Consider the following 130,902-nt stretch of genomic DNA (forward strand, 5'->3'; position numbering starts at 1 on the left):
GACCACATAACATACACCCACAATTTATATATGAAGATGCACAGAAGGGGAGTAGGGCCCAGCTAAGGTCACGGGGCAGGGTGCCATGGAGGCTGAGGTACTTTTGCTGGAAAAGTACAGAGAGGGAGGAAGGAAGGATAGCCCCGCTGCCCTGGCTCTGGGCTAGGCCTCCCCAAGGCACCTTGAGCCTTGGCACCCATCAGACTTACATGGCCTTCCTTTCCCCAGAAGTCAAATGATTGTTAAAATCCAGCCAGCCAGAAGGCACTTGTGGCCAAACCCTTCGTCTTGTTTCTCTACACTTGATCCCCAGAGGCCCTGAGAGTAAGCCTGGATCCTCTGGCGAAAGCCTGCTGATACTGGCCTTGTTGCTGCTACAAATTATCCTTTGGTCTTAGGCTGGGGAGATAGCTCAGTGGAATAAGCACTTGCCTGGCATACGTAAGGTCCTGAGTTCAGTCCCCGGTACTGAAAAAAAAAAAAAAAAAAAAAAAGAAAAAATAATATTTGGTCCTGCCAGCCACCCCTGTCTTGAGGGACAGAGCCTGTGCACCCCCTTTCAGCACAAGGGGAAGGACAGGCTGGCTAGCCTTAGCCTGGCCACAGACCATAGAGCCCCTTGTGGGATTGGGGTATGGGAAAGCCAGGGCTGAGTCCAGTGCTGTCCTGGAAGAGGAAGAGAGCCAGGCAGGAAGTGGGTGCCAGGGCTGCCTTTCGACAAAGGACTCACTCTTTCTGATGAACTGTGGCCACCTGGCCATCTGAACAAGCCATTTTTCTGCCTGAAGCCTCCAGAAGCCTTTTCTCTTGCCAATGGCTTCCTGCAGGGCTGTCCATGCCTGGAGCCTCATTCTTGCCCAGCCCTTGCCCTGGCAGATCCTCAGTTCTGGGCCTGCTGCTGGCTGGGCCCCACAATACCTCTCTGCACGCCCCTCCCCATTCCCAGCCCTATCCCTTGAGCCCTGCTGGGGTTGGGCACAGAGCCCGGCAAAGGAGTATTCCACCCCAGAAAAGGAGCCCAAAGACCTGCTACCCGTCCATGTCCCTGTGGCACTGAGGCCAACTCTATAGGGTACTTTGTTACAACCCTTGGTGTCACCCCCTTGGTGAGGTCACTGTCTAGCCTGGCATCCTGGATTTTGGGGGCCCATGTACAATACAATGTCCCAGGCAGCCTAGGTCAGAGCTGGGACCATGGGCAACAAAGCCCTGCCAAATGAGGGGACAAGGATAGCAGCTGCAGTTGTGTCTTCAGAGATCCTTTCCATAACCCAAGGAGGGAAGGGGCATGGTGAGGCCTGGGATAAGAGCTGAGGGGAGGGAGGCAGGGCTGTCTGTCTGTCTGTGGACCTTGCAGTACACACAAAGGTGGAAGATCTTCCCTGGGCTGGAGTCTCTGCAGTGGCAGTGGTAGTAGCGGTGTGGAGAGGGTGCTCTGGGTGATGCGTGCCCAGGGGAAATGCCCTCTGTGGCCTGCTGGAAATAAATTGCAGATTGGATAAATAATTCAGAAGCTTAACATTTATTTCTGTAGGCAGCTATAAGAAGACCCTACACTGGCTCTGCAGCTGAAGGGGCCTCTATGTGAGAGGCAGAGCAAGGGAAGGCAGGACTGGTCCCAACTGCTGCCTCCCTACAGGGGCAGCCTGTGATTGGAGAAAGCATGGTGGCCCAAATTCATTCAAAGACATGCATGCTCCCTGGGACCAGGGTGACCTAGGCTTCTCGGCCAGGATCCTGGGTAGGGAATGGTGATGGGACAGGAGACCAGTCTACCCAAGGCCATCAGGAGGGACTACTCTTCAGGGAGTGAGCAGTGGGACACTGGCTTGGGAGGCACCATGAAAAGCCAAGTTGGAGGTCCCTCTGGGCTCCTGCACTGGCTCTGCGCACTAAATGTGGGCCTAATTCATCTCACCTTTCCCCCCTCATCCCCTGGATTGCATAAAACCCCACTATTCTGAGCTGCACAGAGACTGTGTCAGGTATCTGGTGTCACCAGCTCAGGGGAGGGCAGGATCAGGCTTTGAATTAGGTCCACATGCCTTCAAGCCAGAGTTCTCTTGGTGACACCCACTACCCTGTTTGTCAATGTCCATCCTTTCCATTGATATCCAGAGTCTCAGAGCTGGAGAGCCCCTCAGGGTTCATCTGGTGCCACTTGTCCAAGTCCAGATGAGGAAACCAGAGAGGAGTCTCCAAATGAGGGAGAGTTGGAGCTGGGAAGGGGGCGAAAGGGAGTTGGCCCCCAAGACCCTCAAGTGTACTATGTGTGCAGAAGTCCAGGCTTCAAGTTGCCTTTAGAATTGATTTTCTGTTCCAGATACAACACTTCCGATCTGGGCCAGGGGACCCTTAAGGACTTTGCTGAAGACTCACTTGATCCAGTGGACAATTTCTGCAGCCTACAGAAGCAGTGTGATTCCAGGTAAAGAAAGCTTAGCCTGTAATCTAAGCACTCTGGGAGACTGAGGCAGGAGGATCACAAATTCAAGACCCAGCCCAGGCAATGTAATGATGTAGGGACACTCTGTCTCCAAATAAAACATAAATGTTAAATCCCCAGATCTGTAGAACAAACAAAATAAAACCCTTCAGTTCTCTGGTGCCAACTGTGAATATTAAAAGAAAATGCTAGGCAGGGAAGATAGCAAGCATTGTCGCTGTCCCCACAGCTGCCCCGATCTCCATCCACTGTGAGAGCTGTGTGTTTTGACACGGTTGGCTTGGCCAACAGGGGTAGAAGAGCTGTGTTCACTTCCAGGGCAGGTGACTTCTGGGGAGCCTGCAGTGTTCCAAACTGTAGAGTTTCAGGCCAAGGGCTCAAGAGACATGCAACTTGACCTGGTACAGAAAGACTCACATCGTTCAGAATGGGGAGCAAATGGAAGTTTCTGGAATAGGACACACAGAAAGCATGCAGAAGTGTTTGTGCTGGATGTGAGGCAATGGCAGGGGAGGGATCCTTGGCAGGGTGATGGCTTTAGACCTATCTCTTGATACCACTGAGCTATTCTAGTGGGAGGTTAGCCCCAGCTCTGCCACTTGCCAGCTGTTATGGGCTACTCAGTGCTTTTGTCTCCCCCAAATTCATTTATAGAAGCCCCTATTGGAGATGGGAACTTTGGGAAGTGATGATCCATGAAGGGCTTTCCAGGTCTGATGGTCTAAACATCAAATTTGTGAGGCATTAGCATCAACATAGGAAGAGACAGCAGTTTGCTTCTTCTCCGGCATGGGAGGACTCATCAAGGAGGCACCATTTGCGAGTTACGAGGAGCCCTACCCAGAATCCAAACATGCTTCTATTCTCATCTTGGACCTCTGGAACTATGATAAATAAATATCTACTCAGTCTGGTATCTTGTTATCACAGCCTGAATTGACTAATACACCAGATGTCTGGCCTTTGCTGAGTTCTGAATCTTAAATTATATGTTTAAATAGGAATATGCAGTGCATTTCTTCATTTGCTTTTTCTCCTGAGACTCTCATACTCCTTTCTTCTGGGGAATGATTTTTACAGTTACATGACCTTGGAAGTGGAACAGTTGAACAAAAATTCAATTTTTATGAGAATCAATAGAATCTGAAAATCCTTGGCACAATGCTGGCTATAGAGAAGCCCCTTAGAAACAGAGAAAATCACAGTATAGTTGCTTTTCTGTCTTTACTGGCCCTTCCCCATCCACTGCCATTAATGGTCTGTGGCCACGTAACAGAAAATCCCCCCCATCTCCAGCTAGTAAACTTGTTTGTTGGTTGCCCAGGTAATACGTTCTTTCCCAGATCCAGTTGTTACTGTCTCTTAGAAACAGCTGGTCACTGTGATGCACATCTTGTAAACCAATCCCCAACTGAGAAGCCATCCTGCCTCTGCACTTGCTGCTGGCTTAGCTCAGATAAGCCCTAGACCACCAGAGATCAGGGCCTGATACTTGGGAATGATCCCAATCAGTGCCTGTTGTCATAATGTATCTGCCTCCAAATCTTGGATGTTGTTTTGGTATTTCTGCTTGCTATTGCATGTGGTGCATTGGCTGGAAAGACCAACCATGTTGACCCCTTGGGTCCCTGATCATGTCCCTCACAGATGGAGCAAGGACCACTCCAGGTCCAGGTGGGAAGGCGCACCCCCAAGATTCCTCAAGTCCCCTAAGAGATCTGGAGAAAGATTCCTGGCTCCTTGCTTGAGCGGATCACATGGGGCCCTAAAGGGAAAAGAACACTGTCTGTCTGTCTCTGTCTGTCTGTCTGTCTGTCTGTCTGTCTGTCTGTCTGTCTGTCTAATTGCCTGATTCTGGTAAGACCCCCAGGGGAACCCCAGTGAGTCAGTCTGTTAGTCCTGCTCGGTTAGAGCAGAAGAGCTTGATCAACACTTGTTAGTTAAGGCCACCTTTAAAGGAAGGGGGATTCGAATGTTTAATGTCTGAGTGCCTGCTGACCATGTGAGTAGAATGGACAGCACAAGCAATAGGCTGTTCCATCTGTGCACAGGTCACGGTGGTTGACTGGGCCCTCACCTGTGGTTCTGTGCTGATTGACATATAGTGTAATGGAGACCTTGGACCCTTCTTAGCTAAGTTGCATGTAAATCCCATGAGGGGTGCAGTCAGGCAGACATCTCAGTGGTCTCTCTGTGAGGGGCATCCACCCTTTGTTTGTTGTGCCACATTCAAGGGTACACAACACACACTGCAGGAAGATAGAAAGAGAACTAATTAGTTAAAGTCCATAGTCCCTGACTGCAGGAAAAGGGGCTGTACAAAGTTAAAAAGGAAACCAAGCCACTCCCTGAATCAAAAAAAAAAAAAGGGAAAAGGAAATAATAGAGGCCTATTCTTCTTGAGAATTCTACCTTGGCACCCTTCTAGCCAGCCAAAGCAGCTGCCAACACCTATAACTTCACTCCCCATGCCTGACTCATCTACTTTCAGCCAATTGAGCTTGTTTCAGCTAGCCAGGGCCTGCATTTGGCCACAGAAGCCCACCTAAAGACAAGCTAATCCTGGTAAGATGGATCATCTAATGCCCATGCACAACAGTGATCAGCAAGTCCTTCTGAGTTCCACATTTTGAATGAGGAAAAACTGGACTGTCAGCCCTGCCAATGGAGTTGCCATGGCCTTTCCAGAAGTTACCTTACCTAGAAACAACCCTATTCAAGCACTTCTCAAAGACACCGAAAAGGAGACAGAAAGCCCATCAACTACTTTTACCTAGAAGTCTAATAGAAAAGCATCTGATATCTGTAAGAAAATCCAATCTGATAGACAATTGGATGAATTCCTCTAGCTATACATTATAAGGATTGTGGACACTAAACAATAAATAGATAAGGGTTGGCCATATGGCTCAGTGGATTAAAGCACCTGCTTAGGCAGATGCAAGGACTAGGGGTTTAATCCCCAGTTTGCCATGCCGGCCCCACCCCTGGGGTGCACTGAGACAGAGAATGAGACTGGGCGTGGTGGCATACTCCTATAATCTCAGTGCTTGGGAGGCTGAAAAGCAGGAGGATCACTTCAAGTCCGATCTGTATAGTGAGACCCTGTACACCATGTACTAAATACATTAAAAAAATAGATAAAAAGATAAGAACTCTCCAATGTTCCCTCTGTAGAAAGGTTCAACTGGGAAAAGTTGTGAGACAAAAGGCCAGGTCACTTGGACTCATCTGCCATAAGGGGTTGAAAATTAACTCTCTCACTTTGGCTCTGCATCTGTGTCCTGCATGACAAGAAATCCATGCTAGTCATCTGAACAAATCCACAAGTCTATTTGAGAGATTCTTTTTTCTTTTTGTATTTTTTTAATTTTTAAACACAAAATAGTTTAAAAAACATTAAAAGCTATACAAGATTTCCTTGAACAAAGTAATAATAATTCAACAAAGGTTGTTGCATTGCCTGATGTTACATTCAAATTAGTTGTTTAGATTACCAGAAATCACATAAAAAAGCTATATTTATGTGTATGAGTAGGATAGTTTCAACAATTGTACTAGTGATTTCTACTGGTTGTTTTTTTAAAATATTTTTTCCATAATTTTACTGAGAAACAAATAGCAATGAGACAGTTTCAAATCAAATTGGTAGGACAGTTTCAATAATTAACACATTGCATACATGCCTCCCAGTGTTTAATTGCTGTACAAGATGTGGACATGATATCCTATCTACAAACACCATTAGAACAAATCACTCTACTCATTAAGAGAATGTAACTATATATCTATCCTAACCACTTTGAAAACACAGATACAAAATGGACATTCATCTGTATACCCTTTTTTGTTAAGTTCCGTTATTTGAATATGATAGGTGTGTTAATCCAGCAAAATAATCTAAAAGAGTTCAGTAGTCAATAATAATATTGGGTCTTCTGCTTGACTGGCAATGTCAGAAATTGTTGACCTGAGTCCCCTACAGCTCAACATAACACCATGGCTTTACTTCTTATACTTCGTTTTTATACTTTTCTGCTGGATGGTTAAGAACAAGGTAAAGCAGGACCTATGCAACAAGAGTTGTAGCTTTTGGGTCTGATGAGGTCAGTAAAATCCCCTCAGGATTTATCCTGAGATCCTGTACCTCAGATTGTTTGTCAGCTATGTGGATGAGTCATGGCCATAGCTTGGCCAATGTGCTCTCTGTGAAAGCCTGAGAGAATGTTTTATCTCCATGTGACTCTCCTTAGGCACACTCTACATCATCGATCACTTTCTTCTTTGGCCCCATAATCTCCTTGATCAGAAAATTTGGGACACTACGGAGTTACGTGATGTTACAGTACAAGTTCTCATATGTCCTGAGTCTTAATTGACCTTGGAAGGCTAGGGCCAAAATGTTGGCTTTCCTTGCAGCCCTCCTTTTCATCTAATTTTGGTCTGCAAACTTAAGTTGTTAACCATCCAGAAGACAAGCTTATTGTTATTACCATACAACCTAGGCTGTTAAGCTTAACCTCACTATCTGTCTGCATATCACACATCTTAGGCATAATATGGAGCAGGTATTTTTCATCAAGTATTGATATGTTGAAATTTAAGTCCCTACAGAACATGATAAAAAACATTTAAAAATTAGAATATACTTTAAAAATAGGCATAAAGAATTATATACTTCTTATGTTTACACATAAGTCCAAAAATATCACCATAGACAACCTTGAAGCAGGACAGTCCCACAATATTCCTTTTCCTGTCTTTTGCTTTCATTCGCTACCCCCTTCTTTTTGAACAACCACCTACCCGAGAGACATCATAGCAGCAACTGGCATGTCATGACAAGCAGCCCAGAGGACCAGAATGACAGGCACTCCAAGCATGAAACTACTATTACAAATTACCATCTGCAGTGCAGTTGCTTAGTCTACAGGTATCAGTATATATAGTTAGTCAGGGTGAGAATCTTTCCAATTAACTGCTAGATTAAAAAAATCTTCTGGAGATTCTCAGGATCATTGTCTTGCCCATCTTCTACATATAACTGTATGGCTTGACATTGTTGTTTCCTAACTCTTCTCCTTTCCCTCTCTTGAATAGTTAGTCCTCGAGATTCTGCTTCCTTTTTACTTGTATTATACCTTTCTATTTGTATTTCTTCTTTTTAGTTCTTATACTAGGGAAACTGTATGATATTTACACATGTGTGTCTGGTTTATTTCACTTATATGTTCAAGTGGCATCCACTTCAATATAAAGGCTTTGAGTTTATCATTCTTAATAGCTGAATAATACTCCATTGTGTAAAAATACCACATCTTTTTCAACCATTCCTCAGGTGATGGACATCTTGATTGTTTCCAAGATTTGGCTATCACAAATTGTGCTGCTATAAAAATAGGCACACATATATCATTATGATATGATGTTTTCAGTTCCTCTGGGAAAATTCCCAGTAGAGGAATAGCTGGTTTAAATGGGATTTCCAGTCCCACTTTTCTAAGGAGTTTCCACACTGATTTCCATAATGGTTGTACCAGTCTACATTCCCACCAGCAGTAGAGAAGGGGTCCTTTTTCCCCACAGCCTCTCCAACATTTGTTGTTGGGTGATTTCTTTATGATAGCCATTCTTTCTGGGTTGAGATGATATCTCAATGTTTTAATTTGCATTTCACGGATGGCCAGTGATATGGAGCATTTTTTCATATATTCATTCACTTCTTTAATTTCTTCCTCTGAGAAGCGTGTGTTCATCTCGGATGCCCATTTCTGGATTGAGTCTTCAAATTTTGGGGCCCTAGTGTTTTTTTTTAGTTCTTTATAGATTCTAGAGAGCAGACCTTTGTCTGAGTACTTATTTGTCATGATTTTTTCCAAATTTGTGGGTTGCCTTCTCACTTTGTTGGAAATTTCTTTTGATGTGAAAAAACTTCTCAGTAAGAGCAGGTCCCAGTTGTTAATTCTTTCAACTGTTTCCTGTGCAATTTGATTGCTGTTCATGAAGTCTTTGCCTACCCCTATGTCTTCAAGACTTCCTCCCACTTTCTCTTCCAGGAGATTTAGTGTCTCTGCTTTAATGTTTAGATCTTTAATCCATTTTGACTTTAGTTTAGTGCATGGTGATAGACCTGGGTCAAGTTTGAGTTTTTGGCATGTAGAGAGCCAGTTTTTCCAGCACCATTTGTTAAAGAGGCTATCTTTCTTCCAGTGAGTATGTTTGGCCCCTTTGTCAAAGATAGGGTGGCTGAGTGTGTTTGTAGGGACTTCAGCATCTTCTAATCTATTCCATTGATCCTCAGGTCTATTTTGTTGCCAGTACCATGCTGATTTTATCATAGTAGCCTTGTAGTATAATTTCAAGTCAGGAATTGTGATGCCTCCTGCCTTGTCTTTATTACTCAGGATTGCCTTTGCTATTCTAGGTCTTTTCTGGTTCCAGATAAATTTTAGGAATGATTTCTCTAGGTCTGTGAGGTATGTTGGTGGTAGTCTGATAGGGATTGCATTAAATCTGTACAGCAATTTTGGGAGTATGGCCATCTTCACAAAGTTGGTTCTTCCTATCCAGGAGCATGGAATATCTTTCCATTTTCTGAAATCTTCTACGATCTCTGTTTTCAGAGTAGTATAATTTTCCTTGAAAAGATCTTTGACTTCTTTAGTTAGATGAATTCCAAGGTATTTCATTTTCTTTGGTGCTATTGTAAAAGGTACTGTTTCTATAATTTCCCTCTCAGTGTGTTTGTTGTCTGTGTAGAGGAATGCTATTGACTTTTGGGTATTGACTTTATAACCTGCTATGCTACTTAATTTCTGTAAGAATTCTAGTAGCTTCTTGGTGGAGTTTTTTTGGGTCTTCCAAGTAAAGTATCATGTCATCTGCAAATAAAGATAATTTAACTTCTTCTTTACCTATTCTTATTCCTTTTATTTCTTTCTCTTGTCTAATGGCTGTAACTAATGATTCCAGAACTGTATTGAATAGTAGTGGTGAGAGAGGTCATCCTTGTCTTGTATATTTGAGAGGTTCTTGCATCAGCCCAAGCCAACAAAGCTTTGTCCTTTTCCTCCCACAGAGCCCAGTCTGGCCTGCCTCCTACTTACATCTGTCAATCCCTGCCACTCAGCCAGCCCTAACGCCAGCACCACCAGTTCTTTTCCTGCACTCCAGCCTCCTGCTTTCCCAGGTTAATTCATTTGGCCTCAATGGCCATGAGGGGTTAAGAACTCTTCCTCTTGGCTCCCTACTTGTGTACCTGCATGCCAACATGGGATGACTGTCAGCAACTCCTTCTGACTCTGTTTAAAACTGAAGAACACCACTACCATTTGGATGAGACCCAAACTTTGTTAAGGTCGAAAGTCCCCACTTCTGTGGCTGAGTCTGACTCTCAGGTGAACGTATTTGTTCTCTGGGCATGCACAAACGAGGACTGTAAATGCTACAGGGGGCTGTGAAGCCTTAGATCAGTACCGCACTGCTCTCCTGGCAGGCCTCAAAGAGGGAGACCAGAAGCCACTGAACATGTCTAAAGTTACTGAAGTTACCCCTGGTGACCCACTATGAGGAAATTCCGCCAAAGCAGATCCTGTGAGACTTGCGGACACTTTGTCTGTCATGAATTCCTGCAAAGCCTGTCATGAATTCCTGCAATAGTCTCCATACTATTTTTGGGAAGTGACCTCCTCTTTAAGTTAGAAGCAGCCATCTCCTTCCTACTTGTCAGCCTCCCTCTTGTTTGCCCTTGCACTTTCAACTCTGACCCAAGAGGAAGACAGTACCTGCATTAGCCTGAGGCAGAAAACTGCAATCCTGAAGTTCTGAAAATGCTCCTCCTCCTGGTGGTGTGAAGACTTGTCCCTGGGCCTGACCATCAACCATGCCACCGCACTGTGAGCCCCACTGCCACCAGCCATCAACAATGCAGCCATCACCTTATATTCTATGGTTCCCAACCCGTGCACCCTTTTGGGACTGTTACTCAATTGCCACATGAGTAGGGAAACTCAACACTATTTTCAGGAAGGCTCTAATAAAAGATTTGGCCAAACCACCGTCACCTTTTCTCTGAGATTTCTCTGTCCTTTCCAGCTTCATCATGGTCCCCTGAGCAAATGGTACATATTGTCAAACTGCTAAAATATGCCTCTCCTGCCTGTAAAGCCAGTTCAAGATCTCCAAGCTGTCAGTGCTGCTGTGACTGCCCTCCATAGACATTGCCTCAATGTCCTGCCACCCATAACCTGCTGGTAGACAATAAAATGGACCTGAATAAAATGCTTTCTTCTGCCTCCAATTGGCTCCTGTCAGCCCATGCTCTTTGACCTGGACTCAACCTCCCAGAAGCTCAAAAACTTGTCTTTGAAGAAAAAACACTCTAGACACAAAAACTGTGCTGCAATATCTGGCAGAAACTGGTTACAAGAAGAGAACTCCACACACATCTTGGAACTGCTGGCTTCTGTGTGCTTACTTGGGCTGTCAACCCTGGGAGTGCTCAGTGGCCTCTAAGGGCTGCCTCCTCCCTTTGCTTCCACATCCTAACTGCCACTGTTCTTCTTGATCCAGAGAGCTGACAAGCTCACCTTAGACCAAGACCTAATTCTTTAGGTGCCTCATGCTGTCCTGGAATAGACTGTTCTTAAAGTGGACCCCCTGATGGATGCTGAGTACACCCTGTTTGTGAATGAAAGTAGCTCTGTTAGAAATGAAGTTCACAGGCGTTGGTCAATTTGGACAAAATTATTTTGGCCAAAACTCTTTTGCAGGGATGATTGCCACAGCAAACTGCTTTCCGTTGCTGTTTGGAAATCTGCCATCAATGACAAAAACTAATCAGTCCAGAGGCCTGAGCCCCTTCCAGGATCTGATCAGCTAATAACCTGCTATTCCTGGAAGATCAGAGTCAAACCTTCCCCCCACTATGTGCTCTGTAAGCTCAAAGCTCTGTGGTGATACCCACCCATACTTCTGCAGCTAGCTCAGGCTTCAGCATCTGTGTCATTGCTCCAGGCCTCCCATTCTGTACCTGTACTAAGAAGACAATAAAAGCTTAAAGAGTCCTGCTATTAAAAAAGTCATTCCTCAATATGGCTTCCTCTTCATCATTAGCAGGAACAAGAGGCTTGAATTTGTAGCAGAGGTAACTCAAAAACTAGATTAAATAAAAACTATATATAGCATACAGGCCACAAAGCTCTAGAAAAGTTAAAAGAATGGGGTGTAACTCACAAACATGTAACCCAGGTACCTATTAACCACCTCTACAAGTTTCAGAAATCCAGCCTTCCATCTGCTGGAGAGTGTCCCTGGATCAGACAGCTCACTCTGAGGCGACAGCGCACTCAAAGGCTTGCTCCTTCCATTCTCGATCCTGACAGATCAACACATGGCTGAAGCCAGAGGACATCGTTCACAGGTTCACGGTATGGCTCCAAAACTATTCCCCTTGATTTTTGTGTCACTTCCAGCTGCTTACTCCAGTCCTTGCCTCCCTGCCCCTCTGCTAGCTGTGATATTTTTTTTTAATTAACCTGGGTTCTGCTTATCCCAATCCTTGTTTCCCCACTTTCTGCTAGCTTTTTTGCCTTAAATTTTATGGATGGCTTCCCTCAGAGAACGGAACAATTAACCAAGCCTGACTTGTCCAAGATTTGATAAGTGTCCAAGACACATTGGACTTTCTCCTAGATCAGATTAATTCCCTCACTACCTTGCCAGAGTAGGGTTACCGAACAGACAGGCCTAAATTCTAGTTGGGTCTTGTCTCAGAAGATCATAAGTAAATCTTTGCTGGGAAAACTAAAACGGTGGAGAGGAATGTAGTAGAAAATGCCCCCACCAAGCTGGTATGTTGCCCAGGTAATAGGTCCTGCTCCACTTTCAGTTGCTCTTATCTCTTGGGAAGGGCTGGCCACTGTGATGCACACATCATATAAACCAGTCTCCAGTCGACAAGCCATTCTGCCTCTGTACTTCCTGCCATTTATCTCATATAAGCTCTAGGCCACCAGAAATCAGGGCCTGATATACTGGGAATGATCCCAATCTGTGCCCATCAATGTAAATACGTCTGCCTCTATGTCATCATAGCAAATGCTGGTGGGGCTGTGGGGGAAAAGGAACCCTTCTCCAGTGTTGGTGGTGGGAGTGTAGACTGGAGCAGCCAGCGGAAATCAGCATAGAGCTTCCTCACAAAAACTGAGACTACAGATTCCATTTGACCCTGCTATTCCTCTTCTTAGTTTCCTCCCAGAAGAGTTATGCCACAGTGATGTATGTACACCCGTTTTATACTGCCACAGCTTATAATTGCTAAATCTTAGAAACAGCTCAAATGCCCATCAACCAATAGATTAAAAAAATAATTGTGCCTCTAAATCCTGGGTGTTGTTACAGTATTTCTGCTTGTCATTGCAGCCAGGTGGCAGGGAACTAGACCATGAGCCCAGAGACTTAGGCCACCATTTTTCTGCACCCAGGGAGGTGCTATGTGACTATTAGATTGATGTGAAGGCGGAGGGCAGAGTTTAAGTCCAGCCTCAGTTCCACATCCAGCACACCCTCTAAGCCTGTCTGAACCACAGTTTCACATCCTTCACAAGAAGGCTCAAGCAAGGCAATCTCTTTAGTTCCTTCCATAAGCTCTAGAACCCACTGCCATTGGTATCTACTGCCAGCACAGAGCTTCCGAAGTGGGTGTCCATATGGGTGTGTGTGTGTGTGTGTGTGTGTGTGTGTACTTCATGGTGCTCAGCTGTAGATATCATGGAGTTTCAGCCCAGAGGGTCCAATTGGCTCACTGTATGGGGGATGCTGATCTTGGGCCACGATACAACATCCTTCCCTAAGCTCTGTGTTCGTGATGTGCTCAGTTCAGGGGCTAAAAGAAAAGAAGGGCTCTGCAGCTTGGAGGTCATACAGCTTAACTCAAAATGAGAATATATCTGGTGTCTGGCAAGTGTACTATATTATGGAATATTTTTCTCCCATTATAAACCCAATAGGAAATTTAAAATCTCACCCATGACTTTAAAATATGGAATGGAATTTTTTTCAGTGTCCCCTTAGTAAGCTTTTTTCCCCCAGTGGCAAATGCAGAAATCTAGTGAATCTAAAGCTTCTCATTGGAGATTATTTCCCCAGTGGTGACTTCTGTGCCTGAACTATTCACTGACTTGCAGCTAGACTTATTTTCAAGACAGTCGTCATAAATCCTGATGGTGATTGCCCCAGGATGAAACTGAGAGTTGTGGCTTATAGGTGTTAAGAGTACCTACTGTGTGCTGGGGTGTGCTGGATGCTGCGCCATGGTATGGAAGAGAGGAAGGGGAGGCAAGACAGGCCAACTTGAAGGTGACTGGGAGACATTCCAGCCTCAGTAGTTTAGAGCTGAGTGTGTAAGACACAGGCCCAAGAGGAACAGGATAGAGATAATTTGACAAATGTGCATGCCAGCCAATTATGGTTCCAATAAGACTCATTAAAGCATAGCCAGAGTTAGTTTGTAAATCGGATTGGTCTACCAGGGAAGCTAGTGTGTGACCAGGTGGGGACAGGGCTGTTTTGATCCTCAAAGTCAATATTTTTGCACAATTTGGTTGCATTTAGGCCCCATGAACAAAAACATTGTCTTCCTGCAAACGTCCCAACAGTATCATTGTCATTAGAGGTTTAACAATGTTACCAGGTGATAATAGATGTTGATCCTGAATAGAGAGCTCTGGCTTGTCATTGATTAGACTGGCTCCACTTGTGCCTCTGAAGAGTTATGTGACTTGGTACAATGACCGCCAAGAGTCTCATATGTGTTTTGTAAAATCTGTAAAATGATATGCCAAATGATCATGTAACCAGAGTTTATATCAAAATCACTAAGTATGCTTTTTCAAAATGTACACATTTAGACCATATGCCAGATCTATGGAGTTAGGACATCCAGGAGAGCTCAGGAGACCTGGGGTCCAGTCGACTCTATCTGACATTTTAACTGAGAGCCAAAGTTGGAAAGCAGTTACATTGAACAACTCTCCTTCTAATAAACAATGCACTGATTTTCTTAGGCTCAGCATGATTAAACTTGTTTTCATTCTTGTAACAATCCACTTAATGATTTGAAAGCCAACCTCCAAGGAATGGTTGAGTCACCCTGGCTGCTCCAGTCTTGTGTCTTTGTCATCTTTAGCACTGTCTTCAACCACCTCTGGCCTCGATAGTGCTATCTCTGTTCCCAAACTGTATGGAAAACACTTGTTGATGGTTTTGACAGGCAGGCAGGAAGTAGGTTCCCCTTCTTTTTTCTGATAAGGACAGTCACCTGGCCTTCCTTTTTTTTTTTTTTTTTTTTTTTTTTTTTTTTTTTTTTTTTTTTTTTTTTTCTCTTTTTTAAAGGGGTTTGGTACAAAGTCTCACGATGCAGCTCAGACTCATAGTGGTCCTCCTGTTTTCAGCTCCCCAGCACTGGAATTACAAGCATGTGCCACTCAGTGCGCCTGGGGGCGGGGCTGGTGTGGCATGTGGTGCTGGGGATCGAACCCGGTTCCTGCACTTGCTTAAGCAGGCACTTAGTCCGCTGAGCTATCTTGCTGCCCCCTGGCCTTCCTTCTTGCAATGCCTCCTATAAAAGGCAACCCATAGTCAGGTAGAGAGAAGAGCTTAGGTGACAGCTGGCAGTCTGCTGTGGCAGTGATGTCTTTATTAAGGCTCTTTACAGCAGCAAAGTTCCTGAATGTTCATCTGTTTTGGTGTCACAGCCCTCAGTTAGAACCTCTAGGCAGAGCTAGCTTCTTCCACCTCCGATCTGAGCACTTCTCCCCCTTACCCAGCCCAGATGGTGTCTCCATAGCCAGAGGCTCTCTGCCACTCACCCTCCCTCTCCCTGTTCTCCCAAGCACCCTGCACACGCTTTTGCAGATTATGGACCCAAATGTTAACTCAATGAAGGCCTTAAGAACGTGATTTCTACCGAACTCCTCCACTCAGGGAAGAAGGGTAGGAACTTGCTGCCAGCTGTGGGTTCCATCCTGGCTCTGTCTCATACTGCGAGGCTCTCTCCAAGCCTTAGTTTTAATAAAATTGGGCAACAACAAAACCGACTTCATTAGGCTGCTGAAAGGATTAATGAGATAATGATGATGACATGCTGAGAGCAACATCTGGGTGAGCAATTGTGTCTCCCCTTGTCTTTCCATTGGCTCATGTTGTCTTGACAAAGCCCCAGCAGAGGTTGTATTTATAACCAGCAGGACCAGGACAGATCAGGCTGTTTTGTGTCTGCAAATGACTTGGAAGTCTCACACCACGGAAAATAACATCTAGAATGTTCAGTACTTTATCCAAGAGTCTAACTGAGTCTGGTGAAGTCCCAGGAGGAAGAGGGGAATCTTAACTGTCACTGTAACTCCTTTCATTTCTGTGGTACTTTGTGGCACTTCTGGGTCTTTCACATCTGTTGTCCCCAATTCAGGGTCAGCAAACTTAGTAAGTACGCTTGGCTTTGCATAGCACAGTGTCTGTCATAACCGCACAACTCTGCTGAGTTAGTGTGGAAGAACCATAAATAACATGTAAATGAGCCAGCATGGCTGTGTTCTGGTCAATTATTCACGAAGACAGGAAGCAGGTGGGATTTGGCCTCCTCACAGTTCCACCCAAGGGTCCAGCTTCCGCCTTTGGTGTTGTGTGACTCTTCTGGTTGCAGCTGATTGGGCCAGGGGTGACCTGCCCCAGGACCAGCAGTCTTTTGACTTGTAACCAAACATACTCTTCCCTCAAGAGCTGGAAATATCAAGTAAGCCCATGAGGATTAAACTGCTTTACTCTGCCCAGCTCCCCTTGGTTTCTCAGTATCCAGCTCAGTGTGGTATCTTGTAGATGCTCATTAAATGGAGGACTGGACCTCTAGGCAGCCTAGAGATCAGGCAGCACATGGGAGACATCACACTATGGGGTCAGATACAGCAGATCAAAGAGGGAAGCAGAGAGAGTGAGATGTATGGTCCAGAGAAACAGACGCATAGAGGCCAAGATGGGGAGAGACAGGGCTAGGAGATACGGGAGCAGACAGAGAGAGATACACCAAGATATACAGAGAAATAGAAACACACACACACACACACACACACACACACACACACACGGGGGGGGGGAGAAGGAGACAGAGATAGAGACAGAGACAGACACAGGGACACAGGAAGATAAAGATAGAGAGACACACAGAGAAACTAGAGGTAGATAGAGACAGAGAGATGGAATCTTAGTGACATCCCAGCTCCCCTGGAGTTCACTGACCCTTAAATGAACTCCCTTCCTGAGGTCTCCTGTTCAAGATTGTGGAGTGCCAAGGGTTAGGTTCTGGGGCTCCAAACTCAGTCCCAGGCTGGGTTTGCCCATGAACAGTTCTTATCCTTTAGTGACCATACCCAAAAGCCTCTCTACCCTCCACGTAGAGAGAGAGCACCCACAAGCTGGCCTTCCATGGTGGTCCTAGCACTAACGTCTCTGTAGGTGGCATCTTCCCATGCTTGGGCTGCTTCTTCTACCAAAGAAGAGCTCCTTCCACAACCTCTCTACACACCACAACACACACACATATATACAACATACATACATTACACACACATGCCATATATCTCCCATACACATGATACATGCACACACCATTCACACATACCACATATATTATACCAACCTGCATGTTGAACATAGACACACATACAAATCATACATATACCATACACCTACACATCCACTACACACACAGTACCATATAACACACACGAAACCACACACAGATAGCCATGACACAGCACACAACATACACACATGTAGCATCTACCACTATATGTACACATCCTACATACTATAAACCTACACACGCAACACATCATACAATATACAATATAAGACACCACATCATACCACATAGCACTATACCAAAAGTGCATGTACAGCCATGCAAACAACTGCCATTTAGCACATACAGACATGCATACCCCACATACACACCACACACACACACACACACACACACACCCTGAGCCATTTCCTGTTGTCTTGCACTGCAAGCCACCCCCCTCCCTTCTCCAGTCCCCTCCTTTTCACGCCCCCAGCATCCTAAAGGCAGGCTTCTGAACAATTCAGCAATATTCAGGCTGTGTTCCCAGTTCCTCCTCATTTCCTCCTATTGTTCAGGAGAAAGCATTTGAAGCCTGTGTGTGTAAGAGGAAGTGGCTGCAGGATGGTTTGTGTTTGTCAGGTTCATGAAGCAGCCAGCCGCGGGTTACTTTACATTCTAATTCTTGAGGAGGAAATAAGGGGGTGCAATCGTGTATCTTCTTTCCTAGCTCTTTTCTTTTCTATGGCTTTGGTACAAATTTGCAGAACACCCACTGCACCCATGGGAGGAAACAAAGAGAAATTAGACTGGCCAACGTGAGAAGACTGACCATCGGAAGGTGGGGGAGGAGGCCGGAACCGCTCGCACTTGCTGGCCCCTGGCTGTGTGCCTGGGTAGTGTGGCCAGTCCGTCCCTCCTTGCAGGCCTGGGGTAGGCTCTATTTTATCCCTATATGAAAGGGAAAGAAGCCCAGGTTCTGCTAGGAGGCGGCGCCACTATCAAGTATAGCCCTGGAAGCCAGGTTGGCTTGTGTTTGTCAGGTTCATGAAGCTGGCCGCCACCAGGGCTGCTATGGCTGGCCAGGCCAAGTTTGGGAATGTGCAAACCTAGGAAAGGAAACTGTCACACATCAGACATATGTGGGTGCACAATAGGCCTCGGGGAGCAGCCAGGAACAGCTGCAGGCTCCTGGGGGCTGACCTGACCGCAGGAGGGAGGAGGGGCTGCTCTTGGTCCTGGGAGGGTCCCCAAGGGCCCAGGTGAGGGCATCGGAGCCAAACAGAAAGCTCCGAGCCAGCAGTCTGCCAGGATGAGCAAGCTGAGCAGAAGCATGAGACCAGCTGTGGCTGGGGACTGTCCTTCCCGCATGGAGTGACCCTGACCCTTGGCCCTGACCCTGTTTCCCTGGATCCCCCTTCCTTTCTTTTCCTTGCTCACTTCTCCTCACTTTTCCACCTTCTTCCCTCTTTCAGTTCGGTGGTGGGTGCGAGTGATGCCTGGTCTCTCAGTATCTGGAATGAGCTTAGGTGTGAGATTGTTTCCTTAGGAAACTGCTTATTTTATAATATGGCAGGGGAGAGATTTCTTTTGCAAATTTATGGAGGCCAGTCCTAACAGCACAGTCCAGTGGAAGCAACTATTGACCTGCTGCTGCTGAAGATCAGGAAAACGCAGGCAGATGGGGGCCAAGCTGCGGCCATTGCATGGTTACAGAGCTGGGTGGGGAAGTGGTCCCTGAAGAGTCCTGACACAGCTCACCATTTGCTTCCATCAGCTCCGCATAAAAGCCTACCTTGTGCAAGTACTTTGGGGAGCGGTGTCCCAGCTGAGGCTCTGAATAAGCTCACGGTGGGACCTGTCTTCTTTTGGCCTCAGTTTCCCCTCCAGTTTAGGGAGGTGGCAGGATGAGATAGCGGTTGTACATCAGAATTGTTGGCAGCTTCAGAACTCAAACCTGAGTTTGAGTTCTGAAGTATTCTGTATGCAAAAGTGGCCGAGGACCACTGACCTGGGCAGGACAGTGTTCTTTTAGATAAGATTATTGTCCAACTTTTATTTTTAGATGGGCAAACTGAGGCTGGCATCCTCTACTTTGGGGAAATTGGGGAAAGAGTTTGGATTTTCAAGACCAAGTTCCTTCCCATCTGCCTCTCCAGCTGTAATGTAAACTAATTGTCTGGTCAACACTACACACATGGCAGGTTTAGCATGTGTTGACTGGAAAGAGGAGCAGAAGTGGGTGGGTTCTTGCAGGGAGCGAGCCTGCTGGAATGGAGAAGGAGCTGCAGTGGATCTTCAAGAAGCAGGGAGAGATGCAGGATAAGAGGGAATGGTTGGAACTATGGGAGGCAGAGAAGGTGAGTAACCACTGGTGACAAGGCTGCCAACAGGCCAGGACAGGGACCCACTGTGCACAGGGGTTTTGGGACAGATGATAGTGTTGGGCTGAAAGCTGATGGGGCAGAGGCTCTGGCACCATGTATGCTCTTTCCCTAGGTCAGTGTGTGGCTGGATGCCCATGCTTCTGGGAGTTTCCATGCCAGGCACATACCAAAGGACTCCCATACCCATGCTTTGGGTGTCCACTTCCCCTTGGCTTCTGTCCCTGTGGAACCAGAGTTGTTAGTGGGAGGGAGCCTCAGCCTCTGGTTGACCAGCTCTGGGCTGATGTCCTGGGTGCTCTTTCTGAAGGTGCCTGGGTGGGATGTGGAGGGAAATGGATCTTCTTTCAGGGTCCCTTGGCTCCCATAGAGATACTCAAGTATCTTTACAAAAGGGCTGATTTTAATCAAGTGTAGATCGGAGCCAAGTCTGCTATCTGAAGAGAGGCCTGGCTGGACAGCTCAAAAGCTCCATGTCACCTGAAACATCCTCCCTTTACAGCCTTCTCCTGCTACAGCCCTAGCCCAGTCCACCCTGGGGAGTGGGGGCTGTAGCCTGTCTCAGGCAGAAAAGGAATCTCCAGTGGGCAAATATTTTTGAGTAACATCAAGTGATTTTTATGAAAGTATGATTTCATAGTCTTCTTTCAAGTTCTTAGTGGAACATATGACTTTTAGCATTTTGAATTTTTATTTTATTTTTAGTATTCAGGGGGCTGAGGCAGGGGCAATTAGAGCAGTCAGTTAAAAATTCCACCTCAGTTCTCTGAACGTCATGTGCTAATGGCAGTGGAATTATAAATTGAAGCAAGGTGCCTTCCAGAAGGAGAAGCAGCTCTTCTGAGGTGGGCGCTGGTCTGCAAGTTGGGTCCAGGGGATCCTGGTGGCAGAAATGTTTGTTGGGTGATCCAAATGGGCGCTCTGTAGAGTTGGCTCACTGCCTGCCGCAGATGGGCTCCTGGGAGGAAGGAGCATTGGGTAGTGGTTAAGAATCTCCCACTGGGCTCAAAGCTGGCTCAGATCTGGTTCAGGTGCCTTTTGTGGCTGGGAACAAATGCCTTAGGGCCACATCCACATTATCGTAGAATCTGTAGAATGGGAATAATGATTTTTCTCTCTGCTTCTTCAACTCAAGATAATCCCTGCCCAAGAACCTCCTGGGAGTCAAGTGGATTTGAAAAGCACACTGATGGATGTGAGGGTGATCTGGCTGTGACATCTGTCACCCCACTGATCTCCAGGGTTGATTTGGCTGATCTGGCTGGCTAGGCGGGTGTCCCCTTCCTCCCTCAATGATCCATGTGCATCCCTCCCAAAGCTGCGCGCCCCGATGAAGAGGACGACCACCCCCGATGGAGGAGGACCGTTCCTCCGTCAAGGGTATACAAGTAGCTGCGCTCCCCTGCTAGAACCTCCAAACAAGCTCTCAAGGTCCGTTTGAAAAGCACGCTGATGCCTCACCTCCGTAGGGACCTCAGGTGCCTGGAGAATGGGATCCACCCACCATGTTTCTGAGTTCCTGAGGAATTCTGGCCTCACAGGAAATCTCATGCAGATTTTACTCAACCAAAGATGCAGCTAGAGTCTGTATGGCTTCCAGCCTTGGTTTCTTGCATTCAACAATCTGTTGACTCTACCAAAAGTTCTGTTCCTTGGTCTGCCACCTTCTGACTGACTGCCGTCTGAACCTCTCCACTGGGAGAGGTTCCTCTCCCAGTGTGAAACCTCTGGGCTGACGCATCTCCATGTCCCATCCCTCTCCATCTCTTGTGCTTTCTTGGCAAACCACAATGCCCTTGAATCTTACTTTCTGTTGCCTCCTCTCATATAATCTGGAAGACAAACATGGCTATAGGAAGACAGCCACATTACGTGCTCTACCTTGGAACTCTGGGTCATGACCCTTTACAGATGGGCATACTACTACTCTCTTGTCTCTGAAGACTTCCAGCACTTCCACCTCATGCGCCCTCTCCATGATGGCCTTGTACTTGCCTCAGTGAGGACAGCAAAGTCACATAAGGTTGTTCACCAGCTCCCCGCTTCCATCCCTCCCTATGTGCTCTCAATCTGTCTACTTTTCACTTACTATGGCTACGCCATCTCTCATCCAAATGAGTCACCAACCCTTAGAACCCAGGGCCCATCTTCGCCTAGCTGCTCCGAGACACTGTTCCAACAATTTGTACCTTCTCCTGCATCAAGATTTTCTTTCTCTGTGGTTTAACACCCTCAATATCCAAATACACTGTACTATCTCTTCCTAATTTAAAACTCTCATGAGTCCATGTCCCAGTTGGCTCCTTCCCGTTGTAGCTAAACTCTGTGAAAACGCTGTCTATACCTACAGCCATCCATCTCTGTCCTCCCTTTTATTTTACCTTTCCCTGATTTAATTTTCCCCTTATGTTTGTTACTAGAAGGCTACCTGTTTTCAGTCATCTATATCTGTAGGGTCTTTGTTCCAGAACTCCCTCCAGCTAACAAAATTCATGGATACTCAAGTCCTTTATATAAATGGCATAGTGTTTGCATATAAGGCACATGCTTCCTCCCTTATACTTTAAATCATCTGTAGATTATAGTAATTAATACAGTGTAAATGCTATGTAAATAGTCATCAGACTATACTCTTTAGGGAATAATGGCAAGAAAAAGTCTGTACATGTTCAGTATAGGTATGGTAATAGTTTCAATTTGAGGTTGGTTGGGTTCCCGGATGCAGACCCAGTGGATGCAGAGGGTGGAGCACACTTACTTATCTTCCTCTTCCCTTTCCCCTGCTGGAGGATAATCACTCTGAAGCCAGGTTCTCAGCTGGTTTGCTCATGCAGCCACCTCAGAACCTAGAACAGTGCTGGTATAGATAAAGGGTGGTAATTTTTTAAACAAATGAGAAAATGCATTCAGAGGTCCTTAAATGCCTTCACATCCATTCATTAACTCTTCCTTTGTATTTTACAGTGGCAGTGGGTCTCAGTCAGTCTTATTCTGTAGGCAAGGGCCAAGTCATATGAGGCTGATTAACTTCCCCCAGGTCACTGGAGCAGAGAGGTGGTTGATCTGGCCTCTGATGACTAAGCCCATGCTCCATCCTTTTCTCCACTCAGCAAAAGGACTCCAGTTTCTGTTTTTCTAGGTCCCTGAGGAGAGGGGTTCCATGTCTACCACCTTTGTTAGTAGTTCAAGAATGAATAAGAATAGCTTGAGACTCAAATAGGAGAGGGCTTGCATTAACCCCACCTCCCAGGACAGTGCTTTTGGCCTCCCCTCTACCACCCAGGGCTCCTCCATCACCTTCCCAACCACCATCATTCAGCAAAACATCGATTGCATGAAATGTTGGTTAAGATATTACATTTGGGGGTGTAATTATTTCAAAGGCAATTAAGTATTCAATATTTCTTATTGTGCCTGCCAGTAAGAATTAATAGAAAACCTTTCAATCAGCAACAACTGCAAAACAATTTCTGGCCCCAAAGATAATCAATATTACCCAGCAGAGCAGTCTTCTAGCTTCAGCAGGCAATTCATTTCTAATACTTTCTCAACCAAAGAGGAACATTCCATTTCCGTCTTCATCAGAAGCCCCTGCCCACATCCTTTACAATCTTTAAGAAGGTGTAGGAATCTATACGGCTTTTTGCTGACTGTGCATCTGTATCTCATGTCCAGGTGCTAGCAGTGCTGATAGAGGCCTCTGTCCTGTGGGAAGAGAGAAGTGAAGGTTATATTATTCTGGACATTAGTTGTTGCCTTTCTAGAGCCTCCCTACCAGAGTTGTAGAGGCTTCGAAGGGACCCCGAGAACATGAGGCCCTGCCTCTTGCCATGAGGTAGATGTCCTGAAGTCTACCAGAGTGAGTAGATCAACATTCACCCAGGAGTACCTCTGGGCTGTGAATGGCACCTTCCCTCTTCTCTCCCATGCAATCCCAGTCCTAGGACTGGCCTTTGACTCAGTTTCCATGCCACTGGAGTCCTGTCTGCTAGGCAAGAGCTCTGATATTCTTGCCAGCCCTTGCCCAAGTGGGAGTTATGAGGGGAGGGTCTGTACAATAGTGGATTTTTGTTGGATCCTACTCTATACCTTATCTTCACCCTCTACCCCATTTTTATATGTTCATAGAATGTTATGATCCTAACCCTAGAGAAAGTGTGAAGAGGATTCTTGAATAGCCATTGATGGACTATGAAGATTTTTATATGTTAAGAAGGGAGCTCATATCAGGCCTCCATTTACCTGCAGTAGGGTAAAAGGGCATAGAAGTCAATCAGGTCATGAGGAAGATACAGAGAATGTTCTAGAACCAATGTAACTTTTGCGCTAGTTTCTTGGGTGTGAGAACCACTGGAATCAGTGTCATTCCTCTATGTTCAGGCATTACCACCCGCCCACAGACACGCCAGTGTAAATATTTATCCAATACCTCCTGTTCGTCATAATGCTGGCCTCACAGGCTGAATGCTGATGGGAAAGCTGCTGCACGGTGTTCTCTCCGAAAGAGCACCTTAGTGAGGTAACACCTCTCTGAAGGAGGACCTCCAACTTCCCCTGACCCTCATATAAACAAGAAGAATGCATAAGCCTCTGAAGTTGGGTGTGAAGAGTGAGGATGTCTCTTTGGTTAGCTGACCAGGAGGGAGCAGGTGACATTAGATGAAGCCTGTGAATCCATCAGAGTATCATCATTTTGGAGTGGGAGAAAGCAGATTCCAGAGGGTGCTACTCTCACCTGGGACAACACTGGACTGTCTCGCTGGAGGCAGGGCTCAGCCAGTCTCATTTGCAAGTGATGGAAGCTGCTTATATAAGCAAACTCAACAATGTTCTGTTTAACTCATGAAGGAGAATAAATGTTAGGAGACAAAAAATCACCGTAAGAAAACACTCATTTGTAATGACAGCCCAGCATGCTGGCTTCTCCCACTCCCTCTTCCCTGCGTGCAATACACCCTGCCCTTCTCTCCATTTTAATTCTCCACTTTGACTCTTCCATAGAGCCACATTCCTCCCTCTGTCTGACAGGGGCCCAATCTTTACAAAAATGAGTTCCCCTCATGTTACAGTGGGGGAAGTAGAGGTGCAGAGGTGTAACTAAAGCTTATCCAGCCAGGAAACAAGAGTACAAGTCGGTGTGATTCCAAGTACCTTCTCCGAATGGGGCTCCCAAGAGATTTTGGATTAACTCCACACCACGTCTCTTAAGTGCCCGGAGCATTCGGGTCTTCCATTTACTAAACATTTAATGAGCATTTAGGATACATTAGGAGGCTGCCCCAGGCAGTGTGTCTTATCTGAGCAGCATAAAGAGACTAATTTGGTGATCTGTTTTATTTCCTAAAGTCCTGGAACTGAGGGTTACAGGGCTTCAGGCCGGGGATTTCCTGCTTTGTTTATTGGTGATGGGGACAAGGAGGCAAAGCCTGTGATTCTGAGGTCTCCTTTCTGCCTTTCCAATTAACCACACTTCCTAATAACTGTGTTGACACAGGCAGACTTGAGCAGGTCACTGTGGGTGGAGAGACACTATATGGTATGCCTCCAGGGAGTTATCATTTGTGTCTACATGATGAGCTACACTGGCTGTCTGATGTTTTTGTGGCAGTCTTAGTGGCTGAGCAGGTCACTTCATGGGCCAAGGTCCTTTGCAGGATAGGGGTGGTATAGGCTAAGGGTGATGAGGGTGGGCCACAGGTTCCTGTTGGTTTCTAAGCTTTAGTGCTCCTGGACCCCAAACCTCTTTCTGATGAGCTTATCTCCTTTACGGCAGCCAGAAGCTTCTGGCCAGGCAGTGGCTATTATCTCACCCACCCATCTACCCACCCACCCATCCACCCATCTGTCCACCCATCCGTCCACCCATCTGTCCATCCGTCCATCCACTCATCCATCTGTCTGTCTATCTATCTACCCATTCACCCACCAGCATATACCCTCTGTCCTCTACTGCCAGCAGGATAAGGCCCAGACTTCTGGTGTATATCAATTTAGGGTTATCTTCTCTGAAGGGTAAAGGCCTCCATATAAACTCGTTTAAGACGAAAGGCCATTAGTTGCCTCACAGTTCAGAAGTCCAGAGCAGGGCATCTCCAGGCGGGATATCTACTCTGACTTCATTTCTCTCTGATCTCATCAGCTCTGCCCAGTCTTATTTGTTGCTTTCCTCCTTAGGCTGGAGGTGTCATGGCAAGGGACAGACATGACACTTGCCCACCTGTGTCTCCTTCCTTCAGGTGGTGGGCCCAGTGTACATTTTCTAGTTAATGATTTAGTTTTTGGTTTTGGTGCTGAGGACTGAACCCAGGGCTTCCAGCTTTGCTGAGCAAGTGCTCTACTGCTGAGCTAAAGCCCCAGCTCCTGATTGTACATTTTCTAATTCCAAGAGAAGCCCGGAGCTGGTGATGAAGAATGAACGCAAACCCAACTGGCTGGCTGAGCAGATCTTACATCAGGCCAGGCCCAGAGGAGAAAGATAAACAAACAACCACCTTCAGTGGGCTCCTGGAGCCAAGCGACTGGTCAGCTGGGCATAGTCATCTCAACAAGCTCCTGCCCCAGACAGCACTGAGCGTCCCTTCTTCTCAGAGCTTGGCATCATTAGCCAGTCAGTGAAGGACAAAAGGCAACAGTCTGTTCACCTCCCAGCCCTCCTCCCACCTCCATACCCCTTCCCGGAGCTGACCTCCCCTGAACCTTCCAACAGTCTTCCTACTTGCTACTTTGGGTTCACTTCTTTTTCCCCAGGCATGAAGACATCTGCCCTAGCACCCATGGACTGCTCAGTCCTCAGCCTCCATTACATCAAAGGAAGGTAAGAAAGTGAGACCTCACTTAAGTATTCATTCAACAAACTTCCCTGAGAACCTACGGAGTGATAGAACCTGTGCTAGGTGCTGGGGATGTGGAAGGGGTAAGGAAGGGCCTAGTAACAGAGAGGCACGTTGGCCATGGGCCAAAGGCCCTTCCTAGCTGAGTGACTAATCAAGGCACATGGCCTCTCTGAGCCGCAGTCTTCTAGTCTGGAAGATGAAAATAACAAATAGTACCTGCCTCAGATGAGGATCATGAGACCCGTGTGAGGCATACTGTGTGTGAGGTATCAGATGGTAGTCAGGAAGTGATAAGAGGATGAGGGGTAGCGTGAGTGTGGTGAAGACAGTGTCCCCTTGTGGAAATCACAGGATGCTATGGAAGCCCAGGCAGAGCTGGGCACAGGCCTGCCAGTCTACATGGGTTTGGCTTCTGTCAGAAGCCAGTAGCCCTCACATGACAATGCTTTGTACATACAGTCTGTGGCCTGTCCATGCTCAGGCTGTGTGTACTGATACTTGACTTCTAGGTGTTCCCACACAGGTTCAGCGACTGAGCCTGCTGTGGATCTCATCCTCAGGGGAGGCCAGACGATACTGCCGGGCAGTAGTCCCACCTGTTATCCATGTTCCTGCTAGAAATGACACTCATCATCCTGCTCCCAAACCCTTGGCCCGAACTCACGGCCCAATCCCATCTCACCGTGAGGGTGGCCTGGAGATGCAGGACAGCGTGTGGACACCTAGTGCATCGTGACTGCATGTGGCACAGGGAAGGGTGGGCTGCCTTCCCAGCTTCCCAGACAGGAGCAGGGACAAGGAAGGGACAGGGGCATGTGAAGCTCTGAGCAGCTCAGGGTGTCTCCAGGGTGACAGCAAGGAGGGAGGGGAGGAGTGGAGATAGATGGTGGTGAGGACAAGACACTGGCTAGCTGGCCTAGTGTGCTCTAACCACAATGAAGGTGAAGGATTGGGGGCCAGCGCTTATGCAAGGAGCCTTCAGGGGGGCTGTCTAGAGATTTCGGCAAGAGGGGGAGAGAACTGAATTGGTGCTGTGGCAGTGGGATGGGGAGGAGGGGACAGGTCCTTGAGCTGTCAACACTGCAATGAAGTTGGGAACCAGGGTAGCTCTCAAACTCTGCACCAGAGTGGGCTGCCATATCTGAACAGGGAATCAGGGAGGCTGCATAGCTTCGGGAAAGATGAAGGACTTGGTGGATCTACCCTCTAGCAGAGCTACCCCTGTAGCTCCTCTGAAGCTCAGGAGGGAGAGACCTAGACCACAAGGTCATGCCTTAGCTCCTGCATAGCCCCCAGTGCACCTTGCTAGCACCCAGAGTAGAGCTCTCCACCCTTCCCCACAGACCTCTGCTAGGCTGCTCAGAGGATCTGGGAAAGTGACAGTTTCTGATTCCAGCAATGCGAGGGAGGCAAGTTAAAGGCCCATTTATTATCCCTGCGACTGAGGTCTCGAGCCTGAGATTGATTCCCAGAGTGAACATATCCAACTCTGGGGTGGTGGCTGGGCTGGGGGTACAGACCCCCAAGTGCCTATGTTGGCAAGCAGGGCTGTGCTTATAACGCAGGGGACTAGGTATACACACACACACACACACACACACACACACACACACACACCCTACATGAATCTCATGCTTGGCAGTAGCGGCGGTAACAGAAGCACGATTAGCGCCCTAGTCCAGGCTTCTGCAAATTGAAATGCAGCATGTCATCTCTAGATTTTCAGAAACCAGCTCCCTCAGTCCTTCTTCCTGCTCTGAGGACAGAAACAGGGCTCCCAAGCCACTCAGAAATGAGAAGCGGCTCGTGGGTTACTGGGCAGGCCAGGTGATCTGTGTGCTGTGAAGACCTCCCGTCCCTGCCACTCTTGGGCATTTCAAAGGCTCCTTTCAAGTCTCCTCACACCCACATGTTCTCCAAGCAGAAGGTCCCACAGCCCTATGCAAGAGCCCTCAAAAAGAGATGGGTTATCTGGAGATGAATCAGAGGAACCTCCTTCACAAATCAGTGACATCTACATTTCATTCTAGCCATTTCCAAGGCAGGTAAGCAGAGCTGCCGAGGGGCTAAGTGATGCCCTGTCTGTCTCACCACGCAAGGCCATGTGAGGACAAAAAGAGGAGCCAGAAGTCCTGCTCTGGCAGACACAGATCCTTATTGTCCTCTGCAGAGGAGGCCCAGAGCCCTGCCAGCTAGACCTACTGAAGAGGAAGCCAGCCCTGGACAATCCCGCTGGGCATAGCAGCCTGGAAATGGACCACATCTGTCTAGCGTTTGCCCAGGCAAGAGGTCTGAGCACTTTTGATTAAACAGGAGATGATCCAACAATGAGTATTTCTCACAAAGGGCCAGAGAAGGTACCATGGCTGGTTCCTTCTCCGCCTGGCTGAATCAGCAGGGAATCAGCCAAGGTGTGGAAAACCTCATGTGCTTGGTTTCCCTGTGTTGATACTTTTTAAAATACGGGACCAGAAAGTCTGAGTACTGACAAGCACCCATAGACAAGGCACCCTCCTGGTCTCTGGTCCCTGAGTGCTGGGAGCTCAACATTGTCGGGCGGCAGGTGGGTGAACATTCCAGGGGATGAGAGGTAGGAAGGGGTCCAAGTGAAGCTATCTCATCTTGCTTTTCACTTGTGAGATGAGTCAAATGGAGTGCGCTCCTTGGGGCTGAGATGAGGTTGGGATTTTCCAAGTACAGGGTGTGTAGCAAAGAGTGTGTTCCATTTGGATTGATTTGTTTATTTATTTGCCAAGGCGAGTGCTCTACCACTGAGCCACAGCCAAAGCCCTAGACTTGGATTTAAATCTGCTGTATGACAGTTACAGCTCATTGGATGTGATTCCCTGAGAAAGAGGCTTCCCCTTCTGACCCTACTACTTCATTTATCAGACAGAGTATTGATACCTCCTGTATGAATCTTTAGAGATAAGCACAAGGCCAAGGACTAGATGAAGGAGCAAGTGTTTGTAAGCTGTGAAGCCCGAGGGAAACTCGGAGCATTACTATTTTTGGTGAGGTTGTTACCACTGCGCAGGATCTTGTCTGTGTTCCACTGCTAGGCGTGACTGAGAGCAGCTCTTTCACTGGAAGGTAAGAGAAAATGGCTGGCTTTGTGGGTCCCTTCTTATAATAAATACTCCCAAACAGAATCATGCAACCATATCTGAATATTTGATTCTTTGACTCTAGCTACTTGTGCAGTTCCTTGAACAAGCTGAAAGAAGAGATTGTGTTTGCAATCACTTCTACAAGAAGATAGCCACAGGCCCTGAGCTCAGCCTAGGAAATCAGGACTTCGGTTATTGTGAGGACATTAAAGCACATATCACCTCCTGTGACCTGAAGGGACAAAGGAGCATCACTCCTAAAGAGGCCAATTTGGAAGCATTGCCTTGTACATTTTAAGTACCTGGAAGGGGAGGGAAGTCCCTATTGGAGGCTGGTTTCAGGCTTGATCTCTAATAGGAAAGGATGGGCGCTTGACACTCAGGACAACCAGAGGCCCAGGCTAGAGGAGTGGATTGCAGATGAATGGAGAGGGCTGCTCTGGGCTTCTTCTCTAGCACTTGCCATAGTGGTGAGGGTACTTGGAGGAGGCAGGCAAGAGCCTGACCTCAAGAGGGGATAAGGCACCATCGGTGTCTTGGTACAAAAACAGGTTCTCCTGGCTGTGGAAAGAGAGGATCCAGCCTTGTACATGTCGTGGAGCACAGTAGCCTCTGAGCCCAGGAAATTCCGCCTCAACTTCTCAGGTGCTGAGTCCCTCCCTAAAGCCTCCTGAAGACCAGGCATGTGTTGAAGAATGGGGGAGGGAAGTGTGAGGGGTCTTGCCTTGGATGGAGATCTCCAAGTGGAGCGAATTCTCAGCGTATAATGTTGCTTTACGTGTAATTGGAATTTGGGTTAAGCTTCTCATACCTAAAGCAGGGCTCAGTCTTGCTAGACAGTGCCCAGCTCCCCAAGATGGCTGATCTATAAATCTACAAATCTACAGACTCACAGCCCTGTGGGGCAGCCTGCTGTACCCCCTGCACCACTCCACCCGTGTGTGGATGGGTGTTAACACAAGAGAGCCACATATGGAGAGATTTAGACTTTTATCAGTTCTATTAGCATCAGGAGGTCTTAAAGAAAGCTAAGTCTTTTTAAAAACTCATCTCTCTGGGAAAATCCCCTGGGCCTTGATCGTAAACTCTGCCCCTCACTCATCTCCTCTTAGTACGGAAGAAGCATTCATCTGTACCTGGCTGGAATTTAATCACATGGTTTTTAAATTCTATTTACTATGTGATTTGTTTTTTTTTTCTTTAATTAAAAAAATTAAACTAGTAAGTGATAGTGGTTTTTCTATTTGCGATGAAAACTTAAAAGATTCTTTAAATATATTTTTGGGCATTTGTGTGTGCATGTCTATAGTGCTAAGGACCGAACGCAGGGCCTTATGCATACAAGGCAAGAGCTCTACTGCTGAGCCACATCCCCAGCCCAGTTTTGGACATTTTTAACGGATATTTTCAAACATGCACGAAAAGTAGGAGGGTGTGAAAAACCTTGCTCTCTAGCTTCCCTCAGTGGTTGGTACGTGACCAGACTTGTTTCTCTGCATCCCAATACTGAAGCGACTTCCAGCTGTCACACAGCTCCAACCAACTATATTCCTGGATGCCAAGAGCTTCTCTGTTATGGTTCAGGAAAAAGCACGAAGAATAAATCATGGTTCCAGGGAGGCCCTGACTAAAGCCGATTCCTGAACATAGCCTGGAGCAGTGGGCTGTGGATGCTGGCCCAGGAAGTGCACTGGAGACCCACATTCGTGGGTAGGGTGGCACCTGCCCCAGCCCTGGCACCAGCATCAGCATTGACATCAGGTCTGTACCCTTTCCGATTAGGGGCTTCACAAGGGCCCCAGTGAAAGTCTCTAGGGCTCCCTTGTGGTATCCTGGAGGCTGCTTAGAACATATTAGATGAAGAAGTGGGTGAGCTAGCTGGTTGTCTTTCTAATGAAGTTGGGGGAAGCAGGCTATTTTCAATAACACCTGTGATATGTCCACATAGGTGGGCCATGGGATGCTGTAGACACTTGGTTTGGTCAAAGATAATTCTGTATCTGTCTATGAGGTGTTTCAGGACAACATAAACATTTGGCTTGGTAGAATATGTAAAGCAGATTGCCCACCACTGTGTGGTTGGCCTTATCTAATCCACTGGGATAAAAGACTTAGTAAAGAAGAAAGAAGTCTCTCTCTCTTTCTCTGCTTGACTATCTTCAATGTGGGACATCAGTTTTTCTATCTTCTGAGCTAGGCTTTATCTGAGACTTATATTAGCTTTCCTGGTTCTGGACTTCTGAGAGTCCATATCACATGAGCCCGCTTCTTATAAGATATACACACATGCACACACACATGTGCATACACACCTAGGTACCTCCTATTAGTTCTGTTTCTCTGGAGCATTATGACCTTTCCCCCTATTATTTGCATCACCTGACCTTCCTGTATCATGCCTGTGAGCACATAGGATTACATGGAAGAAAAAAGGCCTGCAAACATCACTTTACTGATGAGTAGAAAGAGATATGACCCGGCCTGGGTTATGCTCAGCGGGCTAATGTAATCATTTGAGCCCATGCAGCAGGCAGTAAAGGGAGGCAGAAAGATTTGAAGAGCAAGGGCTTAAAATGCTGCTGCTGCTTTGAAGGCCAAATGGCCAGAAGAGGAGAAATGGGGTGGCCACAGTGAACCCAACTGATACCCAGCTAAGAAAGAGGGCCTTAGTAACTAGAAAGTAATTAATTGAGCCGACAACTTAAACTTGGATTCTTCCCCAGCACCTGCAGACTACAGCCTAGCCTGGTTCACTTCATTTGTGTGAGACACAGATCAGAGGACCCACCAGACTTCTTTTAGGCTGTGAGCAAATGAGGGCAAGTTGTCTGAGGTCACAAAGTTTGAAGTTGTTTGTCAGTCAGCAACTGTGTCAGAGGACTGATGCAGATAGTGAGCAACTCCACGGTGACTGCTTTGCATGATGGGTAACAAAGATCCTGATGATACACTGGAGGAAGGACAGTCCCAGGAGGTTATCCAGTCCCATTTTTTATGGCACAAGGAGGGGATGTGAGACCCAGTGAGAGGTCAAGCTAATGAGGAGTGGAGTTGAGGTCAGAATCTGTCTGGGGCTTTGCAGGCATTTCTAAGACCCTATGTGTACCTAGTGAGGTTGTGGGAGGGAAGCATCCCTCACATCCGCAGATACACCCACGCTTCCACCAAAGCAGCTTCTAAGGAGCCAACTCCTCTTAACTTATCCTCCATCTCAGAGCAGATGATCCCTGGAAATGGACACCCAGTATTTCATGAGATCAATGCCATGATTCCTTTTAGAACCACTGTCTGCTGTCCCTTTAGGCCCCTCAGAAAGCAGGGTTCACGGAGTCCAAAGGAGTGTGAAATCCAGGGGCAGCTGGGCCTAGAGAAGAGGCAGGGCCTTGGCACTGGCCTGGCTATGAGAATCCAATTCATCCTGTTGCTGTAGCGGCTGGACATGGCTGTCAAAGGTGATTGACTAGAGGGCTGCCAGGCCCATATTTGTGTCTTGGGAACCCCCTGGCTGTGTGTGCAGAAAGAACCTGTTGGTGGAGGTTAAGGTCAGGAGGGAGGGGAATGATAGGAGGCTACTATAACAGTCCCAAGGAAGACAGGACGTCAGTCCAAACCAGCAGTTCTCAGACAACAGCAGGCAAATTTGTGAATGGTGCAGATTGCAGGCCTTCACCTGTGCAGACTGAGCCAGAATCTCTAGGACTGGGCCAAGGAATCTGCCTGTTAAAACACTGCAGGTCCTTCTAACATGAGCCACACCTGGGAAGAGGATGGTGGGCACCTGGGGCTGGAGCAAGGCAATGCCAAGAGCTAAGGAAGACACCTGCAGACACCTGAGTGGGTGCGCATGGGGCGTCACAGAGCAGGGGTGAAGCAGGCGTGCATGAGCCAGAAGCGAAGCTGGCAGGGGAAGAGTATAAATCACTGTCGAGCACTCGGGGCATCTGCCTGTGGGTGTTCATTCCTATTATCTTCCTAAGCACCACTTTGTAACATTTGGCTGCATTAAACTCACAACCAGGAAAATGAAATTTATTTAGAAGGCACAGGTATTTCACACTAAGGTTAGCCGATGTTGCTCTAAATTTACCAACAGCTCATTTTTGTTGTTGGTTGGGTTGTAAATCTTTGACAGAAGCAAGGAAGTGAAACGCTCCAGGCTGTAAACTTTATCTTATTGGCAAAATGTCTATTATGCAGCTAAAAACATCTAGTTAATAGGCATTGCCCTCCATCAACTGGTAATACCAGAATCCTGGATGGGGCTAATGATGACATTATATATCTTTTCTCACCCATGAGTTCTTTGTATAATCCATCCTAGGATGTGCTTTTCTCCTAGCCCCCCAGATGCTAAGATGGACAGGTGCACCGTTCTGACAGCATGCCACCACTGAAATCACTGGGGGTCTGCTTCTGATTTTCCTTCAGAGGATTCTACCTGTATTTTAGGATCCCCACTCTTCATTGTAAGAGGAACATATGGTTTGAGGAAATAGAAAAAAAATCATAGAAAGCTAAGTCTCACGGACAAGTTGCTGATTAGACCAGCTGATCCCGACTGGCTCATTCATCAAACATTGACTGGGTGTACCTGCTAGCCCAGGCTGGGAGTGAGGGACTGAGCAAACACAGCTTCATTCCTCTGAGTGAGTGCTGACATCTTAAAGCCGCAGAAGCATTTCTGGAACAAGCAAACCACCTCCCCAGGGAACCCAGTTAGAACAGACAGCACTCATGACAATGCATGATTGGGGACATTTGTTTAAAATTACTCCCATCCTTTCTTCCCTGAAGATTTGATGACAAGTCAGGTCTGTCACTTTAAGAAACTGCTGCTTATTATCCTAAATCCTGTAGAGATTTTGGATCAGGTATAGGAAATTTTCACAAGAACCCAAATTTCACGTCGATTTGTGATGGATTAGCACACTGAAATTGGCTTAAAGTGCACTTAATGGATGCATTACTGCAGGAGGGATCCGCCTAACCAGAGTATTTCTAAATTTATGAAATTGAAATGCACTTCAGGTTACTGAGCAGTCTAAATTTGTCAAAGTCATAGAGTAAGAGGCAGGCCTTTGCCAGTGGTAGAGGTGGCAGGCATCTGAAGCCAGGGCTGCCAAATTGAATTGAGAGCCTGCACAATGACTCCTGGGAACCCTCTGTGCCCAGGTGTTATCCTTTTTATGATAGAGCAGAACCAGGCACTGTGAGCCTTAGTGTTTCCTGTGCCCCAGCAAGTGCGAGACACAGTACAGTATGAGCTGAGTTTGCCGCTCCGTCCTCTCAACTGCCCCACAGCACACCACCCACCATTAACTCTGACTTCATCGGTACTGAGAACAGTGGTGCTGCAGACGTGGCCTTTGCTTTTGGCTGAATGTCTCTGAGCCTCCATCTCTTGGCCTGAGAAGTGACCTGAGAAAGCTGCTGTGAAGGCCTAGTGTTGGAACAGGGGAAAGCACATCACAGACAGCCCAGCAAGGTGAAGCTCTGTTGGTCGTCCCTTTCCTGGGGAGGGGACTGGATCTTAGTTTTCTTCCTGGTTCCAAATTCAGTCCAGCATGTGACACAGAGCAGATGTTCAGAGAACGTCTGCTGAATGAACGAGTGAGTGAATGGGGTTTGGAGGATCACGGTGAGCCCTCAGTCTTCCACTTTCCCCACATCCTTGCACTTCTTATAAAATCTTTTTTAAAAAAAATGTATTTAGTACAGGGTCTACAGGGTCTCACTACACAGATAGGACTCATAGTGATTCTCCTGTTTTCAGCCTCCCAAGCACTGGGATTACAGGTGCGCCTCCACGCCCACTCTCAATCCCCCCAAGAGCTGGGATTACAGGTGCGCCTCCATGCCCAGTCTCAATCACCATCAGTGCGTCCCGGAGGCGGGGCCATTATGGCATGCTGGGGATTGAAACCAGGCCACTGTGCTCTGCCTAAGCAGGCACTTTAGTCTGCTGAGCTATCTGGCCGGCCCTCTTCTAAAATCTTTATTCACTTTCATTGATTAATTGATTAATTTAATTGATTAACAAACATGTGACTATTATGTGCAAAACTACAATAATGATAATGTCTGATAATAAATAATATTTGAAGCCCTTATTTTGGACCCAATATTAAGCTTAGTATTTTCAAATATTAATAATTTATCTTCACCTCACCCCACTGAGGTACTATGTCGGTCAGCTACTGCCATAAAAATCCTGTGTAACAAAATGAGTGACTTCCAATCATAAGCCTTCTTCCACCCTTGTTTCTGTGTGTGGGGGTCAGCTGAGGTGGCTCTCTGAGTCCAGCTGTAAGTGGGGTGACTTGGCTCCAAGGGTGTTCATTCAGGAACTTTGTTGGTAGGGCAGCTGCTACTCAGGATGTTGGGCCACCCAATCACAGGAGAGCAAGGCCTCCCAAGTGCATTTCAAGCTTCTCATCCGGTTACATTCCCTGATGTCGCACTGTCTAAAAGCAAGTCCGAAGTCAAGGAATAGAGAAGTGCGATTTGCATGCTATGAGGCTTTGACAAGGATACCGATGTGTAACACTGCCGCTATGGGTTGAGTGTGCCCCCTAAGGGTTCATGTGTCAAAATTTAATTTCCATTGTAAAGTATGAAGAGATCGAAAATTTAATTCAACTATAGTGTGCAGAGGCAGAGCCTTTGGGAAGTGATTAGAATTAGAGGGCCCTTGGTTGAATAATTACAGCTTTGTAAAAGAGGGAATAAAAGCAAAAGGCACACATAGATGCTCTTGGCCTCTTGTCATGTGATGCCACCCTGCTACTCTGCCAGTAAGAAGGCCATCACCAGAGATGGGTACTTGAGTCTTTAGGACTATTGAGCTTCATAAGACTCTTCTCTTTTAAAGTTATTTTGTTATAGTTAGTGCAGAACAGACTAATAAAACTACCAGGAGAGAAGGAAGAGCTGAGATCAATGTACCACCAGCAGGTGCTACTGTAAGGCTCAAGAGGGCACAGAAATGACTTACCTACCCGAGGTTGTCCAGCTAGCAGGTGACAGAAGTAGGCTTTGCACCTAGGCAGCATAACTTCACAGCGAAAGAGGCCTAAGGGCCTCAGGGTGCACCTCTGGGGAGGAGATGCTTGTTTCTTAAGCATCTGCATTTTTCTTTCACTCATGAAATGCCAGTGCCCTGCCAGCATCAGTCTCTCATGGGTACACATCCAGCCACTCATTTATCCGTGCCCAGTATTGGTGTGTTCTTCCAGCTATCCAGAACAACAGGCAACTCTTGGATAATTTTTGCAATCAATGTTCAGGGGGAAAAAAAATCACCCTCCAGTTAACCTTAAGCACATGTCTAAATACCTTTGGAAAGTCCCTGATGGCGTTCATATCAAAGCTGCACCGTGATTTTACTTAAAAACAATTTGCTCCATGTCAGCGGTGATTTCTGACACCTGAATCTGAAAGTCATCCGGGTGGGCCCAGCGCCATCTCCATAATAAGGCATGTGTTACTTGGAGGGAAGAGAGGAAAGGCCGCTGTAAGTGTGGCCGGGAATAATGTTCCACACACGCTTACGGGAGGGGATTTCCTTCTTGCTGTTTCCATAGAACCTTCCCTGTGTTTGCTTAAACTCATTGTACACTCTGGTCTGACAGCTGCCTGGCCCACGGCCTCCCCTGCAGACGCCTGCACAACTCACCCTCTTTAACAGCAACCTGCACTGTATCCTCTGATGCAATTACTCGAGTATATAAACCTCACTGAAAGGCTGGCTTTTCTTGGGAGCTAATAAATAAGCCCAAAGCCACAACGTGTATAAGGCCTTGAAAAATGGCATCATCATCTATTGGGAATTGTGAACCCTGCAGAAAGCAGCTCATTGTATTTTTAGAAAAAAAGATTTTTTGTTTAAAAATATAATAAAGAACGAAAGTCACCAAGCAGAGTCTATATGGAAAAAGCAACCTAGTCTGAGATTCTAGGGCTGGTCTCATTGCTGCATTAATCTTTCCTTGCAGATTTTATGTAAGAGGCATTATTTGCAGGAAAACAAGACAGGGTTTTAAAGAACTCCCTCTCATCCTGGGTTCCCATCTGCAGTTATAATCCTCTGATTGTGACCTCTGAATCAGTTGCCATGGATGCTGAGCAGAAGTTTATGACCTCAGGGTGGTAATAGCATGGGGGGGGGATGAAGCCTTAAGCAATAAAGAAAAAAAAGGGGGGGGAAGGCTCTGCTAGGACTCATCTTTCACCCATGTGTTGGCACTACAGTTTAGGAACCACTTTCCTGGTTGCTTTGAGAAACAGCACTGGATGCTGGCCACAGGGAACACGGGCAGGTCAAAGACTGCGGATTCTTTTTTTGTCCCTTGGACCTCATTTCCTAAGAGACTGGGTTTGGTGTTCTAGTCGCCCTCCTGAGAGTCTCACAGAGTTTCAGGTGTCTTTGCTTTCTTTTCATTAACTGATACTGGGGTGGGGTGGGGTGGGGTTGATTAATGGAGCAGGCTCCTTGATCTGGGGCTGCTTAGGGGGTTCCCTGGAGCAGCTTCCTTCGGGCCCCTGCGGCAGGCAGCGTAGCTTGGTTGGCAAGCAATGTCGCTTGCTAGCTAGCTTGCTTGCTTGCTCGGAGTCCCGCAGAACCTTACCTCCCTGAAGAAGCAAACACCCTGGGCAGAGGAACCCAGGCCGGGCTTCGCAGGATGCAAAAATACAACAGAGGGCGCCGAACCCACCAGCACCATGGCCTAGAATATCAATGTATGGGCTGGCTCCAAACCGCCAAGTTCTTTCAAAAAATGTCCTTGGCAGGGGGTCGCTGCCAGACTCACGGGGTTTCGGTTTGCTCCTTTGGAATCCGCGCATCACACAAACAATGTTTACTTGGAAGAGGAGGGGGCGGAGACCAAACCCACCGCTTGGCGCACACGCCTTGATCTCACATTCCAGACTAGAGCTGATGGGTGTCAGCGCGACATGGGGCGGGGGGAGGGTTCTGCTGGGAGGTTTCATTCGCCATCTGCACGTCACTCCCAAACTTTTCCTCCCTGCACTCGGGGAATCAGGTTGATGCGCCCTGGATGCGGGGCACGCGGCGCGGACTGGGCGCGCTCCCGCCGAGCCCGAGCTGCGGAGGCTTCCGGGCTGGGCTCGGGGTTTTCAGGTACAAGTTGGGTGCCAGGTGCTGCGGTGGGAGCGGCAAGGAGCTGCCAGTGGAGGTCTGGCTCCGGGCTCCAATGCCCCTCTGCGGGTTGCGGTCGGGTAGCGCCGGCGGCGGCCTGGGTTGGGCGATATGAGTCCGGGCGGCCGAGGCTGCGCGCAGCCTCACTCCCAGCGGCTCTCCCGGTGCGGAGGCGGCGGCGGCCCGGGCAGACAATGAACTTAGAGCACGCCGAGCCCAGGCAGGTTTGGGCCCCGTGCCCCGGGTGCAGCCTCGCCAAGGCTTCCAGGACCCCTAATCGGGAGGTACTCTGTTCTGACTGGCTTGTCCTGGTCGCGCTCCAAGCATCTAGCGCTTTGGGAGACCCTGCAGCATGGGTTTCCCGGCGACGTCGTTGGGGCTCACACGCCCCCTCCCTAGCTTGAGAGAATGTGGCCAGAGCTGGGGGACTGGGCGCCGGGCGGCGCGGTGGTGGCGCTGTGGACCGCTGGAGGCCGGCGGTCCAGCAGAACCACCCCAGAAGTAGGAATCCGAGTGTCCCTGTGCCGCGCAGCTCCGGGAGCTGCAGACAGAGGACCGACGGACAGGCAGCGCAGAGCTTTTACGGTGTGAGCGCGCTGTGGGTAGAGTGGTGGGAAGGGATTCCCCGGGCGGTGCGCTGCGCACCCTACCCCGGCACACTTCGGGGAAGTTTCCAGGAGCGGCCCGGGGCAGGTAGGTGGGCATTTGCCTCTCTCTTGCAGGGCTCCGGCTCCGACCCGCAGCTCTAGCCCCGCGGCGGTTCCACGCGGCAAAGCTGGGGGATGGATGGGTCTCAGGCCCTGATGCTCTGTGACCCGTTGCCGGAGCAGTGAGGTCGGCCCTAGGAGGAGAGCCGGGCGCGGCCGAGCCCCCGGCGGCCAGAACTTTTGCTCCCCGCCTTTTGCTCCCCGCCCTCGGCCCCTCCCCACGCCCGCCGAGCCTCGGGAGGCGGCGTGACTCGGGAGTTGCCGGCGCTTCTCCGCGGCGTCCCCGGGCCAGTCTGGGTGCGGCGGAGCGAGCGAGGCAGGTCTGAACTGCGCTGTGGGGCGGCAGCGGGGAGCCGGGGCTGCGGGCGGCCGGGCTGGAGGGAGCCGACAAGGCAGCGACTCCGGCGCGGGTTTTCGGGGGGTGGGGTGGGGGACACAGTTGGTCGCGGTGGGGTGCGATCTGTTGTGCTGTGTGCGGGTGGAGACTACGTGGTGGCTGTGGGAGGCTAGTGGCGGTCGTGGCGTGATTAGCCTGGTGGAGCCCTCTCGGGTCGCTCATGGAGGCGCGGGGGCGAAGGGAACCTCGGGAGGAATGAATGAAGAGCTGTGGAAGCGCCTTCCGACTCGGGCTAGGGGATTGGACGCCCTGCAGGCGCGCGTGTGTGCGTGTTTAGGCTTCCGAGCCTCCTGGGTCCCTGGGTACCGCTGATTGTCTGTTGGCGCCCCGCGTGCCCACGTTGCCCTCAGGTCTTCTGGTCCCTGGCTCTGAACGTGGCTGGAGCGGCGGTACGGACGCCACCCAAGGCTGGGGCTCGGTTGCCGGCTGCTGGCGGCGACTGGAGAAAGGTTCTCGGGAAGGAGGCGGCAAGGCAGGGGCCTACAACAGCTCGCGGTGCCCCCGCCCGTCTTGTATCAACTGCGGTTCCTTAAAAGTGTGGAATGCCTTGCTGGATTAGGGTAGCTACCCAAAAAGGCGTTGTAGGACATTTGCACTCCCAGAGGTTGCCCAGGATGAAACCCAGCCTTAGATTTCATGATGAAATTCGCGCGAAGTTTCTCTTGGATCATCCTGCACCGTCCTCCCTTCAGAGCTTTTCTACCACCCCCACCTGAAATGTTGCAAAATCAGAATCCCTTCCTTTGAGAACATGACGTTTGTTGATTTTGCAAAATGTGTGTTGAATCAGAATCTCTTGATTGATACATAAAGATACACACACCCTACATAATTTTGCTCAAATAGCGTGGGAATAAAATTATCTTTTAGTTTATGCCAAATGAACTTTTCTCCACCAAAGCTGATGAAAGACCAGGAGGAAGGTTATTCTTTTACCACTTCCTAGGTGGGGAAACTGAGCCAGGAGGTGAAGTGGCTTGCTATGGCCTCCCTGGTAGGGCTTTAGGGAGCAGGGCATGGAGCTGCAGGACCAGCTTGTTCTTCCTACCTAGCTCTCCAAGGAGCCCCCTTAGAGCTGATGAAAATGAGAGACTACAACAGTGTTGAACGTGCGAGGGGGCTCCTGTGGCATCAAGTCTTCTGGGTGTCGTGAGGGTCTGGGAAGGCTGATCTGCTTTGCCTTCCATTGATAACTAGAGCATAGGATCCCAGGACCTTGGCCCTGATCAAGGACTTCACGTCATCACTGTGGCTGCTGCGAGGTTTGCAGCTTCCTTCCACACCTTGGCCCTCTCCTGTCACTGCTTCCCCTGGCCAGCAAAGGTGAGGTGTCAGAAAAGACACTTGAGGGGTCGGGGAGATGGCTTGGTAGAATAAGTCCTTGCCTGGCAAGCTCAAGGGGCTGAGTTAAACCCCAGGTTCTGCAAAAAAAAAAAAAAAAAAAAAAAAAAAAAAAAAAAGATACTTGATTTTTCCTATGCTGGAAGGAACAGCTAAATAACCCCAGGCTAACTGGAGGAGGCTGGGAAGTTTGAACTTGTGTGACTGGAAGCTGTAGACTAGTGCTAGGCTGGGAAGTCCCCTACTAGTCCAGGGAGCTGGGGAGAAGAGGAGGGTGGGGGCACAATTGGAATGGGGAGCAGCCTCCTCTCAGCTTTAGCTAGCTGGGAATAAGCTGAATTGACTGATTTGGTTAGTTTTCAAAACAGTTCCCAAGCCTGGGTATTGAAGTGTGGCCCAGATTGGAAAACTAGGATAAAAGTATGAATGTGAGTGTCCTTCCAGAGTCAGAAGCGTGATGTTTGGCCCTGTATTTATATATGGAAGAGATGTCACATTGGCAACATGTGATGTGCTTGGGATCACCTGCTCTAGGGGCCAAGAACTGGTGGCTGCCTAGCAGGCCTGTGGCTTAGTGGAGCTGGAAGCGAGGCCTGTTCGAGGCGCCTTACAAAGCCTGTGTCATGTATTCTATACTTAGTCAACCAGCCCCACTGTACGCACAGTGATGCCCTGCATAAAAGTTCTCATACAGTTTTATTTTGATAAATAGATCCCAGGACTGAGTGGACAAAAATGTCAGTGTCGGACAGACCCATGATCCCTAAGATGTGGTTAGACCTAGGGAGGAGGGAAGTGAGGTGTAGGCGAGGTGTTGATCGATGAGCCTCCCTTTCCAGATGTGTACACCGAGGCTCAGAGTGGTGGAGTGACTAGTGGAAAGTCACACAGCTGGTAAATGGAAAGTTAGCCTGGGCTCATAGGCAGGCTCCTTTATCACCAGCATGCTGGGCTGGAATCTCCTACAAATGCCTAGATGAACGGACACCCTGCAGCTGGAAGCCCATGTGTTTTCTGTCTACAAGTCCTGGTCCTGTGTCCCTCCCTGTGGCCTCAGCAGAACCAGGATTTAGGAGATGCTGTTTGAAGTCCATTTGCGTGAGAGGGGAGTTGCCATCAATTTTAAAAGGAGGAGCTATTTTTAAAAGTTGAGGCTGGCTTGAGAGTGTCGTTCAGCCCAGCAATCATAGGACATAGCCTTAGCAGCGTGTGATTTAGAAGTGACTCAGTCACTGGTGAGAATAATGCAACATATCTCCACTTTTGGTCTATAAATTGGTAAGCTCAGGTATGATATTAAGTGACTTCAAAGGGTAACTTTATTCCTGGGCCGTGAATAAAAAGATCTTATTTGCGCATAGCAGGCTAAGCATTAGGGCACTGGCTGTTCCAACTTGTACGATGTATTTCTTTATTGGTCCCAAGTATTAGGATCTGATTTCTTTACTGAGACAGTGGCTCCTTTAAAATAAAGCACCAGGACAAAATGACACATGTCTAGATCTGTAGCTCCGCAGTGTGATATGCCATTTAATGCTTAGTGTACCCAGGTTAAATATCCAGAGAGAGCAAGGAAGGTTTTGTGCTAACTTTGGCCGATATAGATTTTTTCAGTATGAAAGCTGAGGAAGGCAGTTGCCCATCACAGCTAGGCTTACAAGATCACAGGTGGCCCTGTTAGGCATGACCCACAGGTGCGTTCCTTCGCCTCCTTCAGAAATTTAGGAGGCTGCTGGAGATCACACACTCTGAGATTTTGGCCATCCAGATGTGCAGAGGAAGGAGCAAGGACTGACAGTGGAGGAAGCGGAGAATGGGGGTGGGGTGCGTTGGGAAGAGACTCATGATCAAGGCTCCAGAAGGAGAAGCAGGCGTGAATCAGCAAGTGGTTAAATTGGAGTAGGCGGCAAGTGGGAAGCTGTTTCTCATCTTTGCAGACTTTGCAGAGATGTGGAAGGAAGGGGAGCCACACCTCTGTCAGCTGCAGCAGCGATCTGCAGCATTCATGCATTGTGCCAGGTCGAGGAGCCCTGGCCGGGTGCATGGGGGCAGCGAGTCAGCGCTCAACACCGTGGCCCAGTGCTCGGATTAGTGGGTGAGGCAGAACTTTTGCAAGTCACAGTTACATAATGCTGCTGACAGGAGGCTAACAGGGGCCTCGGAAAAGTGCAGCGGGAGTCTGATTAGCAACCTGGAGGTTAGAGTACTCTGGGATTGCTTTACCTCCTCTTCCCATGCTAGTGTCTTATGAAAGAGTTAAACCCTGGCCAGTGTTTGGACAGTGCCTGGTACACAGTAAGCAAACTTGCAAACACCCCCTCTTTTGGTATTCGTTAGCTCTGGAGCTCAAATGTAGGAATGGAGGGATGTCTCTGAATTACCTGAAGTTGCATGTCTAATTTTTTATGCATATATGTATCTGTTTTGGCAGAGAGCGTGACCTTTAGCATATAAAATCCTAAGAGCAAGAGCCTCTGGTTGCCTTGGATTCCTGTTCCGGAGGCTGGTGGCTTTCCCTTTGGGCTGTTTCCTCCTCAGTGCAAGGAAGAACCTGGGTGGGCAGCTGCCCTCCAAGAGCCCTTCGCTGATTTTGTGGGCAGGCTGGATCGCTTTGGCTGTGCTGATACTTGATGCAATTAAGCAGAGAGGAGACCAGGCGGCTCTAGGTGGAAAAGTGCTGGTGTAGCTCAACTTCGAATGTCACATTAGAGCCTGCCGCTAAGCTTGAAAGGGTCCTGAGTGTGGGTATGGACAGCCTCCTGGCTGGTGCATTTTATATTTGCAAGATTCATCCTGGTCCAGGCCTTTTAGGCTTCTGAAGAAAGTGAGGCCGATAAATCCTCAAAAGCAGAGGGTGTCATTACAATGGAAACCTGGATGCGTCCCAGAATTGTTTGCGGTGAAAATATTTAAATAGGCAGGCAAGTCACCCAGGGGCCTGGAAAACACCCCAACATGGGTGAATAATTAGATACAGCCTAGACATAATTATGTTTTTCTTACAGTATGGTGGGAGCGGATGGTTTAACATTTTATCTTGAAATATGTGCCTGCTGGGCTATTTGGCTCCTTGTGGTAAAAAAGATAGTGATATGGCTGCTGAGAAGGAAGATGGGACAGAGTGCTGACCTGCTTTCCGGGGTCCGTAGAGGGAGCTGGCCCTTGGAACTGGCCCATGACACCTTTGCCCTGAGGTCAAAACCTGCGTAGTTGTCTCTGAAGGGTTGGGGGAGTGTGAGGTACACTATTCATCTCAGCTCTGTTGAAGAGGTGCGGCAGCTTGTCTGCTTCGCATAGAGACTGTGAGCTTTTGTCACGATGGAAGTTAGTGCCCCCAAGGAAATGATTGGGGGCACAAACAGATGTTGGATTCTGGGGGTGCTTGGGGGGGCTGCCTATGTCATGGGTCAGCCTGGGCTTCACACTGATTTGGGCTCAAGGCCCTGCCTGCCTCTTTGTCCTGTGATCTTGGCCAGTATTTTATTCTTGTGTCTTTGTTGTCTCCTCTATCAAATGAATTTAATTATCTCTACCTTGTTCAATTGTCTGAGTATTGGAAAGTACAATTTAGGATTCAGGAAAGTGTCCCGAATCCAGCTACTGTTTTCATTGAGTTCTGAACCTATGGAGAGACAGATAGGGAGGAGATAGGTGGAGATGATAGGTGATGTTTGTTCATAACTGAACCTGATGATAGTAAGGGTGGCAGGCTCCCCCACCCCATCATGTGCAGAGTTGGGAGCTGGTGGCCTCTCTCTAAAAGCCTTCTTTCCCTACTAGAAGCAGCTATTTATTACTGGGCCAGGTCCGGTTGGCCGTGCAGGTCCAACTTCTCCTTCCACACTTTGGACAGTGTAGACATCAGTCAGTGTGGACTCCTGGGGTGTTCCATGGTGGAGCTCCTCTATTGGGCAGGAAACAGTAGAGTGCTAAGCCTAGTGCCTGGCACATGGTGAGGGTGGATAAATGACATTGATTGTGTGTACAGTAGGTAGGGACGGCCAAAGTGTGCAGAGTGTGTCAACTCTGGTGTCATGAGCTGTAGGAAATTAGCTGGCTTTAAATTCAAGAAGCCTGTCCCTTTCTCCCTTCTGGGCAGAGGGGGAGTGATGAGTCAAGTGGAGATAACAATTGTTTGTGGACCCCAAGGCTGCATTCTAATAACTCACTTGGAGCACAGGTAGTGGCTGATGGTCAGCCTGGGAATCTTTTCTGTCTCATCCTCCTTTGTCTTCAAATGTTCTCTGCATGTCTGCTAAACTGGGCTATCTTTGAAATAAGTTCCTTGGCGAGCTGGGCCAGGACTTGGCTGCGCTCAGTCTCCCTGCTTGCTGGAGAAGGCCAGTTCCGGAATCTGCCTGTCCTGTTCCTTTACTGTGTTGTGACACCCCTCTCCTTGCCCTCCCCATGTCACTGCTCCGAGGAAACTTTGCCAGTCATGCTGCCATCTCCTGCATGTCCCTCCAAACATTGCCTGAGTGCAGCCTTCCTCCTCTGGCTTCTGCAATTGCATGGTGTCCTTGTTCTTGACTTGAAGCCTGTCTCATGTGGTACCATGTTCCAGTTTTCTGGGGTCGGTCTGCTCGCCTGGCCTGGTGGGCCCCTCCCTTATGGTGAGAGGACATGCTGGGCTTGTACTTTCATGAAGCTAGAAACCCCTAATTATTATTATTATTATCTTTTTTTGCGGAACCAAGGATTGAACTCAGGCCCTTGCACTTGCCAGGAAAATGCTTATTGCACTAAGCCATCTTCCCTGCCCCGAGAAACCCCTAATTATGAGTGACTGCCATTTGTTGAATTCACCCATGGATGAAGAGTGATGTTTCCAAGGACTACTTTCTCCTGGAGACAATGTAGTATTCACTTGGAAGGAAGAAATCCTGGGTTTGGTAGTATTGTATAGGACAGTTAGTGCTTGCCACTGAACCCAAGGGGTCCAGAGCCTACTGTGATGAGCTCGGGCTTCCTGGCATCAGATGTGAGGACTATTAAAAATAAGTAGTAACCATCTTTTTTATTTATTTATTTATTTATTTATTTATTTATTTATCTCTCTCTGTGTATGTATGTGTGCACCTTAGAGTCCTGGGGAAAAATACCATGGAAATTTGGTTGGTGTTTCAGGAATATAAGTAGGAGCCATCAACCCATGGGGGAATTGTTCGTATTTCTTCTAGTTGGTATAAATAGCTTGTCTTTAAGTTTCAGGATCCTTTGTTTAGAATGTAAATATTTGCATTAAAATATATAGTATGTCACGACATGTATTTTTAGCAAACATAATTTCTAAGTCCCAAATGAGACTATTGGTCTATGGAGGGTTATTTTCCTCTGATTTGTGAAACCTATTTATATAATGACTTCTTCCAAATGTACACACAACAAACCATGTTTGCCTTGTATGTGGAGGGGATCTCCTGGATTAAGGAAATTGTGGTGGCCCAGGAGAAATCTGGGCTGGGTGACAGAGTTTCTTAGTGTGTATTTCTTTCAGTTCCTCTACCTGTTAATTTCAGCACTGTGGGGAGAGACTGGGCCCCAACCTCCTGGGACTGTATGGCCTGGCTCTTCTGTCCTGTGTCCTGGACATTCAGGTAGGGCCTTGGCTTCTCTTAGTTGACTTCTTTTAGAGCTGCTGTTGCTTTAGGAGGCTGCTGAGAATGGGTCAGTGCCCTTTCTGTGGCCTAGTGGAGGATGCAGGAAGTTCTCAGTGCCATGAGACCTGGCTTGGAACTGGGAGGGGCTCTGTGTGACATCTTCCTCTGTCAGGTTCCCAGGGGACGATGGCCTCACTCTTCAGTTGTGCTATGAAAAGAGCCCAGATATGTCCAATGCTGCCAGCCTCTCTGGCCCACTATGCTCTCCATGTGCATGGCAAGGCTGTGGAGGAGCTGGCCTGGGCTCTCTGTCCCACACCGGGAAAGTTGTATTCCTGAGCCTGTCTCTGGGGCAGCCCAAAGTGAGGCAAGATGAAAAGTGACTTCCCTCTACCCTTCTAGTTTCCTTGGCTGGGTTACAAATTAAATTAACAAAGCACAGATGAGGAGAAAAACCAATATTTGATTGTATGAGCCTGAGCCAGAAAAGGAGGAGGGGCTGGGGCTTCTGAGTGTAGCCAGCAAGTGACAGGAGGGCCAGGGGGCCACTGTTCTGTGGTAGTCTGTCGAGTCACCAAAATTTCATACAGCAGGCTCAGCATAAGTGAGAACAGAGCAGAAAGGGCAGAGTGGGGGGCAAGAAGGTGGAGGAAGCGGGAAGCTCCCATTTCTGTGTGACTCAGTGTTGAAGGAGTGGAATGTCTTTTTCTTGTCAGAGTCTAAGGGGGCAGCTTCAATTTTTAAATTGTCTTCCAGCCTCCTCTCCTCTGATCCATGCTGATTTTAGCTGGCTGATGAGAGCCTGGGAGGGTGTTATGGCCTCTGTCTAGATGTTCTCTCCAATGCTACTTCTGGTTATGGAACTTTTCTGTGGTGGCTAGAGCTAGAGTGTGTGAGGTTGGGACTAAGTATATGATGCTGGAGTCAAGGGTGTATGATTGCTGGATTAGTCCACTGATTGGCTTGACCTAGTTCTGGAAGTAGATAATGGGAAGGTCTTCCCAGGGTGTGAGGGCCACTCGTGTAAGGGTGGGTAGGCTGGATGGGATTTGTAAAAGACAGAAAGGGGGCTGCGGTGGTTATTGCTTGTTGCTGCTGCTTTGCAGTGGGCCTTTTGCCTGCCCTGCCACACCATGAACCATTTCTTCTCTGCAGTGCCCCTTCGCCATGTCATCCTGACTTCAGGCCAGCCAACTTTTGACTGAAACCTCTACATAATGTGAACCAAAATAAACCTTTCCTCTTTTAACCTTAGGTGTTAAGCATTTTGTCTCAGCAATGAGAAAAGTAACATATAGAGGGGGTACATGCATTGAATTTGTGCTGGAAGGTCCTCTCTAGGCAGATAAGGGGGCTTGCAGGAGCCTTTGCTTCTGTCCACTTCAGCATGTAGTCTTAGTTCAAAAAAATCAGCATACTAAGCGGCATATTTAGGTGGCATTTCCTGAATGCCTTCCAACCTACTGGCCCAGCTGGGCACGGTAGCATCAGCTTGTAGTCTTAGGTACTGAGGAGGCTGATGCTGGAGGATCTCTTGACCTCAGAAGTTTGAGGTCAGCCTAAACAGCATAGAAAAACTGTTTCGAAATCAATCAAGAAAGCAAGCAAGCAACCAACCAACCAAACACCCCCCAAAACAAAACAAAACAAAACAAAACAAAACAAAACAAAACAAAACAAAACAAAACTCTAAAAACAACCCATCAGCCCGGAGGTTCAAATAAAGAAGCCTGGGAAAGTGGAGGTTAACTGCTTCCTGGAGGTGACAACCAGGCCCCAAGTCCAGGCTGGCCCTCCAGTTGGCAGCCTTTCTCTCACTGCAGGATGAAGGACACGTGAGTCAAGAGCCAGGAAGACCCTTAGCCTTGTAGGGCCCTTGAGCCTTGGCTTTGGCCAGTACCTCTGGCTCCTTGCAAGCCTAGAACCAAGGACATCTGCTGCCTTTGTTTCCCAGCCAGCCTATACCCCTTCCCATGCCAGAGAGAGTTCTTCTTCCATCCCACTGAGCTCTGATGGCTCGGGACCAGGATCCTTGCAAGCAGGGATCCTTCCTACTTTCTGTTTCCCTCTTCATCTTGCCAAGAACATGGAATCTTGGGTATAGGAATGTCTGGCATCTTTCCATTTGGGAGCCTCTCCTTCACTGGGATCTCAGTGTGCTGAAACCCACAGGAAGCAAGAAATGAAGGGGAGGTGGTTCAAGTGGAGATGAGTGACTGACCCTGAGTTCAAGTCCCTCCTGTGCCGTATATCATCATGCATGGAATTTTCCACTTGGCCCTTTGACCAAGTCTCACCTGACAGATGCATCATAGGAATTCACCCATGAGGACCAGCATCTTGCATGTTCCGGGTATTGTTGAATTGTGGAAACACTTTATCATATCCATGATGGTGTGACCCTTCTATTGTCACAGTGTTTGATAAAGATAATACGCTTCCGAAAGATCCTATCCAAGGCCGTATTGGGACAGTGTTCCAAAAGTATTAGATTGAAAGTCAGGAAACAGCTGCTTTCAGGACCTGCTGGACTTGCCTAAGAAAGTTATCAGTGAGAATAAACGAGGGAATGAAAGGACACACCGATTAATGAGAGCGATTCCAGCCTGACATTTTGTGTCATCCTAACTCCGCAAAGCTATTTATACCCACTCGATAGCAGCTTCAGTGAGAAATTAGATGGGGAGGATGTACCGAGGAGGAGAGTGGAAGCTGGCAAACGTGATCTTGGCAAACTGTCTTCCAGGCCAAATGCAAAGAAAATCATTTGCTCTCTGGTCAGCATTTGAAAGCCCATGGACCCTTTTCCTTGTACGCTTTTGGCTCAGAATAAAAATGATGGATTAAAAAGCACATGAACCTTCAGTTGCCATTTGAGTGGTAGAAAATAAATTCACTTTCAGCTGTTAAAATCGAAACAAATCAATAGAAGAATGCAAGCCTGCCTATTTTTTGAGTCAGCAGTTTTTTTAGATTACAGGAGAAAGACTTGACCACTGAAGATCACCTCTGGATGGCTCAGGCATTGCCAGCACTGGAGAATGTATATAAATACTTATTGTAATATATATGAACTCAGACAATATATTTTGAAAATCATCACAACAGATATTTTTAACTCATTCAAACCTGTTCTTTTTCAAAAACAGATTTGGTGAGATATAAGTCTCATGTCATACAATTTGCCCATTTAAAGTATAGAGTTCAGTATTCCTTGGTGTATTCACAGGTACATGCACTATATCACTAGAGCCAATTTTTTTTGTCTTTCTTTAATCAATATGTGTTTATGATACATAAAATATGTTTGCTGTGGGAATTGGTTCATGTACTTATCATTTCTTGACCCTTTTTCTTCCCTTTCCCTTCTGTCCTCTCTCCTCTATCCCTAGTTCTCTTTTCTACGACGTCTAGCTCTCTTCTTCCTACAATCTATCTCTTACTTTTTTCCTAAATTACTTACACTTTGAGTTCCTCATGTGGGGAGCCATACACTATTTAACCTTCTGTGTCTGATTTGTTTCATGCAGCATTGCCGTCTCACAATGCATCCACTTTCCTACAGATGGTTCAGATCTATCCTCCTTTACTCCTTCGTGTCCTCCATTGTGTTTGTGGACCTACATGTTCTTTATTGATTCATTCATTGATGGGTATGTAGGCTACTTCTAAGATTTAGCTATTATGAGTTGTGTTGCTAGAAACGGGATTATGTGCATGAATCACTATAACATAATGACTTTATATGCCATGAAGATGCCCAGAAGAGAGATAGCTAGCTCGAATGGAATCTTGATTTTTTTTTAATTTTCAGAGGAATGTTTTTACTGATTCACAGCAGTTCTGCTACCTTACACTTCTGCTACAATGCAGAAGAGTTCCCTTTTCTGCACAACCTTGTTTTTCACAGTGTCAGCACTTGTTTTTCACTGTAGCCAACTTTAGAACATTACAGCATCTCAAAAGGAAACCTGGCATCCCTTGCTGCTTCCCCCTTGTCTCCCTATTCCTCAGCCCTAGGTAACTAACCTTTCACCTCTGTCAATCCTAATTCCTTGATTCTGGATTTTTCGTATGAGCAGAATCATACAGAATGTGGTCTTTGATGACTGGTTTCTTTCTCTTGACCTAGGTAAGCACAATTTTTTTTTTTTTTTTTTAAAGTGTATTTGGTACAGGGTGTCACTCTGCAGCTCGGACTCATAGTGATCCTCCTATTTTCAAGCCTTCCAGTGCTGGATTTCAAGCATGTGCCAACATGCCCAGACTCAGTCAGGTTGCTGGTCAGTGTGCCTGGGGGCCGGGCTGGTATGGCATGCAGTGCCAGGGATTGAACCCTGGTCTCTGAGCTTGCCAAAGCAGGCATAGTCCGCTGAGCTATCTCGCCAGCCCTGGTAAGCACAATTTATTCATGCTGTAATGTATGTATGTCATTCCTTTCTATGGCCAAATAATATTCTGTGGTATGGGTGTACCCCAATTGTTTTATTTATCTCTTTTTCTACCTGTAGATATTTGTGTTGTCTCTACATTTTGGCCCTTATTAAAAATGCTGTTATAAACAGCAATTATGGACAGGTTTTTTTATGCAAATATGTTTCTATTTCTAGGGTTATATTTTTTGAAATGTTTTTATTTTCTCCTAATAATAAGATTCATTTATTTGTTTGTTTTCCTTCCCCTGGCCCTAGAGAAGTCTTGGTTTTCAAATGATGTCTGTATCTCCCTTTACTGTGAACTTGGCTGAAATACTGAATAGTCTGAATTTTAGAGTTGAAAAGGTCGCTGGCAAACAGTTCAAAACCTTGTTTTACAGAAGGGAAAATGGAGGCCGAGAGAGTCCACACACAGGGCCAGATTGAATCCAGTGGTTTGAAGTCACAATTTAGGTGCTCAGCATGTCCGCATAAACTCTAGGTAAGATCCAGGAAGCCTTCTTGACTGGCCGGGGGCAAAAGGTCAGGGCTGGGTGACAGATGGGGGCTGCCTGCCTCAGCCCGTTATTCTAACCCTCTCTGACCTGACGATGACCAGAGAACAGATCATTCTCTTACCAGCTGCCAAGCAAGAGCTGCAACTTGTGGCGCCAGCAGCTTTCTAGTTCTTTTCCCCCTGCAGCCATGGGAAGCCAATTGCTTATCTGGGGAGTAATTAAATTAGAAACCAATTCAGAGAATGAAATTTTATCTGATCTGGCCAAACCATAAACAAGGGGCTGTGATTTTGACTTGAAGATACATTGTAAAATTGTTTTTTAGAGGATTGTGCTGGTGAAATTACTAGAAGAGTTATACAGGGACCAAACTGGAGGCCACTAGGGGCTGGGGGTCTGTGTGGACTGAGGGTACAGTTCCTAGGACTTGACTGTGTCCTTGCAAGGACTTTGTTTCCAAGCCCCACTGGAGCCGCTTGAGGCAGCCGTGCTTGTTTTGTGGTTGGAATGTTCTCTCTGCTTAGGAAGTCCTTGTACGAGAGACTCATGGAACCCCTCTACTGGTTGTGGCAATTCTGAGCTCCCTGCCATACTTGGGCTGCTTGGATTGTAGAACAATATAGTAAGGATGGCTGAAGCCGACCCTAAGAAACCAGAAAGCCAGGTATTTGCTTTGCCTCCTTGGAGGTGCAGACGCACACAGAAAAACCTAGAAGAAAAGCCTAAAGTTCCCTTTCAACTTTAGACAGTTTTCCAAGAAGTTCTCTGAGAGGTGGAAGACAGTGTCTGGGAGAGAGAAGCCTAAAATGGATGAAATGGCAAAGACAGATAGTGAAATCAAACAACAAATGTTATGGTCAAGGTAGGGATTATAGTCCAGCTCAGGGAGGCAAGAAGGCCTCCTACTGCCCCCAGAAGACGGCCCTCTTCCTGTTCTGTCCAAAATGCTGCTTGTCTCAAGATCAATCCACAAACACTGCCATCTCTATTGAAGATGCAGCAAAGAGATGTAGGAGAGGTGTGGTTGTTTCATGCATGAGAATGAGAAGCAGCTGTCCATCACCGAGATGGCAAAGCTGTGGGAAGAGCACAGAAAGGTATGCTGGTAAAGTCTAAAGGAGATTTGATGATGCCACGGATCTAGCTACAGTACCCAGGAAAAATTGAACGAGGAAGGGGACCGGAACAAAACTATTTCTCAAAACAGATCCTTATGGACTTATGTCATGCTGTTATCACTGACAACCTGACGCACCTTCACAACTGGGATAGGTGAATTTGGCAGGAACCCAAAGGCTGTAGTCAAGGGTGCCACACAGGAATTCCTCACAGGGTCTTTGGAAAAATGTACATCTTCTGTTCCTCCATCAGTTCTGTTGCACCAGGTCTTTGGAGGTGAATACTTTAGACGTGTGTGTGTGCCTGTGCCTGTGCCTGTGTGTGCCTGTGTATGTGTTTGTATGCACACATACATGGGCCCACATGTGTTCAACTCTTTAGCTAAGAAACTGGTCTCAGTCACTTTTCTCTCATTGTTGGGACAAAATACCCGACACCCAAAATTAAAGAAGCAAAGGTTTATTTAGCTCATGGTTTGTGGAGGTTTGAGTCATACTTGGCTGGCTCCAAGGCAGACCGGCACATGGCAGAGGGCAGCTATTCATGATGGTCAAAGGCAGCACAACAGCAAGAACAAAAGGGAAGAGTAGCAGTAACAATGGCTACAGAGAGCAAGTCTCCCTTAAATTGCATTCAGGCTTTCTGCCCCAGGCTGGGAGTAGCACTCACACCATAATCCCAGCAGCACTCACACCCATAATCCCAGTGGATCATGAGCTAATCACAAACTCTAGAAGCCCGCCCCATGACTGCATGAGGCTTTGGAGGGACAAACAGACACAAGCCATAACAGAACTCTCCTGGAATCTAGTAGTGATTGTTCATTCCACTGAGGAGCAATTCCAGATCTTCTATGACAAAGATGAGGAGAAGGTGATCAGCACGGGGATCTTGGAACAATCCTCACTCATCCTCAGTCTGTGTTGAGACTCATACTGTACCAGTCTTTGGGTTTCACATCTAGATTTCTGGGATGGACCTAACATGCATTGTTTTCTACTCTGCTTTGATTGTGTGAATTTGGATTTGCTTTTCTTTTCTCTGTACATAGTTCCATCCCACCTTCCCACAGCAGCCAGGCAGAGGTACAGAGCGTCCTATGATGGTTACCTTGGCAGGGCAGAATTGCCCCTTTCTGTTTCTGTGGCTAGAAGGTTCTCTGTTCCTTTGGAAGAGGAAATGTATCTTATTGAAAGTTGTGTCCCTGGGGCCTAGGCTATGGGAACGAGGGGTTGGGTGGGTGGTGGGTGGGTAGGTGAGTGAAAGAAAGGTAGATGAGAGTGGGCAGAAGTGTCTTGGTGATTGAGACTCCTGACCCGTATGGCAAGGGTGGTGAGGTCTTTCAGATTGTTTCGTTCCCCACCCTGCTCACTTTGCTTTATAATGGCAGGGGAAACTAAGATTTAAGTAACTCGCCTTGACCTTCAGCTTTCTTTATGAAGGACAGTTGGAAACTTGGCACTCTCTTTTCTCTGACTCTTCTGATTCAGGCTCAGCCTGCCCTACTCAGTGTAAAGAATTCTTTACTGGGAACTGCAGTGCCCCATGCTGCTCCGAGACCTAGAGCAACACAGTCCCAGTAATCACAGCATCTGTTCTCCTGGGGAGACACAGTCAGTGGTCGTATCACAGCTGGTGAGGGACACAGAGTCCTAAGTACCCATGTGAGGGAGGGCTTGACTGGATGGTGGGGACAGCCTTACCAAGGAGGTGACATCTCAGTTGATCCTTGAATGAATGGCAAGAAGGCATCACTGCTTCAGACTTGGACAGAGGAACAGCCAATGCCAAGATGCCAGGGAGGAAGCAGCTGGTGGGACTGAGTATAACTGGGTGAGAGAGAAGCTTAGGCTATGGCACAGGGGGGTTGGTTCTCTTTTGGTCTACATCCAGTGTGATTCCGCCTTCTGACCAGCCCCTTCTGGATGGAGAAGCCCTGTGTGAGCCTGGCTGGCCAGTGGCTGCTGCAGTGTCAGTCAACATGAAGAGCAAAAAACAAAACTCCCAGCACCTCTGTTGTCTCTTGAAGGGTTGGCATCTGAGGAGAAGCTATTTTTGTGTAAGCGCACACTTGAGGGGGAGAGCTTGGGCCGCACCCTTCCAGAGACAAGACTGAAATATACTGTGAAATCCCAAAGGTGAATGCAGGCTGTTAACTGGAGTTGGGCCACAATTCCCAGCCTGGTTCCAAGAAATGGGATGATTTGGAGAGGGACTAGCTATAGACGATTCCTACACTGATCTAGCTCCACCCTGGAGGAGCATCCTTCGCCTGTCCTGCTCACCCTCAGAACTTAACTTGTCTGGAACCTTCTCAGGTAGAATTCTTGCTCCCTCCTGTGCTGCCTGCAGAAGTGTCCAGTCATTAGCTGGCACCCAGCTCCTTGAGGGTCCTGCTGTTGTGGACTCCTAGTCTGCCTTCCTACCCCAGGCTCTGCCATTGCCAGGGCAACAGTGTTTCATAGGAGCAGCACTTAGTATACTAGGCACTGTGTCAGGACGCTCTGGACAACATGTAGTGGGCAGCACGTAGTGAGCCAGTGCTTATGACATGTTACAGTGACATCAGTTTTTCTAGCTTGGACACCACACCCAAGCATTAGCCAGTTAACTCCAGGCACAGCAGATACGCAACTGATTATTCTTATCATATTTCCAAATACAGAACATCTCTCTGTCATCCATAGACATCCTTGAAGAAGTTTTTCCCATAAATGTTTATCAGTAGTTATAGTAATGATACACAGCTCTATTTTATGCTGTTTAGGTTTAAGTTTTAAGCTATGAACAAGACCTGAAATTTTCCTGTGCATTAGTAAATGGAGAGATAAAAGGAAGTAAGTTTTTCCTGTGTAGCTTGTTCTAGCATCCTTGCAGATATTCATTCAGCATCTTGTCCTGAGCTTTCCTGAGGAAGTCTTCCCCATGTTACACCACTGCCAGGAGACCATGCTGACTTGCTGAAAATGTACTGGAAGTCCCTTTAATCTTTTGACACTCATGAATCCTGCCTGATAAGTCTATTTTAACTTTTTATTTTGAAATATTTTAAGACCCAAGAAATTGCAAAACTTAGCTGGGCCTGGTGAGTTCATGAGGCCTTATCTCCAAAAGGTGGATGGCTAAGGTTATAGTTCAGTGTGCAGGCCCAGGATTCAGTCTTCACTACAGAAACAAAAACAAAACACAAAACAAAACAAAAAAACCAAAGAGGAAGTTGCAAAACTAGCTCAGAGTTTTGTTGACTTTGCTCAGCTTCCCACAATGACAATCACAATGATAATAGTTCACGTAACCCTAAGACATCAAGGCCAGGAAATGGGTACTGGTATTTTATCATTAGGCCAGCTATGGGCCATATTCTGCTTCCTTTCTAATTTTATTAAATCTAAGGATCCACAGCACTTTGGAAGCATTTAGAATTTCATAAATTTCAACGTTGTTGTTGATCTTTTAGATTATTTTTTGGATCCATTCCAATTGGCAGTCAATTAAAATTAATTCCCACTGTATCAACAAATACTTGAAAGAACCACGTGGTACATGTTTATCGTGTCCTGGGGCTTGTGTGTTGCTTCATACATCATCCCTATTGCACTCACCAGATATGAGAGATTCTCCAAGATAAGGAATCAGAGTGGTGTGGGTTAGCAGAGTACAGGACAGAGACCTGAGGAGTTGGAGTTCTGATCAGAGACCAACATGTATTGGGTAGTTAGCGTGATCAAGGCATTACCTACTTAAGTTTCTTTTTTTAAAATTTGTATTCTTTGGATACAGGGTCTTACTATGCATCTCAGACTCATAGTAATCCTCCTGTCTCAGCCTCTCCAGTGCTGGGATTACAGGTGTGCGCCACCACATCTGAATCCAGGGCACGGCACACCTGGGGGACCCAGGGCCAACATGGCCTGTGCTACAGGAGATCGGACCTAGGTCCTTGCGCTTGCCCGGCAGGTGCTTAGACCATCAAGTTATCTCCCCAGCTCCATAAGTTTCATTTAATACACTCAGCCACCTTTGTAGTGGGAATTATTAACACCCTCATTTTACAGAAGCAAAAGCTGAATTCAGAAGTGTCCATCCTGCCCAGATTCTTACAGTGCAGTGGTAGTTAGGGTTAAACCCAGGCGGTCTGAAGTCAGAGACTGCTGGGTCTTACTTTATGGGCTGTGTCCTCAGTACACTGCTGGCTGTGGTTCTCACAAACTGCTCTGCATTCAGCGCTGCTCGCTTGGCTTCTCTGGGTGCTCTTGTCTCACCTGCCAGAGGCTTGTTGGAGGAGAGCTGTCGCTAGTCTTCTGCGTCAGTGAAGTTGGTTTTCCTGGTGTAAGTGTTCTATGGGTCGAGTAGCAGAACTGAAATGCTGAAAACACTCAAAGGATGTGCTCAAAATTTCTATCCTGTACCTTTTAGTGCTTGTAAGATTGGGGAGGATTTTTGTCTTAGCCAGAGAACACGTGTGTGTGTGTGTGTGTGTGTGTGTGTGTGTGTGTATCCACACCTAGGCCTCCCATCTGGTCTCATAGGCAGTCTTAATTGTGAGGTGCCACAAGGATGGGACATGAAAGCTTTATCTGTGTGTACCTAATTGATTTTGCATTTTCCACCAAGGAAGGTCAAGTGAAACTTGTTTGTTAAGGGTATTTAACTGTGCAGGCTTGGGTAAGTTGTAAAAACTAACAGAGCAGGGCAGTAAATTGAAGGGCTTAAGTTTTCTTCAGGTTTTGGGCTTTGCAAATCATTTGACTAAGGTAAAGATTTGCACATTTATAGGGCCTGAATGTGGGTCAAGCCTCAGCTCATAAATTTCCCCAGTGGCCTTGCTTGAGTGCCTGACTCTGGGGATGAAGGTATAATCACATTAGTGGGATAAATTAAAGGGTCCCCTGTTTTTTTAAGTCATCAGGCAGGGCTGCATTAAAGGAGATACTGTTAGAGATCAGAGTTATGATGACAAATAGGCTCACTCTCCTACTGGTGGAGAGTGCGGTGGTGTTAGTGTTGAACCATTCCTGGAAAAGTCTCTGCTTACACCAGTGGTGAGCCAAAAACCAAAGCACAATGCCATTTCCCGAGTATGTAACAGATACCAGGAAGACGAAGGGTTCCCTGATGGGTTCTCTGCTTCATTCTTACCCTGATTTGTTCAGAGGCAGTGCCGGGGTCAGCCGTATAATTTGCAGGGTCCAAAGGCAACATGATAATGTAAATCCCTTCTTAAAAAAACATTATTAAGAATTTTAGGATGGTGACAGCAGAGCATTAAGCCAAGTATGGACAGGGTCTGAGGGCTGAGGCGACAGTGTGACCCTTGGGTCCACATGCATAGAGCTGGCTCTGGAGCCTTTTACAATGCTGGACCTGGAATGAGCTGATTTAGAGTAACTGGGGAAGCAGACTGTAAGTGCACCATGGGCAGGGGCTCAGCTGCCTCACCCTGGTGACAGAAATCGGGCAGGGCACCTGACTGAGTACAAACCTAGGAGATGTTTATTGAGCCAAGTCAGCAGAGCTGCTCTGTGCATCTGTCTCTGGGACTTCAGGTGGCTTTCTGGTTCCAAGCATCAGGAATCTGAGTCTACCTATGGGTATTCAGAAAGGACAGGAGCAAGAGCTAAATTCTCTAATGATATCCACTGTCTTGACTGCTTTGAGAAGACAAGAAAACTTGAATATAAAATATTTCCTCTCTCCCTCCCTCCCTCACTTTCTCTCTTCCTTCCTCCCTCTTTCCATCCTTCTCTCTCTGTGTGTACCAACTGGTGATTTTTCACTGCAAAATGGAAAAGGCTGACAAACAGCAATTCTCCAGGGCAATGAATGGCCAAGATGTCTAACGGCTCTGTGTCTTGGACCCAGAGACTCCTTTCCTCTTGGCTTTCATCTCTGCTATTTTCTTCTTGGGCTCTGCCCTTCTTAACTGGATGGAAAGCCCAAGGAGGGACCCTATGATTTCAGGGCCCGTTGCAGGGTACCCTTGTCACTTCTGAATCACAAAGGATGCCAACTCATGAAGTTGCTGCGGGGACACAGCACGTCTAGGAGAGGAAACCAAGTCCAGCACAGGAGCACCCTGCTCCTGGAGTGAATGCTGCAGGCTGGGAAGGAGCCCATGCTCTTTTGTGTTGAGTCTTTGTTCTCCTCTAGCATGTCCAGCCTGGACTTGTCCAAGCCCAGCGGGCGCCCTTTTCCTCTCCGAAGCCAGGAGAAGGTGAGAGTAGCATCCAGGGCTGGCTGCCAAAGAGGGGGCTCCCAGCCAAGGAGAGCCCAGACTTCTCAGGCTTTGAATAAGAGCTGGGCTCTTGAATGGGGATTAAAGTTACCTTTATACCAGGGAGCAGTGGGGGAGGTTCGTGCTCTGCTCAGAGCAAATAGATCGAGCAGCAAGGGGGGAGGGAACTGTATCCTTGCTAGGATTTCCTCCTTTTGTCCTGGGTTTGTACCGAGGCCAGGACATGTGAGCTCAGTGCAAGCCAGGACACCGCACTCTCCCCACATTGTCACAAGCTGACAGTCCAGGTGGGCTGGGAGACAGACAGAAACAGTCTTTTTGCCTTTTGGCTATGGAGAGAAAGCAGGGCAGGAAGTCCACTGTCCTGGGGTCCTGTGAAGGGAAGTTGTACCTGGGTTGTGTAGAATCTGATCCTCCCAGTCGTGGGAAAACTCAGCCAGTACTTGACTTATTCAGTCCATAACAAATAGAACACCTGTGTGTTCAAGCCAAAGCTCATTTTGTTTCCTTGCCTTGTTTAAGCATCTACACTCAATATTTTTCTTTTCTGAAGGATACTTTTATTTCCTGATATGAAAGTCTAAGATAGCTTAAGTAGTTGGCCTGCTGCGGAAATCAAACCAGTTTCCAGGAACAAGGACTCTGGCACATTCTGAACCTTAACAAAAGAATCACAGGTCCAGGTACCTCACAGGGTTTGGGGAACCCCCACCTGATGTTCCTGTGAGCAGCACACTGGCTTACACATCTTGGCTTAAGACTATGAAGGAAATCTTGATACACAAATAGAAAAAAAAAGAGAACAAGAGAAACAGGAAAAGATGTGTGTTCAGACCATCTCCCCTCTGCAAAACACCGTCGACTCCACAGGGGCAGGGATCCCATCTGTGGCGTCTACCCACTGTGCCCCTTGCACCTGGTTGGGTCTTGTAATGAATGGGTGGGTCAGGTACAAGATTTCCATTAGGTGGTGTTCTTGGACAATGACCTCAGGTGGAAGAAACTGGGAAAGTAGGGGAAGGGTATGTTGTCACAGCTGTGACTTTGTGTTGTCTACTTTGCATGGCTCATTGTCTGTCTGGTCCTGAAGGTTACATGACACCTGTTTCTGGAGGTTCAGAGAGATTAGGTAACTTGCCCAGGTCTACCCAGCTACCAGTCTCTGGCTGATGTTTGATTTAAAGACTTGTCCCAGTGGCTGTGTTCAGTCCTTCTTGTGCAATAGGTGTGTGTTAGAGAGAGAGAGAGAGAGAGAGAGAGAGAGAGAGAGAGAGAATGACTTTATGGACAGCCAGGTGTTGGGAATGCTTTGGCAACCCCACTGTGAACCCTAAACCACAGAGGACATGGACAGGGAACTTAGCACTGACTGTGGGAGCAGGAGTGTGTGACTTGCCCAACTCATGCCCTTCCAGAGCTTAGAGCCTAGGGGATGAACCATGTGGCTGCACTTAGTCTAGTGATCGTTGACCTTTGGTTGTGACCAGTACCACAAGGTGAGGCATGGGGTGGGGTGTGCCTGTGCAGGGTGTGATGAAGGATACAGGGTGGCTTTGGAGCTCCAGGCAGTGATGAAGGGAGCCAGGAGGGGGTGAGGCAAGGAAGCTCTGGTCCCAGAGGGCAGGGGTGGAGGGCCTGGAAAGCCTTCTTGACAGGCAGAGCCTCCAGATGGGTAAAATGTCGTTCACAGGAACATCAGGGTAGACGTTACCCAAACCCCAGCGAGACACCTGGGCCTGTGGTTCCTCTGTGGAGGCTCAGAATGTGGCCGCATCCTTGTTCCTGGAGACTAGATTGATTTCCACAGCTGGCCAATTTTCCCATAGAAATGCATCCACACATCTCTCCTCTGCCTGCTCCCGGCATTTCCCCCCTGCAGTCCAAGTGATGAACATTGCTGGGCTCCCCTCAGTGCCTCGAGGGGAGCCCAGCCTCCTCAGGTTGCATTTAAGGGTCCAGAGAGTTCTTTATTTTCTTTGTCTTATGGGGAGATTTGAGAGATGCTTTGGAAGCAATATGCAAGATAGGACATTTTTTATGGCAAAAGTGTAAGGATTGGAGTTTTCCCTGTCCTGTGGACTCTGGCTCTGTACAGTGACAGAAGGACCCTAGGATGAAATCTCAAGTCACCTTCTCTGGGTCTACAGTTGGATGTGTTTTGGCTTATGGTTGGCACACACACTTCTACCATAAGAAAGCCTTCTGTGGAAAGAGGAAAATGTAGAGGTGGCCTCTCTTTTAAAGCTCCACCTTGGACCTTTCCCTTGCTCTTGTATGCCTGGCTTACAGGTGGCTGCTAAGAGGCCCATCTGGAATTCACCCGAGGAGCAGCTAAAGACCCCCAAAACCCATCAGATCTAGCAACTAGTGGTCATTCGCCTTCTGACATTGACAAGCTGGACCATAAAATAAACCTGGAGTGGTTATAAGCTATGTTAACTGTTTTCGAATGTGGGGATAGAGGAAGCTTTGGTCTGGATGTGGGCATTGTTTTGATGGGAGAACATTCACCTTCCATGTCAAAGTGCAAAGGCCAGGTGATCCATGGTCTGTGGGTAGTTGTGTAGGCTCATTTTCTAGTGTGAAATTGGCCCTAGACCTTTCACTTCTCTCTTAGTTCTTCGTAGGACAGAAACTTAATGCATCCATCAAACTTCCTTAGTTTTTAAAAATCATTTTTAAATTAGAGTCTAACATCCATGAAGAGCACCTATCATAAGTGTACTCTTCGTGGATTTTCATAGATAGGTGCATAGCACCTGGGTCAGGTGTACAGACAGAACTCTAGAAACTCCAGGCCAGTTCAGGTCTTTAACTGCTTCTCCACCCTTGTCCAAGGGAAAACTCTCTCCTGACTGTTATTGCCTAGATTTTTCTGCCTTGTTTTTGGATTTTTGTGAATGGAACTGTGTGTGTATGTTCTCCTTTGTATCTGATTTCTTTTGCTCAACATTCCATTGACCGACCCTTCCCTGGTGTTGCTCATTCATCTTCATGGCTAGATTGCATTTGTCCATTCTACTCTGTGTACACATCATGTGATTTCCAGCTTGGAGCTTTACAAATAGAACCAGGGGATGCTCCAGCTTTTATCTTCTGATGAGTGCAGGATGGGTTTCTGATGGGCACATGCCCAAGAGTAGATGACTGATTTGGGGACCATCCAAGTGATCCGACAGCTGTAGAGTCCCCACCAGCAGTGGGAGACTCTCCAGAAAGATCAGCTAAGAGCCTAGGAAAACAGAAGGTGAGATGCGCTTCCCTTCATCTCATGCTCAATTTCCTCAAAAGAAAAGACCCCGGGAGTAATCACTGCATGGATGAACTGGAGAGTGAGGAGAGGGAAGTTCCCATGGTTCCCCGGAAACATACCCAAATCTTCTGGATTCCAACACTCCGTGACCACATGGAAAGCAGTGTTTATTTGAAGATCAGTCCTGAGTCAGAACCAAGGCGTTCTGTGCCTTCCCTTCTTCTGAGCAGCTCCTACTTTTTCCCCTATCCTACAGTGAACTTCTGCCCTCAGGGCTGCCCAGTGTGACTGAAAAGAGGTGGCTGGAATACTGAGTACTGTTGTCTGCAAGCTGAGCACAGGTGTACAGGTCACTCCCTATAGACAGGAAATCGGAGGAGGAGCACTGTACACCACTCCACTTGGTGTTACTATTGCCTGCCCTAGCCCTGCCTAGGAAGGTTCAGCAGATCTCAGCGAGTGCCTGAGGTGAGGCTTACACACCTATAATATTTAAATGATGGAACTAAACCAAAATAGGGGATACAGATGAATGACCATTTTGTATCTGTGTATTCACATTCTGAATCTGGATATATATATCCACATTCTCTTAATTCAATGAATAGAGGGATTTGTTTTAATAGTGTTTGTAAATAGGATATCATGTCTGCATCTTGTACAACAAATAACCACTGGGAAGACAGTATGCAATGTATTAATTATTGAAACTGTCCTACCAATTTGATTTGAAACTGTCTCATTGCTATTTATTTCTCAATAAAATTATGGAAAAAAAAAGTCCTGGAAAAATAAAAAAATTTTTTTTAGGAAGCTGGCTTCTCAGAGCTTGTTAGGAGGCTGGCAGGAAGGGGGTTTGAGGAGGTGGGAACTGATCTCACCCTTCAGGGGCTTCATCTGGCCCCAGAAGCCCAGGGTAGCAGGAACCTCTGAGGTCTCCCAGGGCAGCACCACTCGCACAGCCCATGAGCACGTGAACTGTAACTGTACAAGGAAGTGAAATTTGATGTTTTGTTTCACTCTAACTAATTTGCCTTTAAGAAACGGATTTTTAGTTTAGCTACTGGAAGACTTTAGAGTGTCTGGAGCAATGTAGGTATGTAACTCTCCTTTTCTATTTGTGTGTCTTCTGAACTTTAAATACAGAACAGGTACTTCTGTTGAAAAGTTAGGATCTAAGTTGAGATGTTCATAAATATAAAAAAAGCCAAGCCATAAACTTTCATGGAAAACTTGGTGACTTATGAATAGAAACTTTTATTAATTTCTATTCATTAATACCTTTTGTACTGGATCCATGTTGAAATGATAATATTTTGGATTGACTGGGATGAATAAAATATGAAAATTAACTTGTGGAATGTTTTGAACCTAATTGTGTGGCTCACATTCTGTTTCTGTTGGACCGCTCTGCTCTGAGGATTCTTCCTTTGATGGTGGAAGCTGAGCAGGCAGTGGGAGGGGATGATGGGAGCCCTCTTCACATTATTTTGCTTTCCTGGGAGTATGATTTTGTTCTGACTACCTGAGGGCCTTGTGGATGCCTCCACTGTTTGCTGACAGGTCGTAGTCCTGCCTATTGGATGCCTTGTCCCAAAGCGGAATGTCCTAAAAGTCTGGCCCTTGTGCTTCCTGCCACTTACCCCATGTATCACCTTTAAGAATGAGTATCTTTTCAGTACTCCAAGCCAGGAGGTGGGTACATGAATTTGTGCCCCTAAGTATACCTTCAGCAGCAATCAGAGTGAGAACTCTGCTTTTAAATTCAAATTTAATTTAACTTAATTTTCAACTCCAGTGGGCTAGAGAGCAACTCTGAATTCTAAACAAAAGAAAAACAGGCCCCAAATATGAATGGGGTTTCATTTGCACGCCCATTCCCAAGACCCCATTTGCCAGTCCTGATGGTGTCTGCAGTGGTACAGTGTCATGTTCTCTGTCCATTTTCATTTTCATTTTCATTTCACTTCTGCCTTCTGAATGTATCTCTTGTTTCTGAGATACTATTGGGGGATCTCCTGAAAGATGTTCTGTGGGGGCTGTAGTGGGCAAGGACTCATGAGCCAGCATACCAGCATGTCAGCACGTTACATGTCAGCACGTCACATGTCAGCACGTCAGCACGCCAGCACGCAAGCACGTCAGTAGATTCTGAGATTCAGCCCTTGGCCCACCTGCCGTGCTGTCTGAGGCTTCACTGGGTTCTGAATACCTCTCCACTATTCTGCCATGTGGACTGGATTTACTTGAAGCCAGCTGTCTTCATCCAAGGGTCACTTGTGGCCCTTGGGGTAGGGAGATTGACGTCCAATAGGTGGTCACCTGCATTTTTCTTGTGAGAAATTTCCATTGGCAGAGGCATGGGGTTGTTAGGAACCTGAGATATACACTGTGCTTTATTTTGAAACCCCTAATGCAATTTTTTTCTCCCAGAAATTGTTTTCTTGGACACAATATGACTTTTACTTATGGCAAAGAGAAATGTTTGGATTTGTACAGGGTTTTTCTTTACAAAGTATTGCCCAACAGTTCTACATCATTTCTCCTGAAGTGTGCTGCCCTACATCACTATTTACATGTACTTTTGGGAAGCAGGTATGAACCACTGTCCAATGTGCTTAGCTAAAGAGGGACACAGCTGGATCTTAGACTCTGGGTGACACCTACTCAGGTGGCCTCTTTATCTTTATTATAGTTAATATTTAATGCAACTAAAGCATGCAGTCTTGGTTGGCCAGGCCTGTGGAGATAGGAAATACTGAAGTCAGGTGGTGAGAGAAATCTGGGTCTCTTCTTAGAAGGATTGAAATCTGCTTGGCAGGGTCAAGCTGGCTATCTATGAAAATCAGGTCTCCAGTTGGCCTCTGTGTCCACGTGTTCCTCAGTAGGAGCTTGTGGAGGAGCATTGGTCTTGGCTTGGGGATCCTCTGCTCTGTTTCCCCTCAAATTTCTTTAAGCTAAAAACATAAACTTGGACTCTCGAACCTCATTAGCCTTGCCCAAGCCACAGGCCCTACCTGGTGCTCTGCTTGTTCCTATTTCTCTTTCTCTTCTGTGTCATCCTTTGCTGCTCAATGACCTCAGTGTTGACCTCACAGCATGGTGTAGGGGCACCTGAACCTTGCCAGAGGCCTGGGATCCCCTTCTGAATCCCCAGAGCCATTCCCAATGGTGTCTGCAGTGGTACAGTGTCATGTTCTTTGCCTACCTTCATCCGTGCTGTCCTGGCAGTAAGGGAGGGAGCCCTGAAAACATCAAGGACTAACATGAATGTTGCTAAACTCTTGCCTTTCCTGGTCATACGGCATTATCACACTGCAGAGCCTGCAGAATTCAGTTAACCCTCAACTTTCTTTTTACTCCGGAATGTTACAAGATGCGGGGACTCAATGGGATGCTGGGTCATGAGAGTTTGCAACTTAGCCTAGTGAATCCCAAAGCAAAGATTCACCAGTTCCTTCCGAAGGGCTCCTAGGGAGCGAGGCTGACCCCTAAGGGTGTCTTTGAGGTGACAAGGAGCTGGCCTCATGGCTGAGCAGCCAAGCATTCACCTTGCCAGGTGTTGTCCCACTGGTATCTGCCACAAACAATCCAGAGAGACCAGCTCAGGCGTGCTCTGACAATTCCTTCCTGGTTTTAATTATCTCCTTGCTATACTTCCTTTGTGCTCTCTTAGGTTCAAAATACTATAAAACCAAACATTCTGAAATAAAAAAGAGAGTGTGGTTTTATTGTTTGAATTTGTGTTTCTTATTAAAATTGAATATTTTGCAGTTATTCCCAAAACAAGTTGTCCCTTTTATTTGGGCAGGGATAAGAGAAGGGATATTAAGGCAGGTGATGGAAGAATTTTTTATGTGAACATAGTGATGCTTTTCACAACTGACTTGGAATACATTAAAATGCATGTGTTTTGATCTTCTTTTTTCTGAATTAGACTATGAAAGATCAGCTATTGCAACAGACAGTGAAGTAATTCATTGCTGATGCATTACAGAGAGCCAGGCTTCTAGAAAAGCTCAAATGACACAGACCAGGTCAAATCAGAGACACAGATTGTGTGTCAGTAGATTTAAACCAAAGAGACGGTACTCTAGGAATAACGGTGACAATAGTGGTTATCATAATAAAGACAGCTACCAACCATTCCGACAATTGTTGGTGCCAGACTCCTTGCTCAGCCTTTTCCGTGCAGTAGCTCAGTTCTCTGTGGCCCACTGGATGAACCTTATTGTCATCCCATATTTAAGATGAAGAACTGAGGTGGGCTTAATAAGAGGCCCAGGTGTCCAGATGGCCCCTTGTGACCACCACTTTGCCCAGGTGCACATTCCCTACAAGCACTCTGACATGGAAACGGGCTTCAGCATGCCCTGCCTCTGCCCCTGCCTCTGCCTTCTGGAGGTGAGAATTTGAGTTGGCTCTACCTGGAATTACCCATATGCTTATTTTTTGCTTCAGTTATTTCGTTAATTGAGGCAAAGATTTTGGGAGTTTTGACATTAAGCACCATGATAATTGCCTCAATGCATCATTGTCACTTTATATGCTTAGACATAAACTTTAATGAAATTTGAAAACCCAGCTCTACTGGGGGGGAATGCTATTAACTTCAACTCCTAACTTTCTTTCCCAAAGTACTCGATGGTGTAGGCTTTGAGTTATAAGCTTAATCACCCAGTGGGTAAACTTCCCCAACTGCTCTGTTTGCGTGACTTACAAGTCAGCCTTGGTTTTGGGCAAATTGCCTGCCCCTGCTGCTTGTCTGGGAAGGGAGGGCTTTAAATGAGGCACGCTCGAGGTGCCTCCATCTGGCCCTTAAGCAGCCTCCATGCTCACCTGGATTGCATTGGTCTGAATGAGTCTGAAAGATGCAGGCTATTTCAATGAATAATTTGCATATATATTACTGTCCAGAAAATATCCAACCAATAAAGATAGTATGTAAGGGCTTTTTGCTACCTCTGAAATGTATCTAATCTTCTCCATGTGGTCCCCAGAGATAATTTTAAGGGTTTTTGAAGCATGCTACTTGCAAATATCCTGATATATCAGTTGTATCCTCATGGGTGTGTGGGATGGGAGTTTGGGGTGCTGTTGTCTCCTGGGTCTGAGGGCTAAAGGCCCAGTGATGCTCTGGGAAATTCAGCCAGGTGCTCTGCTCTGTGTAGCTGCTTCCCCACTCCAGCTGCAGAGTCCCTTGAGGGTGGGTCAGACCCTAGTGGGATGGGGACTGAGGGAGAGGGACCCTGCGAAGAGGAGGCTTAGCCTACAGTGCACATTAGCACTGTCTTGCAATCACCCAAATGCCCTGCGTGGTCTCAGAAGGCTGTGGCTAGGCTGGGACTCAGCTGGTGGGGGAGCAGGAGGACCACAGGGCAGCAGTGTGGAGAATGAGCTGTCACTTTGGCTGGAACCCCTTCCCCTGACAGGAAGGTGCTTGGCAGCCTAGGTGGGGGTGCCCCCTCCCCCAGATGAAATGTCTCCATCTCTTTTTAAAATTGTAAACCAAACACTGGGGAAAAAAGTCTTTGGGATATTTTTATAATCATTCATTTTTGTTCAGGGCTTTAGGTGTGAAAAGGTCAGACAGAATAAACTAAATAACAGTCCCATGATGTCAATTGTGTTGCATCAGATGATAAAAAAATCCGTGTCTACTAGCATTGAAAGCAAGATAATTTGAAATTGCTTCATAACAGCTTAGACTTATTTCTTTTACTATTTTTATAAGAGGCCTGGGGCAGGCCCAGGAGCAGACACAGAAACGGGGATAGAGCATGACCTGGCTGCAGCAGAGACAGAGCCCTGGCATGGAGTGTCAGTGGTTGCTAAGGAGGCTGAGGAACAGCAGGCTCTTTCTCCCTTCGTGCCCCGACCCCCCGCCCTGCTGGGATGGAGTGGGGGACACGAAAGCTTTGCAGTCTCAGCATTCTTTAATGTGGTAGTAGGTTATGGAGCCCAAACATTTTGCCCCCATAAAAACCAGTGAGTCTCTTGAATTAAGTCAGTGAAGGAACTCATTAAGTGATGTGGTCTTTAACTTTTCTGTAGTTTAGAAGGGGAAAAATTAGCCCAGATGCCCGGAACAAGAAAAAGAAGAAGAAAAGAGGAAAGGTTAATTTAGGTTTTTAGGTGACTTTGAATACTCAGTGCCTTAGTTGCTTTTCTCGTTGCCGAGACCAAATATCCAGCATACACAAATTAAGGGAGGAAAGGTTTGTTTTGCTCCTAGTTTGTAGAGGTTTCAGTCTATAATCAGCTGGCTTCTAGCCAGGGTGGGCATCGGAGAAGAGAAATGGCTTCTAGGCAGGGTGGGCATCGTAGAAGAGAAATGGCTTCTAGGCAGGGTGGGCATTGGAGAGGAGAAACAGCTCACGGCAAGCAGAAGACAGCAAAAGCAAGCAAGAAAGGGACCGTAACAGTCTTTTTCTTCACCCTTTAGGGTCTGTCTAGGCTAGGGAATTAGACGCATGCCAGAGCCCTCAGCGGGCTGAAGGTTGTAACCTTACAGCTCACTCTGAGCACTGCATCATGAATCAGTCCCACAGCCGTAGTATCTAGGGGCTTTGTGCTGCCTCTGAATAGGGTCAGGCCACCTCTGTACAAGCCCACTTAGGACCGCATGAGGTCTAGGGGAACATCTAGACACAAGCCGTAACACTTGATATTTTTGAAACACTTCCAAATTTCTTTTATGGAAAAGAAAGGAATATGATCCATAGAGAGAAGGGAGTTCTCCCCTTCTTTTGTCCTGTCTCAGTGCCTGAGAGTTTGAGGTATGTTGTGAATTAATGGTGTCATGCTGATTTTTTGGGAAATCTGCCTGAAAGGGGCATAAGAAGTAAAAATGGGTAAAACAAAACAAAACAAAACATAGAAAACGAAACTACTCACAGGTAAGAATTAGGTCATTTACTAAGACATGCCATTTTGGTGTTTTCTTTTTCTTTTTTTTTTTTAATGTATTTGGTTGTTGCAGAGTCTCACTATGCAGCTTGGACTTGTGGCGATCCTCCTGCTTTCAGCCTTCCCAGCGCTGGGATACAGGCATGCGCCACCATGCCTGGACTCTGGCTGGCTCAGCCTGCCCTGGGGTTGGGGCCGGCATAGCATGTGGTGCTGCGGATCGAACCGCGGCCCCTGCGCTTGCCTAAGCTCGCCTATGCAGGTGTTTCCGTCCCCTAAGCTATCTTGCCAGCCCCCATTTTGGTGTTTTGTTGAGAGTGAAACCTAATTTGGAAAAGGCAGGGAAGTATGCCTGAGGTTGACAGGCCTGAGTGGCCTTGTGGAGCCCTGAGCCCGCATGTATCTGCCCCAGCAGAATGAAATAAGGAAGGATGCAGCTTTCTGTTGGGAGTCAGCAACCTTCAGGCCACTTATACCAGAGCCATTCTCCTAGGCATCCCCCGGCAGAGGCTGGTGACAGCGCCTGGCCAGGAAGACACCAAGAAATGGGTTTTCAATGATAGGAGACTCGCCCTAAGAGGCTGGATTTAAAAACCTGTAGAATTTTAGATTGTGTTTCTGAATATAAAAATATAAACATTATCAGAGTGGCGGTGCTATATTTTTATATATGCTGTCTGCCTGCCTTCCTAATCTTCTTCCACCAGAAAGCCTTTGTAGCAATGAATGGAGCCTCCCCTGCCTTCATGCAGCTCATTGCCTGCAATAGGCTGGTGCCAGTCAGGACTGTCACCCAAATAGGTGCAAAGTGGGAAGGTCAGCTTGGCTTGTGGGCTCAGGGAGGGATGCCTTGCCTCAGGGCTGGAAGGGAGGAGGCAGAGATGGGTCCAGCAGAGTCAGTGGTTTTCAGGAAATAGTGATGACCAGGGAGGGCAAGGAGGCAGAGAGATGGTCATGCAGACAGAGACAAAAATGGTGGATCAAGACAGTGGGAGAAGGCTGGAGGCAGATAACTTGGGGGAAAGCTTTGTTTCTCAGTTTAAATCTCACTGTGGTACTGAAAGATTGAGGGAACATGGATTGTCATTTATAAGCCAAGGGATGAGGAGGAGCTCCAAGTGCAGTTGGTGTGGTTGTGCCGTATCTTGTGGGTCTCCTAGGGTGTAACTGCCACACAGCCAGGTGCCCAGAATGTGCTGGCTACACTCATCCTGAATTATGCCGGACTCCAAGTCTGTTGCTCAGGTACCTCCTGAAGGGTGGGGTGACATCACATGAGTACGAGGATTGTGTTGTGGGAATCTTGACTGACTTCAAACCAACTTAAGGCCTGAATAACTGTGTACTCTAGCCAAATACTTATTTTTATGAAAGAGAAACCAGGGAAATTTTCTTGATAAGAAGTCAACTATGCCCTGGCGTGCCCCGCCAGCCCCGCCCCGGGGGCTAACTGAGACCGCCATTGAGACTAGGTGTGGTGGCGTGTGCCTGTGAGCCCAGTGCTGGAAGCTGAAAACAGGAGACTCAGCATGGGTCCGATCTAAGTAGTGAGACCCTGTAGACTCTGCAGACCCTGTACCAAATACATTAGAAAAATAAATAAAATTAAAAAAGTCAATTATGAAGGCATTGTTTTTTTGTTTTTTGTTTTTTAATTTGAGAACTGCCTTTCACCCTGAGGAAGTTTGCTATCCACACCTAAGTCCAGACCTTCTTAACGAGGCATGAATTCTTTCCAGCTCTTTGTGGAAGCGATTCCATTTTCCTGTGGTTAATTCGAGGAGGCTGTGCGTTTCTCATACCACGGATCATTTACTTTGTGGGAGATGGTTTGCCTGAGCCAAGGTCCACTTACGATTTTTGATCAAATTTTCTTTTATTCACTTGTTTACATAGAACAGAGGGCACAGATCAGCTCTTGAAATGTGCTGATTTTATATGCGTCGTCCTGGCCACCCATTTTCTCCTGCTTCACCTAGCAGTGAGCCACAGCATCCTCAGAGGTAGCACTGCTCTTCCGAGACGCCACAGGCACCACGGCTGGAGCGGTGTCTCAGCTGCCCCCAAGAGACATTTGGAGAACATTGGAGTTTGGATTTGGAGAACTTACCCTGCGTATGATATTTATTGAATAATCACTTCTCCAGCTTTAAATATTGAAACTTAGACCTAAAACAATGTCACTGCTTTCAAATTTTCTTTACTAACGAAGAAGAAAATAGGGAGGGGAAAAAAGCCTTTTGTGATAAGAGTGGGCACACGCGTGTTCAGGGTCTTGGGTGATATATCTATAAATAAATACCTGTTTGACCTAGTTTCCAGAGGTTGCGAATCTAAATTCCAGATCTGAGTGGGGTTCTCAGAAACCCCTTTTAGATCTACTTTCTAAAATCAAAAAGTTTCTTCTCTGGCTTTTCCTTTGCACCCTGAGGCAGCTGCAGCCTTCCAGTGCCACAGTGGGTCGAGGGGGCCCACTGTGTGAAGGTGGGTGCCTCCAGGTGGTCTCATTCAAGCCTTGCCCATGTCTTGTCTTGGTTCCACCATAAGTCTTCTGCCATTGCTTGAGGCCTGGTTGGGACTCTGGACACGAGGCCAAAGTCCCTGGGGGTGGCTGAAGTCCTGTTTGCAGAGACAGAAAAGGCAAGAAGGTGGAAGGTTGTAGTGGTTAGGGTTGGGGCTTATTGGGCCCTGGAAGTTGGTAGCGCCACTGCAACATTTTGCATGGCTAAGCCTGCTTAATCTCATGGTTCGCTGTGTTACATGCTACATTTTTCTCAACGTATAGGGGAGCAACCCGGGCCTTGAAGTTTGAAGTAGTTATCCCAAGGAAAGGCAGACAGGGAGGGATAGAAACAATCTATACAGTAGATAGGCATGTGGTGTGGTGTGGTGTGTGTGTGTGTGTGTGTGTGTGTGTGCATACTCCTGGGCCTGGGCTTTTAGTCTATGTGCTCTCTCATGGTTACATGCCCGTCACCCTGCCTCGTGGCTGGATGGAAGGAGAGCCTAGGCCATCTCTGTGGAAAGCTCTTGACAGTGTTGTTCCAGGGTCAGTTGTCCCTTTTGCCCTTAGATCTGTTGCTTTTGGCCTGTGCATGTTCATAAAAGTGTACACCCACCCTGGGAAGTTTTGTGGTCTGCTCCGAGTTTTCTTCATCTTGACAGAGAAAGCGAAGAGCAGCGTGCTTACTCCCAGGTCCGTCCTTTGAGCTGAATGAGAATTGGCTTAGCACCCTTGTTTTAAGGCAGTTGCATGGCACAGGGTAGCGGGTGGAAGGCTGTAAGGAATTGCATGGCAACTTGAGAAAGGAAGGGTTTAAATGAGCCTCAGGCATGCCTCCCCTTTGCACTTTGCACGCAGGTCACCAGCCCAATCCTCCCTGTCTTGAGCAGTCCTGCAGCCTCCCTCCCATCTCTGTTCTACTCGGTTTGATGAAGGAGGGAGGGAGTACATGCTTTTCAACATGGAGAAACTGAAGCCTGGAGTCTTTGGCCACAGTCAGTTTTAGTTGCTGCACGTTTCTCGTTCCGTATTTATTACTACTACATTGTTGTCTTTGCAATTCCAGAAGGGATACTGGGTTAGTGTATGCCAACCTGCAAGCCGAGTAGAACTGTGTATGTGGAAGATGAAGTCCCCCATGTTACACCCCCCCAGTGGACACCTGGAAAATGGTGTGGGATGTGCATGTACGCTTGCCCATCTTCAAGGAGGGAGGTCCATTTGAAGCTTCAGCTTGTGTCTAAATTCAGCTCTGCCTCCTTCTCCTAAGCAAATATAATCAGTTGAATGATTTCTGGGTTATTAAACAATCATATTCAGTGCTTTGTTATTCATTTATATTTAATATATTTAGACAGCGATACATATACACATACGTAGATACTTATGTACTTAATGTCTTTTCTCTTTTCACTGCAATGGTACAGTATTGGTGGGGAGAGAGCCCTTTCTCAGTCTTATCTGTCCCATAGTGCCTCTGTCAGCGCTGCCTCTTGCCTGCAGTGTGACTTAAGGCAAGTCACTTCCCTACCCAGAGCCTTGGTTTTCCTGTATGTGTGCCGGGGTGGTCACACTTACCTGTGGTGTTGCCAACAGCTTGCAAAGAGCACAGGTGCTGGGTTCCGTCTACTTTCTTCCATCTTATCATACTGTTTCTCAGCTTATCTCCCCCAAAGGCAAAAGACAGATGTTCTCCTGGAGGTTCTGTAGCCAACGGGGCAAGCTGAAACTCAGTGCAGATTGTATATCATTTTGTAGTGTAGCGGGGTCTAAGTTAATTTTAAAGTGATGTTATTGATATTTAAATCTTTTAAATCTGAAAGCCTCACCTGGCCTTGCAGGCCCCTGCAGCATCTGATGCACCTCTGTACCTCCCTGGAGGAGGTACCGGCACACTTCCACATAGCCCCTGGGGGACTGGTACACCCTCATGGAAACCTGGGGCCTGGAACACCTCTGCACATGGTGGGGGCCAGCACATCCCCATTTGCTGTGGGAAGGCCTGTACAGCTCCATATACTCTTGGGGAAGGGGGGGGAGGTCAAACAACTCTGCAAACCTGGTGCATCTTTGCCTCCCCCTAGGTCTCCATGACCACACTGGGGTTGGTGCTTGGATGATTTGCTTACCCTTGCCCTGGTAGGAAGGGCCAGTTTGCCTCTGGGTGGATGGTGAATACTAACTCCTGCTTCATCTGATATAAACCGTCCAAAGGACAGTTGGTCAGGTTGCCCAGCATTTTCATCAGAAAGAACTAGCTTCCAGTGAAGTGTGTTCAGCTGGTTCTTTTCCTTCAAGGGTTAAGCAGATTCTTATTTTGCTTATCTTTGGAAATAAAACAATGTTTAAAACTATTCATATCGGGGAAGCCATCTGGTGGGGAGCATGCAGCTGCTCCCCTTTCGAGGGTGCCACCCCTGATGTATTCATTCTAGGGTGCCATTGTGCATCTGCAGGGTCGTTATTCACAGTTGGTTTTGGATGTGTAAATTCTGTGTCTGCTCAAGACCTTTCATGTCTACCAGTCCCGAGGGACATCTGGGCTGGCTGTCTCTGCTGCTCTGTGGCCTTTGAGCTGTCCCTGAAGTCAGGTTGTGTGGGCAGGAAGGGCTTAGAACCAGAGCTCCTCTGTTCCTGTGGGCCTCATCTGCAGGTTCTGAGCCATGTCTTTTCATTCACTTTGTATTTGTATCAGAGAAAGATTGCTGGAAGGCCAGCAGAATGGACCGTGCATCTCTGTGGCATTGGGGCACGAGAACAAAAATGCCCCTCATCTGAAAATGCATGATTATTCTTTCTAGGTTATTAAGGTTTAATGTTGCAGATGTTGGGATTCTTATAAGCATGCAAGAAAGAATAAGAGTTTTTCAAATGCCCTAGGTTCCTGAGGTCACTGGTCTGGGTGCCAGTGCGGAGCCTTTCATCTCTTTTGAGAAGAAGATGAGGATCTCAGTGGTGAAGCGGGGGTGTATGTGACCGCATGGCTAGTTAAGGAAGTGATGGCATAGCTGGGGCTTAGTTCAGGCCCGTAAGCCCCAACACGCACTGGACCCAGGCTCTCGTACCTGTACAAGTCATACGTGGAGGAGGTACACGGCCTCACATTCTTTGAGCCACAGTTTCCCCATGTGTAAGGGGGAGTTAATGCTTGTGTTTTTCTCTTACACCATCATGGCATTTAAACAAGATCGTTCACCTAAACTTCAGCCAGGGGCTGGACACAAGGAAGCCCCATTTGTTCATTGGTGTCACTCTCATGATAAACAGCAGGAGCCCTGTTCTGTAGTTTGCTGGGGACTCATTGTGCTTTCTGAGTTTCTTTCTTCTTTCATTACTTTAGAAATTATTCACTGAGTGCTGACTCTGGGCAAGGCCCTTTGCCTGGGGTAAGGCTACAGTCTAGTTTCTCCTGGCCTGGGAGGCAGGTAGCCTGAGGGCTGGGTGATGACTGACATAGTGCTCTGAGAGCCTCTGCTCATGACAGCGTTGCTCCTGTGGCCCAGGAGAGGGATCACGGGCTCGGCAGCTAAGCTGACCTGCAGTGGAGTTCGGCTCCACCACTATGGAGAAGCTGTGTGACTCTGCACATGTTTTTAACCCTGCCATGCCTCATTTTCTCATCTAGAACTTGAGCTTCCCATGCTAACCTTGGAGAATTGTATGTTTCTGGGGTCGTTGGATCCACATACTCCCTTGAAATACTTCCTGTTCTGTGGCTAAGGTCATTTTATCACCCTAAGTCATTTTAGTAGGTGGGCTTCGTAGCACACCATGAAGCTTGGCTTAAGTAGGTTTCAGCTCAGCAGAAACTCATATTCTGTGGACAGACAAGTTTGGGTGGAAAATCTCATACCTACTGATTTGAGTTACTGCTGGAAATAATAAAATGAGTGCTCTGAAGAAGGTTTTGCCCCATTAGTTTCAGAAAAAGAAAATGATTGGTTGCGTCATAGAGACCTTTAGAGTCTTTTGTACATACTGGAATCATTGGGTGACAACTACAGCGTGAACATATTTGCAGCCTCTGCTCCACTCTGTCCTTTTGTGGAGAAAACCTCAGTCTCTCATGCATTTCAGAGACTGAAGCGTCTGGATGCAGCACAAGGAGCTGGAACCCCTGACATATTGGAGAAGATAAAGAGACCCCTGTAACCTCCTGCCCTGGCTGCCACGGGCTGGGGTTCTATGTAGCACTACTTCCTGTGGCCCCCACTGAGCCCAGTTGGGTCTTCTGCAGATTCCCTGTGTAGGGTAGGCTGTGAGGCTGACCTTGGAATGGGCTGCGCCACGCGGAGGGAGGCCATTGTCCTCGGCAGCCTTAGCTCTGGAGTTAGCTCCTGAAACGCAGACTCTGTGTTCCCGGCATCCACAGCCCTAGCAAACAGGGGTCCTGCACGGTGTGGGTGACTGGTCAGCTTGTGCTGAGGGGCGTGGGCTCTTCTCTCAGGAAGAAAGTCGTGGGGTACCTTGTGAATTGACTATCCAACCTTTTCCCCAGCTAATAAAGCAAGTGCTATGCTAGCTTTGGGTGAGTAGCCTGGGAAAACAAAACAGGTGATGGCAGGGTGGGAGAGAGAGGTGGTTATTAAGCAGAAATTAATTTCAGAGCATATTTGTGAGTTTTAGGGCTGACAGAGGTCCTCCCAAACACATAGCTTCTGCTCACCTTGGGAAACAAGCCTGGGAGAAGTTCCTAGCTAGGCTACTGAGCAAGTCTGGATGGGGACATCCTTGGGGGAAGAGGTCTGTCTTGCTGGGAAGGTGACACCTTCCAGGCTCTGAAGTTTCAAATGCGTTCTGTCAAGGAAGTACCCCCCCCCCCCACACACACACAAGTGCCGGGGCATCTGGTGTGTCTCCTTGATGTGCAGGGACAAAAGGATCCAGGGCTGTATTCCAAGGCCTGCCTTCTGGGTCAGGGTGGTTCCATTCCTCTCTGCAGTGGTCTCAGCTGCAGCTGAGCCAACCCTGCCTCTTCCTTCTTCCCAGCCCCCACCCCTTGGCCTGGGCCTCTTTGCTTTCTGTTGCTTCTTCTCCCTGCCCCCATGCTTGGCTCCGGGCCAGCCTCCGCTCCTGATTCCTTGTCTCTATCCTGGTGCGTGCCTGTTGCCATCCCTCTGCGCAGCCTGGAGGAGACATGCCTGAGTGATGAATAGAGTCGGAATTGAGACAGTTTAAAACTCAGTGCCCCAGGCAGACAAGGCGCTCTGCAGAGAGTGAATGAGGCAGCCCGGTTTCTTCCTCTTCCCTCCTGGCATGCTTCCCTCCCTTCCCTGGCCTGCGTCTCTGTGAGACAGTGAAGCTGTTCTTTACCAAGAGACTCCTGAAAGGACTAGGAGGGATGGAATGCTGCCTGGAGGAGCTGCTGGACCATCTCAGGCCAGGCAGGGCGATGAGCAGAAGTCAGGATGGGTGTCTCAGTTATATGGAATTGGGGTGGAGGGGCTGGGTGCCCTTTGGGTCTTTTGCCCTACCCTTCTCAAAGGAGCTTGGAAACTTAGAACCATTCTGGCCTCAGTTTCCTCCCATAGAGAGCAAGACTAGGCACCTGCAGGCTTACACTGCCAAGCGGGTGGCTTTCTGGAGCCTGCCAAAGTTTGACCTGGGCTCTGCCTGCACCCACCACTGTCTTTTGTACTGTGAATGACTGCAGTAGAAGCTCCCAGGCATCCCCTGTGGGTTTCTCCCCTCCCATCTTAAAGTAGCTGGTTTCCCCCAATCTTTGGGAATGGACACATCCCTAGAAATTGGCCTTCTCTGGTTAGCAATGAAGCCAGTTTTACCTTGGATGGCCTTTGTGCAGGGCTGCTTTCCAGAGTCATCCATGCTGCTATCCTTTGTCCCCCAGACTACCAACCCTGCTGTCAAGGCATCCTCTGATAATAATGCAGAGTATGTGTCCCATATGGAGTGTTGCTGTAAGGTAGGTACAGGACTGATCATTTTGTGTGTGTTACTGCTTACATTTGTACCGGCAGACCATGAGAGTTATACGGCTATTTACAGATGAAGAAACCAAGTCACAGGATAGTTAAGTTTGTGGCCTGAGTCGAACTAGCTTGAAAGACATGTGCACTCCACTCCCAAGCCTAACACAGGGCCTTATGTTGACTGCTTGGAAACCACTTTTGCTTTTGCCTCTACCTTTCTACCACGTTGAGTCAATGAGCTTCCTGGGCAAGGCTCCCTCAGCAAGATGCAAGGGGGTAGATGGCTGCAGATTAGAGATTTGACCTCTGTGAAAATGTCTGTTTCTTATAGATCCTGTTTGTGGAATTTCCAAACGCCATCGCTGATTCCGTTAGAGAATCCTTACTGCAGACAGAGCATAGATAGGGCATCCCAGGCACCAGGAAAGACACAACTGGGCAAGGAAACCATCGTGATCTGAAGAAAGAGAAGGCTTCTCAGGGAAAGGAAGCAAGGGAGGAGTTACAGTGACTCTGCAGAGCCCAAAGGAAGGAAGACCTCTTCATCAGGAGGGGGGCAGTGGGCTCAGTTGCCCAGAGAACTAAAACAGAACAGCGGTGGCTGTCGTAAACACATGTGTACCACAAGATAATTGGGTGTCTTACTTGGGACACTTGTGTCCCGATTTGAGCTCAGCTTTCCTCTGGGTATCCAGCACCATTTTAACCTATCAGCTTCTGGTGTTGTCGGAGGGAAAACCCCCGATTCAATGGGTTCACTGCTGACTTTGAATGACTTGCTTTGGCCTATGTTGCCCCTAATTTGGTTTACTGGGACAAACACACTTCTTGAAACTCATAAACCTGCAGTTATTCCAGTTTAACCTTAGCATGTATTGCTCATAACCTGGAGCGGAGTATGTCCATTAGCTTTGTCAAGGGATAACCTGTCCCTGGACAGCCTCAGTCATTTTGAACAGCAGCTCTTTATTCTTTCTCTCATATCCTAGGGAGGGTCTGGGCTTAGCTGGGTGCTCGTTGCTTCAAGGGGCTCAGCCTGGTAGCTCTGCTACATGCATCTCTCATCTTTCTTTCAGCCCTGCCGTTTTCTTCCCTGGCAAAAGCAAAGGTGCTAATGGACAGGTGAACAGAGGACACGCCTTAATGTCTGAGCTTATGATTGGAAAATAGTCCTTTTTTTTTTTTCTTTTGTGGTACTGGGGATTGAACTCAGGACCCTGTACTTGCCAGGCAGATGCTTATTCTACTGAGCTATCTCCCTGGCCTAAAGAAAGGAATGTAGTCCTTCTTGCCTCATTCTTTTTTTTTTTTTTTTAAAGGTATTTCATACAGGGACTTATGACTCGCTACACAGCTTAGATTTGTAGTGATTCTCTTGTTTTCAGCCTCCCCAGTGCTGGGATTACAGGCGTGCACCACCACTCCTGGTCTCAGTGGCTGGCTCAGAGTGCCTGGGGGTGGTCCTGGCATGGCATGTGGTGCCGGGGACTGAACCCCAGTCCCTGTGCTTGCCTAAGCAGGAGCTTAATCTGTTGAGCTATCTCCCCAGCCCTCTTGGCTCATTCTTTTGGCTGAAGTGAGTCAACCAATTTAAGCCAAAGCTTAAAGAAATATTCTACTCCTTTAGTGGATAGAACAGTAAAGTAATTTATGAGACAGAGAACAGAAATAAAGGGAGATCCATCATAAACAATAATGGACTATCAGATATTTACAATGTGCCAGGGCTATGCCTATGTAATACTAACCAACATTCATTGAGCACTTACCATGACCAGGTATTCTTTTGAGCACTTTATTCAAATTAGCTCATCTAATGGTCACAGCAGGGGCATGATATAGTTATTTCCAATTTAAACTCAAAGAAACAGGGAGAAGACAGGTTTACTGTCCTGAGCAAGGTCCAGTCTGGGCAAGTTGGCTCCTGTAATCAGACTCTTAACTTCAGGGCTGTGCATGGTCTCTTGCACACGGGGATGTCATTTGAGAACACAGAAACCCAGACAGCTTAAGGAGCTCATCTGAGATCACTAGGTCCACATGATCCTGACCACTATGGCCACTTTTTATGTCCTTTCCACTGTACTAGAGGCCCCTGTCCATCAGAAGTATAGCTTTATTCTGCTTACTGAATTCTGCGGTGTGGTTATAAGTGTGAAACTGCAGGTGTAAGACTGAAACTGCTAATTTTTTTTGTTTGTACAGAACTCCTCAGTCTGTTAGCTTGTTCTCATTCTCAATGACAATCTTATATACTTGAGCTAAATGTAAAAAAAAAAAATCCTTCATTTGTTGATTAATATTCTTTGAAAAAAATGTATTTCCTTCTACATAGCCCAAAGAGATGCCAGCATTTAGATATACTAATCAGAAGAGCGCTTTGTGTTTTAGTAAAGGTTAATTAAGACCCATCAAATTTTTTTTTCTGTAAAACATAAAAGTAAAATAATGTAATTAGCTATTTTTTTCTGTCTCTTCCCAGAGGGCAGATGTAAATGTTCTTCTACAATGAAGCTATTTATTTAAATCCATCCAGATTTCTTTTGAAGTTTCATACATCTTTCTTCTGCTATATCAGCTTATAGCTACAATAATTTAATAAGTTTTTCCTAGGGTGAAATTGGATGCCCTTTATCGATCTTACACTAAGGGGGCATTCAATTACCTAATCTAAAGCGGTATTTCTGGATCTCTCAATTACAATTTTGTTATAAATGGCCCGCTAATGATGCCTGAGGTACAGAGGTTAATAGGGGGCACCCAAGCAAAGGCTGGGTAATTGAATGCTTTCTATTTGGGGATCGCTATCTGATCACAGTGGTACCGAGTTCCCACAGTTATAACCTACGTCCGTAGGGCACAGAATGCAGCCCAGGTTGAGAAGCAATCTAACTGAAATATATACCTAGGTGCTTTGCTTCAATACATGAATAGGAAGGCTGAGACGCTGGTCTAATCTGAGTCCACTGACACCGAATGTGGTCCCTGCAGGCAGGTGAGGTGCATGGAGCGGGGGAGGGGCATGCCATTGCTGGTTTCAAGGAGGACCATCTGAGCATTAGGTTTCTGAATTGCTACTCCCAGGACAATCTGTGGTACATGGAAAGGGCCAATTAAGGAACATGATAGCAATCCATTTTCCTCCCACTATAATCACATTAATTTGATTATTCTCCACTGAGTTGTGTCATTTAAAAGCTACACATATTGTAAAGACCCTTTTGAAAGAATATGGAGCATGCCTCCCTTTCTGTACTTGGACAAATCCCACCCCAACCCTGTCTTCTAGTCTCGTCAGCTCAATCCTTCAAGGACGTACCCCCCAACAGCACTCCGGAGCACTGACTCCCCTGTCTTCTTTCCATGGTGCCTCGTGTCCCCTGGCTTTGTGGGACAGACCTCCTTGCTGTCGTGGAGGCTCCAGCTCAGGTGTCTCCCTGAAGTTAGCTCCTCTCTGGTCGTCTTGTGCATCATACCCTTTCCTCCAAGGTAGCTGTTCTCATCCTGTATGTGACTGTGGCCCCTTCTCCTGGGACATTTGACTATGTCTGGAGATAATTTTGGTTGTCGCATCTTAGGGCAGGAGAGCTACTAGAACGTAGTAAGTGAAGATCAGGGATGTTGCTAAACAGCCTGTTGTGCTTGGAGTGGCCCCCTCAGCAAAGAATTACCCAGCTCAAGTACTGTACTGCAGAGCTGTGTATCCTGTTTTGATAGTTTTAATGTTTTCTGCCTTTTCATTTTCTTCATAGCCCTTTGTTGGCCTATGAGATTATTTTACTTGCTTGTAACTTCTTTATGTCCTCCTGTCCTCAAGTCCTCAACCCCTGGGAGAACAAGTCCAGGTGGGAAGAAAGTCCTCTCTCTTGCTTACTTCTGCACAACTCCATCCATAAGGGGAGAGATTTTCAGAAGCCCCACACCCCTAGGCCCTTCACTTTCAAGGCTGCCAGAGTGTACTCCTCTGGCCATAAGACTGTTATTTTTCATCAGTTTTGTTGAGGTGCATTTTACATGCATTTTATAGTGGCTATATGTTTTGGTTATGCTCATAAGTGTAAGGTATTTTAATATTTTTTCAAAGAGCTCCATCCTACCCCCTGGAGGTATTTCCAATTCCTACAAAATTCTCCAAATGGCTAATGCCAACTGGGGAGTCCTACTGTTCAGTTCAATTCTGACAGCAACCTCCTGGAATTTAAGAACTTGATACGATGAGAGTGGCTCTGCTTCACATGTCATTCTCTACTACTGGGTCCCTGGGAAACCCATGCTTCTGTCCAGGTTGGCCACAAAAGTGGAGGGGAGCTTCAGCAACTTCCTGTATGGGTTTACAGCATTCAGGAGTAACCAATAGGAGAGATGCTCGGGGCAGGGGCCAGGGGCTGGGGTCGAGGAGCTTCCTGCCCTTGCTCTGAGTGCTGCACTTTCTTGGGTCCACCAACCCCGAAGCTCTCTGAGGATCTCCGTTGTTCAGTGGTTTTTGTGAAGGTCTCATTACAAAGGCAAGATTGACTGATAGATCACTGGTGATCATGACTTCATCTCCAGTCTCTTTTTCCTCCTACCTGGAGGGTGAAAATGCCACGCTTCTAACCAAGGCTTTGTCTTCCTGGTGATCAGCCCCCATCCAGAATCTTCCTCGTGGGGGGCCATGAATCATCTAATTCGCATAAACTCAGGAGAGCTTGAGCAAAGTTTGTTAGGAACAACAAAGCTTGTTCCTGTCATTCAGGAAACCAAGTAAAATGTGGTGCACCAAGCACAGAGGATGAGTGTGCATGCATGCTGTGTGCGTGTGTGTGTGTGTGTGTGTGTGCGCGCATGCGTGTGTGTGCACCCTCCCATCTTGCATTGGCTTCAAGTTCCCATACCTGGATGTGTCTGGCACACAGCCTTCAGAATGTATCTGCTGACAGAGTGAATGGCTGACTGAGAGAAGGTGACCAAACACTGTGTCAGAGTGCCTTCCTAAGGCTTCTCGAATCGTCTTCCTGGTTATTTATGTTTATGAAGTGAGCCTTAGAGTAGCCAATGTGGCTAGAGGTGCAGCTGTCCAGAAAGATGCGCAGCCAGGCATCACCCTCAGTCTGCCCCGGTTCCCCAAACTATGAGATGATCTGCATGTCCCCACCACCACAAGTTGCTTGAAATAGGACACCTTTGGGCTTGGTTAGGAATTTTTTTTGAACCAGGGATTGAACTCAGGCCCTTGCACTTGCCAGGGAAGCGCCCATTCCACTGAGCCGTCTCCCCGGCCTGTTAGGAATGTTTTGCCCATCTTGTGGTGTCTAGATTATGCACACTCTTGTCTTGTGGCTTCAAAGTCCATTGTGTTTGTTTGTTTAAAAGTGAATCTAATTAGACCTTCCACAGCAGAAAGACAGCGCAAGGCAAACTCCCTCCTACAGAGCTCCTGGTGGGAGGCTCATTTTTAACCAGATTTGGTCTTGTCTTCTATATGTGAAGGAATGCATTCTTGGCTGTAGTGATAGAGTTTCCGAGTAGGGGATCTTGCCCTTTTGTTTCTTTGGTTTGGAAAAATTATTTGTACCCAGCAATGAGTCAGGGGTGATTGAGCAAGTTGGAAACAAGTTTGAGCCTTGAGGCTCTTGATGTGCCTGTCCAGCTGCCCTAAGGGATGCAAGAGGGGACAGTGGAGTCAGATGTTTGGCCTGGTGTCTAGGAGAGCTCCTCCTCGCCCCCCTTCTCCTCTGTACTCCTATAAACTCCTTGCCTCCGCCTGACTCTTAACTCAGTCCTTCCTGACCAGCCCTTTTCACAGTTTCCTTGCGATCTTGGGGAGAAATTTATCGGCTAATGTGTTTCACAAATTCTGGGTATTATATTCCTCCAGCGTAGACCCTCAGGGCTTACTGGCATATTAAAATCCCTGTTGTAAAGAATTCTGTGTAATTTTGTCCATCCCACTTTTTCTCCAAATAATCCCAGCAAAGATACTTGCTGATGGCATGCAGAACATTTTGAGTTGGAAGATGTTTTCAGAAATACCACTTGGCTATTTTTTGACCAAGGTAATTCAAGAAAAGATGATTGTTTGGTTCAAGAAAAGTGAGAACTTGTCCCGGTAGATCCTGATTGTTCAGTCCTCTGGTCAGTCCCTGGAGGCTCTGCTGAAGGATAATTTATTGTCACCTCCCTAGGGACAATAAAGATTGCTGGAGGAAAGTGTGTGTAGAATTGGCGGTGAGTCTGCCATCTTTAGGTAATTTCAGTCCCTACAAGAAAAATAATGTGGCAGGGAATCTGTCATTTTTTATTGTACTTCAAATGTTCCTGGCATTCACTGACAATTAAAATTTATAATATAGTTGATGATGCTATTATTATCAGTTATCTACCTCTTATGGGATGCTACATATGTGTCAGTCATTATGCAGACTCTTTACGTATATATTAACTAATTTAGTGCTTGTTACAAATTTGTGATGGAGACACTTATTATTCTGATTTTACTGGTGAGGAAACCATGACTGGTTGGATGGCTTGCTTAGGGTCAGAATGATGGTAGTTGGGGGTCTACCAGGCTAGAAACCAAGTACGTCTCCTTTTGCTCATTCAATAGTCCTTTTATGATAGCTACAGAGAAATGTCATTTGGGAAACAATACATTTTACAACCACAGGATTGTGTTAATGGATTTTTAAGAATCATGTCTTCTCTAGGATGATGAAAATGAAAAATTATTTTAGAGGCTGAAGTGTTCACTGCTCAGGGGAATATTGTACATTGGATTTAATTGCTTAATAACTTAAAGTCAAATGGCTTTTTTTTTTTAATATGATATACTCTATTGAAGGAGAGAATCATTTCATTGTTTCTAAATTTTCATTAACTTTTGCTTCCAAAACTGATAGTAAAGGCTAGTTCTATTTAACAGATTGGGAGGAAAAAAACAAAACAAAACCCTATTTGCTCTGCTTGTTCTCATACTAACTACCTTTTTATAATTTTTTTTATATAAACACCATTGCTATTTCAGTTCATCCCTCAACTTTATAGCTGTGACTGCCCAAATCTGAGAAGGATTGTGAAAAGTCCTGGGTAGGACTCCAAGGTGCCATTAACTTCAATGTATGACAGCAAAGGTATTAGAGAATATGGGGTTTGCACATGATATGTGGTGCTGGACATGGTACCAGTTATTGGGACCACGTTTGATGGCAGAGATCGAACCCCAAAGCCAAGCACAAGGATCTGGAACCTTCCTTTAATCCTGTATGATTTTCTTGGTTTGCTTGTGACCGTGCCAAGTTGGCTGAAAGTGAGAAATGGAAAAGCAAAATGAACATCTATTTTTCCCTGGGTTTTTTTTTTCCAGGTGTGCAAACTGTGGGTTTTTTTCCCCATAATTTTACTGAGAAACAAATAGCAATGGACAGTTTCAAACCAAATTGGTAGGACAATTTCAATAATTAACACACTGCATACATTCTTCCTAGTGGTTAGTTGCTCTACAAGATGCTGACATTATATCTATTTACAAATACTATTAGAACAAATCCCTCTATTCATTAAGAGAATGTAACTATATACCTATCCTAACCACTTTGAATACACAGATACAAAATGGACATTCATCTGTATCCCCTTTTTTGTTTAGTTCTGTTATTTGAATATTATAGGTGTGTTAACTCAACAAAATATTCTAAAAGAGTCCAGTAGTCCATAATAGTATTGGGTCTTCTGCTTCACTGGCAGTGTCAGAAATTGTTGACCTGAGTCCCCTACAGCTCAACATAACAGCATGCCTTTACTTCTTATACTTCATTTTTATACTTTTCTGCTGGATGGTTAAGACCAAGGTAAAGCAAGACCCATACAGCAAGAGTTGTAGCTTTTGGGTCAGATAAGGTCAATCAAATCCCCTCAGGATTTATTCTGAGATCCTGTATCTTAGATTGTAGTTCTTTTGTCAGTGTCAGCCATGTGGATGAGTCATGGCCATTGCTTGACCAATGTGCGCTCTGTGAAATCCTGAGAGAATGTTTTTTCTCCATGTGACTCTCCTTAGGCACACTCTACATCATCGATCGCTTTCCTTTTTGGCCCCATAATCTCCTTGATCAGAAAATTTGGGACACTACAGAGTTACGTGACATTATAGTACAAGTTTTCATATGTCCTGAGTCTTAATTGACCTTGCAAGGCTAGGGCCAAAATGTTGGCTTTTCTTGCGGCCCTCCTTTTTCTCTAATTTTGGTCTGCAAACTTAGGTTGTTAACCATCCAGAAGACAAGCTTATTGTTATTCCCATACCATGTAGGCTGTTAAGCTTAACCTCACTATCTCTCTGAATATCAAACATCTTAGGCATAACATGGAACAGGTAGTTATCATCAAATATTGATATGTTGAACTTGAAGTCCCTACAGAATATGATGAAAAAACATTTAAAAATTAGGATATATTTTAAAAATAGGCATAAAGAATTATATACTTCTTATGCTTATACATCTAACCATATACAACCTTGAATCAGGACAGTTCCACAATATTCCTTTTCCTGTCTCCTGCCTTCATTCACCACCCCCTACTTTTTGAACAATCATCTACCCAAGAGACAGCACAGCAGCAACTGGCATGTCATGATAAGCAGCCCGTATTTAGAAGACCAGAATGACAGGCACTCCAAGTATGAAACTGCCATCTTCAGTGTAGTTTCTTAGTTCACAGGTGTCAGTATATATAGTTAGTCAGGGTGAGAATCTTTCCAATTAACTGCTAGATTCAAAAATCTTCTGGAGATTCTCAGGATCATTGCCTTGCCCATCTCCTACATGTAACTGTATGGCTTGTCACTCTCATGTTTCCTAGGTCTTCTCCTTTCCCTCTCTTAATTAGTTAGTCCTCAAGTTCTTGCTTTCCTTTTACTTGTATTATACCTTTCTATTTGTATTTCTTCTTTTGAGTTCTTATACTGGGGAAACTATACAATATTTGCACATGTGTGTCTGGTTTATTTCACTTATGAGTATATCTTTAAGTGGCATCCACTTAAATATAAAGGCTTTGAGTTTATCATTCTTTATAGCTGAGTAATACTCTATTGTATAAAAATACAACGTCTTTTTCATCCATTCCTCAGGTGATGGGCATCTTGGTTGTTTCCAAGATTTGGCTATCACAAATTGTGCTGCTATAAACATTTTTGCTGGGTTTTGACTGTTACTACATCATGTAATGTGTCTTATTTTATTTATGTTTAGGTAATCTGGCATATTTAAGAGTTTGTTCCCTATGAAGAAAAAGACATCCCAAGGGAACACTGCAGAGGTACAAACGTTCTAGGCGTCTCCATGGCTCGCGTGCTGGGACATCTGTCTAAGAGAAGACCATGATAGCTTCAAATCTCTGGTGTCTCTTCATGTTCGCCAGTGATACTGTTCCTCCTTTTTTGTGTGCAATGGGAAACACTTGAACGACCAACAGGCAGAACTACTCCTGTACTCCTGACAGCCTCCATGTGCCAGTGGCTCTGGCAAAACATGACAATTAGAGATCACTTCTTTTCGTTGTCTTTCAGAACCGAGCTAAAGAATGTACTTCCTCCTTCTCTAGTGCGTTGCTGGCCGCTCATGGTTATATTTTTTTCCGTTGCCTTTGCTTTCTGACCATCTTACGTCATCACAAAACGTCCTTACAATTCCTGGTCATACGTGTCCCGACTCCTTGGGGCATTTGCCCATGGCTCACTAAGCCCACAGCGCAAGGGCACTACCATGAGGCACTGCATTAATTGCTGCATACAGTCGTTACCCGACAGCACGCACAAGGAGAAAGTTGGCTGCCAAGGAGGCCTCAAGCACAGTCACCAGGCGTGCCCCACGTGCAAGGGAGAGAATAAGATTCTGTTTCGTGTAGACAGTAAGCAGATGAACTTGCTTGCTGTTCTGGAAGTGAGGACTGAAGGGAATGAGAACTGGGGAGGTTTTTTGCGCTTTAAAAAGGGCAAGAGATGTAGCCTTATTTTTGGGCTGATAATAATGACCTTGGTGATGGCTTCCTACATCCTTTCTGGGGCCCACCAGGAACTTCTCATCTCGTCTCCTTTCCATTACGGAGGATTCCCCAACAACCCTAGCCTGATGGATGGTGAAAACCCCAGCGATACGAAAGAGCATCATTACCAACCCTCTGCAAATAATATTTCATACGTGAAGGACTACCCAAGCATTAAACTAATTATTGACAGCATCCGAGCCAGGATTGAGTTCACCACCAGACAGCTCCCAGACTTACAAGACCTTAAGAGGCAGGAGTTGCACGTAAGTAGCATGGTGTTGCTCTCAGTTGATTGACTTAAAAATAGCTAAGTCCTTTCCTATCACTGTCTTTGGGAACATAAAAAAAAGAATGATTGAAAAGTTTCTCAGCTGTAGGAAGGGTACTCTGACAGCCTTGTGGATCAGAGCACACTGTTTAGACTAGGGAGCCCCACATATTTCTAGCTGGGCTAGAAATATTTAAGAACCACCTTCATAATTGCATTCTAGGACATCTTGGTTAGAATGGAGTCATGGTGGTTAAAGTTGACTTTTCAGGCAGGCCATCATTATTTAGAGATTTAAAGTTGAGTGCAATCTGCTTTTCTTCTTCTATTTTGTCACAATCTATATTTTTGTTTCTAAAAGTAATTTAATTGTACAACTAGTAAAAAATTCCACCTGTTTAATTAGATTGGTGTGTGTGTATGTGTGTGTGTCTGTGTGTGTGTGTGTGTGTGTGTTGTGAATAGGAAATATAAATCATGGTAGAATGAATGCTGCTTAAACCTTTTATCTTCATTATTTAAAAAAAAATAAAGAACTTTATTTTGGGATAAAGAAAACATACACAGCCATTGGCTATCTACCAACATTAGCCTTATTTTGTCTTTGAGTGATTGGAAATACAGTTCAACTTTGAACATTGTAATCCAGTTTAGGGCACAATTACAATGTGATTAGAATGAGTGTTCACTAATTGTTCTTTTCATTTGGCATGTTTCCATCCTTTGTCTTTATTTCAGATGTTTTCTGTCATCCCCAATAAATTCCTTCCCAACAGTAAGAGCCCCTGTTGGTACGAGGAGTTTTCTGGGAGAAACACCACCGACCCCTACCTCACCAACTCCTACGTGCTCTACTCCAAGCGCTTCCGTTCTACCTTCCACGCCCTGCGCAAAGCCTTCTGGGGCCACCTCTCTCATGCGCACGGGAAGCACTTCCGCCTGCGCTGCCTGCCACACTTCTACATCATTGGGCAGCCCAAGTGTGGCACCACCGACCTCTACGACCGCCTCCGGCTGCACCCAGAAGTGAAGTTCTCTGCCATCAAAGAGCCGCACTGGTGGACCCGTAAGCGGTTTGGTGAGTTCCTTGTCTGCTCTCATCTGTTCCCTTTTACAATTCCTTCAGCACACTTTAGAGCTGGGGCTGGGGCCAGGATGAGGCTCCCTGAGGAAGCAGCACAGGGGAGATGAGAAGATAAACTGAGACACAGAGATCTGATACTTCACCTGCGGCTAGGCAGCTGTTTCAGTCCGCTTTGTGTTGCTATACCAAAACGCTAGAGACTGAGTAATTTAAAAGGAAAGAGATTTGGTCCACAATGCTAGGGGCTGAAGGGCACAGACTGTCATGCTGCAGACCTGGAGAGAATCCCCTGGCTCTGTGTCAGCACTGCAGAGAAAGGAAAAGGGCCAAATGCAGAAGAAGAAGAAGCTAAGTGCTGGGTTGCTTCACTTTGTAATAGCTCACTCTGGCAGGAACTCGTTCACCCCAGAAGACTAGCATGAATCTTGCCAGTGGTGTACCCCTGACCTGATGACCTTCTACTAAGCCCCTGTGCTTACAAGTTCCATCTCTTGAAAACATCACCACACTGGTGACCAACTGTATATAGCAAATGAAACTTTGGAGCACACACACACACACACCATCTCCAAAGCATAGGAGCAGTTTACAGGCAAAGACTCTCCAAGGGCTGAAAGCCACCCAGGAGACATTGATTGAGTGCCAGCTGTATGCAGAACAGGTGGCTCTTGTCCCAAAGAGCCTTGGCATGTGACTCGGTCAGAGGAGCAGTACATACAGGAGTATTGATCAGTGGGAAGCGGCCCACTGGGCTGGGGTGGCTGGTGCCTAGTTCTGAGTGATTTCCCAGGAACCCCCATACCTGGTGCTTTGTGCCTTAGTTTCAGTGCCTGGCTTATTTGCATCTTTTGGTCTGAAACCCAAAAGATACAGCATGGGGGATCCTGCTTTGTACACCCTTTGCCATGCAGCTGACCCTGGCCACCACCACCCATCCTTCTCTGTGTGGCTTCTGCTCCAGCTCAGCCCTAAGCACCCTGTAGCCTTCTGGTCACTGTTTCCTCTCCTTGACCTTTCCCTTCTGCCAGGAGACATTCGGTCACTGGAGCAAGGGTGATATATGGTCTGTTGTCTGCCAATGTCTGGGCGGGCCACGAGGGCGTTTTCTGCATAAAGGATGCCCAGAAGAGAATCTTGAAAGTTTTCTTTACATCAGTTCTGTATGTGCTCCCTGGCAAAGTCTGAGGGAGTGCAGAGTCCTTTCCCTCCCTGTTGATGTTATGCTTTTGATGTTCACCCTAGAGTGAACAAGAGTAGAGTTTATTTCTTCATTTGTTTAACAGTGGCCACCATGATAGCCAATGTCACATGTCCATATACATTGGGCGTACATGTCTGGATGTACTCTCCTCCTACTGTTGGGTGCTCCCTATGAAAAGCAGTTTCCCACTGGGAGGAGAGGGGAAAAGCAGGATGTGCCTTGGGACCTGGTATGCAATGTCACCTTGAACCTACTGTTGCTCTGTCCATATACATTGTCTTTCTACTTTATAATAACTTTGGTAGTTATTAACACTACCTGGCCATGTGTTTTGAAAATGTTTACAAGTGAAACTTATTTATTTTTAAGGCAAGGGGCAAATTCAGGCTGTCTGTAGCCAATGCCAGAGTCTGTCCACTCATTTCCCCTTACTTTTCTGACAAATAAATGGTAGGCTGTTTGACCGATGAGGTCAAGTGCTAGAAAGCCTGCTGGTTGGGCTCTGGTGGAGAAAGGTACTAGGAATTTGACTGACTACTGTTCCTCTTGACTGGAGGCCCTCTTATCTTTTCTTGTTTGATAATATTATGTGGATCCTGTATACCCCCAATGTCCAGCCACTTTACTGATAAACATGGTAACCAGGCCCAAACTCTGGCATTTGTAGCTCTTGAATAGGTGTGCCGTCTTTTGAGCAGCCATTGCCCTGAAGTGCTGATGCCCTCTAACCTTGAAGTGTACACACTTTGAAAGATACCTGGTGAGCAGAGGCCTCACCCCATGCCATGTGCTCCCTCTTGAAGCTTACCTGGCTTGGGCCTTGTGCTGCTGTCACTGGGCTTCTTAGGACTTTCCCTCCCTCTCTGGTCACTCCAGGAAGCTGCCACCCTATCAGTGGCATCTTCATCCTCAAATTCCTGCTTCTTACTTTCTGTAGGAATTGTCCGCCTGAGAGATGGACTTCGAGACCGCTATCCCGTGGAAGATTACCTGGACCTCTTTGACTTGGCTGCTCTCCAAATCCATCAAGGACTGCAGGCCAGCGCTGTGAAGGAGCAGGGCAAGATGAATCAAATCATTATTGGTACGGTTCCTGTGACCCTTCTAGGGCTTGGAGGGAGAGACCAGCTGACCTTCTGGGTTGTGTCCTGCTCTGCCTCACCTCAGAAGCATTCTCAGATGACTGCAGGTGGTCGCAGAGGCTCCGCCTCCCTACCTGGCCATCATCACGCTGTTACTGTCACTCCTGTGTGAAATGTTCGCATCCCTCGTACCATTTCTAAGACACAGAAATGTCTAGTCAGCTTTCTAATGACATGCAGACTCAAGGACAGCTGAGGCGGCTTTTTAAATGAATTGCCATAGCTTTATTTTTATTTAAACTAGGTAGCCTTGACTTCCTTTCATAATCTGCTGATCTAAGCTTGGATGGAAGGTCATCAGTACAATGGATTAGTTGTTGATTTCATACTCGGGCTTCTGGAACTCCAGCTGCCGTGACCATGTCTACCCCTGAAGTGTACATAGCCCACATGGTGTCCAGGGCTCATCGCTGTTCAAAGGGCCTCATCCTTCCCAGCCTAGTGGCTTTGGGCATTAAAATGAGGTTGCTTGATTAATCACTTGCTTTTTTTTTTTCCCCCTGTATTTTAGGGAAAGGTCTACAGGGTATTCAGGTCTCACTACTAGATTGAACTCGTAGTGATTCTCCTGTTTACAGCCTCCCAAGTAATGGGATTACAGGTGTACTCCACCACGCCCTGTCTCAATGATAGTCTCAGCGTGTGCCTGGGGCCAGGGGGCTGGCATGGCTGGCCTGGGGATCGAACCCCTGGCCCCTGTGCCTGCTTGCAGGTGCTTTAATCTGCTGAGCTATTTGGTCAGCCCTTAATCACTTGTTTTAAAAGTTCACAGAAATGTTTTATTGTATAGATGCATTCTTTTTACATTCACTTTTATTGTATATGTTTAGGTGTACGCATGAAGTTTTCATGTACATGGTGAAATCGTTCCTATAGCCAAGGAGGTTAGCATACTTGCCTTTGCACATAGTTCCCTTTCACCCGTCGTCCTTGGAAGGTCAAAGCACCTGAAATCTGCTTTCTTAGCACATTTCCACTCCACAACTCAGCAGTATTAGCTGTGCTTGTTCATCCAATACAACTCTTTCTTGTGCATTCCGCTTGGGATGAGGAATTCATCTACCAGTACTCTCTGAACAAGGAATTTAATCATTCATTTTGCTTAAATTGGTTACTGAGGCAGTGATGTATTTTTATTTTCCTAGATCTATTATATTTTGAGCCTCTAAATTAAATGAATCTCTTAGTGAGTAGGGTGACTTGTGATCAACCACTTGAACAAGGATGTTTTTGAGACTCTCATGGCTAGGGAGAGGCATATGTGCCTCGGCTTGCACTGATTCCTTTTTTGTTTTAAGCTCAGAAGTCATTTGGAGCCAGTGAGGTTGTGCTCTATACCGTCTGTATAAGCTGGATGTTAGTTTTTGTTTCTTGCAAATTTGGGGGTCTAAACACACCCAGATAATAAGTTTAATTAATATTTCCCTGTGACTCCTGTATCACATGCTTCTGGGACTATCTCAGGTTCTATGAAAGAGCTAAAGATGTTCATTTTAGGACCAGGAAACAGAGACTTAGTGAATGGGAAAGGAAAGCTTCTGTTGGTTTTCTGATTTTAGTTACTGCTCAATTATAAAAAACAAAACAAAACAAAAAACCAAGAAATAAAAATGCCACAGTGATATTTACTTCAAGCAGGATTTGATGTGCTTAATGGTAGTTTTGTGGCATGATAGGCAGGGCGGAATGGCAGATGACGCACTGGCATCCGGCCTTTTCGGTGTCATAGCCCGGTGCCATGTAATAAGCCAGGCTTTGGTCCTGAACTTGATCCACATGTCTGTAAGAGGGAAGAGTTAGAGCAGATCAGTTCGAGTCTTCTGTCAGCCCTGGAATAGGATTTAGTTTTGTTTTGTTCTTCCTTTCGGTATCCTTGGCAGAAGCAGGAAGTTCTCAGCCTGGTGCCCGTGGATCACAGTGGGCCTTCTATCGTCAGTCTAGCAGTGAAAGACATGGGGGAGCCTCAGGACTCAAGAGGCCAGGCACCAAGGGGCTTGGACTCTGGGCATGCTAAAAAGGCCCTGCATCTTCGCACATGGCAGCATGCCCTGTCCCTTCTTGGCAACTGCACATGGTAGCTGATAGTTCTTGAATTGTCTGTCTTCACCTTAGATTGTGAAATCCAACAGGGGAGGGTCCATGTCTGTCTAGTTCCCCTTTTCTGTCCCCAGTGCCAAGCACAACGCAGGGCACAGATTAGACATCACTCACATGCTTTCTGGACAGATGAGCGATGGAGGTGAATGGATGGACAGACAGCCCTCAGTAAATGGACACATGGCTCTGTAGGTAAAACCAGTTTCTTTTTGAGATCTGACAGAATTTATGCTAATTTAGTTTTAGATACTTCGCATGTCTTTTATATTCATTATTCATTGTGAGGAGAGTTTTCAAAGGACTTCTGATTGACTTGTCTTTTCTGTATCCTAGGGTATTACCTCTTTAAAAAAATAAGAAAGGAAGAAAGGTTAGAATAGAACAGCAGTGTTCACCTAACATGATTACATGTCCAGCAGAAGAAACTGGGCCTGCTAACTTCTTGCATGATCCTAATAGGCTTATCAGTGACCAAAGAGACTTAATCTTTTAGTTCAGATTTTCCCAGAATAAGTGCCTTGCAGGTTATTGTGTCATCCTATGCATGGTATCCAGAAATTGTAGCACTGATTGACTGATTTGCTTTTCTTCCTAAATCTCTGAAGGCAGCCCTAAAAAAATCATGGAGTTTGGTTCAGTTTTAAAGAGTCATTGCAGTTGAAATGGCTGTGTCTCAGCCTCAGCCCTGTCCTCCAAGGTAGGCTTGATATATTGTCTTACCCTCCGGCCACATGAACTTGGCCTCCAAAACAGGGACTGGGATCTGTTCACACAGCTGGCACTGAGTGGGGACAGTGGACAACAGTGGACAGACAGACCTTGAGGCTGAGGCCCCTGTACTTTTGGCAAAGCATCATTCTTGCTAGACCTAGAAGGCACTTCTTGACTGTTAGTGTTCCCGAAAAGATAAATCAAAATTGCATCCCGTTTCCTAGTGAGGGCTAGTTCCCCCAAACTATTCTTTTCTTGCTGATCCTTCGCAAAGGAAACTGTCTAGAATATTCTCAGTGGGCCCTTACAATGCCACAGAGCTATGAGCCAACAGAAGAATTACATGTTGTGAAATTAAGGGGCTCAAAGGGGTTGTGTTTTCATTCACCTGAAGAAAAGGGCTAGGGAGGGGGAATTCAGTGTTTCATGGATTCCTAGGTTTCCAGATAGAGGCTTGGAGTAGGAGTAGGGGTCACCACAGCAGGGGTGGGCACCAGGCCTCCTGTCTGGAGTCCTGTCTGCCGAGGGTGGCTGGTGGGCTTGCTTGTTGTGGGGACTGAAGAGGAAAAACGGAAGCTGGGCTTGGCCTCTAGCGTGCAGTGGGAACCTGCACCCTGTAGCCCAGCAGCTGCTCATCTGCGGGCACTTCTATTTGCAGGGGAGGCCAGCGCTTCCACCATGTGGGACAACAACGCGTGGACTTTCTTCTACGACAACAGCACAGATGGAGAGCCACCATTCCTGACCCAGGACTTCATCCACGCCTTTCAGCCAGACGCCAAGCTGATCGTCATGCTCAGGGACCCTGTGGAGAGGTGAGCCATGAACCTTTCTTTTCTTTTCTTTTCTTTTCTTTTCTTTTCTTTTCTTTCCCTTCCCTTCCCTTCTCTTCTCTTCTCTTCTCTTCTCTTCTCTTCTCTTCTCTTCTCTTCTCTTCTCTTCTCTTCTCTTCTCCTTCCTTCCTTCCTTCCTTCCTTTTTTTTTTTTTTTAATGTTTGGGGTGAAAAGAAAAGGCACTTTGGAGAGCAGTGTTTCCTTCCCATAACTAACAAGATTTTGCTTCTATTTAAAAAAAAATAAATAAACAGGCTTGACTTGCACTGTCGCTGCTATTTCTCATGTAAATATTATTCTGCAGGCAACCCTCTTTCCCTTTAAACAAATTGTAGATTGTTTCCTTTGCAGTCCTGAACCTTATTTGTGGGCTGTGGTCTCCGGCAGCTTTGACCTGGGGGTGTGGGATGGTTCCTGGTGCTGTCAGGGATTGGGGTCACCCTTAAGAAAAGCGGTGTGGGGCTTGTCTTCTTGTCTATCTCTCAGAATTCCGTGTTTCCTGACTGGGTTGATACCTTTTTTCCTTGTCAGTCATGAATGTCTTTCTTCATCTTTCCTTGAGACCATAAAGAAGAAATAAGCTGGACACTGCTGCTTTGTCTTTAAGATCTGGGGTTTCCCGGGCTGGATGCCATGAAGCTAGCGTAATACTGATAGGTAGGAGGTAGGCTGTCCAGCTCAGGGCAACACAGAAGCCGTTGGTGATCAGGGAAGACAGCCAGGCCCTTAATATTATTTAGTCTGGGGGCTCACTACAGTAATGCCATATCAGACATAAGTGGGCCTCTAGTCTAACCAGCATCCTCTGAGACAGAATTTCCCACCCACCATGGCCAGTACAGGCCAGGCCAGCATAGTTGCTCCTATTTTGGGAGCCAGCCTGACTGTTGGGGATATTCACACTAGTCTCATTTCTTCCTTATAGAGCCATGCAGTCCAGGTCTAATCCTTTCAGACTGGGAGATCTTGTCAGACATTTAAGCACAGATATTTGTCTTCTTTTCCTCTGGACCTACCATGATTTGGTATGAGTTGAATTATGTCTGTCCTTCCCACAAAAGACAAGCTGAAGACCTAGTTCATTTCTATGACTGTGGCCTTATTTGGATAGTGGATCTGGGCAGACACCCTCAAGTTTGCAGATCTACTGGAGCACTGTCCTATCGTAAGACACAGGGAGCGTTGCCTGATGCGGCCACGAGCCAAGGCATGCCAGGGATTCCCGGTAACTGGGAGGAGCTAAGAGCAAGCGTGGAGTAGAGTCTCCCCCCAGCCCTCCAGGAGGTGCCAAGTGTACCAACATGAGGATTGCAGACTTCTGGCTTCCGGAATGATAACAGACTACGTCGTGTCATGTGCCCATGATGTGTGGTAGTTTGCTACAGCAGCAGGAGAACACGCATACACCCCTGACTCTTTTCTCTGATAGAGCGTGCCTTTCTGGCTCCGGTTATAGTAGTAGTTAGTTTGTTGTGAAGATGTTAGAAAATACATTGAAAAACTATAAAGGAACACTGTTGTCAAAAACACCTGTAATCTCCCATCCAGATAACTATGATTTATGTTTTGGTGTATTTTCTTCCAGACTTCTTTTCTATGCAGGTAAGTATAAGTGTGTGTATGTGTGCGTGTGTGAGCAGTTAGTGAATATAGTCTTGCTTCTTCTTTTGTTTAGATGTATTGCTCTTTCAATGTATTTTCTAACAGCTACAATAAACTAACTACTGTTATTATTGGAGCCAGTGAATACTTAAAAGTCCGTATTTGTGTTGGCCACTGCGTCCTTCTGTGGAGGCCTCAGAGCAGATCCGTCTTCTCTGAGTGGGACTGGTCAGGGGAAAGCTGGACTGTCCCTGCCTGAGCACACAGTAGCTCACCTAGCGCCCTGGTGTTGGGCAGCTGCTGTCTGTGGTTTCCTTAGCTATCTGTGTCTCCCTGCCTCAGGAGCCCTGGAAACTGCACAGCCCCATGCTACAGCCTGTTCCTCCTAGAGCGGGGTGTGCTCTCTGGGCCCAGAACAGCTGCCCTAAGCCATGGGTGCTCTGTGTAGACATGATTTCGTAATAGGATAGGCCAGTGAGGAAGCCCTCCCCTTGCCACCCGCTGGGTGTTTTCACAGCTGCTCTCCCCCCACCCCCACCCCTGTGGTCCAAGTTCACTTCTGGGCTTTGAGAGAGTGAAAGCCACAGGCCTGGGTGACTCCCTGGGCAGAGTGAGAACCAGTCTGTCTGGATGTGCTGCTCTGTGTGCAGCCCTCTTTGCTCCAGGGAGATGGAGCCCCAGTTTTTTGGGGAGACTGGCGGGGCCATGGTTAGCCGGAGAGGAGGCCCCTGAGCTGTAGCAGCCAGTGCCTAGCAGGGTTTTCAAGGGTGAGTAAGAGCTTGCCCCATGAGCGAGGGAGGTGGGCCTTGAGCAAGAAACTTCCTGAGCAGAAGGACATGCGCACAGAGGCAGAGAGGTCAGTGTCTTTCCATTGGAGCATGGGCCAGGCTCCCTGAGGTGTCCTTCACTTCCTGGACCTGGATCTGCCTCTGAGGACCCCAGCACTGTGGCAGTGGGCCTTTGAGCAGGGAGGACATTCATGCTGCCCAGGTCAGATGCTCAGCGGGAAGCAGGCCTCACCCTCCTCGCTTCCCTTGCATAGCCACACATCTGTCATCCTGCAGGAGGCTCAGGTCCAAAGCTGGGTCCTCCCAGGACGCCTGTGCTTTTCTTTTTGCTTTTTAAAGACTTACTAAGAGGCAAATTTCATGTACCTACAATATTTAAATGGCAATGGAATACCCATCTCTGACAAAACTAAACAAAAAAAGGGAACACAAAGGAAGAACCATTTTGTATCTGTATGTACAAAATAGGATAGATGTACAACTACTTTCTCTTAATTCAATGAGAAAAGAGATTTGTACTAATCGTGTTTGGACAGGCTATCATGTCTGCATCTTGTACAATGAATAACTTCTATGAAGACAACAATATGCAATGTATTAATTATTGTAACTGTCCTACTAACCTGTTTTGAAACTCTCGTTGCTATTTATTACCTAATAAAATTAATTAAAAAAATGACAAACCAAAAAAAAAAGAGGCAGATTTCTTTCCTCTTTGGTCCTCAGCTTAATGGCAATAGTTCATTAGTTCAAACATTTATTAATCCCTTTCCACACGCTTGGGTACTATGTGGGATGCTAAGTATTTGAATGGTGAGTGACAGAGGTAGCCCAGTCCGTGCCTGCCCTCTGGGAGCAGGAAAGTAGGCTTTGACTTTGTGCTGACAAGTGTGACAGTGCTGAAGATCAGAAGGCAGGATGCAGGGCAGCAGCGGGCATTGGGACACTCATCAACACAGGCATCGGTCTGTGGGTAGCTGATGCCTGGTGCTGAGTAACAAGTTACTCTCTTAAAACAGCATTAATAGGTACCACTTTTCTGGGGATCGGCAACCAGGGTGTTTGTTGCTGGATTCTCTACCTCAGGGTCACTCTCCGGGCCCCAGTCAGGGCGTCACCTAGTGCTGGGGTCTCTGCATTTCCCGCCTGGTGGCCAGGCGACTGGTGCCTGGCCTTGCAGCCCGGAGAATGCCTTCTAGCTTGATGCCAGCTCCAGCAGCAGCAGGAATACATGCTTCTGTGCATATTTTCACTATGAGGTACTGACAGCAGCAGCTGTTTTATTACTTCCTAAACATTTATAAAAGTATATAACAATAGAAATTCCTCCTTTTACAACCCATGACTCATGGCCTATCTGAAGGAGCTGGCTGCTTCCCCATTCCAGCCAGAACAGATGATAAATATTGTGTGTTTAGGTTATCCTTCAAAAATAAATACTCCGAGCCCAAGTTCCCATTGGTCTAACCGGCTCCGGGGCCTTGAGCCCGCTTCTGTTATTCTATGACCTTGCACTTCTGGGAGTGGGAGATTCTTTGGGCTGTTCAGTGCCAGTTGGAGGGCAAAATATTATTTCTAGTTTTAGATTCCCATTTAGCTTTTATTTCTATAATTGAGCAAAGGTAGAGGTTTTGAACATGTTGGAACTGGAAGCCAAGCCAAATCACTTTTAAGTTTCCAGGGAATGATATAAACAGTAAGTGCGTTTTCCCCCCACTATAGGAAAATAGAGAATTAATGGAAAGAAATGGGTGGAATGGTTCATCTGGCAGAGAAGCCATCCAAGAATGCTGGTTCCAAGCTTCTTTCTTTAAGAGATTGCGACAAATTGGAAATAAAGGAATGCATTCCTATGCTGAATTGGCCCACTTAATTAAAAAGAAGCCGCCAATTATAGGCAGAATTCTTCTTCATTTAATCCCGCTCTTCAGTGGTAAAGACTGTTCTTTTCAGAGGCATCTCACATTAGCCTCCTGCCTCTCTTCATTTGTGAGCTGGCTGGCAGAATTGGCATCTTAACTCAGGGGCAGGTATAGCCCCGCTCGATGTGAAAAAATGGCTGGGAGGTGCTGACATCCGTGTAGCCCTCTTCCATACAAGGGATATTTTGAGAGGGGTCATGTACCATCTGTTAAGGGTTTTATAGTTTCTACATTCTGGTTTTATTGTGCATGTAGTCTTAGTTCCATGCCCCAAAATAACCACCACAGGAAATGGTGGGTTTTCACGTTTCATGACAATGGGCCTGCAGGGACGAGGACTTGAGCTTAGTAAGAAGTAGAACTTGATTTTGACCCAAGTCCCTTGGGCCTTAGAACCTGGGAAAGGGTTTACTTTATCTACTTATGTAAACTGATTTTTTTAAGCACCCTCTTGGACTGGTTAAATAATTAATGTACTTATGATGATTAGGAAGGGAAGGAGGCTTTTAATGAAATATGCCCATTTGTATGCAGTTGCTCGCGGGGACACAGTAATGATGGGGCTGAACACTTGGACAGAAATCTGGGTCTCATTGATTTGCCTCTCTCTGTGGAGAGTGGTGGGCACGTGGGTAAGGAGCAGCTTCTGCCACTGAGTGCCGTGGGGAAGTATGCCAGGGTTGTGATGACAGAGACAACTGCAGTGCTTGGCCGGGCTGCAGCAGAGCCCTAGCTCTGTCACTAGCCGGCCTTGGGCAGGGAACTTAACCTCAGTGTCTCGTTGCCTTATGAGCCAAGTGGGGAGTAGTCCTACCTTAATGATTGTGAGACTTCAGTGACTTCGTATATATAGTAATGTGTTTACGTTGTGGTGAATAAATATTATCTACTTTTAGCTATTATTATAGTCAGATAGCATTGGTGGCTAATAGTAATAATAACAAAACTGCTCACTCAGTACATGTTGACCTAGCACTTTTGATGTTTTGAGGCATTGTGTACAGAGGAGTGCAAAAATCCATGAGCCTTTGTGGAGGCTTAGGGACAGGCCTTGGTGAAATCGGTGCCCTGCCATGTGCAGCCCCGGCCCTGCCCCGCTCTGTGACAAGCTCTCCTTGCACATTTCCTCCCTTGTGCTTTGCCAGTGGGTGACAGAGCTGTTACGATGTGTGCACAGTTCGTGGGAGGTCAGGCAGGGGTTCCAGTGTGGGTCTGATGGAAGTCAAGCATTGTCCCCGGATCTTGGGGTCATTCCCAGGGTATGCATTCTGTGACCACCATTTATGTGCAAGGGACTTCGGGGTTGTGCTTTTGGGAAAATCCTTGTGAGGGGTTTTGGGGATGGGATAGGCAGAAAGAGCTCCGGCATAGTGAGACAAAGGCTCACCCAATGGGAGCTCTGGGGCTGGAATGCTTTTCAGAGTTATCCCTGGGTGAAGCTTCTGCTGTTGGCTGTGGATTCCTGGGAGGCCTCCCCTGAGGGAGGGAGGGAGGTCTTTTCAGCCATGGGCAGCTGGGGAGTGTGAGCCCCTGGCAGGATGGTTTCATTTCTACAAAGTTCTGGGTGCAGTGTGGATCGTGGCCTCTGGTGCCTGAGTCTGGCCTTGCCTGGTCTATTTGGTTTGCATATGAGGGCACGGGTACCATCGCTAGGGTAAGACCCATAGTGAGTGGATCCAGATCTTGGGGTTGCCACAGACATATGACTTGAGATGAAGTTCTCTTGCTGCACAGTCTATGCTGAAAACCGTTCTCATACCAGCTCTCCTGTCTAGATCTAGAAGACCAAATGAAGGCACAGGTGTGTCCCTGCAGAGAGAGTGCCCGGCCCTTGCCCTTTCTCCATAGCACATTTGCACAAGGGCTGAAAAGCAGGCTATTCCCCACCACTAAAGGACTCACTGTTAATGCACACACTCTCCAGGGGAATTCATGAGAGCTTCCCTGTGGGTAGGAGATGGTGGGGAGAGGAAGGCTGCTGGGGTACAAAGCTGGTGATGGGGTTGCAGTTGACTCTCAGCTTCCCCCTTTCTTTTCTTCAGCTCTCCCTCTCCTTGGCTCTAAGGCTGGAGGATCAAGAAAGACAGAGTGGTTCTGAGGAAGCTGCCTCACAGTCTGTGTTTAAGTTGCCCATTAATTTCCTGGTGAATTCAGGCATTTTGCTTCTCAGAAGCCTCCTGTGCAGGCATCAATGACTTACCTTTCCATGGGCCCTAAAAGTGGCTGAGTTCTCCTTTACAGGGCTGAACTGCCCAGCATGGAGTGCCAGGGGTTTGGCTTCACCCCACGGAGCAGGGAAGGAGAGCCTGTAGCAGCCAGGACTTGTGAACATCTGGGGCCTTTGTGAGGGGCTCTCTGGTCACCATTGAGGAATGGCCACCCGATGAGGCCTGTATCTTCCTTTTGGTGGGAAAAAACCTATCAGGCCGAAAACTCATGTGTTCAACTCTGTTTCTTTTTGAGGATGTGTTTGCAAAGCCATTGGCAGTCTTCTGCATTCCCAGAGGGGCTTTGGAGAGAGCAGCTCCAGGTGGGGTGCGGAGGCCTACCTTGGTCTACCTGCAGAGGTGTAGAGCTGCAAGAGAGGTATTCCTTCAGGTCAGAATTTGGGGAATTGAGACATGCACCCTGGGTTCTATAGCTACTCCTGGAGGTTGGCTGTGCCAAAGGAGGGGGTGGCGGTGTGTGTTACGCTCACTGTCCTTTGGTCTGCAGTGAGAGCCCTTGCCCAGGACGAGGCCTGGCTTGGTCTAAGCAGGGTTCCCACAGGTTTCTCCCTATAAAGATTTCTGCCTTCAGAATCAGTGGCTAGCTGTGAGGGGCGCTTTGCAAACCCTCCAGGGTCAGAGATGCCAAGTATGGGGGATGCGTGCTGCTTGAAGGGATGGACTTTCATTCTGCAAACACTGGCTGAGAGCCCTCCCCCAGGTGGGTGCGGTGGAAGAAACAGATGCGCTCAGAACCCAACTTGTGTTTAAAGGACCTTGGATCTCATGGGAGAAAACAAGACAGCCCTGCACAATGCCTCCAGGAAAGAGAAAATTTTGTATCCATCTATGCGTTTTAGGCCCAAACATGGAAGCTCTCACCTGCCATAGAAAGCCTTCATCATGTCACCTGTGCTTTCAGTGTAAGGTGTCCTTAGACATTTCTTCCAAGTAGGCTCTCCTGCCCAATCCTGCCTCATTGTGTCTCATAATGAGATATTCAGCTTGTGATGCAGGGGATAAAAGAGTTCCTCCTAGCTATGTGAAATAGCCTGTTTTTCCTTGGAAAAAAACCTATATAATCATTATTGATGCCACCATATCAGAGGTTGGGAAATTATTGATCGGTGATTTAAATTTGGATGCTGGTGAATGGAGAATAATGAGGTCAGGTGCTCTGGCTTTCGTTTCTGTTGCCACGTTTGTTATGACCTTCAGGTAGTTGCAGAACTGTGAGATGGAGGTGGGGGTGAGCTGGAGGACATGACTGTGTCCCACCCTTTGGGGGCTCCCAGGTGAGGACATGTGGTCACGTGTGTGTGTGTCATTGAGAGATGGGTGGGTGGGCACTGGAGGAGTGCAGGGAAGAGGTCATTGAGCTGTGGAGTGCTGGTTGGAAGGGGCTGGTGCGCCCAGCCATCCGCTGCCCCAGCTCTGCGGTGGGTTCTGTCTCAGAGTGTGGCTCTGGGAAGTCCTCTGCATGGAGCAGTCACTGGAGGAGTGTCCCAGCTCAGAGCCACCAAGAGTCTGCGCTGTCCTGAGTTGAACCCAAGACTGAAGCTTGTACTTCTGTGTATCGTCTGGCTGAACCTTAATAACTTCTAATGTGGGCCTGTCTGGGAACTGGCCTACTAGAACCAACAGACACTAGGGTGATGAAACTGTTAGGAATGGCTGTACAGCTTTGTGCAAACCTTAAAAACTACTGAGATGGCTGGAGTGGGGGAAAGAAGAAAGAAATATATGTATATATATACCCATGCAAGATAATTAAGATAGGTATACTTCTAATTGATGTTAGCTTATTGAAAGGATAGGCAAATGCCTGTATTACTTGATTGGTTTTTCATGCTTGTATCTTGTATTATGAGCACCTACTTTGAAGGTAACAATACACAATATACTAACCATTGTTACTCTCCTACAATTGTGTTTTGAAATTTTATACCCTTTTTTTGTTTATTTTTCTTTTCTTAAAAAAAACCTACTGGGATGTTTATTGTAGCAGAGTGAATTTTATGATGTGTGCATTATATCTTAATATAAATATTATCATAAAATATAAAATATAGGGCTGGCAAGATAGCTCAGCAGACTAAGCGCCTGCTTAGGAAGTGCAGGGACCAGGGTTCGATCCCCAGTACCACATGCTGTGCTGGCCACACACCACGCCCCCAGCACACTGAGCTGGCGATAGAATCTGGGCATGGTGGCACATGCCTGCAATCCCAGCGCTGGGGAGGCTGAAAACAGGAGGATTACTATGAGTCTGAGCTGTGTAATGAGCCCCTGTACTAATTTTAAAAAAGTTATCTTAATATAAAATATTACAAAAATGTTGTGAACAGAAATACTATAAAAGGAAGAATAATCAAATGCAGAAATAGGTTTCATCAAACTAGTGATCTTAGAACTAGAACTTAGAGATTTCCCCATCATTCAGGAAGGGCTGGTGAAGAGGAATATCCCATTGAGGAGCTAACGCTAGCCAAGTGATAAAACAGCACGCAGTGTGTGCGGCTGAATGATAATTTCCTCAACACTCATTGTCATTGCTGTCGTTCTTCTCCAGACCCAGTGTGGTGTTCCATGAGCACATTTGCTTTCCTTGATCATGGCAACGAGGCCCCTCATGTTTGTCCCTCGTGTTTGTTTGCTGCTCTGTTACCCCTTATAATTGTTTATCAGTCTTCCGGGACTGTTTAAGTAGTTCTGTAACGAAACTGACTTGTGTTTCCAAATCGTTCCGTAGCTCAAGGAATGGAAACATCAAAACAAATACAACCCACTATTGGCTCAAATAGCACTTCAGTGTAGTCAGCCACTGATTTACCTCCCTTCCTAAGCCATGGGGGGAAAGCCCCGCCCTGTGAGATCTCCGGGCTCGGGGTCCCAGTGGCTGAGTCTGTTTCTGGATCACATCACCTGGAGCAAGGTGCTGATCCCCCTTCTGTGGAGTGTCTTCTGTGAGATGAGCAGTGGGCATCTCATGTGGTGGTGGTAAAGGTGAAGCAGGAATGCATTACCGGGTTAGCCCCAGGCTCAGGGGCCAACTCCCCAGAGTTGCTAAGAGTCACATCAGTCTGAGGGGATTGCAGGCCTTAAAGCTGCGGGTACTTCTGAGTTGCCTGGCCGTAGACTAGAGGTGCTCTTGCTCTGTTTTGTTTCGTTTTAATTTATTTTGTTATTTTTGTGCAGTGTTGGGATGGGACTCAGGGACTCATACCTGCTAGGCAGGATCTACTGTGAACCACACTTACGCAGTTGTTCGCTCTGTCCTATGGCGCTCTGCTGGCTCAGCGTGGTGCCCTTTAAATGTCACTGAGTCAGTTCAGCAGTGCCCTTGGGTACCCAACTGCAGTTTATGTGGCTGGGCCTTGGGGCAGGCCACTCCATTGTGACCATGGGAGAAGAGGTCACTTGCAGATGGGTCCTCCCTCCTCCCCAGAACACTCATCCAATCCTCTGCCCATCCTGAGGCCCCAGGGCCCCTGTACTCCACAGGAAGAGGGCTGAGATACCCTAGTGTGTAAGGCTCCACCAGCAGCCTTCTAAAATAACCCAAGCACAGAAGGCCTGGAATGTAGCTGGGCTTATATTTGGAATTGCCGTTGGAAACAATCCTGGCCAAATGTAACACCCATCTGTTCAGGATGGTTTGGAGTAAGAAAATGAGGTGGGTTCAGCAGGAGGGGGCTGGGCAGCTCGAGATTCTGGACTGGAGAGTGTCAGGTCCTCTAGCTCTCCTGTGGCCCTGGAGCCCTCAGCCCCGCCAGCCAAGGCTACTGTAGTCACTGGGGTCACTTCCCTGACTAGAGAAGTTTTCCATTGATGAAACTGGTCTCTCAGTTGGTCTTTCTTCCCGAGCCTTTTACACATTGGTCAGTACTTCAGGTCTACAGAAGTCTGCTTTCTGCTGAGTCTTCTCATCCAAGGAGATCCACTCCCCCCTCCCCTTGCCTTTTGGCACCTAACGCTGAAGGCTCACAGGAACGGGTTGTGATTCACAGAAGAGGGTTCTGTGTTTACCTCAGCGCACTGCAAATGGATGGAAATCCACCCTCTCACCTGGGTGGGGTGCTTTTGCCTGACTGGAACACTGGACATGTCCCAGACTTCCCCCTGGGATTACTTCCTGACCTCTGAAGAATTGTGTGGAATTAGTAGACTTTTTCATGATGTTATTTTAAATTGTTTTTACTTTAATGTAATACAAGTAGATATTAATAAAATATAAGTACTCTTCTATGAAAAAATAAGAGTTCACAACAAAATAATTAGGCAATAGCAATAGTTAATGTACTGTGGCTCATGATCTTAAAAGAATGGCCAAAATGTTACTTAGCATATAAATCACAGACAAATCTTACAAAGGAGAAACAAACAAAAGGACAGAACTTTCTTGTCAGTGAACAAAAAGAAACTACTAGTATAAATGAAACAAATTGGCATATATCTTAAAGTATTTTTTTTGAAACAGTATCTTAATTTGGGAATTACTTGAACTCCCTATTTTGTTTATCTCCTATTTTGCTCTTCATCATGCAGTCATTTTTAATATAAAATCAAGGCAGGCTTCAGTACTCTTGTTCTATTTATGAGCCAAATGCCCAAAAGAAATATTATGCCATGAGGGAAATAAATCTCAGTATGATGGATTTTTACAAAAGATTTTATGTGTTAGAAATCTAATTCCATTGAATGGTTTGGATAATTCTGTGAGTATCTCCCTTAGTAAGAACTCTGGGCTTGGGGGTGGTGAGATTGCTCAACAGACTAAGTGCCTGCTTAGGCAAGCATGGGAACCAGGGTTTGACCCTCGGCACTGAATGCCATGCCGACCCCGCCCCTGGGTGTGCTGAGGCTGCGCATAGTAGCACATGCCTGAAATCCCAGCACTGGAGAGGCTGAAAAGAGGGGAATCACTACAAGTCCAAGCTGTATAGTGAGACCCTGTACCAAATACATTAAAAAAATAAAAATAAAAAAAAAAAGAATTCTAGACTTGGGCTTGTTAAATGTAGGCTCAACAAATGTAGGCCTAAAACTTCATCAACAGTTTTAGGACTAATTTCTATTGGCATAGTTACCTTGGCCATACTGTTGCTAGGACTGATTGGAAATATGTGAGCTAGGAAGGTCACCCATCACTCTCATATGGAAACCCTCAGCTCATGCAGCTGAGCCTCATGCCAACATCCATGCAAATCTGACAGGCATTTACTGGCAGCTCTTATGTCCTTTTATGAGTGGCCTGCCATGTGTCAGCGACAGCATGTTTCTGCCTTGGTGCATGTTCTTTCAAGAAGGAAAATAGCACAGTGATGCTGGGGTACCAGTAGTTGGCTGACGGCACAGGGGATGCGTTCACATGTGTCTGATTTTCTCTTGGGTCACTTAGCACTTTGATTACTCATCTTAAGGCAAGTCCTTTTAGAAAGTCTGACTTATCAGTGTAAGATCAACAAGACAGTCCTTTCTGGTGTATGTGTGGATTCAGACAACCTATTGACAGCTCAAGATGACTAAGAGACGTCTTGGGCACAGGATGAGGATGAATTCTCAAGTGTCTTGCAGAAGGTGCTCTGCTGGCTGATGCCGTAGTAATAAGATCAGCTCTGGTCCCTAGGAAAGGATGTGTGAGGAGTTATGGTGTAACTAGAAACAAGGGTGGTAGAGGAGGGGCCCTGCTGTGCACCCTGCAAGGGCACCTTGGCTTCTACAAAGGTGTGTGTGGCTGAGTCCCAAGTGGAAACAGCTGGTGTGATCATCGGTGCAGATGTGCAACACCAGAGCTGTGGTGCATAGTGGGATCACAGAGCTGCCTTCTCTTGGAAGAGAACAGGCTGGAGGTGTTAGGGAAATGGGAAATGTGGAACTGAGCAGGGAGCGGTCTACTTAGAGCCGCGGGGCCATAGCTGGCATCGGCCTGGCTCGACCCAGGCAGGAAGCACAGCTGGGGCTTGTGCACATGGTCAAAGGCATGGGCAGAACTGTGAAGGTCTGAGGAAGTATATCAAGTGAAAAGGAGGAAGAAGTACCTGGAGAAAACCCCAACAAAGGGGGATTCATGAAGCTAAAGTCAGGAAATTCTTACCTTCTGTGCAAGTAGAAATGGAGGAGAAAAAGGAGGAGGAGACTCACGTCTCAGAAATTCTATTAACAAAAAATCATCCTGACATCTTCTAAAATCATAAAGCAAACATTATACACAGCCATTACCTTAGGAATAGGGACTGCTGTGATGGGAGGAAAGGAGAGAGATTGAGCTCAACTGAAAACATACAAAAAAGGGATGGATTTTATGTCCGAGGTGCTGGGTGAGGGACTGCTGGGTGGAAAATTACGGAAGGTAACCTTTCAAGAGAAGGAGGATCCTAGCTATACCAGCCCTATAGGCTTCTGGCTGAAGAGAGCCAGACATCTGGGCGATGAGAACCAGTCCGATCAGAGGGTGATCGGATGGATCTAGGTGATGCCGAATTCTAAATCAGCTCAGCAGTGTCTAAAACCTATTTCAATGGATTTCATTTTAGGATTGAATTGGCCTGTATGAGTGAGGTTACTGAACTGGGTGATGCTTTATTTTTGTAATAGAAAGGCGTCCTGATAAGCTGAGCAGACTGGGTGGAAATATCAGCAGCAGGGTGTAGAAGATGCATAAGCAGAGAACAAGAAGTGGATTGGTTGGTACAGGTTAAAGCAGAGGGAACTTATCATGCTGGCTCGGGTTGACTGGCCCCTTCATCCTCTGTATTATTAAAAACCAACTTTTCTAAATTCACTTTAATTACAAGACACCTAAGGCCAGTGATTCAGTGTTGATTTGATCTAGGGTGTTGGCCCCAGTCCAGAAGCTCAGCCCCAAGCCCTGGCCTCCCATACATTTTCTTTAACATTAGAATTATTGTTAACATGTTCAAGGGCAGACATGGGTGACTGAAGCCAAGTTTGGTCATAGAAGACCATCAGCTTGTATGGGAAACGTGGTTACATGCACATGAGTGTGCACAGGTCATAGTCCATGGGGTAACACAATTGTCTGCAGGTACATAAATGTGGGTGCTTTAATGCTGGGTAACAGATCAGGTCCCTATGAGTCTGGACAGACACACTCAGTACTTTCTTAAAGTGTTAGGGATGTCTATGGGAAGAGCTGGGAGTCTCGTGAGGGACTATAACACTGCAAGAGTGACAGGCAGTCTGTGTTTGTTCCCTCCAAGAGGAATGAAGAAGAGAAGGTATATAAAATTTTCATGACTTCTCTGTACGTGATTGTTGTAATCTGATATTGCAGAAACAGCCTGGACTGGAGGTGACTATAAAGAATTAAAATAAATAAACAAAAAAACCCCACCTCCCTCTGGCTGACTATTGTTGGGAGCAGCTCAGACTTGTCTGAGCTGGAAGGTTCTGTGGTGTGTGAAGAGCAGTGGTGAGAGGGAAGCAGGGAGGGCCCTTGACTGCAAGAGAGGGAGAGAAATGGTTGGGTTTTAATGAACAAAATGAGATCATGTAATTGCACATTGATTTTCATTGTCACCCAAAGGGCGAGATTTCACATTGGTAGATGGTAAAATTATCCATTTATTTTATTCACAGGTTGTACTCTGACTATCTCTACTTTGCAAGTTCCAATAAATCCGCAGATGACTTCCATGAAAAAGTGGCAGAGGCTCTGCAGCTGTTTGAAAATTGCATGCTTGATTATTCGCTGCGCGCCTGCGTCTACAACAACACCCTCAACAATGCCATGCCTGTACGTATTCACTGAGCACCCTGCAAGGAGCAGGCTGCTTTGTGGTGTGTGAGGGGCATCGTGGCCCTGGGTTTAGCACAGCAGCTCAGGCGGCAGCGTTTTAATGTGCAAATGCCACTCAGCTGCCTTTGAGAGGTGGCAAATGGGACAACAAATCCACGGACATAAAAGCTGGCAATCTGGATGGCCCTTTCAGGGGGCTCCTTGCTTTCTTGCCTGCTGATCAGCAATCACGGTGCTGTCCCTTCCTTCTGTGAAAGAACCAGGGAGCATTTAGGAAGATTACCATTTAGCAAGACTGCTAAAACACACCCAGCAATTAGAGTCACAGACAGGAGGACACCTAGCTCTTGAATTGTATTAAAAGCATCGCTGTACTATGGATTGTTCTGTCTTAGAAATTACCCATCAGTGACTTTGGATATTCTTTGACGGGGTCTCAATTGAAAAATGTTTCCCATTGTTCCTATTATCCATTTTTTTTTTGTGTGTGTGCTTTCCCTTAAGGAGTGTAACTGTATATTTTCAGCCTTCTTTATGCAATAAATTGTTGGTGGTTGTTTTGTGCCATTTGGCTGAAGATGGTTTTCCAGCTGGCTTTGGGTGGTCCTGAGTGCTTCTTCAGTGGGGTTTGTGCTGCAGGTAGTCAAGGCTTCCACTTGGCCCACAGAAGGGTTTTCCAGCCTTGCTCTACCCAGTGGGCAAGGCATGAGCCACTCTGGTGGAGGCTAGGACATCCCAGGGCAGTGGGGCTCAATGCTGAAGCTCTACTCCCTCTGCTTCATTATCCAGGATGTTTTGTCTGAAGGCAGCGTGCAGAGGCAGTGGGCAGGATACCAGGGTGCCTTGCTGGTGGCCCTGTAATTCACCAAGAAGGGCAGGTGACCACAGCTCCAGGCCTTATGAAGGAGTGGCTTTCAAATTTGACAGTAACATGGTTTCAGGTCCCAGGAATCTGTCTTAGCTTCTGAGACTCCCTTGCTTTGCCATCAAATGGGGTAGTAGTATTGCTTTCCTATGCTATTGTAAGGCTTAGAGGTTGATGGTCTTCATGTGGTCTTGCATTCCTGCTTTTCTCTACGTTCCTTGCATGATGCTAGGCTGTGGGGTTGGAGCAGGAAAAGAGCAGGCTTGGGCCTGAGCTCCAGTGAGGCCACCTGGAAGAGTAGACAGAGGCCAAGGATGCTCTGGAGCCCACAGAAACCACTGGGATAGAGCAGTGCAGAGTGTGCTACCTAGGAAAGGGTGTCTGTGCAGAGACATAAAGGAGGAGCTGACCGAGGTGACAGAGTGCTCTACACAGTGGCCAGAGGGGCATTGACGGCATTTGCTGGAGCAGAGCACTGCCTGGGGTGGGAGGAAGGTAGCCCAGGGCAGGGTGCATGGGCATGTAGCCAGGAACTTGGTGAGTCTCAGAAGATGTCTGAATGGGGACAGGAAACCATGAAGGGTTTTCAGTGGGGGATGCGTAGCGTGTGAGTATAGGGAATTATCCTTTCCATCCTCTGATGCTTTGCTGGAGCGTTCTGCTCGTAGGCAGATGAAAGCGGAGGAAAGCTACACAGATTCATTAACACTTAACATGAGAAATAATCATAGCGCAGGGACAGCCACAGAAGGGTGGTCACCCAGTAGGCCAGAGTGATCCAGAAACTTACAGACCCCTCTTTCCATAGGAGAAATAGGGAAGGGAAGTGTCGGGGGAGAAGCGTAGGATTTTTAAGGGAGTTCCGTGGGCTGCAAGAACATAAAATGACCTGGAAAAAGTACATTCGTCCTACAGAATGAACATAGTTTCTAAAGGGTTCTCTGTGAGACCAAAATAGAGAACAGTGGTGTGTGACGGCCTTCCAGACTTCAGCCCTTCTTCCTGTGCTGAGTTTGGTCTTCTCTGTGCATGAAGTCTCAGTAAGATCAGGGCAGTTACGCTTCTCTTCTGTCTGACCAGGGTGGGGAGCTGAGGGGACTTCGCAGAAGGAGAAAACTCTAGCACATTCATTTAATACAAGCTTTACTTGACACAGGAGGCTTAAGAAGGAAATAAAGACCTGAAGCAACAGCTGGATGTTTTCATGAGCATAGATGGGGAAGCATAGAGTAGGAGTAGACGAAGGCAGTGTGAGCTAAGGGTAGGAAAAGAGGGAACTCAGCGAGGCCTGTTGGCTCAGAACCTCCTGTGACTCCTGTGTCTTCAGGGGTGAGAGCAGCCTTCCCCTCAGGTATAGGGAGGGTGCTCTTCCCCGCTCAGACCAGGCCCGGGATCCTGGCCAGCATCAGGGGGGCAGGTTTTGGAGGGGAGAGTGGCCTTCGTGCTCCTGTAGGTGTCACAGTTGCCAAGGTGCCATGTTCAGGAGCATACTCGGTGACCTCTGTAGTGACAGCTGTTCTACCCTGTGCAGAGAGCAGCTGAGTTAGGGTGGCACGGGGACAGAGGTGTCTCCCAGGGGCTGCTGTACAGGAACTGCTGGCCGAGTCAGGGTAGTGGCAAAGGTAGTAGTAGCACAGAGGAGGCTTCCAGAAAGTATGAGGAAGAAGAGGGAAAGGACTTCAGGGTAGATTGGGTCAGGGTGGTGGGATGAAAGGGGAAACTAAATCCTGCATGCTCCGTGCAGTGTCCGGCCTATTGTGGCCCTGTTGCTAGCTATTACTGTGCTCATGCCTGTGACTGGAGGTCCCCAGGCAGGGATGCAAGGGAGAAGAGCTGAGTCCAGGAGAAAAGTGTTAGGCATATGAAATGAGGACCAGCCTCGTCCCAGTGGAGACTTGTTTCTATCAGCAGACACAGGTGTGCACTTTGTGCCCAGCACCCTCATCAGTGCTGGAAGAAATCTGAGCCCCAACTCAGGGCTCTGTCCCAGGGCTCCTCTCTTCCTCCTGGGCCCCTGTTGTGCCGGCTTGGAAACCACTGCTGAGAGACCACCATGGGGCCTCATGTAGCCTCTTGCCCACCTCTTGTTCCTCAGCTTAACTGGTTTTCCACTCACAGGGCTCAGGCTCAGTGTCAGGAAGGCAATGAGCTGGGCAAGGCATGCAGGCAGACAGTTCCCCAGGACTCCTGTTTCCTCCGTGAGGGTGGCCATGGGGCCACTCAGAGTCGCAGAGGGTGACCCCAGCATCCACACAGGTTCGTGCCCCTGAGGTCATGTCTTCGGCTGGCGTGCAGATCTTATTTTGTCAACCAGCATCTGTAACTGCAAGGCAGAGAACGCAGGGAAATCCCTGAGTATTACTAAATGATGTGTTTTGATCTCTTTAGGGCTTCCTCTTATAGGAACCCTTCTAGCCAATCCAGGAGGAAGCGAAGCAGAGCTCTGACCTCACCGGGCCTTCAGCTCAGGAAGGCAGAGCTTGGTAAAAGGCCTCCATGGGGTCTGGGATGGCACTGCAGCCCCAGCTGGCCAGGTGATCCTATCTGCCTGATTGTCCTCTTCCCAGGTGTCTCCCTGATGGAGTCCACGGAGAGTACTGCATGTGGCTGGAAACGGATGGATTCAGCCAGTGTGGACTGTACACCAGCATGGCACTTCCATGTAGGCCCTCCCATGCCTGGGGCTTCCTGTGTACAGCTGGGTAAACTGACAGCCTCAGGCAGTCTGCCTTCTCCTGAAGTCACCTACATAGTCAGTGGAAGAGTGGAAGCACCGGAAGGCCCACATGTAGGCCGTGTGACCCAGCATCCTCCAGGATTCAGTGTGTCCCCAACAGTGCAGCCTTGAGTAGATACCTCTGTACACCACTGTGTGGCAGGTCCTGGGAACTGAGAAAGAAAGTACAGGGTTGCCTGTGTCTGGGGAGAAGGATTATGTGTACCTGGAGCAAGGCATGTGACCCCTCTTTGGTGTTCCACTTCCACCTGGCCTTCTGAACCTTCTGTGTGTGATCCCTTGGGACCCGAGGGGAGCTGGTGCGCTCCCTAGAGACGGGGACTGGGTCAGCGTCACTGTCAGCAGATGACCACATTGAGAGACGCAGTGTCTGCCTGGTAGGGCTTCCAGGAGGGGCTGGAACTGGCTCTTCCAGGCCCTGTTGCCACCAGGTCCTAAATATGCTTAGGCAGAGAGGGACAGGTTCAGGCAGGCAACAGAAGCCTGCTGAGCTGATGGTTGGCAGGGATAGGAAGAGAGCAGAGCTCTGGACTCTGGCAGAGCCCCCTTGATAGCTGTGAATTGTGCTGTGGTCTCATATATAAGTGGGGGTCTGCATGATGCTTGGTGCTTTAGACAATGGGGAGGGGAGTGGGCCACACCTCTTGCACCTTCTCTGGTGACAGGCAGTGCCTGGGGCTAAGGAGGCTAGATGTGCATTTGTCTATCTTTAAATAGGTTTCCTGGAAGTGGGATTTCTATGGTCAATTCCTCCTATGAAAAAGAGAATGTACCCCCCCCCCGCCAGTCCACACTCCAGCTGTGAATGTGGGAACACTCCTGAAACTGGGCCATAAGTACCTGAGTACTGCCTGATTCGCTCCATTTTTGTGCATGCCTGGAAGAAGCATCCTGATTTTTTTTTAAAGGGGAGTTTTAAAAACCCCACTGGTACAAGAGTGGAAGGAAACGGACTCTTGTTAGCAAGAGTACCACCCTCGTTGCTTTCAGATCTCATAGATGCCTAACTTGGCAATAGTGAGCCTTTTAAGAGACCAAATGCCCAAACTGCAATCCAGAACCGTTATTTATTCCAAAGTGCCAACACGGTTATTAAGCCTGAATTCAGACCGGCCAAGGGAATGCTTGGAGAGGTTGTGGCTAAGGAGTCGCAGCCTGTGATGTCACTGCCAGGCGCCGCTGACCATTAGTATGCACATGGTGCCTATTGTACCTGGGGCTTGGCTGCTGGGGCAGTACTGGGGTGACCTGGGTCATATGCTGGGTCATATGCTGACACTGAAGGCTCTGTGTGCCCACTGTGACACACATGCCGTGGGCTGCCACCACTACCCTAAGTCATCCCTGATTTACAGATGGGGACACTGAGGCCCACAGAGGTGCTCCTGCTGAAGCTAGCAAAGGCTCATGGTTCATGTGTGGAGTGCTTAGAAACTTACTGTGTTACCACCTTCCCACTTGGGTCCTAGAAGCAAAGTGTAGAGCCAACAAGAGGCACCGCTTTTAAAGTTAGTTTCTGTTTGGCTGAGGATGACAGGACAGTAGCTAAGCAGGCTCCTCTGGCCCAAGAGATCCCCAGGGCAGGACAATGGACAGGACAGAACTGGTCAGACATGGCCGGAACAGGTAGTTTGCCATTAACCTGGTCTTTTAGAATGAACTCATCAGAAATGCATACTCTGCCCTTCCCCTGGAGCAGAAACCTAGCAAGTGGGGACATCGTCTGTCCCGCAGGTCTGCAGTGCGTGTGCTGTGCCTTCAGGTTTGGGAACCCTCTTGGCTGTGGAGCCTTCTCACCCTTTCTTCTCTGCCCCAAGATGCCTTTTCTTCTTGTTAAAGGACTTCCTATCTCTCAGGTTTCCTTTAATCTCATCATCCGTTTTCTTTGGCCACCTGGTTCGTTTTCTCCAAGCTTGTGTCACGCTGGTGAGTACAGATGCTCGTTCCGTTGCCATTTGGCTGAGCATCCAGGGTGCTGGGCTCCTGCCTAGAAGGAGTAGCATCTCTGTCTCCTAGCCTGGTACCTAGACATGGCCTGAACGCAACAGTATTTTCTGAATGCACAAATGAAGTAGAGGGCGTTTGGGAGGCTGGTGGGGAGGAGCTCCAGCTGAAATCCTGAGCAGTGGACAGAGAGACTCCATGTGGCGCCTGGCCGGGAGAAGCTGGGCCTGCACAGGCTCAGCTCAGCACTAACTCCCTTGCAGTGCTCCTTGAGCGCCCCTGCGGTGGTCTCAGGACTCCCCTGTGCTGCTCCATGGCTGCTCTGAGGGGCTCCTGGGGCTCCGTCTTAGAGCTCCCTGGGCTCCTCAGTTTCTCCCTTGGTGCTTGGGCCTCTGACTCCCATTGCCTCCTGGCCCTAAGCCAGCCCATCCACTGGAGCGCCTGTGCTTCAATCAGTGAGTCAGCTCCCACTCGTAGGTCTAAGGCTTCTCGTAGCACCGCATTTTCTTTTTTGTGGGTGGCCGTGGTAAGACAGAGTCTTGCTGCATGGGACGCAGGAAGTGCACCTCCTCCCCGCCTGTAAGGAAAGCCCTGCTGCAGGTCTTTGTAGTGGGAAGAGGTGGGGATGTGCAGAAGACAGGCCTAAACAAGGTTTCAGAGAATGGTTTGTCATCACACCGGGTACAGGGATATGCTACACCTACTCTAAACACCTGCATCCTGCCATAAACATCTGGCATCTTTTCTCCGAGAAGACTCTCAATTCACAAAGGCAGCTTCTTTACAGACCAACCTGTTCATCGTGGCCTTTTCTGAATCAGAGGAGGGAGGGGGGTAGTTTGCTTGTGAGCTGGCCAGGGAAAGAGAATTGCAAAGCCATGCAAAGCCTGTGATTTAACAACATGATGTTCTCTTACCCATTCTTCTGTGTTGAATGCAACACATGTATTTGTTTCTGAAACTGGCATGTACTAATTTTCTCTGTAGCTTCAGCCCAGCTTGAGGTCTGTTTTATGAGCTGGTGTGTAAGGTAGGGAAGAAGTGTGGGCTGGAAGCAGCTAATGAATTTTGGAGATAACTTATCTGTTCCTTCTAATTGTTTTTCTTCCCTTCCATCTACATCGTTTAAAAAATAATGAAATGGAAAAAGAACACAGAGAGAGATGAAGCTAGTAGCAATTGCACATATTTTTGCCAAATGTATTGTAAATACCTTGTTGAACAATCGTACAGAAAACCAGACTGAGCCTGGTGGAGGGCCTTGTGTGGGCTAGCCTGTCAACAGAGTCGTGCCCCCTGCTCCTAGAGGGCTCAAGGTCAAGCTGGGAAGGAAGCAAGGACTGCAGAGCTTTGCCTCAAGGAATGGGAGCCTTGAGGAGGAGGACAGGGCTGGAAGGCACTCCACATGGGAGGGAGGAGCTAGAAGTTCAAGCAGACCGAGAGCTTTCTGCACGAGGAGCCGTGAAGTCTGAGCAGGGGCTGGCCACAGCCCACCGTGCCTTACAGAGCACCTGCTGGTGGCAGCACAAGGGACGGGCATCAGAACAGGAGGTGGGACATCTGGTTGGGAGCTGTGCCGATGGCTTGGACAAAGAGCAGAGTGCAGCAGGGAGATGGTGAGAGAGGCTGTTCTCACTGCCCTCACTTTTGACAACAACTGCATGTTCTGGAGGGAGGCCCCCAGGCACCCTCAGAGTTCATTAATGTTCTAGAAGGGCTCACAGAACACACTGAAGGCTGCTGTCCCCTGGACTGTGACCCATTCCAGGGGAAGGAAGCAGATTGACATTAGCCAAGGGAAGACGTGTGTGGGGCAGGGGAGGGAGGGTGGGGCTGGGATGATGGTGAGTTCTGGGTCCAGAGCTGCTGGTCCTTTCTTTCCTGGAGTTCTGGGTCGTGCAGGTGCCTTCCAGCTGTGATGAGCATGTGACCACTCTCATAGGATGTTAGTGCCCCGAGGTCTTTCCAGGGCTCAGGCACGTATCAGTCTGCCGCTGACCCTTAGTCATCAGTCCCTACAGAGGTCAGGATCCCCCCTTCATGTCCTGGTACCCTTCATGGGTGACAACATTAGCTTGTCTGTGGTCAAAGCCTCAGGCTAACTGCACTTTTCCTGGAGGGCAGCACATTCCAGGGAACTGGCAGTCACCTCCTCGGAGCCAAGGCCAAAGGTCAGACCTCTCTTGGTGGTTAATTCTTCATGATCCATTTAGCAGTTTGGTGCAAGAAAAGGAACAGAAGGAAGATGACCAAGGCAATGAATAGGTGCAAAGGGGAATGGAGTTACACCTACTGGATTAATGCCATCCTAATTATATTTAGATACTTATGCACACTTGTTTCACTGCACTGGACTGGCACTGAGACACCTGGGCTTGCTTTTTCCCAGAATACTGTGTGCTGGGCATAGAGGTCATACCGGGAGCAGGATCACAGCTGAGGTGTTGTGCAGAGAACATGTGTGCTCCCAGCTGCTGCAGCCTCGACCTCTGTCCAGGACTGCAGTCCCCACCCACAGTGTGGAGGTGGGCAGCTACCTATGGGAGTTGGTAAGAAGCACATACAGCCCTCAGTGAGGGTATGTTTTGCTCTTTTAGCACAAAGCTCCTGATGAAGATGCAGGAGCGTGTGCTAAAATGCAGCTTCTGAAGGCGGTCATTAGCCAGGATGCCTCTCTTATGTTGGTTTGTAGTGAAGTGCCGTAATGCTCCCGGAAAACTGCCTCCAGAAGTAACGTCCCTGTCCTCTTCCCTAGGTGAGGCTCCAGGTTGGGCTGTATGCTGTGTACCTTCTGGATTGGCTCACCGTTTTTAATAAGGAACAGTTCCTCATTCTGCGCCTGGAAGACCACGCATCTAATGTCAAGTACACCATGCACAGGGTCTTCCAGTTCCTGAACCTGGGTGTGTGTTACGCTTCAGATATGGGCGGCACAGCGCGAGTCTGTGGTCACTGGCTCTCTAGGAGGGTGCTGGGCCCAGTGTAGCCACAGTGAGCTGGGCAGAGAGGGCTGCCCAGGAGGCTGGTTTACTACCTGTTTGTCAAGTAGCACCCACATGTGGGTCATTGGGCACAAATGGCGGGGGAGGACTCGCCAGGCAGAGGAAGTTTACAGTCTAGTAGAGGATGAGAAGGGGGCTGCAGGGCAGTACACTGAGTGACGAGCTGCCTACTCTTTGTGCTGAGAGCCCAGCAGTTCCAGCACTATAGAAGCTTCGTGGAAGCAAAGGAAGCAGTTTGAGCTTTGAAGGGATGGCCCTGTGACCATGGGTGGCCGGAGCAGTGCTAGAGGAGCTATGGAGGAAGGAGCAGGCCCTGGCATCGCCGGGGGAGTCTCTAGAGTCAAGGCTGCAAGGCTGGGTTTGGCTGCTGGCCGTGGCTCTGTGGAGGAGCCCAAGGATACCAGACAGGGGTTCTGAGGGACACTGGGCCAGCTTGCATGACACTAAGTTGTGGCAGTGACTGACAGAGGCACATGAGCGAAGGTGCAGAGTGCTGCCTAGGTGGGTAGTCACCAAGGACATCCTGGAAGGCCAAGTAGGGTCAGAACAAATTGTGTTTCTTCCCAGAACACTTAGGGGGCTCTCTGTAATGATCTTGCCTGGGAATCTTGTTAAATGAGTATTTTTTGAACTATCCCTGCCTACCACTGGGACTCAGGACCCTTTAGTCATTTTCTTTTCTCTTTCCCTTTTTTTGAGCACTGTTAATATGTCAAAATAGGGTCACTTTGTTCTTTGATATAGTCACCTGTGGTCTCTGTTACACTAATGAGCTCATCCTTTGTCTTTAAGAAGGACAGCAAGACCCATTTTCTATCTGGCATAACCCTAGGACACTAGGATACACTAAGGACTTTGGCCAGATCCTGAGAGCCTGGGCTCACGAGGCCGGAGCAGTGACGGAGGCAGATGGGTTCAGCCTGTGAATAGCTCGTGGGCGAGCCGACCAAGGGTGGAGTGGCAGCCCCTGCTGGCTCATCCCAGGGCCTGTCCTCAGGACGCATGTCCCATATGTGGGTCCTGGACACAGGTGGCCTATCCCCACTACAGCTTCTTCACAGCAATACACGTAGCTCCCGGGCACAGAGCCCTAGGCATTCAGAGCCTGAAGTGGAAATAACTGGGAGAATCGCAGAAGGCTTGCTAGAAGGTAAAGCTCAGGCCCTGGACTGTGCCTGGCAGGTCATACAGCTATCCAAGACAGGCCAAGGGCAGTGGAGACCAGCCCATGAAGGGCATCCGGACTTGAATCCCTGAGGTGAGCCTTAGGCAGAGGTGGCATCTTAAAAGACCAGCCAGGCTGCCTTGAAGGTGGAGTCAGACACCAGGCCACAAGATTTCTTTGCAATTTCATAATGGTAGTTCTGCTTTCTCCCTCATCTCCACATGGATTTCACCAAAGAATTTGAATCCTCAAACGTGTCCAACTTAAAAGAATCTCCTGTCTCAGCCTGAAGTATAACTGGGATTTTTGCAAAATTCTGCCATCCTTTCAGCTCTGTAAGCCTCTTTCCCTTCCCTTCCAGGGCCCCTAAGTGAAAAGCAAGAGGCCTTGATGACCAAGAGCCCAGCATCCAACGCGAGGCGTCCTGAGGATCGGAACCTGGGGCCCATGTGGCCAGTCACAAAGAAGATTCTGCAGGATTTCTACGGGCCTTTCAATGCCAGGCTGGCACAGGTTCTCGCTGATGAAGCCTTCGCGTGGAAGACGCCCTGAGAGCCGAGTGCTTTAGGCACTGGGCCCACCGACTCTATCTAATTGCCTTGACTCTAACAGTCTGTGTGGGTAGGAAGCCGTTTTACTCACAGTGAGGAGAAAACCCTGGAGACTCCAGTCTTCTCTTTCTCCCCAGGCACCTGTTAATTATCTCCATTTCAGAACTTCCTTTCTGATGTTCTGTAGCTCAGAGGCCCCCTCACAGAGTCCCTCTACCTGAGGCCGCTGGAAGCTGCACTTGGCAGGAATTCAGCTCTGCTGCAGGAGTGCTCGGAGCTGTGAGAGGAGGCCGTGGGAGGTCACCGCTGAGCTCTGCCTGCCCACCCTCTGGAGTCTGGGGCTTGACAATTCTGGGATCAGATTAAGCAGCTAGAGGTCATGGCCCAGGGGTTACCAGAACTTCAGTTTCACATGCACTTTCCAGCTCGGAACATTCTCTGTTAGATCTTGGCCTCATCTGTGCAGAGCCCAGCCTCTCTGGAGAACGGAGGCTCTTTGATTTTCATTTTTACTCCCCCAGGTCAGCCCTTCGGCGACATTAACAAGCCCCACCTCCTCCTCCATGTCCTCGTACATTTGTGTTTAGTGTAGAAAATGGATACATGTAAAACACGCTGCTTTTTGCATTTGCCTGCCCCTAGCTCTCTTTTCTCCTTCTTTAGATGTTTATTTAAGAAATTCAGTTTATATTTGGAGGGGAAAGTCTTGCTGTCAGTGCTAGAATAGAGCAATTTAAGGAACTGAACGTTTCCCAGTCGCTCTTGGTAACTGAAGCCCTCATCCTGCATCGAGGGCCGTGCGAGAACTGAGGGTATTTCGTTTTTTCTTCTGCCGGCCACATATTCCACCCCTTCACCTTCCCAGCTGGGGGGAGCTTGTTATCCATGTTTTCCACCAAGGGTGGTCAGAGTTCCTTACTCAAGGAACTGTGAGGCATTTGTGTCCTGAATCAGAAACACAACGCACAAGCTAAACTTGGACTGAACATGGAGTCCTGGGTTGCGGAATGTGATTGCCAAAAGCAGTGTTCCTAATGGAACTTTCCAGTCCTTGGGGCAGTGTTGTTTATGGTGCATGTGCTGAAGGCCTTGGAAGTTGCGAGGAAGACTGGAGAGGGTGTTAAGCCCACTTGGCGGACCCAGGACAGGAGGCCAAGCATTGCGCTGAGTGTTGCTGAGGGAGGCTTCCTGTCACCCGTTGTTCCCAGAACACTAAATTCCTGGCTGTAAACTGCACGTGCGAGGTGGCCTGGCTTTGGTGGAGTGAGGATCTGTGATTGCTCAGCGGTCCAGCCCTACTGCTGCGATCATTCTGTCATCAGAGGCAGGAGACCAGCCCACGGGCAGGTGCACACGGAGCTCTCAGCACTGGTGTGTCCGGCCCGGGTTCTGCTACTGAAGGAGCTGCATTTTTTGAACACCCACGTGCAAAGACCAGCCCCGCCTTCCCCTCACAGCCGGTGCTCAGAGCAGCAGCCAGCGGGAAAATCTGGCCCGAGCACAAGGACGCTTTAGGGAGATATCACTTCAGAGTGTGCGTGTGCGTGTATTTATTTGGAGCAGAGCGTGTGCATGTGTAGGTGTGTTTTCTGAGTGGGTTCCCCTCAGTTCTGTCACTAATGAGGCTCCTCCGCTCTGGACAGGAAGCCCTTGAAGATTCATTTCTCTGCCAATTAACTTGTTGTTTCCAGTATATATTTTACTCTTCCACACCGACCATGATTACGAGGGATTTTCCTCATGCACTTCTATGCATGTGAATAACATGTAGTGTAATCTGCTTCTTACAGAAGTACTACTTGAAGATATTATTTCCAATATTATTTGGTTCATTACTGATCTTTTTTATATACACAGGCCCACCCCTTCTGTGCCACCCAGGGCCATCAGACGTGGTGTTCTCTCTCGGGCCTCTCCAGAGGCCACATCTGTTGCCTTTGTTCTCTCTCTGTTGAGACCCAGCTCTTGTTGATAGCACAGGTACCATTTCGGGCGGTGGCTCACTAGCCTGTCACCCCAAACCAAAGCGAGATGGAGTGTTTCTCCCAACCTGGTATTGGAGTTACTTTGTGTTCCCACAAGCCGTGGATGGATTGTATGAAACTGTACACCCTTAGTCCTGTAAGGTATGTTATGTGAATCACTGTTATGCTGTACTTTTAGTAATATTTAACATAATTAAAGATGGACCCAAGCGACTGGTGCCTGAAGAGTCTGTGCCCCCCTCATTCCAAGCAGCCTGTCACTTTCTTCCATATCATGTCAGATGTGCAGGAGCCTGGTGGGGGCCAGTCAGCACCCACCTGGGCCAAACACTCCCCTCCCTGTATGTGAGGGGACTTAGTGCAGAGGGCAGCCAGTCAGAGGAGGGTAGGATCCTGCCCTTAGCAGCGGAAAGAAACTCAAGCATGGAGACAAGGGTGAAGATGTTTTGGGAACTTCCTGGAAGAGTTGAGCGTGCAAGTAGGGGTGGTGGTGTGGTTTAGCTGCAGTGGGCCTCCATTGTTTTAGATGTTGGAGTTTGCAGGGGTGACTTCACCCCTCTGGCTTTCATGACTTCCGTGGGTTGCGAGTCCGAGACTCTTGTGTCTCTAGGTACCTGTCATCATCACTAGACTTTCAGTATCCTGCTGGGCTCATTGGGGGCTAGGGTACTGACTACTGTGGACTACGTAGCTTAGACAACAGACCTTTGTTCTTTCAGTCCTGAGGCTTGGCCAAGGCCAAGTGCCAGCAGGTTGGTCTCTCCTCTGTGCGTGCCCTCCTCTCCTCAGAAGGACACCAGTCAGATTAGACAAGGGACCACCCCAATGACTTCATATAATTTAATCATTTCCCTAAACATTTTGCCTCCAAATATAGTCATATTCTGAGGCACTGGGGGCTTGAAGGGGGACACAGTTCAGAGGTTGTCTCAGACATGGTGCTTGGGAAACCTGGGCCATCCTGGCATAGCATGGACCCTGGTTAGGAAGATGTCCCTGAGAAAGCTTGTTTTTCTTGTGCTGCCCTTGACATGATGCACTGGGGTTGGGGGATTGGTGCTCAGGCTGAGAAAAGAGGAGACCACATCCCTTCAGCATAGGCCAGGAACAGCTTAGCTCAGCAACAGTGTCTGCTCAAGGAGGAGGGGGATTGTGTGGGGAAGCTGGGAACAGGACAGCTGAGGTGGAGCTCTGAGGACTCCCTTTCCCTGGACCTCTTCCCAACACCCCTCTGCCACATGGCCACCCATTCCCCTCAGGAGCCAGGTCAGGAATGATTCTGATGAGGCTCATGCTCTTCCTCCAAATGCTCCTACCTGGGATTGGAGGCAAAAACCATAATCTTTGTCAAGGGGAAGAAGAATGCCATGCAGGTTGGGGACTCCTCCTGTGGCTCCACTTGGCCTGAAAGGAAGGTGGATCTTGTGGAGACTCATAGGAAAACATTGCTTTGTCAATTTGGATTTTCCTAGAACTTCAGGGCCCACAAGTCCCTTTTTCCATGTAAGAGAACTTATGTCCTGGTTGTTGGGGTTACACTGTGGTCATCTTTGGAAGTCATTATTCAGCTGACCATGAAAGGTGGACCAGTGAGTGACCTGGTCAGCAAATGGACCGATGTGGGTACCCAATAGCCCATCTGTGTGCTCTTCCCTGTGAGGCCCTGACAGGGCTTAGTGGGCAGCAGTTGCCCAGGAGAGAGCTGAGCTGCTGGGTGGCTAACCTGCCCTGAATGTCCTCAGTTGGAAGTGGTGGAGCTAGTGATGGTTTCACATGTGTAGAGTCAAAAGCACAGAGTACCCAAGGAGTGCCCTGAGGGCATGGAGTGCCCCAGGGGAACAGGTGGTCCAGCCCCAGGAGCATGGGAGTGCTGGTAAGGGGCAAGGGGTGAACTAGTTAATTAAAGGGGCATCATATGACAAACGTATAAATAAAGGCATGGCGGTGGTTGGGTGGTTCCTTTCCTCCTACCTGGAGAGGGGTCTCCACCTGACCTCAGCTTTCTGTCTCTATTTCTCCATCCTTTTATCTCCTTCCTCCAGGAACTTGGAGAGCCATGCTGGATGCGTGGCAGTCCTCTTGCCCTGATCTGACTTGGAGGGACAGGAGGTTGATCACAGGTCCTTCTACGCTGTTGCTCCCCAGGAATATCCCCAGTGAGCGAAGACCCTGCTTTTAGCCAAGACAGAGCTGTCTCTCCTCTCTGGTAGCAGTGATTTTTTGAATGCTTACGGATTTGCTTCTTCCTATGAAGTCACACTGTCAGCTCCCCAGCAGGCCTACTTGCACCCACAAGTCCAATTGGAGTTTCTCTAGTCCAGCTGTCACTGAGTTCGTTATACTTCAGAGAGAGAGAGAAGCTTGTGAAAGACACAAAATGGAAATATTTTCTAGTCTCCAAGAGGATGTCCTTTCATGGCCTTGTGGCCTCCAAGGCCTCAGCCTCATCTACTTCACAAGGCTGATATCTAACCTCCCTGGCATTGTCCTCCTGATGGCCCCAGGCTGGCCTTGCCCCCTGGAATCTACTAGTGGCCAGTGGGAGGTCAGTGGGTCCCTGTAGGATGCTATCCTTGGGGATCCCACATGCTAACATGAGGGTAGAGACAGTGGACTCTCATGGAACCACTGCAGGGCAGGGATTTGGGCTCAGCAGAGCAGCTGTGCATTTTAATGTCTGCCTGCATGTGGCTGTGTACTTCTCTGGGCCCAAGGGCCCTAGGGCAGCCCTGTTGCCAGGCTCTTCACCATTAGGCCCATGGCAGAGGAGGCAGGATGTATGTGTATGACTCTTTCTGAGCAGCAGGGCTGGCTGCCCTGTGGGTGCCTGCCTGGCTTAGTGTCTGGTGCATATAGAAGATTGTGAATGGAGCCTTCTGGCCCACAGTGAAAGCTCCTCTCTGGGGCAGCAGCCTGGGGGAGCCTGGGCTGCCATGGGACTCTGAGGGGGCTTTCTGGGTGCTTCCCAGCTCTCTGCTCCCTGAAAGGCCCCTTGAGCACCAGGCCCCAGTGAAATCTAGAAACAGACATCAGTTGAGCCTGAAATTCCGGCCTACCAGAGACATGTGATTTGCCTAAGGTAGCACAGGAAGGTGACAGCAAGGACCCTGAGCTGTGGCTCCTGGCGGCCCCCCTCCTAGTTGAGCAGAGAATGGTGGAGAAGTGCCCACCCACCCTGCTACTCCCAGGCCTGCCTGCCTCCCTGTCTTCTGTTTTTCTCCACCAGAAAGGGTGTTTTGATTTTCGACCTGTGCTCTTCGACCCTTGAAGGAAGGAGGTAGAATGAGCTCTGGGTCTCAGAGGAGCTGAATTAAATGCCTGGTACCCTAGCAGAGGGCTGGGACAGCCATCCCATAGCCTGGGGGGCACCACTGTCCCTATTTGTACTCATAGGTCTGACGTATGAGAGGGTGTCAGAGCTGACAATATAAACTGAGGGTCAGAGGTATACCATTGTCCAAGGTCACACAGCTCAGGTCCTTAGAAGAAGAGCAGGTGGTGAGCTCAGATAGCCTTCTGTTAAATGTTGGTGTCAGTGCTTTTGACTGTGGTGCACACCACCCCTGCCCTGCAGCCTGCCCTCACCGCCTGCCTGTATTCTGAGCATCAGGACTCCTCCTCTTGCTTTTAGCCTAATTTCAAATGCTCCCTGGGGAGGACAGTGGCCTCTGGGGACTGCTAGCATGGAGCTTTCTGTGGGGGCTACCCATGCTGGGCTCCAGTTGGTGAGCAGAGTCTACAGAGGACAGAGAAGGTTCGACTGGCCAACCCCAGCATGCTGCTCTCCTTCCAGCCAACTAGTTAAGTCTCCCACATGCGCAGACTCAAGGACTGGTTGTGGCTGGGAGTCCCCTGAGACCTGAGTCACAACTGTGGACTGCCCTGCCCTCTGGACTCAGCCTCAAAGGTATCAAGGTACACACCTGAGGCAGAAATTATACAAAGAAAACAACATTTCATCTTACCAGTAGAACTTTCTGTAACATCGGCTTTGTACAAGGTGGTGGGCCGGCAAGGGGCGGGGCAGGTTGTTCATTCCCTTACTCACCAAAACCTCCCAGTGAATATATTCATTTGTATCATAAACATATATGGATTCCAGCATTTTAGAAAACAAGTTTTGGTAAAGACCCCACTATGAGGTACCCAGAAGAGCAGCCTCGATTCCCACCCCACCCCTTTCCCAGGGTCCACTGCAGAGGACAAACATTGATCAGAAACGGACAGACATTGATGTGGTACTGTGACGCAGAACTTCAACAGCTGTGGGGAGAGGTTCTGGGCTAGGGACACGTTCCTGATGAGACCCCCATACCTTCTTAGCCACTGTCACTTCCCTGTCTGCCTCAGAGACTAAGACCAAGGAGAAGATGGAGCTGGGGACTCTGATTTCCCAAAGCATCATGGGAGCCACTCCCTGTACATGGCAGCCCCTTTTCAGCCCATGCTAGCTAGGTTACCCCAGGGGTCTGGACTCCTGATCCAAGCTCCGAAGGAGCCACTGAACCTTTGCTTTGGGTCATCTGGGCCCCAGGTACCCTCAGCTACCCTCAGAGGGCCTCTTTCACGTTTTCTTTTTATTACTGGATACTATATTCCTAGCCCCTTTTATCTCTTACTTTGACATAAGGTCTTGTTGTACTGCCCAGGTTGGCCTTGAGCTTCCTCTTGCCTTCCTCAATCCTCTTGCCGTGGCCTACTGGGATTACAGGCAAGCGCTACATACATCACTTTCTTGCTCTGGCTCAATGTGACCAAGGTTTTTATATAAAAGGCCAGACAGAAATGATGTCAAGTTTGTGGGCCCAAGAGGCAAAACAGAAGCTATTAGGTACTAATACACAAAAAGAGAAAATAAGCATTCTTAAAATATTTACTGAGGGACCTTGAAATAAAATAATTCAACCCAGTTGTTTGGCAGTAGATTTGCTTACAAGAAGAAAGCATTCCTCTGTGTGTGTGTGTGTGTGACTGTCTTTATCTGGGATTCAGCGTTAGTGCCCGACAGTGCAAGGGCGAATCCACCTGCAGATACTGCTCTTGGCTTCTGCCGACCACTCTGGCTGCCCGAGACTCAGCACCGCACTCCGTGCTGCTGTCCCCCGGCCTTGGTGATGGCCCTCTCTTTCTGAACCTGTCAGTGCCCTATGGCCCAGGCCTCAGCCCTCTTGACAGATGCCCTCTCCAAAGCTGGGCTTATATAGTCCACTGATTTTACCACATCTCACTGGCCAATCCCAGACTTCATTCCTGAGCCCCAGGCCGGTGTACCCTCTGGGAGGAGAGTTGCCTTTTCAGCCTGAATGATAGTTAGCCAGCTCCAGTAACTGGTGTCACCAAATCTAGATCCTAGAGGACTGGCCAGGTATAGAGACATGGGAGGGCATGCTTACAGAAGACACAGGGTGAGCAAAGACAGCCACAGAGGGGGTCACAGGCGAGAGTGAAACTAGGACATTTCATGGTAGTGTTGGGGCAATCTCTGCCCTGTCCTGTTTGGCCTCATGCCTGAGGGCACTTAGTGTTACAGCTGTACCCGTCTTCCTACTATGTACTCAGTTGTCCAGGTCTCTTAACAAGAGTTAGGGCTCATGCATACAGACTCCAGGTGGGAGGGCGCCTTAGCTATGCGCTTTAGGCAGGAAGTAACTGCTATAGCAGGACGAGATAAAGCACCCAGCAGGTGGGCACTGGATCAAAAAGGCTTCGGTTGATGAGTAGTGTAGTGAGCTCTGAACCCTAGCATTTGCTGAGCAGAGGAACTGCTTGATTTGATGTAAGAGGCCAGAGGCAGAGAGACAGTTGCGAGACGGTGTGGTCACCGAGGCTGGGAGTGAGGTGGACTCGTGAGGGGCATTGCATTAGGGAGAGTGTGACAGTAGAAACAGCAGCCACCACAGCTGCACAAGTAGCTAGCCTTTGTGGAGAGCTGGTGGACATGTGGGCTTGTAGGTAGTTTCCTATTTTATAGAGGGGGAAGGTGGAGCTTCGAGAGGCCGGTTGACTTCTTTCGGGAACAAGTACTGGAATCCAGCAAATCTGACTTCCAGTCCCATGCTCAAGAATAACTGAAGAATGTGCCAGGTAGCGATGGTCCAAGGCATAATGACCAGAGGTAAGGAGTAGGATTGGAGCTGGTAGCCAGCCTAAAGGCAGAGGGGTCACTTGTCACAGTGGAGGAGGGCTGGATTGTGTCCACATTCTTGTGGTGTCTGTAAATACAGTTAGTTAGGCGGGCTGTTAGGTGTGCAAATCGTGCTTAACCCTATGGACAGTTCCAAAATGTTCTATTTTCACTGCAAGTACTTAACACACCTTTATTTCACTGTCCTTTGGTATAGAGCCAAAACCTTTTTCTTGAGCCTGGGTCTGCTGACGGGAGCCCTGGGGCACCTTTGTCACAAAGCCCTGTCATAATCACCACCGATTTCTGGTTTTGGGTTCCTAAAGGGGCGAGCAATGTGGAGGCGAGTCCTCCGCTGTTTTTGTGGTTATTTCCTGCAGTTATTTCCTTATCTGCAGGGCCTTTCCTACGCTTTCAACGTGGGTGACAGACAGCAGCCTCCTTTGTACTTCATCAGTGGCTCTCAGAAGGCAGACCAGCTATCTTAGGGGGTCCCATGACGCTCTCAGGGAATCTACAAGGCCAAAGCTTTTTGAAGATCATACTAAAATGTCAATTTTCTTTTAAGTTCTCATATTCTCATGAATGTACAAGCAGAGATCTCCAGCAGCCCTGGCCCACGCTGACAGACATGAGTTTGTGTTCTGCAAATCTCTTCGCTTAGTTTGGATCTTGGTAAAGAGAGACAGATATAAATCACAGGATAAAAAGTGTGTTGGAATCCTCAGTCATTCTTATGGGTGTAAAGCAGCCACAGGAGTAAGTGGCCTGAACACTACCCATTTATATAATATTTAAATAGTGAATTTATGATATCAAGAAAAACTAAGATAAAAAAGGCTTGGGAACTAACACAATTAACTTGAGAGTAGAAGATTCATTGGAGAACATTTTACAGAATGGCCTGGAGCCAGGAGAGTCGAGCATGCCGTGAGCACCAGCTGGGACATTTAGGACACTGGAAGATGCCTGTCCCTGGGGATCCCAAAGGAGAGGCCATCCATGGTAAAAGGGATAAAAACAGCTGTGGCTGAGTAGTGCCTGCCAGGCCTGTCCAAGGACGCCTGCAGTTCTTCTCACATCTGAGCTTACCATGGCCTGGGGGAGGTTCCATCTATTCCCCCGCTCCAGTGCCTAGTAGCAAGCTCAGGCTCCGACTCAGGAGTAGTAGAGCTGGGCCTTGAGCTTGGCTCTGCTGGCTTCCAGGACCCGAGTCCTAACCTGTGCTTCTCCAATCTGAGTTCGTAAGCAAGGCTGCTCAAGAGGACGGACAGAGCCCGGGGCTATGAGCAGGTGAGGCCCATGCAGGCAGTGAGCGATGAGGGCAGGCTGGTGGCATTTCTGGGGTCATCCCCACTGAAGCAGCAGCACTGATGGGGGCAACTGCGCCTGGCCTGGCCTTGGCCCCACACGTGCTGTGGAGACAGATGGCATCCTGGCGTCCCCCACCCGCTTGTGTGTCCTTTCAGTTTCCAGCATTTGCATAGGAACAGCAAGAAACTCAGCAGGATGCTCTGACCCTGGAGAGGGGCCCCCAGACTTTGAGGGGGCTGAGTGAGGGTGGGGGGCACTTGCTGCAGCTCCCAGATAAGGCCACTGCAGTCAGGAGCCCTGGACTGCCAGAGACAGCCCGCCCTGAGGTCAGCACAGAGCTCCGGCTGCCATGGGTTCGAGTCATGATAGAGGAATGGGGCGAGGCTGTTCTCCTCGGGGTTGGCCTCCATCCACCAAGGGGCAGCTGGACCCACCACCGTGACCATGGCAACCATCTGCTTACTCCCACCTCCACATGAGATAATCTGGAGAACTCCTGCCACATCCTGCACTTTCAACATAATGGAATTCAGGAAAATTCCTTAGCAAGCCAGACGCGGATTGTAAAGGCAGGCACCCAGGCAGCCAGCAGGAACCCAGCATACCATAAGGGTCCCATCCTGCCCACCCCTTCTTGCTACCTCCCCTCACTTGGGCCCTTCCTGCTCCATCTGCCTTTGCCCCAGCTGTTGCCCTGCTACATGCCCACCACACATTAGGTAAGGCAGAAGTGGAGTCAGCTTTTGCCTCACTCCAAGGCCGAGTTCAAGCGCCGCTGTTTCCTCCGCAAGGGCTGCCTGGGTTGCCCCATGTCCACCAACCCCGGGACAGTGATGTTCCTGAAGTAGCAGTGGAAGCTTGAGGGGAGAATAGAAGTGAGGGCCAGAGGAAGAGCTGGACCACCTTATGCAAGTGATCTAACCTGGGTCCCAGTCGTCCTGGCCTCCGAGCTGAAAATCTTCAGACCTTCAAGGGGCCCTTTTGGATCTGCCTCTTTATAAACTTTCACATCAGCCACTTCCCCAAGCTACTTGCATTCCCAGGGCATGTTTTTACAGAGGAAATGTGGGAGGCGCCTGGGGACCCTGAATGACAGCACCCTTTCACCCCCCAAGATTCTACAGGTTGCTTTGGGTGAACAGGAGATACTGAAAAGTGGCCCTGTGCTGCCCTCTTGTGGCTAATACTGACACTGCATCCAGAAATCCTTTCTCCCCACGCAATCCTCCCCCCTCTCAACAACGTACTCTGACTGCCCACTGGACCATCGCTGCCTCCTGGATGGTCTGTGAACCGGACCAAATATGATCTTAGCAAGATAGCATCCAAGGTCTGAAGGACTCTGCCAACCAGGGCAGAGGTGGGAATCGGGTGGTTGTGCTCCCTCCAGCAACGTGGAGTATTCCCCATCTGCCCAGTCATCAGCGGTGTCCAGAAGCCCCAGGCAGGCCCCACGGACAGTGCCCACAGCAAAAAGGAGACAAGGAGAGGCACTTCTGGGCTGGCATTCTGACCCGGATGTAGCACTCTGACCACTCCATCCTGGGCTGAGATCACAGTTGCAGACAGATGAAATGGAGCTCTTTGGGCCTCTCTGGACTGCAGTGGCCAGGCACTTCCTGCCTCTCACCTGTCCTCTCATCTTGGACGACTTCCCTTTCCAACCTTCTTTGCAGAGCCTTACCACTCCCAACTGGGGGGCCCCTGGACTTGGGGTGCTGGTGGTGGGAGGGTCTGGAGCAGGATGAGGGTTCCACCTTCAGACCCTGCAGGGACCCCACACCCCCAATCTGGCCCTAATCTGGCCTCTCCCCTCCCCACACCATTCTTTGCCCTGGATTCTCCTCATTCCTTTCAGCAGTGTGGCCACCAGGCCCCAGGCCAGGCTCCACCTCCACCCTCACATCTGCGGCTTCTTGGCCTTTGCAGGATGATTCTCCTGCCCAGCTACCTGACTGGTCCTGTTCTGGGAGGGAGAGAGGATCTGGCAGGCCCATGGGTCTGGGTTCACCCAGCCTGCCCTTAGACGCCTAAGGCTGCCATCTGATGCCCTCAGCTCTGCTCTACTGCAGCACACCCAGCCTGCCCTTAGAC

The 130,902-nt window shown here is 47.7% G+C and overlaps 1 protein-coding gene across 5 annotated transcripts; it reads left to right on the forward strand.

Moving 5' to 3' along the window:
* Positions 1-38,346: 38,346 nt before the first annotated feature.
* Positions 38,347-121,580, forward strand: Chst15 (carbohydrate sulfotransferase 15). Of its 5 annotated transcripts, XM_023708910.1 has the most exons (9): positions 38,347-38,532; positions 51,412-51,512; positions 86,708-87,766; positions 88,510-88,849; positions 90,994-91,140; positions 94,665-94,821; positions 108,962-109,118; positions 117,423-117,570; positions 119,196-119,393. In XM_023708910.1, the coding sequence occupies exons 3-9, from the start codon at positions 87,221-87,223 to the stop codon at positions 119,384-119,386; spliced, it is 1,686 nt and encodes a 561-aa protein (XP_023564678.1). In that variant the 5' UTR covers positions 38,347-38,532; positions 51,412-51,512; positions 86,708-87,220; the 3' UTR covers positions 119,387-119,393. The 5 variants fall into 5 exon arrangements, with proteins under 5 accessions (XP_023564678.1, XP_023564677.1, XP_023564679.1 ...); XM_023708909.1 differs by lacking the exon at positions 51,412-51,512 and having other exon boundaries at positions 119,196-121,580; XM_023708911.1 differs by lacking the exons at positions 38,347-38,532; positions 51,412-51,512 and adding an exon at positions 39,069-39,243.
* Positions 121,581-130,902: the final 9,322 nt, after the last annotated feature.

Source organism: Octodon degus, unplaced genomic scaffold, assembly GCF_000260255.1.
Source record: "Octodon degus isolate 3935 unplaced genomic scaffold, OctDeg1.0 scaffold00010, whole genome shotgun sequence".
Classification (NCBI taxonomy): Eukaryota; Metazoa; Chordata; class Mammalia; order Rodentia; family Octodontidae; genus Octodon; species Octodon degus.

Excerpts from the sequence above, each read along its gene's own strand:
- Chst15 (XM_023708909.1), top strand. The coding sequence starts at position 87,221 with ATGAGGCACTGCATTAATTGCTGCATACAGTCGTTACCCGACAGCACG. Across the intron at positions 87,767-88,509 it reads TTAAGAGGCAGGAGTTGCAC|ATGTTTTCTGTCATCCCCAA; the intron begins GTAAGTAGCATG and ends TCTTTATTTCAG. Across the intron at positions 88,850-90,993 it reads GTGGACCCGTAAGCGGTTTG|GAATTGTCCGCCTGAGAGAT; the intron begins GTGAGTTCCTTG and ends TACTTTCTGTAG.